The sequence below is a fragment of the Adiantum capillus-veneris genome, chromosome 17, assembly GCF_014529385.1.
Source record: "Adiantum capillus-veneris isolate H3 chromosome 17, ASM1452938v2, whole genome shotgun sequence".
In the NCBI taxonomy this organism is placed as follows: Eukaryota; Viridiplantae; Streptophyta; class Polypodiopsida; order Polypodiales; family Pteridaceae; genus Adiantum; species Adiantum capillus-veneris.
This window is the reverse complement of record NC_140947.1, coordinates 87,350,285-87,472,180: the sequence shown is the minus strand read 5'-3', so window position 1 is coordinate 87,472,180 and position 121,896 is coordinate 87,350,285. Positions and strand designations below refer to the sequence as shown.

At 43.2% G+C, this 121,896-nt stretch overlaps 3 protein-coding genes and 3 pseudogenes across 5 annotated transcripts; 3 read left to right on the top strand and 3 right to left on the bottom strand.

Moving 5' to 3' along the window:
• Positions 1–243: 243 nt before the first annotated feature.
• On the bottom strand, positions 244–58,918 carry LOS4 (P-loop containing nucleoside triphosphate hydrolases superfamily protein). The gene is made up of 8 exons (XM_086487151.1): positions 58,577–58,918; positions 57,897–58,190; positions 57,561–57,785; positions 57,417–57,482; positions 1,261–1,662; positions 1,067–1,178; positions 857–942; positions 244–688 (listed from the first exon to the last, which is right to left on the bottom strand). The coding sequence occupies exons 1-8, from the start codon at positions 58,823–58,825 to the stop codon at positions 629–631; spliced, it is 1,494 nt and encodes a 497-aa protein (XP_086343277.1). The 5' UTR covers positions 58,826–58,918; the 3' UTR covers positions 244–628.
• A 38,225-nt stretch (positions 58,919–97,143) lies between these two features.
• Positions 97,144–97,730, bottom strand: LOC147437653 (uncharacterized; annotated as a pseudogene).
• A 12,725-nt stretch (positions 97,731–110,455) lies between these two features.
• Positions 110,456–110,914, top strand: LOC147437652 (uncharacterized). The gene has a single exon (XM_086485978.1). The coding sequence runs from the start codon at positions 110,456–110,458 to the stop codon at positions 110,912–110,914; it is 459 nt and encodes a 152-aa protein (XP_086342104.1).
• A 2,558-nt stretch (positions 110,915–113,472) lies between these two features.
• Positions 113,473–114,501, bottom strand: LOC147437651 (uncharacterized; annotated as a pseudogene).
• LOC147437650 (uncharacterized) lies at positions 113,997–115,410 on the top strand. Of its 3 annotated transcripts, XM_086487150.1 has the most exons (3): positions 114,140–114,278; positions 114,531–114,728; positions 114,834–115,410. In XM_086487150.1, exons 2-3 carry the CDS (start codon positions 114,636–114,638, stop codon positions 115,089–115,091), a joined length of 351 nt encoding a protein of 116 aa, XP_086343276.1. In that variant the 5' UTR covers positions 114,140–114,278; positions 114,531–114,635; the 3' UTR covers positions 115,092–115,410. The 3 variants fall into 3 exon arrangements, with proteins under 3 accessions (XP_086343275.1, XP_086343276.1, XP_086343274.1); XM_086487149.1 differs by lacking the exon at positions 114,140–114,278 and adding an exon at positions 113,997–114,133 and having other exon boundaries at positions 114,531–115,410; XM_086487148.1 differs by having other exon boundaries at positions 114,531–115,410.
• On the top strand, positions 115,410–115,955 carry LOC147437649 (uncharacterized; annotated as a pseudogene).
• Positions 115,956–121,896: the final 5,941 nt, after the last annotated feature.

Here is a 121,896-nt window from a genome sequence, read left to right as displayed (position 1 = left end):
GTGGGCATGTAGGATCTTAAACCAAGGAAATGGGTACATAGAAAACCTGCCAAGACCGCAAGAATACTTTTGGATGGGTGTCCGCTTAATACTACAGGCCGCGATACCTAGTGCAAAAGTGGTGGCTACACCAAGACCATGTGTGATTTTAGATGCGCATGCACATATGACTGATCAAGTGCACGCCCTAATTCACCCATAGCAAGACGTGCAAGTTATTCAATTCAAAGTGAACACCCAAAAGACAAGAACATCAGCTTTGGAAACAAAATCCACCCACGAATTTGACCAGCACTGTACAGGGAATAGAAGACCACCATGCTCTGCTTGCTAGACATAATGACAAGTTCTTGATGTGGAATCTTCACTGACGTGTCAAAACACCAAATCAAAGAGGTTCCTAATTTGACTTCTCAGCATTATTTTACAAGCCTAGAAGACGGGTTTTCCTGTATCTTACTCTGCAAATTGGTTGACTCACCCCATCCTAATAGTATACCAAAACTTCGATGAGACAGATGAATTCTTGCCGAATGGTAACTTTTCCAAATCCCTCTGCCTTTAATGCTTAACCACAAATCATTGTCCAACTTTCAAAACTTATAAAGAGAGTGAACACGCCAGTCATTTAGGCGAGCCCTGCCTCCTTCAGGACCTTCTCAAAGGCCTCATCATCATCCCATGGAACCTAAAATACCAATAGAAAAAAAAGAGGCTTACTTTCCTGGCAAACATCACTCCAAAGAAGCACCAAAACAATCACTAAGAATGATCTTAACTCCAGGAACATGGGACAAGCAGACGGAACACTGACTAATGATACCGTCCTTAATCTTCACCATAAAATAAGTCTTACCTCGGGGATATCTCGACTAAAATATTGGCTGATTTGATTCAAGTTCTCTTCATCTGCTGCTGATACCAGAAGGTTGAATGCCGCGCCTGATCAAAAAAAGATGCTCAGAACATGAAAACCATTAATTTCCAAAGAAAGTCCAAAAACATATTTTCAGCTCGGACAGGCTTCTGATAAACAAATCAAACAAAAACAAATAGCATCTTTCACCTTTTCTTCCAAAACGACCACTTCGACCAATACGGTGAAGGTAAAGCTCATAATCTGGCCCGTATGGAGGTGCATTTTTTAATGGTAGGTCATAGTTTACGACCAATGTAACCTACAACATCAAGAAATGTGAGAGCACGTTAGACCTGATTACCTGCAATTCAATTTGAACTAGCGCGAGTAGTAAGGATAACCTGTGCTTGGTCAAACCCTCGGGCAAGCACATCTGTTGATATCAAAATTTTTGTTTGTCCAGACCGAAATTCACGAATGACACGATCTCTGTCTTCATTTGATAAACCACCTTGAATCGAGGTACATTTGTACCCATCTGCATCCAGCCTCCTGTGTAGATTACTTGCACTTGCTCGGGTACGAACAAAAATAATCGACTGTCCAAGCTTCTCAGCCGCAGGAAAAATTCTATCTTTTAAAATGTTTACTTTCTCTGCATCACTTGGACACCTCACACGGTACTGCTTGATAACATCAAGTGAAAGCTCCTCTTTCTTCACAAATACTTGATTTGCTTTTGGGGCAATCCTTACTGTAAAGTTCTTGACATTCTCATTAAATGTTGCAGAGAAAAACAGAACCTGCCAACAGCATTCACGTTCAGTGAACAAGACTCCCAACTCCACAGCCATTAAAACTCCAATCAAATCCATGCCCATAAAATTCCAATAAGTTGCAATCCACCAATCGAGCAATCTCACGAATGCGAGTAATTATCAGGCAATCATGGATGGACACCTATTGGTCATGACAAATGGGCCAATGTTGAAGGCCAAGCTTCATTCCACAGCAGAGAGCGTGAAACTAAGAGCTGGCAATTACGGAGGTTTTTGCAAGTACTACTCTACTCTAGATCACATTAATGGCGCATGCAGAGGCACAGAGGAGAAGAAGTTATCCTACCGCTTTGTGGGCTTCCATTTATGACAGTTCACTAATATTCTGATTCAAACAAACCAAATTCAAGAAAAGAAAATTATGTACAATTGATGGGTCCCAAGGTAGTTAGGTACCTGAGGTACCATACTTTAGGTACAGATATGATACTTATATTGTTCGTCACCCTCAAATAAGGTACGCAAGGTATGATATATATTGTATCATATTGTTCGTCACCCTCAAATAAGGTACGCAATGTGAGGGAGCAGGAGAGAGAGCCCACTTGCTGTCCTATGCAATGAGAGTGAAGGAGAAGAGGAGAGTGGCGCAGAAGAAGCTCACGCAGAGAGAAAACGTGAGAGAGAGAGAGAGAACGCTCGTAGAAAATTGGGAGAAGTCACGCAATTTCTTTTGGGCTTCACCTTTGAGTATATGAGTAAGTGACTAGGGGGCCATTCACACTTGGGCCCCCTCACTTATAAGTCTTTTAACTTATAAGTTAATAAGTACAAGGCACTTAGGCCTTTATTCCCTAACAACCTCCCACCTAAAGGCAATGTACCTTGGGAGATCAAAGAATCAACTAACTATGATACATCAGCTGATCATGCACTTACTCATCCAACACCCATCATCTATCGGCAATATGCAAACCGCTCTGCTGGAAGACTCTTGGTCAAAAGATCTGCAGGATTGTCATCTGTGTGCACCTTGACAAGTGTAATGCTCTTGTCATCAAGCACACTCCTGATATCTCACTCTTCCCAAAACAAATGCACAAGTCTTTAGTGCCTTTCAAGTATCTCAAGATACACTTCACTGCTTCCCAATGCTTTTTGCCAGGATTGCTCATGTACCTGCTTACCACTCCCACCGCAAATGCAATGTCCGGACGTGTAGCAACCATAGCATACATCAAACTGCCAACGGCTGATGCATAAGGAATCTTGGTCATTTCAGCCCGCATATCATCTGTGTTTGGGCAGTCATGTGCAGTCAGTTTTACATATGGAGGCAGCGGAGTACCAAGTGCCTTTCCCCCATCCATATGAAAACGATGTAGCACCTTATTAACATAATCTCGTTGAGATAGATACAGACGCCTGTTGGGTCTATCTCGAGAGATACGCATGCCCAAAATATGATTAGCATCACCAAGATCCTTCATGTCAAAGCGATTCTTTAAGCTTTGCTGTAATGCATCCAACTCCGTGACATTTTTACCCGCAATAAGCATGTCATCAACATACAAAATCAGCAATAGAAGAGATCCATCACTTGCCGTTTTGATATACAAACAGTGATCAGAATTACTTCTTTTGTATCCTTGAGACCTCATGAATGTATCAAACTTGTGATACCATGCACGGGGAGACTGTTTCAAACCATACAAGCTCTTCAAGAGTCTACATACTTTCTTCTCTTGCCCCTTTGACACAAAACCTTCTGGCTGCATCATATAGAGCATCTCAAGCAAATCGCCATGCAAAAACGCTGTTTTGACATCCATTTGCTTTAACTCCATATCTTCAGAAGCAACCAGGCCTAAAACAAGACGTAATGTGGCAAGCTTTACAACAGGAGAAAAAATCTCATCAAAATCCACACCATGCTTTTGCTTGTACCCTTTAGCAACCAAACGTGCCTTGTACTTAGAAGAAGCATCAGATGTGACCTTGGTCTTGTAAACCCATTTACATGGCAGAGCCTTATGCCCTTTAGGCAAATCAACCAAGTCCCATGTATGGTTTTTCTCCAAAGACTGCATTTCCGAAACCATTGCTTTGAGCCATTTCTTATTGTCTTCCCGTTGCATAGCCTCTTTATAGCAAGACGGCTCACCACAATCAGTAAGCATGACATAGTCCAAAGACGGTTCATATCTATCGGGGGGCCTTGTCACCCGAGTAGATCTACGCACCCAATGATCCATAACAGGTGGATTTTCAGCCTGTAAACCATCAAAAACAGCAGGCTGTTCAGCCGGTTGCATCGCAACAACGGGCGGTCTAGGAGCATCAACCTGTTCCCCTACCTGTGGTGCATCAATGGCAACTTGTTGGGGCTGATTTTCAGCAGCTAATGGCTGATTTTCAGCACCATTTTCAGCATGTAAAGGCTGCTGAACATTGGGCCTTCTTGGCTGTCCATATGTAACATCTTCACGAAAAACAACCCGACGCACTTCCTCGACCTTTGTGGGCTGTTTGTGCATGCAATTCTCATTGAAGATGACATCATTGCTGCGTATGATTTTCCGTAATGCGGGATCCCATAATCTATACCTCATTTCACCATCCTCACCATATCCTAGGAAAATGCATTTATGAGACTTTGGTTCTAGTTTTGGTTCTAGTTTGGTGCGCAGTTCACTCCGGATGTGAACATAGGCCTCACAACCAAACACTCTTAAATGTGCATATGAGGGTGGCTTGCCAGACCACACCTCCTCAGGCACCTTTCCACCCAAAGCCTTGCTAGGTGAGCGATTAATCAAGTGAATAACTGTTTGCACAGCTTCTGCCCAAAAACAACCCGACGCACTTCCTCGACCTTTGTGGGCTGTTTGTGCATGCAATTCTCATTGAAGATGACATCATTGCTGCGTATGATTTTCCGTAATGCGGGATCCCATAATCTATACCCCATTTCACCATCCTCACCATATCCTAGGAAAATGCATTTATGAGACTTTGGTTCTAGTTTGGTGCGCAGTTCACTCCGGATGTGAACATAGGCCTCACAACCAAACACTCTTAAATGTGCATATGAGGGTGGCTTGCCAGACGACACCTCCTCAGGCACCTTTCCACCCAAAGCCTTCCTAGGTGAGCGATTAATCAAGTGAATAGCTGTTTGCACAGCTTCTGCCCAAAAACCATGAGGTAATGCAGCATGTGACAGCATACTCCGAACTTTCTCTTGGATAGTCCGGTTCAATCTCTCTGTAACTCCATTCTGAGAGGGATTAAAAGGAGCCGTGAGCTCTCTTTTAATACCTTTAGTAGCACAAAAGTCAATAAATGCTTTTGATACATACTCCCCCCCATTGTCTGAGCGCAAAGACCTAAGCTTCTTGTCAGTTTGATTCTCAACAAACGCAAGAAACTTCTTGAAAGTATCCAAAACATCGCTTTTAGCACGTATTGGATACACCCACACCTTACGTTGTCGAGAAATTTGCGATCTTGCCAGAAAAGCACCGGGCTTATGGCTGTGAGAGTTTGTGAGAGAACTCAACAAAAACTATATGAAGGAATTAAACCATAGATGCCATGAAGACTAGGGTTTGGAAAGAAGTGCAATCGAAGAAGACTCACCCTTTCTCTCTTGCACTCACACACACACAAAGAAAGAACGCAAAAGAGAATGTCAAAACAATACGAAGATGAAAACATCAAGGCTATGGTCATATCGTATCATGGGTAATATGAAAGGGTTAATGGATGAGTTAATGGCATTCAATCTTGGCTGACCAAATAGGCTACGAATTGTTCTTTGGAATTGTAGTTTTGTGCTTACCATAATATATATATTTTGTCTAGTGATTGTAATTAATTGTGTGTACAAATCCTCTTGGTTCATAGCAAGATAACTACGCTTACATCAAAAGAAAAATTATAGTCTATGAGAGGTAGTATGATGGGATCCGGTGATAGAAGTATTTCATTGAGCCTTTCAGAGCCGAAGAGAAACACTATACGTTGTTGAAAGTGTATTTTACGGCTAATCCATACGTTAATTCTAATAGATCGTACAGAGTGAAAGCGATAGAAATGATCATCATGTGGGTTATTCATCTAGGATAGTATGTGAGAAATGTAGATATGAGAGAAGTGAAGAGATGAGAAGTTTCCCTCCCAAGCCCTATTCTTGCCCGTAGGCAATAAGGATACTGCGGAGAGAGATGTACCTGTAGCAAAGAGAACCTAGAGAGGATGAATTACTAAGAATGAGAGAGATAGGTTTGGTTAAGGAGATGAGATTAGATACATATATATATGTTGGATTAGAGATGAAAATGAAAACAACAAAAAATCAAGAAAACGTCAATGTAGAACACATCTTACTTGAAACCCTTCGACACCATTATTGATGGGAGAGAGAAGAAGAGGGGAGAATTCAACGTTGATTGATACGCAAAGTACAGCACCTTCTTTGATTAGATTTGATCTTCCAAGGATAGCGTACAAGAATGGCTAGTCTTCCTCTAGGAGAAAGTGTAGGCTTGGGCTTATGTTAATGGGGCTAAGTACAATTAGGAATTACTACTCACTCCCTCAAGAATTCCTCTCATCAATGGCTTGAATGCTTGAGTTATTTTCAAGGAAGAAGAGGTTCCCTTTTATCTGTGAAGGGAACCCCCAAGGGTTTACACAAGAAGAGAGGAGCCAGTGTGAACAGGAATTGGAAAAGTTGGAAATGAGCTGTCCCTGCATGATGTGGGCAGACTGGGGTCTAGTATTTTGATCATATCTCCTCAACCGTAGCTCCAAATAAAAAAGTAAAAATATGGGCAAAAACTTCAGCTCATTAGCTACGATTTTCATTTTAAAATCATTTTCCAATTCGGATTGGAACCTTGTGTAAAAAATTCATCAAAATAGGGTCCATTTCCGGCAGCAAAAGTCTTCATGTGGTCCCCTTAGCCTAAACTTTCATTTGATTCCAAGGGACACCTCATGCCATATGAAAGCATGACATTGCTCCTTGACAAAGTTTTGTAATCATGATTCTAATAATGCATTAAAATAAGTGTATCTTTGAAATCATGCCACCTAGTGTCCCACTAGGATTTGATTCTCTCCTAGTAGTTATTTAAAAAGAAATATAAGAAAAATATGAAAAATACATAGAATATATATAGATTGGAAATTACTCTAAATATAGGATCTAGATAGGGTGTGAGATAATAATGAGATGGTAGAAAGAAAGAATCAATGCTTTTTGCCCCAAGTTAAAGAGGTGGAGCTATTGACACTTTTCCCATAGTATTTTTTGATGGTAAAGTAAGAATACATTACCCTTGAGATAAATAATAAGATGAGATAGAAAGCTTATTTTTATACTTACATATGTATATGTACACTATAGGAAATATAATTATGTATCTAAAAAATTATAAGATAACTCTTGTAGGATGCGTTCCCACTATGTACGTGTCACAGCACGACATCCACCCCCTCTAAACCTGCACATCCTCCGGCATGTGCCAACCTCATGGTAACTTGTGAAAGCAATTGTATCCCCTGTCATCCCATGACCTCCTCCAGGATCATATGGGTAACTCAAAAACTTGTATTGTACTAAGCATTGAGATTCTCCGCATCTTTTAATTCCTCTCGGATGAGAAGGAATTGTTATATACATCTGTCTCCAAAACATTTGTAACAAATCTCCATTATGGGCAAAATCTTCATGAAGTAGAGACATAAGTTCCTCATCCTCCTCTTCAAAAAACACTTCCAGGCCTCCGATAATATACTTGAAATTTTTTTGAAACTGCACTTCAATCTTCTCACCAACCTCTAAATCCATATGTACCTCTTTCGCATAGAAGTCTGAATCTGCATCTTCATTCTCAAAAGAGTCCTCTAGATAGCCTTTTTCAACATCGAGAGAAACCTCAGAAATATGCATGGTAAACATCTCATCAATTCTTTCACCTTTTACCAAATACCTCTCCAGCTTTACATCATAAAACTTTGCATACCTCTCAAATATGGTGTCTAATTCCCTTTCCAAATCATCCTGGTAGGTATGCTCCCGGTCACTTGTAATCGACTGCTCAAAAATCTCCTTGGAGTTAGTCTCTGACACAATATCTTCACCCCTTCTTCCTTTTTGACCCATCGCTAAATTATCTTCAACTGAATCATGTCTCCACTTATATAGGGAGAACACTTCTTCATTACATGACTCTGGTGTCAGCATAGAGCTAGCATCCTCTTCTTACTTCAAGGCATCACCATGTATACCCTTCCTATCCATAGCAGATAGATGCTCACAAACCTGCTTGCAATTTATACCCTGTGACACAAGACCTAAATCCCTTTTATGCCTCAGATATTGTTTGCATACCTGCAAGCAACCCTGTATAGTAGGCACTTTATGGCAAGCATCTTTATTTGCATCTTCACACAGATAAGAAATATCACCCCAATCACAGACCATATCCCAAGAGGTTTCTTGCTCTTCTACTCTATCCTCTGATGTCACTTCAACCTGTATAGCATAACCAAACACTTCTCTATCTTTGATTTGTGATTCTTGAAGATTCAAAGCTTCATCTGCAGAACCCCAATCCTCATGCAGAGAATGTGCATCTGTCATTCCTTTTGTTGGCTCTTTCTTCTTTCCTATTGTAGACTCCTCCATGAGTACTTCAGGTGGAGATGCTCCTTTTGTTGAGGGTGTTTGAGAAGGCATTGAGTCCCTTCTTCCCCCACTTCTAGAAGCTCTTTTTGATGGTCCTTCATCAGCATTCTCACGTCTGCGCTTTTCTTCTACAATTGCCTCATTTTGTTGGCATTTTGTAATGTAGGCATGCACTGACAATGAGTCCACTGGCTCATTCCATCCTGTTTCTAAACGTATGCAATCATCTGCTTCATGTAGAATCTCTTTTGTAAGCTTTCCCTTTTTAGCTAATTGCATGACATTTGGCCAAATTTGACCATGATGGTCACTCACTTCTTCATCACAAAAATGTTCAATTTTGACTTCATAAGTAGCTGCCTCAACTGAAGAGGTGGCATGCTTGGCTGCCATATCTTCAACTAAGGTTAGCATTCCCTCCTTCCCAAAGTTAGTTATCAAGGGTAGACCTGTCTCTCTTAAGTGGATTTTACCATCCTTAAAAAAGACAACATCTTTTGACAAAGCATCACTAAAATCATCACAATCCCTTCTTACATGGTTTGTACTATCACACCAAATACATCTATTAACAAACCCTTCTTTGGGCTGTTGTCTTTGCCTAGGAAGTGGCCCTGATGGTTGGCCTTTTTCTTCAAGCTTTGCAAACTTCACCTTCAAGTCACGCATTCCCTTCACAAGCTCATCTAGCATGGACTCATCAAACTTAGGAGCGATAAAAGTAGGCTTTACCATTTTGTCAGAAGTTGAGGTGGAAGGGCTTGTAGTGTTTACTACCATCTTGTCCTTTCTTCTTTGTCGTTTGGCAAGCAGTGAGACAGCACCTTCAACTTCATTCCAGTCGGTCTTTAGTCCTTGCTCAGCATCTTTATCTTCAAGAAGAAGCTCCAAATTTTCTTGAAACTCTTTACCTGCAGCTTGTAAGAAAAGATCTGTCTTCTCTGCATCTAGTGTGGCCCTTTCTGTCCTTGTGAGTTGTGCATAGCGCCGCTCAAATTCCCTAAGTAGTTCTGTTATTGATAGTCCTTGCTTTGGCTTGACTACCCATTCTAAGAATGTCCTTTTGGTCACTCTCTCAGAGTCCTCCATGAAATATTCCTCCTTTAAAGCTACTTTAAGTTCTTCCCAATTTCTCCCATGCCCATCTTTAATTGCCCTAACCTGCTCCCTAATTTCTGGAGCAACAACTAGCTTAAAGCTTTGAATCATCTCATCTTCTAACACGCGATGCAGCTCCATCTCCTTCACATACTCGCGTAAGTACTTGGTTACATCTTTGCCATTGAACTGATCCATTCTGTTGACGACCGCTTGTATGGCCTTCGTTGCTGAAATCTCCCTTCTTTCAGTAGCATGTTGTTGTTGCATGAACATTGCAAATGCTTGAAACATTTGCATTGTTGCTGGGTCAAAATGCACACCCTGTTGCTCAACATGATCACCCATGGTTACCCACAAACTCTCACCCTAGCAGATTCGCGTCGGGTTCACCAAAAATATGTCGAGAAATTTACGGTCTTGCCAGGAAAGCACCGGGCTTATGGCTGTGAGAGTTTGTGAGAGAACTCAACAAAAACTATATGAAGGAATTAAACCATAGATGCCATGAAGACTAGGGTTTGGAAAGAAGTGCAATCGAAGAAGACTCACCCTTTCTCTCTTGCACTCACACACACACAAAGAAAGAACGCAAAAGAGAATGTCAAAACAATACGAAGATGAAAACATCAAGGCTATGGTCATATCGTATCATGGGTAATATGAAAGGGTTAATGGATGAGTTAATGGCATTCAATCTTGGCTGACCAAATAGGCTACGAATTGTTCTTTGGAATTGTAGTTTTGTGCTTACCATAATATATATATTTTGTCTAGTGATTGGAATTAATTGTGTGTACAAATCCTCTTGGTTCATAACAAGATAACTACGCTTACATCAAAAGAAAAATTATAGTCTATGAGAGGTAGTATGATGGGATCCGGTGATAGAAGTATTTCATTGAGCCTTTCAGAGCCGAAGAGAAACACTATACGTTGTTGAAAGTGTATTTTACGGCTAATCCATACGTTAATTCTAATAGATCGTACAGAGTGAAAGCGATAGAAATGATCATCATGTGGGTTATTCATCTAGGATAGTATGTGAGAAATGTAGATATGAGAGAAGTGAAGAGATGAGAAGTTTCCCTCCCAAGCCCTATTCTTGCCCGTAGGCAATAAGGATACTGCGGGGAGAGATGTACCTGTAGCAAAGAGAACCTAGAGAGGATGAATTACTAAGAATGAGAGAGATAGGTTTGGTTAAGGAGATGAGATTAGATACATATATATATGTTGGATTAGAGATGAAAATGAAAACAACAAAAAATCAAGAAAACGTCAATGTAGAACACATCTTACTTGAAACCCTTCGACACCATTATTGATGGGAGAGAGAAGAAGAGGGGAGAATTCAACGTTGATTGATACGCAAAGTACAGCACCTTCTTTGATTAGATTTGATCTTCCAAGGATAGCGTACAAGAATGGCTAGTCTTCCTCTAGGAGAAAGTGTAGGCTTGGGCTTATGTTAATGGGGCTAAGTACAATTAGGAATTACTACTCACTCCCTCAAGAATTCCTCTCATCAATGGCTTGAATGCTTGAGTTATTTTCAAGGAAGAAGAGGTTCCCTTTTATCTGTGAAGGGAACCCCCAAGGGTTTACACAAGAAGAGAGGAGCCAGTGTGAACAGGAATTGGAAAAGTTGGAAATGAGCTGTCCCTGCATGATGTGGGCAGACTGGGGTCTAGTATTTTGATCATATCTCCTCAACCGTAGCTCCAAATAAAAAAGTAAAAATATGGGCAAAAACTTCAGCTCATTAGCTACGATTTTCATTTTAAAATCATTTTCCAATTCGGATTGGAACCTTGTGTAAAAAATTCATCAAAATAGGGTCCATTTCCGGCAGCAAAAGTCTTCATGTGGTCCCCTTAGCCTAAACTTTCATTTGATTCCAAGGGACACCTCATGCCATATGAAAGCATGACATTGCTCCTTGACAAAGTTTTGTAATCATGATTCTAATAATGCATTAAAATAAGTGTATCTTTGAAATCATGCCACCTAGTGTCCCACTAGGATTTGATTCTCTCCTAGTAGTTATTTAAAAAGAAATATAAGAAAAATATGAAAAATACATAGAATATATATAGATTGGAAATTACTCTAGATATAGGATCTAGATAGGGTGTGAGATAATAATGAGATGGTAGAAAGAAAGAATCAATGCTTTTTGCCCCAAGTTAAAGAGATGGAGCTATTGACACTTTTCCCATAGTATTTTTTGATGGTAAAGTAAGAATACATTACCCTTTAGATAAATAATAAAATGAGATAGAAAGCTTATTTTTATACTTACATATGCATATGTACACTATAGGAAATATAATTATGTATCTAAAAAATTATAAGATAACTCTTGTAGGATGCGTTCCCACTATGTACGTGTCACAGCACGACAACGTGTAGCATCATCGATAAACGAAACAAAATATTTCTTTCCCCCTAAGGACAACTGTGGCATTTCACATACATCGGAATGCACTAAGTCTAACCTGTCAGACTTCAAAGAAAGAGACCTTTTGTGCGGTGTTTGACTGTGCTTACCATAAATACAGTGCTCACAGTGAGAAAAATCAGCATACCTCAAACACGGCAAATAACCACAACGAGACAGAGTTTCCATTCCTCTTTTACTCATGTGTCCCAACCGGCCATGCCACAAAGAAACACTTGGCTGCTCGGTTACGGCGACAACATGGTCACGCACACTAGATACATGCAAAGGATACAAAGTGTCCGATTTACAACCCTTGGCTACAATCCGGGCCCCTTTACAAATTTTCCACTTGCTATCACCAAAAGTGGTGTGATAGCCTGCATCATCTAGCTGCCCTGTACTAATCAAACTCTTCTTGAGTTGTGGCACATGGCGCACTTTGTGCAAAACAAAAGTCATACTATCAGCAAAGGAAAACTGGACACTGCCAATACCTGCAATGTGACATGCATAGTTATCTCCCAAATAAACAGTGCCCTGCACCTCACCTGAGTACTGTGTAAACCAATCCCTATGAGGTGTTACATGAAAGCAGGCACCTGAATCAAGAATCCAAGTATGCATGTCCACATCAGAACCCATAGCAAGGATATGTGCATCCACAGAAGAGGCATTGAGTACATCACTGCTGCTGTCACTGTCACAACTACTAGCAACATTGATTTCCTCAATCAACACAGTGCTCTTCTTGGCATTTCCCTTGTCCTTTGCATCAGTTTCAGCACCCTTGTTCTTCTCTTTCTTCCACTCATAGCATTCCTGTTTATAATGCCCTTTCTTTCCACAATGATGACACACAACATCTTTCCTACGAGATTTGTTGCGTGCCCTGTCCTTACTGTCAGATTTCTCCCTCTGTTGAGACCTGCCTCTCAAGTGCAATGCATTAGAAGACCCACCTGTGGTGTTCTTCCTGTTCATCTCTTCCATCAAGAGAGAACTCTCTACATCTGCATACTTAAGTGACGCACTTGAGTTACTAAGAGCTGTCCGGAATACATCCCAACTCTCGGGCAATGTGCATAGCAGAAAAGTAGCTTTGAACTCCTCATCAATCGTGAATTTCAGCTCTGTCAGTTGGCTGAAAATAGAATTGAATTCATTGAGGTGCACTGACATGTGCGTGCCCTCCTTCATGCGGAGATCCATAAGCTTCTTAAGCCAATACACTTTACTGGCAGCACTCTGCTGCGCATACAACTCGTCTAAACGCTTCCACATGCCCCATGCTATCTGCTCATTCTCTACATTGAAGAGTAAATTGTCAGACACCGAAAGCATGATCGTGGAGCGAGCCAACTCGTCCACTTCTTCCCATTCTTCAACCTCCATATCAACCGGTTTCACACCCTGTAACTTAATAGGTTTCGCCTGTTTCTTCTGCAACATCACATTATAACATTGCTTCTTCCATATAGCAAAGTTATGGGCACCTTCAAGCTTGCGAATGTGCAACAAATTGCCACTTTCACTGCTAGAAGACATTCTGAGTGATTGCAAACACTGAAACCCTGTTTTGCTGACCTAAACACGCCCAAATGTGCGCAATCGGGCAAAAAACAGCTTGCTGTTACAGAAAAACAGCGAGCAAATTTCACGCAAAATCACCCCAAAACGGCGTACATTCACTGCCAAACCCTTACCAAAGGTTTCCACAAGGTGTATACATCATTTGCTTGCTGAAATTCCCTGTTTTGGGGCAAAAATCAGACCTGTAAACACCTGTTTTGCAGAATTTTCAAAACCTCGTTGGTGGAAACACCTGTAAGATTGACCTGTGAGACTTGCCCTAATGAAATTGCATCAAATTGACCCTGAAATTGGTCAATTTCAGCAGAAATAGGCTGCTGTTCGCCAGTTTTTGAAACCCTAATTTTGGGGAAACTGTCACCGGAGGTCGATTCTACACGGTGAGAGGATCCCTTCGCGACAGAGTTGATCGAAAACGGTTGAATATCCTTCCCGCAGCGAGCAAGAACAGAATTCTGATCTGTGTTGCGAAAAATGGCTCTCTTGGAAACCCTAAAGCTCTGATACCATGTGTGAGGGAGCAGGAGAGAGAGCCCACTTGCTGTCCTATGCAATGAGAGTGAAGGAGAATAGGAGAGTGGCGCAGAAGAAGCTCACGCAGAGAGAAAACGTGAGAGAGAGAGAGAACGCTCGTAGAAAATTGGGAGAAGTCACGCAATTTCTTTTGGGCTTCACCTTTGAGTATATGAGTAAGTGACTAGGGGGCCATTCACACTTGGGCCCCCTCACTTATAAGTCTTTTAACTTATAAGTTAATAAGTACAAGGCACTTAGGCCTTTATTCCCTAACACGCAAGGTATGCGACTTTTTTATAAAAGAAAATCTGCATTGTTCATCATAGATAAAGGTTTTGGCAAACCACATACATAGCAGATATTTCAAGCGAGGCTACAGTGATGCTTTCAAACTAGCGTGAGACGAACCTATCGATAGAGTACGTAAGGTACGTATAGTATGGGAACAAGGGGTTACATACGAATGGATGCAACCTTGATGGGTCCTAAGGAATCCAACATTAAAATACGGAAGATACTGAAACGAACGCACGAAGTGGATCTCCCGGCTACACGGACCACCTACAGACACGCGTCAAGCGAACCACCAGACCATAGCCACCATCCGGCAGCTCCCCCGTGCTGGGCCAACGTCCGAGGACGTAGGCGTGCACCTGTAAGACAGAGCGTCCCATACCACCCAGCCTCACCTCCTCGAGGAGACCTCGTGCACACCTAGCCTCGCGGGCTAACCACTGGCACTCTGACAATGGGGGTCGATAACTGCAAATGAGGCCTTGGCCTCCCTTTTATAATAATGACCGGCCACATTAGCCGAGTTCACACTACGTCCGCCCAGACACTAGATGCCCATCCACACAGCGTCTACGCTAGATCCCCTCTCTTATAAGCGGGACATAACATACTTCCCCCCTTAAGAAGCATTGATGTCCTCATCAATGAAGAAGAGATATTGGGCTTTCAAAGCTCTAACTGATTCCCACATAGCAAACCTTCCAGATTGACCCTTCCATTTAATTAAGTACTCGTCATAAGCCTTTTGGCGCGAATGACAGGTACGATGATCTAAAACCGCATGTGGTTCTTGAGGAATATACTCAGTTTGCATATCTTGCCATACATTTTCCTCGATAGGCAAAACAACGTCGACCTCACCTAGTTTTTTCTTTACGGCGGCTGACATGAAACACTAGATATACACAACATCCGAAGGAAGAGCCAGTTTATCGGCACCTTGGCCAATTTTCTTTGTGATAAAGAAAAGACCATAATATCTAGTTGAAAGCTTATAATGCTTTCCCGTTCGCATAGTCTTGGAATCCTTGGGTATCCTCAGACAGACCCATTGTCCCACATCTAGAGTCCTTGGAAATTTCTTTCGATTAGCATAACTGGTGACTCGATCACGAGCCGTTCTTATACTATCCTTACCCAATTCGAGCATTTCTTGCATGTCATACAAAAATCACGCGCTTGCCGTTCCTTGACTTTCTCTAAGCCAATAGCAATCGGGGATTTAGGCTCAAATCCATACATCAACATGAATGAGCTAAATGCAATAGCAGAATGCTTGCTACTATTGTAGGCAAACTCTAATTGTGGAAGATACCTTTCCCAATCAGACTGCCGGTGAGAGACATAGGCCCTCAACATGTCCTCTAACGTCTGATTCATCCTCTCAGTTTGTCCATCGGACTCAGGACGGTCAGAAGACGACATACTCAACTTCGTCTAAAGATGAGTAAACACATCTCGCCAAAATTGGTCAGTGAACTTAGTATCTCGATCACTGACGATATCCTCTGACAGACCATACAGCTTGAAAACCACCAAGCCATGTCCTGCACCCGGGCACGCCTGGAATGTGTTCGTGTAGCATTGTTTTCACTAACTGAGTGAGTTTTTAAGGTTTGAACAGGTTCACACTTTATTTTATAAAGTGGCCAGTCACTTTTAAGTGACCAGCCCTTTTATTAATAAAATAAAGCAAGGCTCTCTTCTTAAAAATAAGCCAACGCTAGAAAGCTACGCAGGGGGGCTGAATTTGCGATCTCTCTCTCTCCTCTCTCTAGGGGGCGCCAAGTTCTGCTTTTTCAGCTCTATTCCCGCCGGGTGCCAGACCCTATAAAGTAGCAGCCAGCGTTCAGTTTCTAAAACATGCCGGAAGCAGCAGAAAGTGCTAGCGCTGGGATTCTGGAGTAGAGGTTGGCGACGGGAATTGCAAGTGTTCGTGTGACGACTGTGTACGGAGGTCGTTTCTCCGAGCAAGGAGCGACAAGTATAAGGTGTTGATACGCATTGAGAATTGTTGCTTTGTGTGGTTTGTTTTGCAGGAATCTCCCGTCTTACGGAAAAGCCCCTTACGAGAAAGTACGGCTTCACGCCTAAGTCCCTTACGCGAAAGTACGGCTTCGCGCCTAAGTCCCTTACGGGAAGGAACGGCCCTATGCCCAAGCCCTCTACAAGAAAGCACGACCTTCGGGTCTAAGATTACAGAACGGAGGGGTTTCCTCAGGTTCTCGTGCTTGTATAAAAATTCTCCCTGAATAAAGAATACTCTTAACGGGGGGGGGACCAGCCCATCTTCTAGTCCCCAATACTGTGTCGATCTTCTCCCTTCTCTCATGTTTGCAAAGTATTATATTTTTCAGATTTCTAAGTGCTCGTGTACGCTCCCGTTTTGTGACAGTGGTATCAAAGCTCGGACTCCTCTCTTTCTCTGCAAAGAAGGACGATTCCGAAAAGAACCAGAAGAACCATGTCGGGCCAAGGGAGAAGCGTTGAAGAGGATCTTCAACAAGTGCAAGCTCAGCTTGCGGATCTGCAACAAATCTTACTATTGCCAGATGTCCAAAAGCTCTTGGGCGGAATGAAGAAAACGAATGGAACCGATGCAAACAGGTATCAAGACAACACTGTTGGCGTGAGACCACAGGAGGAAAGAGAAGAAGAACGTGCCGCGGTGCACAAAGGATCTTCGGATCGGAATGAACGGCCTACTCCAAGGAAAGGCTAGGAAAAAGTGCTCTCTTTGCTAGACGAGATCAAGGACATCTCTATCTCATCTCCATCCTACTCTCCTGATTATACTTCTACTTCTCGATCATCTCGTCAGAAGAAGGAAGCCGCTACTGCTACTACCCTACATCAACCTAAAGATAAGCCTCGATTCAAGAAGCATGGTCGCAAGTCTCAACATCGCATGAGAGTCTTCAAATCGGGCGACAAGGACATCAAGTTCGAAACCTACAACGGACAGAGAGACATCTCCGAAGCACTGTCCTTCATCAGACAGTTTGAAGTCGCCTTTAGCAATGGGCACTTCACAGAAAGATCCAAATTACGCCATGTGGGGATGCACCTCAAGGAAATGGCAAGTAATTGGTGGTTAGCCAAGATTCTGGAAGGGTCTCAGGCCAGAACTTGGGAGAGCTTCAAATCTGAATTTTATGAACAATTTCTTCCACCTGACTTCGAGCAGGACATACAGAAGGAATGGAACTGGCTTGCCCAGAAGGAACATGAAAGAGTAACGACTTATGTGGACAAGTATTGGTCGGTTCTTCTGAAGGTCACTCCCTTCGTGAAGATTGCCGACGAGGAAAAGAAACAAAAGTTCGAAGCGGGTCTCCAACCGCAGCTTCGAAAGAGTATGAAGGTGTATCCACATGATACTCTTCAAAGGATGATGGAGTCAGCAATCATTGCTGAGGATTTGCACTCAACTGGGACGCCCAGAAAAATGGAGCCTAGCACTTACCGTGCAAGACAAAGAGGGGTCTACGATGACCAAGGAGGCCAAGGAAGAAAACGTCCTCCATTTAGGGACGATGATCACTCTAAGAAGCCAGAGGACAATGGCAAGCGAACTAAGTATCTTTCTCTTGATCAACTCCAAACTTTCAGAGAGGAAGGAAGATGCTTCTACTGTGGCGAGAAAGGACATATGAAACCGGATTGCCCGTTAAAGCAGCAACGGCAAGAACAAGCCTCTACGAGGCAAGAGAAAGCAAGGAAGGAACCCCGCACCACCAAGCTCGAACTCAATTCCAGATGTTCAAGGAAACACAGAAACGGAGAAAGGGAAGCGTCAACTTTTGAAGGGCTGGGGGTCTTTGAACAACCAGCGAGTACTGATTCTTTATGATCCAGGATCCACGGATGACTTCATCTCCTTGGATACTGCCGAACGATTGTGCCTCACACTAGCTCAGCTTGGCACACCGGTTACATCCGGATTGGCATTCGAGGGGTTGACAACCAATGCAACTCCCATGCAAGGACAGCTCAATCTTCGGATTGGCGAGTACAAAGACCGCGAATCATTTTTGATGGCACCCATCGAGGGATGTGATATCATCTTGGGTATGCCATGGCACTTCCACATGACACCTATTCCCGATTATGTGGAAAAGACCGTCACTTTTGATCATGGGGGTAAGAAAATAAAGATTCATGCTGATGCAGAAGATTGGCAGTTCCCAATTGTAAGCCATATCTCCATTAAGAAAGAAATGAAGAAGTGTGTTTCTGCTTACTTGATTTTTGCACGTGAGAAGGATAAAACTAGTAGGGACTCTCTCTCTAGTCTGGAAATTAAGCGTCTTCAATTTATTGAAAAGTACAAAGATTGTTTCACAGAAACACTCCCTGATGAACTCCCACCGGTACGCTCGGAAGATCACCGCATAGATCTCATACTGGGTAGCGCGCCTCCCAATCAACCCCCTTATCGGGTGAGTCTTGCTCAACAAGAGGAAATTCTGAAGCAAGTCAACGAGCTTCTAGAGAAAGGGTTAGTACGGCCAAGTGCTTCACCCTACTGCTCTCCAGTTCTACTGGTGCAGAAGAAAGATGGCACGTTTCGAATGTGCATAGACTATAGGTCTTTAAACAAGATCACGATCAAGAATCGCTTTCCGATCCCTCGGATTGATGATATACTTGATAAGTTGCAGGGTGCAAGTGTCTTTAGTCGCATAGACTTAAAGAGTGGGTATCATCAGATACGGATCGCCCCTAAGGATGTCCATAAGATTGCTTTCCGCACAACCTTTGGACTATATGAATTTTTGGTAATGCCTTTCGGCTTGACCAATGCTCCTGCGACCTTCAATCGCATGATGGACCGCATTTTCAGCCCGTATCGAGCTTTTACGGGAGTATTCTTTGACGACATACTCATCTTCTCTAAGTCAGAAGAGGAACATCGGAAGCACTTGGACTTAGTGTTTCAAGAATTGCGAAAGCATGAGTTGCATGTGAATGCAAAGAAGAGCGAGTTCTTTCTCTCAGAGATACATTATCTCGGCCATATAGTCTCTCACAATCAAGTGAGTATGGATCCTGCCAAGATCCAAGTGGTAGAAGATTGGCCTATTCCCACTACGGTACATGATGTACGTAGCTTCCTGGGATTATGTTCGTATTATCGAAGGTTTGTCCGAGGATTTGCTCATGTAGCAGGACCCCTTCATGACTTGACAAAGAAGAAGATTCCTTTCAGATGGGGATCGAGACAACAAGGAGCTTTTGATCGGCTCAAGTACTTGCTAAGCCATGGACCTATTTTGATAGTGCCTGACTTAAGGAAACCATTTGAGGTTCACTGCGATGCTTCAGGCGATTGCATCGGAGCAGTGTTAAACCAAGAAGGCCATGCAGTGGCCTACGAAAGCCGACGGCTTAAGGATGCAGAGTTGCATGCATCAATCTACGAAAAGGAACTCACGGCTGTGATTCACGCCTTATCCAACTGGAAGCACTATCTTCTAGGAGCGGATTTTGTGATCAAGACTGATCACCAGAGTTTGCGGTATTTTCTTATGCAAAGGAAACTATCTGAAAAGCAGATGAGATGGGCAAACTTTTTGTCTATGTTTCACTTCCAGATCCGTCACACGGTTGGGAGTAAGAATGTGGTCGCGGACGCATTGTCTAGGCGGCCAAGGGTGAACGCTATCACTTCGGTGTATCACCAAGAATTAGAAGCACTACCGGATTTGTATCCAAATGATCCAGATTTCTCCACCATTTGGGGAAAGCTACATTGTGGAGAGAATGAGTTTCCCTATTCCATTCGGGACGGTTATCTCTACCACCATCAGGCCATATGTGTGGCGGAACCATTAAGAAAGAAGATCATGGATGAAGCACACACTTTGCCTTATGCGGGTCATCGGGGGATTCTCCCTACGACCTTAGCAATGGAAAGATATTTCTTTTGGCCTAGCCTTAAAGCAGACATTGATAAATATGTCGGGGAATGCTTGGTTTGCCAAAAAGTGAAGTATGATCGGCATAAGACGCCTGGGTTGCTACAACCTTTGCCTGTGCCTAATGAACCTTGGGAAAGTATTGCCATGGACTTCATCATGGACCTCCCTAGAACTCAAACTTGAAATGATGCGATCTGGACCATTGTGGACAGGTTTAGCAAGCAAGCACACTTTATACCAGTCAAGAAAACGATCAAAGCATCATATGGCTAGGGTCTTTCTAGCACAGATCTTTAAGCATCATGGAATGCCTAAGTCTATTGTGAGTGATCGAGATCCTCGCATGACAGGAAATTTTTGGCGTGCCTTGATGGATAATCTTGGTACGAAGCTGAATTTTTCATCTGCCTACCATCCTCAAATGGACGGGCAAAGTGAGATAGCCAATTCCACAGTATTGGATATGTTAAAATCTTATGCGTCAGACCGGCAATCTGACTGGGAGAAATATTTGCCTCTTGTCGAGTATGCGTATAACAATACCATACACTCATCAATGGGGAAAGCACCTTTTAAGATTCTCTATGGTAAGCCTTTGCTTCCACCCATCCTTTTAACTAAGGATAAGATCTTTGCAGCAGATGAATTTGTCCGGGATTTGGACACAGCCTACGGGCAAGTTAGGAGAGCTATTCTACGCTCTCAGGAAAAGCATAAGAAAGCTGCAGACAAGCACAGAAGGAATCTAGACTTAACAGTCGGACACTTAGTCTTACTCAAGTTTGAGAAGGCAAGACTTAAGAAACAAGCGTCTCATAAGGGGAAAGTGGTAAAACTTTCTACCCGTTATTATGGGCCGTTTAAGATCACTGAGCGAGTGAATGATGTCACTTTCCGATTAGAGCTACCGCCTGATTGGAAGATCCATAATGCTTTCCATGTTAGTTTACTCCGGCCGTATGTGGGACCGCCTCCAAGCCAGCCTAGTGCTGAGGAACCTCCTGAGGTTGAGGAAACAGAAGAAATACTCCAACCGGAGCAGATACTAAGTCATCAGGAGCGGCTTCTCAAATCCGGAAAGATAACACGGAAGTATTTGGTTAAGTTTAAGAACTATTCGAATCTAGATGCTCAGTGGATGACGCAGGAGGAACTAGCAGCTTATCCCGAGATACTGGAGGTATATGTCCAAGCACTACAATTGAGGTCAACTGTTTAGAAGCCAGAGGGATGTTGCTAATTGGACTATTTTCTTATTTTTAATGATTAATCTCTTTTTTAGGATATTTTATTGTGTGCACTAAGAACTGTTAAAAGATTGTAGCTACAGAAACGGCCATCAAGAACGGACAACTCTGATGTGTCATTTGATGGGTGACGGTATACATCGTGAAGGAGTTTCCGTAAGTTCGGTGGAAAGGGCCGGGTTACGAGTGCCCCTGATGCGTCACATGATGGGTGACGGGTGCATCAGTAAGGGGGCATTCTGTAGGCTAAGGAGGAAATCCGAACTGAGTAAGAAAATACGTGTAAGAACGCAAGCATAAGAATAAAGATGGGTTCAATGAAGCTTTTTACGAAAAGCAGGAACAATCGCGGGAGGGCAGATGTTTTCCCGCGAGGAGTCTGTGTCTGCATTGCATCTGTGCCGTGTCCTGCACCCAGGGACGCCTGGAATGTGTTCGTATAGCATTGTTTTCACTAACTGAGTGAGTTTTTAAAGTTTGAACAGGTTCACACTTTATTTTATAAACTGGCCGGTCACTTTTAAGTGACCAGCCCTTTTATTAATAAAATAAAGCAAGGCTCTCTTCTTAAAAGTAAGCCAGCGCTAGAAAGCTACGCAGGGGGGCTGAATTTGCGATCTCTCTCTCTCCTCTCTCTAGGGGACGCCAAGTTCTGCTTTTTCGGCTCTATTCCCACCGGGTGCCAGACCCTATAAAGTAGCAGCCAGCGTTCAGTTTCTAAAACATGCCGGAAGCAGCAGAAAGTGCTAGCGCTGGGATTCTCGAGTAGAGGCTGGCGACGGGAATTGCAAGTGTTCGTGTGACGACTGAGTACGGAGGTCGTTTCTCCGAGCAAGGAGCGACAGGTATAAGGTGTTGATACGCATTGAGAATTGTTGCTTTGTGTGGTTTGTTTTGCAGGAATCTCCCGTCTTACGAAAAAGCCCCTTACGGGAAAGTACGGCTTCACGCCTAAGTCCCTTACGCGAAAGTACGGCTTCGCGCCTAAGTCCCTTACGGGAAGGAACGGCCCTATGCCCAAGCCCTCTACAGGAAAGCACGACCTTCGGGTCTAAGATTACAGAACGGAGGGGTTTCCTCGGGTTCTCGTGCTTGTATAAGAATTCTCCCTGAATAAAGAATACTCTTAACGGGGGGGGACCAGCCCATCTTCTGGTCCCCAATACTGTGTCGATCTTCTCCCTTCTCTCATGTTTGCAAAGTATTATATTTTTCAGATTTCTAAGTGCTCGTGTACGCTCCCGTTTTGTGACACCCTTCCGTAAGTAAAAGAAACCCTTGAGCAAAATTCAGAGCACTCATGTTCATTCACTTCCGTTGCACCTTACATTGGTATCAGAGCTTTGGCAATGTTCTGTATCACTCAAGGAAAGAACCACAAGAATCACAAGAATTTTTTTTGTTTGTTGAGGTCGCACGTAACCCAAGCCCTCTTGGGCGTGTCTATTCCTTATCGTGTTTTTGAAGAGTGACAGGAAACCCAAGAAAGAAGGGCTTGTCCAGCCTCGCCTTGTCTCTTTTCCCTCATTGAGAGCGGACCATGCACTTAGCGGCCGGCCAATCGACGTGAGGTGGGAAAAAGCAACCTTGGTGTGAGCGCAAGGCCGCCAAGGGGTGCGCCCGCAAAGAAGAGCAGAAGTCGGGTGAAGAGAAAATCCTTCTCTAACACAGATTGCAAGCGAAAGAAGAACCTCAAGACCCCCAAGAACCTCAAGACACCCAAGAACCCAAGTTCCTCGTGAACTTAAGAACCCAAGACCACAAGAACCCACGACTCCAGTGGACGGTCATCACTCAAAGTGGAATGGATACTTCGCTTAGAGGTGATGAGCATGAGAGAGGCGAAGAAGAATTTTCCTTAGCAGGAGGTTTTTCCTCTACCCCTTCCCCATCTACGCCAAGGATTGCACCAGATCCTATGGAGGCTCGGTGCAAGACGATGATGGACATGATGACAACGAGGCACGAAGCAAGAATGGCAACCATGAAGCGTGAGCGCGAGCAATTACGCTTGGAGGCCAAAGAGTTTGATCGCAAGTACGCAAAAAGAAAAACAGAATTGGATCGCAAGAATCTTGTTCATTCCTCCTCTCTCATTTCTAATGTGCAAGCGAAGATTGAAGAGATTCGAGAAAGGACACAAGATTTCCATGATAATTTGAATGATAATGACAAGCAAGATGATTTGGATGACAATGACAAGCATGATGATTTGCATGATCAAGATGTGATTTCTCACGAGCATGATGATTTATATGACCCCGATATGATTGTTCACAAGAATGATGGGTTAGTTCATACTCTTTCTAGTGAAGCTAACCTCATTGCAGATTCGATCAATCACGAAGAACCGATCTTGGCTCTCGAGCCTAGGTCCAAAGAACCCCCTCAGAAAGAACCGATCTTGGCTCTCGAGTCGAGGTCCAAAGAACCCTCACAGGAAGTACTATGTGTTCGAATGATTAATCAACACACATTGTACGAGTGTTTCATTCGTGATCGTTTCCTGTATTTTAGTCAGCGTCTTTATGTGATTCCTTTTCCTAGGCATGACATATTGTACGTTGAGCACGTTTCACTCATGAATGACCACGGATGTATGTGGATTTTTCATGAAAAGCTGCAAAGTATGCATACAAAGAGAGACAAACCTCCGAGCATGGTCGTCTGCATCTTCTGCCAAGAGACCTTTAAAGGTAGGGAACTTGATGTTCATCACATTCCATGTCTCTTCCTTGGCACGACACAGTTGTAGAAAGAGCGTATGAAAGTATGAGCACCAAGCATGGGTATTTCCATTGTGTTTTGCCACAATTGATTGATTTAGATCGGCACGACAAGATTCGATCTCATTGTTTGCGTGTGTGTGGAACGGCTTGACACTCCGTCTCTTTGTTCATCTACATTCAAACATTGCATGCACACTCTTTGAGGAAGACAAGATTTTTCCAGTCACTTTACATGGAATAGGTATGTTCATGTTTTTGTGTTGGAAGTGGTTTCAGGAATCTTCAGCCATGGAGATTCTTGAAGAAGAAAGAAGCATGACTCTAGACGAAGTTGAATCATCGAAGGAGCCACACAAGACTTTGTGTCGCTTTCGGCGCGACCCAAAGAAGCAAGCGTTGCAGACCTTTATGAAGTTCAAGAATCGTCCGACCCACACATCAAAGTGGGCCGGCGAAGAGTCCTTTCCAGGATTCTAGATGTTATTGGCAATCTCCCTCGACGCCATACAGTTCGGTACCAGTATCTCACTTTGAAAAGGAGGGGATGTCACGTGACACATCCAACCCTATGTGTCCGTGGACAAGGTACAGCATGACGAGGGTTCAATTCAGTCAAGTCAGTCTAGAATAGGAAGTAATCTGACACTTTTGTGAGTCTTTTATCAGGAGCATTTTTACAGTGCATAGATCTATTTTCCCTATTTTTGACATTTTTCACTTATTATTTTTAAGTGACTTTTGTTGGAAAGTAGGTAGGGCAAATTTACTAAGTTTGTATAAATAGAAACCTAGCGCTAGCACTTTCTAGCAGAAGAGGCAGCAGGAGCACCTTGCTCAACAGGCAACTTCTCAGCAAGACCAACCCCCGCGAAAACTCTGGCGTTTTCTCTCAACGGAAGGCCTAGCATTTTTGCACCAGATCAGCGAGCGTTTTTGCACTTGCAGATTCCCAACGACAGTAGATAGCAAACCAGCCCTAGCGTTAGCAGATTCCCACAGCAACACAACAGATTTCCTAGCGTTAGCAGATTTCCCCGCAAGGTCAGTTTTCAGCCCTAGCGTTTTTGGTTTGCACATCATCCTCAACGTTTTTGCAGATCTTTGCGACAGATTCAGCCCTAGAACCAGCGTTTTCAGTTTTCAGCAGTCAGACATCGCAGAAGAAGTCCCGAACCTCGCAGATCTCACCTTCCCGCAGCAAATCCTCGCCGCACGGCCAGATCTAGCGCAGTCTACAGTTTCAGCCCGGAAAACGCAGATTTCAGCATCTGCGTTTTCAGCACTCTCCCTCAAGCTCTCCTGGGTCTCTCCTTCTCCCAGCCCCACCCCATCCTTCCAAGTGCCCTCTCTCTCTCTCTCTCTCTCTCTCTCTCTCTCTCTCTCTCTCTCTCTCTCTCTCTCTCTCTCTAATCTATTGATACATCATACATCATACTAGTAGCTACTAGCTACATACTACATAATGCCGCCTCCTCTTCATGAAGCCTTTGAGAAGCATTGCCGATATTTTGAGCGGGTGGGGGGCAAGCAAAACGCTTGCAAGTGGTGGTGCAAATATTGCCCAAAAGGTATGCTCTCTTCCGTCACCCATCTCATCATCCACTTGACAAAGATGGGAGGACAAGCGGGCCCATGTCCTAATATCCCCGAAGATATCCTTGCGGAATGCAAGAGAGTATCTTCCATTGAAGACACGCAAGGGTAGAGTCACCTCGGATGAGTTCGTGTCGCCGGATGTTAATAGCTCCGATTCGGAGGAGGAGGCCTCTCCAACTATGTCCATGGCTACCAGTGCCACCGCGGCCTCATGTGATGGTGGTGCCTCCTCCAAGAAGTCCAAGAAGTCCAAGAAGTCCAAGGGGTCTTCAAGTGATGGTGGCCGGCCTCCAAAGATGGCAAAGCAAGCTTCTCTTGCGAAATCGGTGGGTGGATGCTCCGGCCCCTTGTCTTTCCTCAAGGAGAGACAAAGAATCGCGGAAATAGAGATTGCCCACACGGTGATTGAATGCAATCTCTCCTTCAATATTCTTCGGTTGGAGCAATGGAAGAGGATGATCATAGCAATTGCGGCGGTTGGTCCATGAGAAGGGTGGACAGGTGTGTCATACCACGACATGAGAACAAAGAAGCTTGATAAAGAGAGAGCAAGGATTGACAAGTCACTTGAGCCCGTACGTGCGGGTTGGGCAAAGTATGGATGCTCTATTCTCTTCGATGGATGGAGCGACCGCAAGAAGAGGGGCATCATCAACATTCTTGTTTCTTGTCCTCTTGGCACATACTTCTTGCGGGCGGTGGATGTGGGTTCGAGAGGGAAGAAAATGACCGGGGCATTCATTTGGAAGCACATCCACCAAGCCATTCTTGAGGTACCTTTATGTCTTGAGCAATTGCCAATGAGTCCTATGTTTTAACTTTTAAGTTTTAACTCTTTTTGTCACAAATGCCTCTTGTGTAGGTTGGTGCGGAGCATGTCGTGCAAGTGATTACCGACAATGCTTCAAATTGCAAGGCAATGAGTAAGAGGCTAGAGAAGGAATTTCCATCCATAGTATGGACTCCATGTGCCTCTCATTGCCTCGACCTTCTCTTTGAAGACATAGGGGAGCTAGGTTGGGTGAAAGATATCCTCAACCAAGCACTCTCCATCATCAATTTCATCACTGGCAAAGTGAGGGTGCTTGCCATTTACCGCACCTACTACGACCTTGAGTTGAAGAAGCCATCGGCCACTCGCTTTGCCGCCATGTGGCTACTTCTAGAGCCGCTCTATGATGTGCAAAACAAAATACAAAAGACCATGGTCTCCGATGAGTTTAAGGAGTGGATGAATGGAGAGTCCGCCGCTTCACAACAAGATGCAAAAGCCATCCAACGGCTTTGCTTGCGGGAGGAGTTTTGGCAAGAAATTAAGGGTCTTGTCATTACGATCTTGCTCTCCGCATGACCGACATGGAAGGGGCAACTATTGGGCTTCTATGGCACTTCATGGAGGAAGCTTACAAGGAGATTGAAAAGTCTACAATCCTAGATGGGGCTCCCGATGGAACACGATATAACTACATATTTATTATTACATAATACATTCTCTATATATCTAGATTCTACATGCTTGTTTCTCTACTTAGTACATTTCCTCTCTCTTCTTGTAGTGATTACCTCGAGGACTCTCCAAAGAGAGACGACATTCTCCTCCTAATCACAAAGCGGTGGGATTGGATGAAGAGACCTATCCATTACTTTGCGGCTCTCTTGCATCCGGCTTACAAGAAGCCCGAACTCTTTGCAAATCAAGAGCTTATTGAGGAGCGCAACAATTACCTCTTTAAGGTGCTAAAAGAAGAGGACATTGGAGCATTTCTCCAAGAGGTAATCAACTATAGCGACCAACGAGGCACCGCATTCACTTCCAACTTGTGTTGAAAGCGGCAATCCTTGGTGAAGCCTCTTCTTAGGTGGGAGAGCTTTGGCTATCAATTGCCCACTCTCAAACGACTTGCTTTGAGGGTTCTTGGCCAAGTAAGCGACAAGCCTTAAACTTTTACATTTTGTGCTTAATCTCTTCAACTATAGTCTCTTATAGCTTATGTCTCTCTTGATGTGTTTTAGGATTGCTCATTGGGAGCATGTGAGTGTAATTGGTCCGCATACTCCCTCATCCACACCAAAATCCGAAACAAGCTCTCAACGAAGCAATTAGAGCGACTTATCTATTGTCACTCCAATTTACACATGTTGTGCTCTATGCATGAGATGCCTATGGCTCGACAGGTATAAATTATAAATTATAATCACGACTCACTCCATTTTCTATACTCTAGTCTTTAATTAGTTTGAATATACTAATTATGTTTTCATTGTCCAATGTTGTAAATGTCAAATAGGTCAACGTGGATGAGCTCACACTTACGATTGACACTCTAAAAGAGTGTCAACAAAGAGCAAGACCCTGAGGAGCAAATGATATTTCGTGAGCTCTACTTGGAGCTTGAGGAGATTGATCGCCGAGTTTCTCGCACACGATCACGCAAGAAGGTCGTCATCCATGGAGTTACATCGGCTACAAGAGGCAAAGGTGCCAAGGCTACAAGAGGTAAGAGGTAGAGCATCAACAACACCCACGGAGGCTCCTACGACCTATGTGCGGCGAGGCTCCGGAAGTGGCTCTTGTGCGGCGGCCATCACTATGGAGGATAGAGAGCCTCGAGAGCCAGAGTATGATGATGAAGGCAACCTCATTAGTGATGGAGATTATGAGCCGTCATCCTTCAACTCTTGTGAGGAAGAGGATGATGTTGATGAGCAAGGCTCAGAAGAGGAAGATGAAGAAGATGATGAGAGCACTAGTGACTAGTGACTAGATTCTAGAAGCTCTTAGACTAGTTACTTTAGACTTTACTATTTAATCTCTCTATTATGGTGTGCCACTTTTTGAGTACTTTGTAGCCCTTGCCACTTGGTCCCTCCACTTTTCTGTATCATCTTGAGTCTTGACTCTCTACTTATCAAATTTCAATGATCATTTTGGTTTATGTAATGCTCATTCTCTTTAGTCTTTGAGTCTTGACTCTTTACATTGTAGTATTGTAACTTGTAATCTATACAAATGTCAAGTTTCTGTAAGGCCTAAGCCTTAAACTTGAGAATTATTTGTTTTTTTTAATTTGAACGTACATAACGTCATCGTACATCATAAATTTTATTAGTTCGTTTAGTACCGCACATCATCGTACGCGTACAAAACGTACAGGACTGTACAAGACACTATGATCATAAGCATTCCCATCAGAATCCTTCACGGGAATTTTCCAGTACATTTAGCCTATTTTCCCTATTTTTGACATTTTTCACTTATTATTTTTAAGTGACTTTTGTTGGAAAGTAGGTAGGGCAATTTTGCTAAGTTTGTATATAAGCAAACCAAAGCTAGTACTTTCTGGCAGAAGAGGCAGCAGGAGCACCTTCCTCAACAGGCAACTTCTCAGCAAGACCAACCCCCACGACTACTCTGGCGTTTTCTCCACAGAAGACCTAGCGTTTTTGCATCAGATCAGCCTTGACGATTTGTGCACAGCAGATCAGCCCCGGCGTCGTCAAGACACAGCAGATCAGCCTAGCGTTTTGCATTTGCAAAACAACCGGCAACAGCAGCAAGATTTCAGCCCTAGCGTTTTTGCATCTGCATCACACCCTAGCGTTTTGCAGATTCTCCGCGACGGAACCTCAAGAACCATCAGCGTTTTCAGTTTTCAGCCCTTAGACATCGCAGATCAAGTCCCGAACCTCGCAGATCTCACCTTCCCGCAGCAATTCCTCGCCGCACGGTGAGTTTCCGCAAGGTTTACAGTTTCAGCCCGGAAAACGCAGATTTCAGCATCTGCGTTTTCAGAGCGTCGTCGTCGTAACGTCGTCACCGACATAGAGTCAGAATTCAGCAGATACAAGATTTGCAGATTTCAGCCCTAAGAGTTTTCAGATTTCAACCCGTCTCGTCGTCGTCCTCATCGTCGTCGACATCGTCGGCAAGTCCAAGCATTGTAGGGATTTGTGCACTCATAAGTAGACTGCTCTCGCCATAGAGAGTGGGGCCTTCGGAGGAGGGTTTTACGTCTCTGGTGTCGTATTCTCTTCGCTCTCTATCTCTCAGCCTCATGCACTTTCACGCAGTGTCCATTCACTTTGTTTATGTTCATTGCACTCTCTCATTAAGAACAAAAGGCTCTCCCTTCCATAAGAACAAAAGGAACCTAGAGCACAGTTCGGAGCACTCATCTTGAGCAAAGTTCAAACATTCATTCCGCTGCACCTGATGATTTGGATGACAACAAGGTAGGATCAACATGTACGTCCGGATCCTTTCCGTACCGTACGATTGATCTGTACGGATCCGTATCGTACGGATCGATCCATACGGTGCTGGTTTTTTTTTTTTTTTTAATATGCCCGCTTTCTTGCGTGAGGGTTTCACTAGCCCCAGGCGACCAATTTTTTGGGCTAATTTTTAAGGCGCTTGTATTGAGTTGCAGAGAACCAATAACCAATCACTTTTCTCTGCAGAGAAACAGTGTGCACTGTGCAGGTAAAGTCAGTCTCTCTCTCTATCCCAACTAGCTTAGTTTTCGGCTTAGCTCACATATATATACCTAGATGAATCCACGATAAGCCCAGATTCACCCTTAAAGGAAAGTGCAAGGTATAGCCCCATGGTAGTCACCCACAAGACAATATAACCATCACAGCTCCATCATGCATAGTATTGACTAAATACCACGACATCCACACTAACGTCGTCAGTGCCTAATAGTGGGTGTAGAACTAGGTACTAACATATGCTCCCCAACACAACACACACCACACGCACACACACATGAGCATACATCAACACAAAGTTCAGCATGCTGAGTTTCTATCATGACTCCGGAGATCAAGGGCAGACTCAGCCATAATGAAGCCTAGCACTAAAAGAAGCATTAAATCGGAAAAATTAGCACAAAAATGAGGTAGTTGATAGGGCATACGCACCACAAAAGATAGAAAGAATTAGCACAATATCAACTGGTCATAACTCGGACGAAAACTTCACAATGTGAAGTCTGCATGTCCGCAATACGACTAAAGAATATACCTAGATGAATCCAGGATAAGCCCAGATTCACCCTTGAAGGAAAGTGCAAGGTATAGCCCCATGGTAGTCACCCACAAGACAATATAACCATCGGCTCCATCATGCATAGTATTGACTAAATACCACGACATCCCCACTAACGTTTTGTAGACCCATTAGCTCACATAGACCAATCTAGAATCCCATTATATATATCTCTGTTTTGTACTGTTGTTAGGTTATTTGGTTACTCTGACTTTGTATCAGATCCACCACCTTGTAACTTTCTGGTCTCATAGGTCACTATGGGCTTTTGAAGACGTTCATATAACATTTCATTTCATTTCTCTCTCTCTCTCTCTCTCTCTCTCTCTCTCTCTCTCTCTCTCTCTCTCTCTCTCTCTCTCTCTCTCTCTCTCTCTCTCTCTCTCTCTCTCTCTCTCTCTCTCTCGTGTCACGTGTTTGTCTTACTGTTTGCGACAGATTCATCATGCCTAAGCCTAAGCCATGCAACCCGTACTGGAAGGAGCATACCAATGTCATCCGCATTATCAACACTCCAGGCCAAGTGGGTTCCGGCACTCGACGATGGCAATGCAAGTACAGTAATTTTGAGCTCACGAGTACAATTTCTCGTGTCGTCAAGCATCTGACAAGCATTGGCACGACCAACAATTGTGGAGGGTGCAAAAAGGTTCCACAGGATATTAGGGACAAGCTGATTGCGGAGAATTTTCCGGAAGTACCAACACCAAAAAAAAAATACAGGTAGCCAGCACACACAGGATGCTCTTCAAGATGCTCTTATTGGGGATTTTGGTGGTTCATCTTCCGAGGTTCAAGAGGATCATCCCACTGCTGGTTCTAGTAGAAAGAGGGCTCGAGTTGTGTAGGAGGAGGAAGATCGAGGTGATATGGATGCACGTAGGCAAAGCACCTTGCCTTCGTGTGTGAACTCTCTCTCTTGGGTGAAGGAGCGTCAAAAGGTGGCTGAGATGGAGATTGCGCGTAATCTCATTGAGTGCAACATCTCCTTCAATGTTTTGAGGATTGAGCAATGGAAGAGGATGGTCCGGGTTATAGCTGATGTTGGTCACACAGATTCATGGTCAGGGGTGGAGTATAAGAAGATGCGCACTACAATGCTTGATGAGCAGAAGGCTTTGATAGATAAGGCTTTGGTCCCGGTCAAGGCCGGTTGGCAACAGTTTGGCTGGAGTGATGTTCGTAGGCGGCACATCATTAATATTCTTGTGTCGTCTTGTCTTGGCACATACTTCTTGCGTGCTGTGGATGCAGGCAAGGTCGAAGAGCGCATCAATGGTGAGTTTATCTTTGGGCACATCAAGAAAGCTATTGATGAGGTTGGGAAGGATAATGTGGTTCAGGTTGTGACTGACAATGCCTCAAATTGTAAACTTATGGGTGGACTAGTCGAGGCAGCTTACCCTCGGATTTCTTGGACTCCATGTGCTGCGCATTGTCTTGACTTACTTATGGAGGATATAGGCAAGTTGCCTTGGGTATTGCCTATTGTTACAGATGCCACTAAGATGACCACCTTTTTCCGCAAGAAACATCAAGCTTTAGCTATCTTCAGGAGCCACAGTACACTTGATATGGTGCGACCCTCAAAGACCAGATTTGCTTATATGTATTTAGTGCTACAGAGACTCTTCAAATTGAGGGATCCACTTCTCCAGACAGTCGTGGACCCGAAGTGAAGATTGATGCATCGCTCGCAAACAGAGCCCACTAAATACATACAGCGACGGGTGCTCAATGAGTCCTTTTGGACACATGTTCAGAGTTTGACAGTGGCATTGCAGCCAGTGTATGTGCTTCTTCGAGTCACAGACATGGAGGGCTCTACATTGGGCCTAGTCTATCATCTCTTCATGGAGATGAAGAGACACCTTACAGAGTGCGTGTCTCTGACACAGAGCTGGTAAGTACTTGTCTTTTGAAATCTTCTAGTAGACTTGTTGTCATTTGAATTTGCCAATTCACCTTTGTTTTATTGCTGAAAATTTCAGTCGAGATGACATCATGGCCATTGTAGAAAGGAGATGGACTTTCATGAGTCGTCCCATTCACGGGATGGCTGCATTGCTTCATCCTTTCTACAAGACGCAAGAGCTTTTCCATGAGAGGACTCTCTTAAAGCTCAAGGATGATTACATCAATATGATGTACGACATTGACGATCAGCTGGAGATTGATGCAGAGATGATCAGCTTCATGAACAATCTAGGACCATCCTTTGCTAGAGTTGTGGTGTTGAGGCCAGAGGGTACCAAGTTCCTCTTACATGGTGGCAGAATTATGGGAGACAAGGTCTTCCAACGCTTACACATCTGGCTTTACGAGTACTTTCACAGGTAATTGGGAATCTTGAAACTTACAGTTTTTGTACAATGTACTTAGTACTTACTATTGCCATATGGTTGTAGGATTGCTCGGCCGGTGCATGCGAGCGCAACTGGAGCGCTTATTCCTTGATACATACGAAGATCCGCTATCGTCTCAGCACTTCTCAACTAGAGAAGTTAGTCTATTGCCGAGCAAATATGAGGCTTGTGCGAGCCTACCACACTTTGGGAACACCCAAGCAGGTCTACTATTAATTTTCACATGAATGATTGAGTCATGAATCATGATACACTCGGCCATTGAGTACTTAGTACATACTAAATAACATTTCCTCTGTTTTCATTTTTCAACAGGCGGACCCAACCAAGGTGAAGATGGTGGCAGATCCTTGTGCTATAGAGGAGGTGGAGGCGCAGATCAGAAATGAGCAAGAGGAGATTATTCGACTGCTTCACAGGAGTTGGAGAGTCTTGATCGGCGTGTGACGAGGTCACACGCACGAGCTTTGGCTATTCCTCTACGTGAGCATGATCCAGACCTAGATAGTGCTTGAAGAGAGAGCATTCATAAAGGGAAGCTACCTATTCGTTCTTCTCGGAAACGGGCAAACGAGGCTGTTCGTCTCATTGAGGCTTCGACAGAGGCAGTAGAGGATGATCTACATGTGGCACAGGTGTCCGTGATGGCAGAGCCAAAGTACGACGAAGAGGGCAATGTCCAGACGGATGGGGACTTGGCTCTTCAATAGAGTCTTCATCTGCATCTCATGATGACTTTTGAGGATGGGGCCATCACATCATACATGGATGATGGGCTAGCTGTGAGCTAGCTATTTAGTGCTTTCTACTACTATATAGAGAGACTTTTTGAGTAGGATGCTTTCATTTATGATGGCTGATGAGCCTTTTGTTATGGCGTGGGAATTGTAGGCTATCACCTATGGTACTTTGTCATTTGATGTTTTCAGCATTGGTGTGTTCATTGTTATTTCAGATCTCATTTGACTCTTGAGCCTTGATGTTCTTGTTCAATTATCAATGTCGTCTTAACTTTTAAGTCTCTTGCAGTAGTTACACAGTATGTGGTTGTCTTGTAAAACATGTCTTTGAATGTCTCTATAAGTTGTTGGCTTCTCTCTTTATTTATATTGAAAAAGTCCTAGAAAATGTAGTGTTTTGCGGTTTTTTTACAAGAGTACGTATTTTTACGTACATAAAAAATTTTCCTGTACCAAACAACATACAGTACGTACATATACGCTACGTACAGTACGTTTGGTACCACCTTGGATGACAATGACAAGCATGATGATTTGCATAATCAAGATGTGATTTCTCACGAGCATGATGATTTGTATGACCACGTTGTGATTGTTCACAAGAATGATGGGTTAGTTCATACTCTTTCTAGTGAAGCTAACCTCATTGCAAATTCGATCAATCACGAAGAACCGATCTTGGCTGTCGAGCCTAGGTCCAAAGAACCCCCTCTGAAAGAACCGATCTTGGCTCTAGAGTCGAGGTCCAAAGAACCCTCACAGGAAGTACTATGTGTTCGAATGATTAGTCAGCACACATTGTACGAGTGTTTCATTCGTGATCGTTTCCTGTATTTTAGTCAACGTCTTTATGTGATCCCTTTTCCTAGGCATGGCATATTGTACGTTGAGCACGTTTCACTCATGAATGAGAACGGATGTATGCGGATTTTTCATGAAAAGCTGAAAAGTATGCATTCAAGGAAGTCACATTCCATGTCTCTTCCTTGGCACGACACAGTATTCGAGAGAGCACATGAGAGTATGAGCACCAAGCATGGGCATTTCCATTGTGTTTTGCCACAGTTGATTGATTTAGATCAGCACGACAAGATTCGATCTCATTGTTTGCGTATGTGTGTTGGACGGCTTGACACTCCGTTTCTTTGTTCATCTACATTCAAACATTGCATGCACAGTCTTTGAGGAAGACAAGATTTTTTCCAGTCACTTTACATGGAATAGATATGTTCATCTTTTTGTGTTGGAAATGGTTTCAAGAATTTTCAGCCATCGAGATTCTTGAAGAACGAAGAAGCATGACTCTAAACGAAGTTGAATCATCGAAGGAGCCACAGAAGACTTTGTGTCGCTTTCGGCGCGGTCCAAAGAAGCAAGCACTGCAGACCTTTATTAAGTTCAAGTATCGCCCAACCCATACATCAAAGTCAGCCGGCGAAGAGTCCTTTCCAAGATTCCGGATGTTATTGGCGATCTCGCTCGACGCCATACAGTTCGGTACTAGTACCTCACTTTGAAAAGGAGGGGATGTCACGTGACACATCCAACCCTATGTGTCCGTGGACAAGCTACAGCATGACCAGGGTTCAATTCAGTCAAGTCAGTCTAGAATAGGAAGTGATCTGGCACTTTTGTGAGTCTGTTCGCAGACCGTGTATGACCAGACACTTAAAATAGATGCATATCCTCTGGTTGCACACAGCATGACCATTAGATTTCCATCAGAACCTATCAGGAGCATTTTTACAATGCACAGACCTATTTTCCCTATTTTTTACATTTTTCGCTTATTATTTTTAAGTGACTTTTGTTGGAAAGTAAGTAGGACAAATTTACTAAGTTTGTATAAATAGAAACCTAGCGCTAGCACTTTCTGGCAAAAGAGGCAGCAAGAGCACCTTGCTCAACAGGCAACTTCTCAGCAAGACCAACCCCCGCAACAACTCTAGCGTTTTCTCTCAACAAAAGGCCTAGCGGTTTTGCACGAGATCAGCCAGCGTTTTTGCACTTGCAGATTCCCGGCGACAATAGCCAGCAAATCAGCCCTAGCGTTAGCAGATTCCCACAACAACACGCAGATTTCCTAGCGTTAGCGTCAATTTTCAGCCCTAGCGTTTTGCAAATCAACCTCAGCGTTTTTGCAGATCTTCGCGAGACAGATTCAGCCCTAGAACCAGCGTTTTCAGTTTTCAGCAGTTAGACATCGCAGAAGAAGTCCCGAACCTCGCAGATCTCACCTTCCCGCAGCAAATCCTCGCCGCACGATCAGATCCAGCGCAGTCTGCAGTTTCAGCCCGGTAAACGCAGATTTCAGCATCTGCGTTTTCAGCGCGTCGTCGTCGTCATCGACATCGTCACCGACATAGAGTCAGAATTCAGCAGATAAAGATTTGCAGATTTCAGCCCTTAGCATTTGCAGATTTCAGCCCGTCTCGTCGTCGTCCTCATCGTCGTCAACATCGTCGGCAAGTCCATGCATTGTAGAGATTTGAGCAATCACAAGTAGACCGCTCTCGCCATAGAGAGTGGGGCCTTCGGAGGAGGGTTTGACAACATTTTGGTGTCGTATTCTTCTCTCTCTATCTCTCACACTTATGCACTTTCATTCACAGTGTCCATTCACTTTGTTTGTGTCCATTGCACTGTCTCACTAAAGGAACGGAAGGCTCTCCCTTCCGTAAGTAAAAGGAACCCTTGAGCACAGTTTGGAGCACTCATCTTGAGCAAAGTTCAACATTCACTTCTGCTGCACTCTCCCTTCCATAAGTAAAAGGAACCCTTGAGCACAATTCGGAGCACTCATCTTGAACAAAGTTCAACATTCACTTCAGTTGCACCTTACATTGGTATCAGAGCTTTGGCAGTGTTCTGTATCACTCAAGGAAAGAATCACAAGATTTTTTTTTGCTTGTTGAGGTCGCACGTAACCCAAGTCTTCTTGGGCGTGTCGATTCCTAATCGTGTTTTTGAAGAGTGACAGGAAACCCAAGAAAGAAGGGCTTGTCCAGCCTCCCCTTGTGTCTCTTTTCACTCATTGAGAGCGGACCGTGCACTTAGCGGCCGGCCAATCGACGTGAGGTGGGAAAAAGCAACCTTGGTGTGAGCGCAAGGCCGCCAAGGGGTGCGCCCGCAGAGAAGAGCAGAAGTCGAGTGAAGAGAAGATCCTTCTCTAACACAGATTGCAAGCGAAAGAAGCACCTCAAGACCCCCAAGAACCTCAAGACACCCAAGAACCAAGACCCCCAAGAACCCAAGTTCCTCATGAACTTAAGAACCCAAGACCACAAGAACCCACGACTCCAGTGGATGGTCATCACTCGAAGTGGAATAATACTTCGCTTAGAGGTGATGAGCATGAGAGAGGAGAAGAAGAATTTTCCCCACGAGGAGGTTTTTCCGACCCTACCTCTTCCCCATCTACGCCAAGGATTGCACCAGATCCTATGGAGGCTTGCTGCAAGACGATGATGGACATGATGACAACGTGGCACGAAGCAAGAATGGCAACCATGGAGCATGAGCGCAAGCAATGACGCTTTGAGGCCAAAGAATTTGATCGCAAGTACGCAGAAAGAAAAACAGAATTGGATCGCAAGAACGTTGTTCATTCTTCCTCTCTCATTTCTAATGTGCAGGCGAAGATTGAACAAACTCGGGAAAAGGAGACTCTCTTAGTCTTTTCTTCTCCCAAGCATGATACACAGGATTTGCATGATAATTTGAATGATAATGACAAGCATGATGATTTGGATGACAATGACAAGCATGATGATTTTCATGATCAAGATGTGATTTCTCACGAGCATGATGATTTGTATGACCGCGATGTGATTGTTCACAAGAATGATGGGTTACTTGATACTGTTTCTAGTGAAGCTAACCTCATTGCAGATTCGATCAATCACGAAGAACCGATCTTGGCTCTCGAGCTTAGGTCCAAAGAACCCCTCAGAAAGAACCGATCTTGGCTCTCGAGTCGAGGTCCAAAGAACCCTTACAGGAAGTACTATGTGTTCGAATGTTTAGTCAGCACGCATTGTACGAGTGTTTCATTCGTGATCGTTTCCTGTATTTTAGTCAGCGTCTTTATGTGATTCTTTTTCCTAGGCATGACATATTGTACGTTGAGCACGTTTCACTCATGAATGACGACGGATGTATGCGGATTTTTCATGAAAAGCTGAAAAGTATGCATTCAAGGAAGTCACATTCCATGTCTCTTCCTTTGCACGACACACTTGTAGAAAGAGCGCATGAAAGTATGAGCATCAAGCATGGGCATTTCCATTGTGTTTTGCCACAATTGATTGATTTAGATCAGCACGACAAGATTCGATCTCATTATTTGCGTGTGTGTGGTGAACGGCTTGACACTCCGTCTCTTTGTTCATCTACATTGCATGCACAGTCTTTGAGGAAGACAAGATTTTTTCCAATCACTTTACATGGAATAGGTATGTTCATGTTTTTGTGTTCGAAGTGGTTTCAGGAATTTTCAGCCATGGAGATTCTTGAAGAAGAAAGAAGCATGACTCTAGACGAAGTTGAATCATCGAAGGAGCCACAGAAGACTTTGTGTCACTTTCGGCGCGGCCCAAAGAAGCAAGCGTTGCAGACCTTTATGAAGTTCAAGTATCGCCCCACCCACGCATCAGAGTGGGCCGGTGAAGAGTCCTTTCTAGGATTCCGGATGTTATTGGCGATCTCCCCCGACGCCATACAATTCGGTGCCAGTATAGCTGACTTTGAAAAGGAGGCGATGTCACGTGACACATCCAACCCTATGTGTCCGTGGACAAGCTACAGCATGACCAAGGTTCAATTCAGTCAAGTCAATCTAGAATAGGAAGTGATCTGGCACTTTTGTGAGTCTGTTCGTAGACCGTGCATGACCAGACACTTAAAATAGATGCATATCCTCTGGTTGCACACAGATGACCATCAGATTTCCATCAAAACCCATCAAGAGCATTTTTACAGTGCATAGACCTATTTTCCCTATTTTTGACATTTTTCAATTATTATTTTTAAGTGACTTTTGTTGGAAAGTAGGTAGGGCAAATTTACTAAGTTTGTATAAATAGAAACCTAGCGCTAGCACTTTCTAGCAGAAGAGGCAGCAGGAGCACCTTGTGCAACAGGCAACTTCTCAGCAAGACCAACCCCCGCGACAACTCTGGCGTTTTCTCTCAACAGAAGGCCTAGCGTTTTTGCACTTGCAGATTCCCGGCGACAGTAGACAGCAAATCAGCCCTAGCGTTAGCACATTCCCACAACACAGCAGATTTCCTAGCGTTAGCAGATTTCCCCGCAAGGTCAGTTTTCAGCCCTAGCGTTTTTGGTTTGTAGATCAACCTCGACGTTTTTGCAGATCTTCGCGAGACAGATTCAGCCCTAGAACCAGCGTTTTCAGTTTTCAGCAGTCAGACATTGAAGAAGAAGTCCCGAACCTCGCAGATCTTGCCTTCTTACAGCAAATCCTCACCGCACAGTCAAACCCAGCGAAGTTTGCAGTTCAGCCGAAAGCACAGATTTCAGCATCTGCGTTTTCAGCGCGTCGTCGTCATACCGTCGTCATCAACATCGTCACCGACATAGAGTCAGAATTCAGCAGATAAAGATTTGCAGATTTCAGCCCGTCTCGTCGTCGTCCTCATCGTCGTCGACATCGTCAGCAAGTCCAAGCATTGTAGAGATTTGTGCAATCATAAGTAGACCGCTCTCGCCATAGAGAGTGGGGCCTTCGGAGGAGGGTTTGACAACATTCTGGTGTCGTATTCTTCTCTCTCTATCTCTCTCACTTATGCACTGTCATTCACAGTGTCCATTCACTTTGTTTGTGTCCATTGCACTCTCTCACTAAAGGAACGGAAGGCTCTCCCTTCCATAAGTAAAAGGAACCCTTGAGCACAGGTCGGAGCACTCATCTTGAGCAAAGTTCAACATTCCCTTCCGCTGCACCTTACACCATATCTTGCCAAAATGGCTATGGGAACAACATAGCCCTCAGAGAGAGAGAGAGAGAGAGAGAGAGAGAGAGAGAGAGAGAGAGAGAGAGCAATCCGTCGAGATTTCAGCGATAGACAAGGCATTAACCTCAGAAATCTTGTTGAGTGCATCGGCAACTCGATTGCTGGATCGCTTTCTATAAGGGATCTCAAAGTCAAACTCTTGCCTAAGCTCAACCCATGTAGACTTTCGGCGTCTCAGATCACCCTGATCACAGACATAGCGCAAGGAGTGATTATTTGTCCATGCAACAAACCTAGAGCCATACAAGTAGTGCCGCCATTTCCTCAAGGCGTGGACTACAGCGTAAAGCTCCTTCTCATACGCTGGATAACGCATCTCAGCGTCAGAAAGTTTCTTACTTTCAAACGCAACAGGATGTCTATCCTAGTATAACGCCGCACAAATGGCATAATCACTAGCATCCGTTTCAACCACAAACGGTTTGCTAGGATCCACAATGTGCAATATTGGCGCAGTAGTCACCAAGTGCTTTAATGTCCGAAAGCTCTCGCCGAGACGCTCATTCCAGACAAAAGGGGGGTTACCTTTACGATGAGGACCCGAAGTCTTCGGTCCTTTCACCTATCACAAGGTGATGACGTGGCTGCCCGATTGCTAGGGTTTTGATGACATGGATGTCCTACTGCTGAAACCCTAAATTCTGAAATTCCTAATTTTTGCCAAAAACCCTAATCTGCAGAAACCCTAACCTTAAAAACCTGCAAACCCTAATTTCAGAGATGCCGACGTGGCAAGCCAGCGATATTTGCAACGCATATTGCGGAACTGTCGTACAATTGCTTTTGTGTGGAGATTCTTTTACGTCAGCTTTTGGCTACGCTGGGATTGCTTTATTTTATTAAAGTTGAGAATTGCTTCATTATTAAAAAGCCCAGGAAAGAGAGAGATAGAGAGAGAGAGAGAGAGCTTTTGATTTTTAGCTTTTGGGGCTCTGCTTTTGGGCATCCCTTGTAAACAAATAAATAAGTGGTTTGGGCTCCCACTATGCAGAGCATCAGGACGCAGAGTCTGAGAGTGAGACCCAACCACTCTTGTACTTTGAACTCAGATTAATACAAAAAGAAATACTGAAAGGGGCGCCAGTCTTTGGGGCCAATATCTCTAGGCACAAAACTCTGTCGGGCCAGTGTAAATCTATTGTGAACTGTGAACTGTTTTGAAGTGGTTATTTGGTGTTGTCACGGTCGATTCTTGACTTGGAGTGTCCAAGTCTGTTACGGTGGTATCAGAGCACGGCCGATTTCTCTTCTACGGGAAATCCGATCCCCAAATTTTTTTTCTGCGGCACCTATGGCTTCACGCAAGGATCAATCGACTCCCTCTGCATCCGGAGATGCTGGAAGGGATCACAACAAAGATTCCGGCAAGGAGTATGGCCCGCCTCGGCCTACTCAAGTAGAGCGACGAGAGATGGAGCGTCGTCAATTCATTGGCGATGCAACAAAGATGATGCTCAATTTTGAGAAGGACCCAAAATTTGCAAAATATATGAGCAAGACTTCTTTTCAAGAAGTGCACGAGCAGTGGCAGAACATCACACCACCACCCCCGAAACCCGCTCTCAAGAAACCCTTCTGCTCACAAGAAATATTCAAAGAAGAAATTAGAAGAGGTGGTTGATGCACGGATTGCTCAGCTTTTTAACGCGCAGAACAAAGCTAAAAAGCACGGCAAAAAGCAGAAGAAAGGCACTAATTTCCGGCGTTATTTGGGTCGTCAGTCGACATTTAATAAGGCAAAGAAACAGAAGAAGCCTGTTCGATTTGAAGAAGTACCCAGTTCTTCTTCTTCTGACAGTTCTTCTTCTTCTGACAGTTCTTCTAGCTCTTCTGACTCGAGCGAAGAAGACAGAAAAGGCAAAAAGCGACGCAAGAAAGGGCAAGAAAAAGGCAAAGAAGTCTAAATCTCGCCCAATGAGTGGCACTTCTACAGAGGACTCGTCTACAGACAGTTCGGACTCTGATGACAGCAACTTTTATGCAAACAAGAAGAATTTTTATAAAGCCAACCAGTATGACTTTCTGGAAGATAAAAGCAAGAAAGTCCGAGAGTTTAAGGAAGGTGGAAAGTCAATTAAGTTTGACACTTTTTCAGGATATAAAGATGCTTCGAAGGCTTTGTCTTTTATACAGCAGTTTAACATCGCTTTCGCGAGAGGGCGCTACTCAGAGCACTCTAAGATTCGGAGAGCTACCTCTTATTTTAAGGGGAATGCTCGAACTTGGTGGTCCACGCTTCTTTTAAACAAGACTGCGCCAGTTAAATGGCTAAAATTTTAGGAAGCTTTTTATTTCTTCTTGGTTGACTCAAGAGTATGAACGCGATATACGAGCTGCTTGGAACCATCTTCGGATGACCAAGAGAGATACAGTGGATGGTTATTGCGAGAGATTCTGGAGCTCTTTTCTACCCGCCTCTTCATTCAAGAAGATCTCGCTCAAAGAACAGATTGAGCGGTTTACCTTGGGTCTACCTACAGAGATCCGAGATCACTGCTTGGAACAGATGTCAGCTTCTATTCAGGAGTTGATCAGTCATGCGAAACGGGGTGTTGCCATTCACTCTGGCAGTTTGACCTACCCCACCGATGAGATCATGACACAACGAGCCGAACAAACTTCAGCGAATAAAAGTAGAAAGAGAAAGAGCAACCCAAAAAAGAAGGATGCACGACCCAAGCTTACTCCTCAGAAGAGAGCTCGCTTCATCAGGGAGGGGAAGTGCTTTGGATGCGGGGAACCTGGACATATATCCGCGAAGTGCCCTAAAAAGGCACAGAAAGAACAGAATGACAAGGACGACGAAAGGCCTGAGAGTTCGAGAGCAGCTGAGGAACGTGGAAGAAAAGGCAAGATGAAAACAGGACCGGTTCCAAATTCTGTGGGTACCGATCCCAACATCATGGACGAGAGTACAGAACTTTGCCGAGCTTGGGGCAAAGTGAAAGACCAAGAGGCCGTGATCTTCTTTGATGGAGGAGCCAAGGCCAACTTCATTTCATTGGAATTGGCGGCGCAACTTGAGATCACTCCCGATTGGATGGGACCACTTGCGGAGGCTGTTCTAGCGGCACCCGGCAGGGACGTAGCCATTGCACCTGTCATTGGCAAACTTCGGTTGCATTGTCAGGGGTATTTGGGGCATGAGGACTTTTACATAACGCCTTTGGAAGGTTGTGATGTTCTCTTGAGAATTCCCTGGTACCACAAGAACAACGCCGTGGTCGATTATCGGGCGAGGAAAGCGACATTGACTACAGAGAAGGGCAGAACCATTGTACTTGACATTAAACTGAAGGGCGAGTCTGTCCCTATTGTATCGGCTTCGGCCATTTCTAAATTAATGAAATCCAATCTATTTGTTTACTCGATCTTTATGAAAGAATTGAGTGATAAGGATAGGACAAATATGTCTAAACTTGATAAAGAACGCCAAGATTTTCTCCACTCTCACGCCGATTGCTTCTCAGAGGGCCTACCAGGCGAGTTACCACCTGCTCGTCCTGAAGATCATACCACAAGACATCACATGACATTCAACATTCATTCGGATCTTAGATCATGATTTATCGGAAATGTAGCTAGCAATAGCATCTAGATCCAGTCGGGACCTCATCGATCTCCGATTGACTAACCCCTATTGCAACCATGTCTATTCCAGATCAAGGAGACCAAAATGCTGCAGTCATTTCGTCTATCAGTTCCTACACTTAAAAAGAAGTCAAGACCAAATCAGTTTCATATTCAAGAATTACATTTCATAAAGTCATACGGCGGAATACTGTCAGCTCTCAGTATCCCTGAAACTCAAAGAGACATTAGTGACTCTAGTATCAAAATCGAGGCATTTGTTGACAAAGGAGTAAAGTAACTCCCCTCTTGTGCATCCCACTGCACCAGATCTCCGGCCAAGCTGAATTCTGGGTTCCATTTGGAGTAGACTATGCTAAACCAAAAGCCTCGAGGTAAAGTTTCACAATCTGAGGAGTATCTGCTAGGTCCTCCTCCTCCATCCACTTCGCATCCAATGCAGGATAGTTCTTGAACTTAACCAAGAACCGCCTTCGGACTTTACCTTTATTCTTCGTATCCCTTATGTGCCAAAATCTGTTCAGGAACAAGGATCTCCTCGTTTTCTTCCACTTCGGGTTGCTCATCAAGCTCCCCATCATCAGGCACATCACCTTTCAAAGGTTTCAAGAGACTCACATGAAATGCATTATGAATCCTCAAGTGTCAAGCAATTTCAGTCGGAAGGAGACATCATTTATCTTTTCAGAGATCTGGAAAGGTCCGTAGTATCGCATACTAAGCTTTGGAAAAAGCCTCTCCTTTCCCTTTCTCTTTCTCAGGCGTGCCTTCTCAAAATGTAAGAGCACCCAATCATCCTCCTTCAATTTCAAATCGCGACAATGATGATCCGCTGCCTTTTTCTTTCGTTCTTGAGATTTCTCCAAAGCCTCTCCTTTCCCTTTTTCTTTCTCAGGCGTGCCTTCTCAAAATGTAAGAGCACCCAATCATCCTCCTTCAATTTCAAATCGCAACAATGATGATCCGCTGCCTTTTTCTTTCGTTCTTGAGATTTCTCCAAAGCCTCGCGGACCTTGGCAAAAGTCGTGTCTAAGTCGCGCGTATACTCATCCGCTTCAAAAATCTTATCTTTCGTGCTTAGGAAGGGTGGAACCTTCGCAGCACCTTCAACAATCTCAAATGGCGCCTTCCCCGTCGAAGAGTGTATCGTGTTATTGTAGGCAAATTCCACCAAAGGTGAAGTACTTTTCCCATTGAGTCTTCTAATCCGAGATATAAGACTTCAATAAGTCTAAAACCACTCAATTGGCAATCTCAGATTGCCCGTCAATCTGTGGGTGGAACGATGACAAGAACTGCAACTGCGTGCCAATGTTCTCCCAAGTTGCCTTCCAAAACAAACTCGTAAATCAAGGGTCTCTGTCGGAGACAATCGTCTCAGGCATGCCATGTAATCTGAAGATCTGGGCCACAAACACTCTCGCTAAGTGATCCGGCTTGACTGTTTTCTTCACTGGAATGAAATGAGCCTACTTGCTAAATCTGTCAATAACAGTCCATATACCATCGTGACCACTCTGTGTTCTCGGGAGATCAAAAATGAAATCCATTGCAATACTTTCCCAAGGGCGGGTGGGTATGGGCAAAGGCTGTAGCAATCCCTGTGCTTTATGCCTGTGAAACTTGACCTTCTAGCATACCAAGCAACTGCGCACAAACTCTTCCACATCCTTCTTGAGTCTCGGCCAAAAGAAGTATCTCTCTACCCCTTTCACGGTGGTAGCAATGCCGCAGTGACCCGTAAGAGGTGGACAGTGGCATTCAGTCATAACCTTTTCCCTCAACGGCTGTGTAACGCACAACATGGTTTTTCTCATCAAGTAGCCATTCCGAATGAAATATCCCACTACTGTCTCCCCATCCTGTATCCGTCTGAAAACATCTGCAAAATCTGTATCTGTGGCATACTGGTCGATCATATTCTCGAAGCTCCTATGATGTATCGTGGAAATAGCCAGAACCAACGGCTCCTGAGACAAAGCATCTGCCACCACATTCTTCTGTCTCTGAACATGGACAATCTGGTAGTGAAACTGTGACAAGATGTTTGTCACGAGGACGTGGCAATTGCTAACCTTAGTTGTTGGTTTCTTTCCAATGATTTTTGTTTAATTTTTGAGACCCTCTTTTTGAAGTAGCAAATGGTCGGACATTGTATGGCCAATGTGAACGATAGTTTCACCCGCAGACGGGAAGTGGTTGGCACTGGAATTCGTATAGTAAGAGGATGTCTAGGCTCAGAGCAAGATCATACAGGTCCCCTCGTCGCACTTAGCAAGTTGGTGGATACTAGGAAGTGAACTCAATAAAGGCATAAAGTCAAGGTGGGATCACCAACAGAAAGTATCCAACAGTTGGGCCACATTGCACTTTTGGATGCGGTCCCAATAAGGATAGATGGTTAGAAGACCAGTGGGAGCCCAACGGAAGCATCTCCTAAAAATTAGGGAACTGCTATTTTGGGTCGTGAAATGTGTTCGCGTCATTACCTTTGGTATGACCAGGGAAACATTTTATTACTCTGCTGCAAAGTCAACTGATGCACCGGTTGAGAGATTTTTAAGCAGGAAGCCAAATGCAGGGAAATTTCATGTATGAGTGCCAAGTGGCACTTTTTGGCCAATTTACCAAGTTTGGGAGAAGAGAACTCGTTACTGACTCTTTGGAGCAGTTTTGGAGGCTGTTAACTGTGATTTTCAGCCATTTCTCTCCATTTTTTGAGCTTCCTATGACTTTACCTTGGACCAAGGAGCTCATTTTCAGCATTGGAAGGCATCAGATGCATGTTTACAGGGCTGTTTTGCTGCATTTTCAGCGATACGCAAGTTTTGGCAGCCATGGAAATCTTCCCTTTTTGCATCTATTTGTTCACAGATGCATTACAGGTCAAGGGCAGCAGAGGGGGCACTCGATTTATGCTGGGGGGATGCTTCATTGAGAACCTGTCGCAGGTTAAGAGCTATGGAGTGCTTGCTTTCCTCTCTATGTACAATGTGGTGCTAAGAGTGATGACCTACACACTACACACTGCTCTCTCTCTCCCCTACGTGTAGTTATGTGATGCCCCACAAGAGGGCTCTTCATTTGACTGATGTACAGCTGTGTGGTTTCATGCTTTTGTGCTGAGGCAAGAGCCTCCTTGAGCAGGAACAGGGGTAGTTAACTGCTACTCCAAAGCAAGCACCGGTGAGGGTCATAACCTCACCGTACAGGTGCATTTTCAGCGTTGTGTATGCGCTGTAAATTGACTGTTTTTCAGCCATACGAACGCCAAAACCATTGGGAATAGTGCCCCACTGGTAGAGGACAGTTAGGGGACTGTTTGGGGCTGAAAACAGGGCAAAAACCAGTAAATACAGCGTGCTGAATTTACTGTTTTTGGGCAGGAATCAGAGGGTTTATGCCAGTGGAAGTGAGTTCCAGCAAGGGAATTGGTTTTGCGCAAGTTTTGGGGTTGTTATGCTGCCGAAATTTGGCCAAATCAAGTGGTATCTAACTGGATACAGGTAACGGATTCCCAGGACTCTACTTTGTAAATTTACCCTCTTAAAGTATAAAGAAATACCGAAAGGGGCGTCAATTTCGGGGCCTACATGTTGTCAGCATCTGCTCGGAGCATTCTAGCTTCCGTGCCGTGTGTGTACTTAGGTGTTAATCCCCGTTATACAGGTTACCTTTGCAAAGTGCTTTGTGTGTGTCTAAAGTAAAGAATTTCGGGTGAAAGCCAACGCCTACCGCCCCATGGGCCGGTTTCAATGTTCGCCCACCGCATCTGCTTTTCCGATAGCTGCTTCTGTGACAAGAAGTAGCGCAAACTCTGATGGTCTATAAAGACAGTAAAATCCGCTCCGAGTAGGTAGTGCCGCCACTGAGTAAGAGCATAGCTGACAAAAGCTCTTTCTCGTAAATGTGTGCTGTCATTTCTGGCCTTGAGAACAATCGGCTCTCGTAAGCAATGACATGGCCTTCTTGCATTAAGACCGCACCCAGACTACAACCACAAGCATCACAATATACTTCAAAAGAAATACAGAAAGGAGCGCCAGTCTTTGGGGCCAATATCTCTAGGCACGGAACTCCGTCAGGCCAATGTAAATCTATTGTGAACTGTGAACTGTTTTGAAGTGGTTATTTGGTGCTGTCGCGGTCGATTCTTGACTTGGAGTGTCCAAGTCTGTTACATCACCCCTCCTTTTAGAAGAAGTGTGAGCGGAGCAGCAACTTTAGAGTAATCCTTGATAAACTTGCGAAGGAATCCAGTAAAGCCTAAAAAGAACTTTACTTGGCACACATTCTTCATAATGGGCCAATTTCGCACTTTATCTAACTTTTCACGGTTAACATGAATTCCATTGTGAGTAATGATGTGACCGAAGTATCGAAGCTCTTTCTTGAAGAATTCACATTTAGAAGCCTTAGCATAAAGCTTTTCAGTTCTCAATACTTTGAGAACAGCGCGTATATGCGCTAAATGCTCATACAAACTTCGGTTGTAGATCAAGATGTCATCGAGAAATACAACAACGAAGTTGCCTAGAAACGGTCTCAACAGATCATTTATCATCTACTGAAATGTAGCTGGAGCATTGGTCAAACCAAAAGGCAAGACCAAAAACTCATAGTGACCATAATGCGTATGGAAACCCGTCTTGGGAACGTCTTCCAGTTTGATCCATATATGATGATAGCCTGATCGCAGGTCTATCTTCGTAAAATATGACGCTCCACAAAGCCGATCTATCAAATCATCCATACACGGGAGCGGATACTTGTTCTTGACAGTGAGCTTATTCAAGCCCTTGTAATCCACGCAGAAGCACATAGTGTTATCCTTTTTCGAGAAAGTAACATTGGCGCCCCCCACGGGGATTTACTTGGCCGAACAAAACCTCTCTCGAAATAATCTTTCAGCTGCCCTTGAGTCTCGTCCTCCTCGGTTTTACTAAACCGATAGGGTTACTTTGAGAAGGGCTGACTACTAGTCACCAACTCAATGCCATGATCTACTCCTCTCGAAGGCGGCAAGCTAAGAGGTAGATCATCAAGAAAAACATCCTTGAAATCAGTCATGATTTCTCTGATAAGGTTGAATCCGTCGGAATCCCCAAGTTCGACAGAGAACATGAAACATTTTTACGAAATTCAGTGACAGAAGTACCAAGCACGAATGAGTCAAACCAAGCGGATGGTACACATTGATAAAAGTCAACGTCAAAAGACTTTGTATCTTTATACATTTCCAAAGCAGTAACAATTGGTATTGCAAAACCATTATTTAATTACAAAGCGACAGAGATACATGAGGCATGTCTTGTTTAACAAAAACAAGAGAGCGATGTACACAATCTACATACAATCAGTCTTGTTTATCATAAAACCATGAAATTCCTAAAATAGCATATACTCTATCAAGCGCATGATGTGAAAATCCAGGTTCTCTTTGTAATCAGCTAGCTCAAGCGACAAATCTGGAACCGTCTGATTCCATACATCCGTATCCTCGCCACAAGCCATCTTCGCGCGATACTCATGGTCACTGTCTCGCGTCTGCAGGCTCAATTTTTGCACCAATTTTGCATCAACAAAATTGTGTGAGCTTCCATTATCAAGGAGCACGGTCACGTCGTGACCATTGATCTTCTCGGGGAAACGATCATGCTTATCAAACACTTTGGTGCTAAAAGTACAGTTGGTGCATGAATTGTGCGCTAAGTGATGGATTTCAACTTGAATAACATCAGAGTTACCTAAGATCTTGTGAATCTGAACCGAAGGACTACCTTGCGGTTTCTTTGTCATCTTCTTGGGGCAATCCTTGATTTGGTGACCTGTCTGGCCGCATCCAAAGCAAGTCCCCCTTCTTCACTGCATCAGCAACTAAAGCATATTTGACTTTCTTCTTCTCCTGAGAAGGTCTCGACAGTGATTGGACTTTTGCTGGAACCGAGGTCACTTCCTCGAAGCGCCCACACCGGATTGGTGGTCTAAAGTTCTTTTCTTCTCATACTTCGCTCCATTTATCAAATGGAACGTCCTGGCCTTTACCACAGCATCCTCGACGTCAGTTGGGGCTTTGTCCTTGATTAAGGCCCAATAATAATCTTCATGTAATCCCAACAAGTACATGTGCACAGCGTGCGTGGAATTCACCTTGCAAAAGGTGAGCGCTTCTTTGAAAGCCATTGTGTACTTATCAAAAGACAGAGCTTTCATTAAAAGACTCTGCAATTCAAAGGATCCATTTTGGTGGAATCCTTTTCGAATTTCACACAAAAGTCAACCCACATCGTAGGCTTCTCTGTCATATCACGCCACCAAGTAAGCGCCTTGCTGCGCAAATAAAGAGGAATCGTTTGAATCCTTCGTTCGTCGTGCTCCCTATGGAGATCAAAATATGTGGTCCACTAATGAAGTCAGCTATTTACGGCCAGTTCCGTACATTCCTTCTCTTCTCCTGAGAAACTTGTAGTTTTGTACAGAATCGTGGCAATTGGACTACCCTGTGAACGCCCAAAAGCAACAACCTGCGTCCGTAGTTGTTGAAGATGGGTTTCGCCCTCGAAAAGACACGCAGTCGTCGATTGAGCCGTATTTTCCAGAGCGGTAAGCCGAGTGTTAAATCCCTGCACGGCCCCTTCGAGAGAGGTCAAGCGAATGTTCGTCTAAATGTTCATGTTTTCCAGAGCGATAACAAGCTGCTCGAAGCTTTGGAAGGTGCCTGTAATCCATGTGCATAGAGCATGCGTGAACGGAATTTGAATGTTACCTGGCGCATCGTCACGCTGCGCATACGAGCTAGAGGAATCCATAGCGAAGCCCGTGAAAAATTGAAAGTTTCACGCAAAACTTGGGCCTTTTTTGCACTTTTTAATCGCGAAAAGTTGTACTGTGAAGAGCTCTACGCGTCGACGTGACCACCTGACGGAAAGCAAGCAATGATGGGAGCACGGGAGCGCGAGCAGGTGAGAGGGAGGAGCGGTAGAGAGAAGCAGAGGGCTGAAAAATGAGTTTCTCTGCAAGAAAACTCACTCTCTGTAAGTAGTTTTAATGAAACACAGGTTTAATACTTAGCTTAAAAAATTAAAAGTGTCCAAGCCACACTTGAAAAACTCACTTGGCCGAGTTTTAAAATAAGGCCACTTAATAAAATGTAACGAAGAGAGAGGGGTAGCGTAAAAAAATCAACACTGGTTACTCGTAGATGCCACGTGGGGCAGGGAGAAGCATCGCACGCATGAGCTTGCGGAAAAAATACATTGCTTGCGCATACCTGTGCCGCACATGCGATGAGCCCCCAACTCGGCACCCATGCTGGAAAAGAAAATCCACGCTGACAAGAGATTGCTCTGTGCAAGGATCCTCTCTCTCTCTCTCTTCAATCCACCTTGGAGGCAACAGAGAAGGAGAGCCAACATCTTCTTCTTCTTCTTCTTCTCTCTCTCTCTCTCTCTCTCTCTCTCTCTCTCTCTCTCTCTCTCTCTCTCTCTCTCTCTCTCTCTATGCTTCGCACAGAAAAATTACCGGGAGAGAGATTTGAGAAGTACTGTATGCTGAATTTAGTCTAAATTCAGTAAATCAGCAAGAAATTCTCTGATTTTCACTACAAATTAGTAAAATTTATCAAAAATCTGTCAATTTCCAACACTCCCATCTATTAATTGTTGTTTTCTATCAAAAATCAGCAAAAAAAAAAGCGCTAATCCTCACCTGCAAACATGCCTGCGAGAAGGAAAGACAAAAGTATTTTCAGCAATTAATCACTAAAAACAACATGAAAATGAGGTTATCCAACTCGAACCCATCCGTAGGTGTGCACATAGTCCCTCCCGCAACCAACCCTGCTCTGATACCATGAAACAGGCGCATGAAGTGGATCTCCCGGCTACATGGACCACCTACAGACACGCGTCGAGCAAACCACCTGACCATAGCTACCACCTGGCAACTCCCCCATGCTGGGGCCAACGTCCGAGGACGTAGGCATGCACCTTTAAGACCAAGCGTCCCATACCACCCGGCCTCACCTCCTCGAGGTGACCTCGCGCACTCCTAGCCTCGCGGGCTAACCACTGGCACTCTGCTAGTGGGGGTCGATAACTGCAAATGAGGCCTTGGCCTCCCTTTTATAATAATGACCGGCCACACTAGCCGAGTTCACACTACGTCTGCCCGGACAGACGCCCATCCCGACGGCGTCTAGGCTAGATCCCCTCTCTTGTAAGCAGGACATCACAGATACACGTGATGGATCTTGGATTGATGTTAGCAAGAGCCAAATGTCCCACAATGTCAAATACCCATATGATTCTCCCTCGCCATATTCAACGCCAACCAACAAACAACACATGCTAGCAAACCTTGGAGAGCTAGACATGCTGAAGAAGCATGATAGATATGATGGAGTTCCATACAATCAAAATGACCAATGAGTGTTCAAGATGGCAAATGTTGCACAAGATGAACCTTTTGATTATAGAAAGCATATTTATTTGTTGTATGCAACTAAATAGGATGCTGCATAGCAGATACTTGCCCATCAAAGAAGCATGAAGGGAAATCAAGATGACTCGTAAAAAGCAATAAATATGTAAGAGAAGATAGAACAATTGAAAAACCCAAAAAAAAATCTTTTAGAACTCGGCCAAAGGCCGACCGTTGAATGTGAACACTTAGAAAACAACATTGAAAGAGGTGGGTCTCATAAACATTCATAAGGTTCTTTACACAGAAGACAGAGACGCGACGGAAGGGTTGGGGGGCTATCAGTGCTCCTCTTTTGAAGATTGGCTAGAGAGGTTCTTGATGTCACCCTGTAGCTTCTTCACCTCATCCTCACCTTCCATGCCACTTCTCCTTGGTTTGCATATGGTTCTACGGTGCAAACCAATGCCAGTTGGAGGCTCTTGATTCATTATTGTGGACAGCAGTTTCTTTCCTATTACCACTCTCACTGGCTGCTAGCTTCATTTGTCATCCTAGCCTAGCACGATCATTGGACATTGAGCAACGATTTCGGGTGCCTATCCTTGAGAAGCTATTGGGAGTCCCCCTCTCTTTCGTAAGTGGCGTAAGTGGCCAAGGAGAGGTTATGCCCAGGGCCATTTTCATGTTGAGTAGTATCAGTTTCTTTTGTTTCAATATCCTCCTTGTGACCAGTTGTTGACCATTTTTGCCTCCCAAGCCTGCTATGTACTACAGCTCAAGGGATTTCAAGTGTTAGAATCTACATCTCTTTTGTGCGGACGAGAGAGAGAGAGAGAGAGAGAGAGAGAGGGGAGAAGTTGCTAACGTCGTAGGGACAAACCCAAGAGACATTGCTTCCCCCTCTCTACAAGAAGCCTAGCTTGTTTCATGATACCACCTTGTCCACCTTGCAAATGCACTGCATCAATAAAATGTTCTCGCACGATGAGCAACTCATCATTAATTCTGAGTTTGAGAGCTACAAGCATTGAGACATGTCAACAACTAGATTTTGGAGTTTAAAAACATTGTTTTGGCCATAGATTTCACATCCAATGTTAGAATGTTGCAACCAAGGACTCTTTTTTGGAGTTTTGGCATGCTTCAGATGTGCTCGTGCATTTGGTTTAGTCAAATTATGATTGTACTATTTTTCAACACCATGTTGAGAGATTGCTTATTACGCTACATGATTACATCTCTTAATTTATCCCTACTCTCTTAATTTGTTGCTTACATACTTAGTACCTCACCTACATTAGTGATTTGTGTGTGAGAGAGGGTGACTGGGTTCTCTGTTTGCATGCATGTGTTGATTTAAGTCATGTGAAGGCAAGTACATAAAAGGATAGGGCTTCCAAAGCTTTGTCCCCTTGCTCTTCATATTCTCTCTCAAGTTAGACTCACTTTCAAACTTGTAACTTGTTGTGTTTGGAAGTGTCCACTCTTGTATTTCTATTGTTGCCACTATGCTTTCAAGACAGCAAAATTGGAGCATGTAAGCAAAATTGGAGCTCATACTCTTTAATTCACACAAAGATCCACAAAAACAGATTGAGCACTTCTCAATTAGAAAAGCTAGTCTCCTGTAGTGCCAACATGAGGCTCATATTTAGCTTCCACGCTTTGGCCCTTGGGGACCCCAAAGCAAGTAATCAACACATCATAGTTTTTGTCTCTTGATTCTTGCAAATACTTACGAGTCTAATACAGCATTGTCTATGAGTGTAATGCGGCATTGTATTGGATAAGCAAGTAGATCCGACACGATTGAATATGGTAAATGATCCGAGCACAGAGGTAGATACGCACCTCCACAGTGAGATCCTTCGTCTGTTGCACAGAGAGCTTGAGAATGTGGACCAACGGGTCACCCAATCTCGAGCACAAGCTCATACCATTGACCTTCACCTGCAACTATGCATCGAGAGGGCTACGCGACGAGAGAGCGTTCGTAGGGGGAAGCTCCCTATTCACACTCGCCATAAACGTGCGAATGAGGTTGTTCATTTCATTCACACACAGTTCACAAACACTTGACCGAGTTGCAAGTGATGCAGACTTTGCAGAGGAGCCAAGTCCATCGATTGTAGTGTCAAACTATGATGATGAGGGCAATGTCCTAGTACATACCCTCCTCGTATCAGTCTTCAACTTCTTCCCATGATGAGATTTGACAATTTGACTTCAGATTTTTCAGACTTGAGTCTTTTGTGCCATTTTCAAAAGTGTCCTCAATGATTGCCTTGTTTGATAGGCTGTAATGTATTACGAAGTGATTTTATTACATTTTATTTTGTATCGTGTATGGCATGTGCCATGGATTTATCTATGCAGTATTCTATGTTTTCAGAGATTCATAATATCACTGTTATGTTTCCTGAAGTTGAGTCCTTGAAATTTTTTCAAGGATGCTATCATGATTGTAGTGCTAAGTGTTCATCTAAATTCTGATGCGATATGGATACCAAGGTTTAGGAATGATGGTCTATAGGACAGTTGCAGGCATCAAGTAGTAGGTACATGACTGATTTGTTTGTAAAAATGTAGAATTTGTGTATAATTTATGTTTAAAAACAAAGGGTGCCTACAAATACGTACCCTATAATTTTATTAGTACAAAGGTGCATACCTTTCCACCTTGCATTGAGGTGTGTGCATGTATGTGAGGGGTGAAGGGGATAGAGCTCTAAATGGATGTGGAATTGTATGCATAGGAGAGTACAAACATAATGCTAGCTAGCTCCATTCGGTACTCAACTAAGGGTGTTGTATGGCATGCATAGGTGGTGTCAAGTGCAACAGAATTGAAATGGTGACAAGATCTAGACTTTACACTTCCCCGAATCTTTACTTCTTTCCTTGCTTTGATGTGTGCTACCTAGCATGAATGATGGTTCCTTTTAGAGAGAAAATGAGAGAGAGAGAGATATGGAGAGAGAGAGAGAGAGAGAGAGAGAAAATTGACACCCGATGGGGTCCCAACCAAACCTCTCAAGGGCTCCCCACACCGCTACCGATGTGGTATTTGCTTTTAATTACATAAATGGAATGTACACACATGCCGACATGAATAGGGGATGTCGTTGCAGTAACTCTTCAAAATGAAGCACCTACGGGTCTAACCTGATGCACTTTTGGATCCGTCTCAATGAGGGGTTGCTGATGGCCACCAAGGGGTAGATCTAGGGCTGAATTGCGCTCCAAATGTGAGAGGAATAAAGGACTGAAAGCTGGCTGCAAAAACACAAATCTCGCCGCAAAGATGCAACCCATCTATCATGTAAAGCAGGGCTGAAAAAGCAGATGATGATGATGCCGCGTAAATGGAATGTACACTCGTGCAAAACCTCAATGCAGACTCTGCCGACTTGAATGGGAAATGTTGCCGCGGTTACTCTTCAAAATGAAGCACCTCTGATCCGTCTCAATGAGGGGTTGCTAATGGCCACCAAGGGGTAGATCTAAAGCTGAATTGCGCTCCGAATGTGAGAGGAATCAGGGGCTGAAAGTTGGGTGCAAGAACGCAGATCTAGTTGCAAAAACGCAGCCAATCTATCATGTAAAGCAAGGCTGAAAATGTAGATGATGGACAGCAACGGGAGCACTCGATGCGGCGAGGGAATGGCCGAGAAGAGGCTCAATGGGTTGCCGAAGTACCAGGCTGCAGCCGGAAAGGTACCGTTAGCAGATCCACCACGATTCCGGTGAGGAAATGGGTTGAGAACTCAAAATGCGGGGCTAATTGGCTACTCGGGGCTGATGGCTCACGATTAAACCACCAAGCTGCTATTTTGCAAAACGCTAAGTTGATCTTCTAGCGCTGGCTTATCTATTCCAAAACGCTGGCTCTAATGCTCCCTTTATAGGGCAAAATATTGGTTATAAACTTTTTAAGACTTAGGTAGGGCAAGTTTGGAAGACAAAGTTATAAAAATAAATCATTAAAATGATTTATTAATTAACTTTACTTCGGCAAAGTTTCTCGGTGAAACTATCACACATTTGCCAACTTGGGAATCCGATTGACGTGAAGAATGGCTCATTGGATTCCTCTAACCTAAAACTACATGCCCGTACTAATCCTCCTAGGATTGACGTGGAGATTCGACAATGGCTCATTGGATTCCTCTAACCTAAACCTACATGCCGGTACTAATCCTCCTAGGATTCTAGACACTCCTATCTAGGGATAGGTGCAAAATTGGGTCTAAAAGTCAATGAAGCATGTCCACGTGGCACACAAAGCCATGTGCATGTGACAAATGAATAAGGAGTGAAAAATCTTCGCAACATGGCAGTACGGTCTGAGAAAACCCGCTTTATCTCCCTCTGCCTGACCTGCTCATGTCGTCGTCAAATCTCCCGGATGTTCTATGATGCACTCTCCGGGGCTAGTATCCTGGTGCTCTAGGACGTCTTCAAGCCCAAACACACTCTACCTTTTGTAGAGTGACCACTCTTTGAGGGTTGGTGGGTGCAAGTGGGCAGCTCTTTGAAACAATTCGTGAGTAGTGACTATCACCCTCCACACGTGTGTGGGGGTGACTAGAGGAGAGTCTCCCTATGTCCCTGAGACTAACAAGAAGCGACCCAGTTTTCTTTGATCTCTTGTCCTATGAAAAGAGCTGCATATCAACCCGTATGCTCTCATATGCTGGACATTTGCTTACATATTGTTCCTCGTTCTCCCTCCCACCTCCACATACCTTGCATGTCCCCCTATCTCTATTACTACGTTGTCCATCCACCTTAAATCTCTAGCCTATGAGCAGTTGTCAAATCGCCTCTCTAGCACTATGTGGCATATACATGTCCATGTATTGTGGCCGTTGGGATGAAGCCATCGTACATCCTCTATGTAGTATGAAGTGCTCTCTATGCTACTGTGGCAGGCTGCAGCAGCAACGAGCAGCGTGGAAAGAGCACAAGAGCAAACCAATGATTCCCCCGGGAATATAGCTTACACCCTGCTATCCATAAGGTGCACATTGGAGATGGCTATGCAAGCTAGAGCTGATAGACACATGAGATTAACTGGACAAAGGCACCAAACAAGGACAAGGAGACAAATCAATAAAATCCTGACACGATATTGAGAGGCGATTTGAGGTAGCCTAGGGACATAGCTTGCTAGTAACACATTGAGAGAGGTGATATCACCACTACCTTGTACTCACCCTACACCCACCGATCTCCCTAGGTTAGACATAGATGTTAATACAATCTTTTCACTCCGTTAACATTGTGTTTCATTTTAGTAAAATCAGCGAGACCTTTAGTTTTAGTACAAACAATGGGCATTTTGCTTCATGTTTCAAGCTAATAAAAAAACAATAAGCTAAGACAAGAGCAAAATTACATAGATTAACCGAGTACATCAGAAATTTCACCTGACAGCCACCATTGCTCTTGGTAATATTTTGGATAATGCGCAATGAATCATCCTGAAAACCATCCTGTGTTTCCACCAGCGCAAAACGTTGTCAGTTACAATGGATAAGTCCAAAGACATAAGAGACGACACAAGATCTCACCTGAGCAAGCATATGGTCTGCTTCATCAAAAACAAGTATCTTGATTTGCTTGGTATTCAGTATCTTGGTAGATATCCATCTCTTGATTGTACCTGGTGTCCCAATAATTACTTGATCAACCACTTGTCCTCTTCTTGTACTTGACTGTTTATTGAAGTCTGTTGATATTGCACAGGCAGAAGTTATGTTGGCAAATTTTCCCATTTTCAGTAGCACCTCCTCATTCTGCAGGAAATTGCAATCCAAAAATCATGATGCTGACACTTGGCAGGGCACAAACTTATCCCGAGAAGAAACTGTGAAAGCACACACTACTTAAAAGATGGATCTGCATACTTGAATAGCCAGCTCTCTTGTGGGACAAACACATATAGCTTGAGGGGCCTGGACCTCTGGATCAACTCTGCTCAGCATTCCTAAGACAAAGCATGTGGTCTTGCCAGAACCATTGTGTGCCTGCGCAATCAGATGGTGATAGGGTGGCGAGAGGATCATAGGAAGTGTGAGCCCTTGGATTTTGCTTGGCCTCTCAAACTTCATCTCCGAATACAGCCCCCGCAATAGATTCTCTGAAATATTAAGCTCTTCAAAAGTCTGTGCCCATGAATAGGGAGTGTCTGCAGCAAGTACCTGTCCAGGGGTTCAATAATTAAGTATATAGATTCCATTATCGAGCTCCAAAGTTCAATCCACTATCTCATGGTAGTCAAAACAGTCAATAAACCATCAACTCCATGCATATACGGAGGAAATACTATGACATCCCGACAGACTTAATCAACACCTAGAACAATGAAAAATAGAGGTACCCCCAGTTTGGCCCAACCTGGTGATAATTTGATACTTGTGAATGGATATTTTAGGGTACTGAAATGGCAAATGATGCCCCTTATTGCATGGCACATGGCTGGATGATAGAAAACGCTAAGTTAAAAAAGGGGCCAACTTACAGGTCAAACGAGCACAGAACCATCCATGTAGTGAGAAACACACAATGCATAGAGAAAGAGAGGTACCGTCTTGATCTGAGAGACCTCTGCAGCTTCCACTTCCTCGTTAAGTTTCTCTGACTTCAAGGTCATCTCCGGTTTGTCAACAACATCATCAGCACTAGAAATAGACAGAGAGCTAATCTCGCCAGTGACGCTTGCTCCACCATCCTCTTTGCTGATGCCCTCTTCAGTTCCTGCTGCGCGAGGGGCCTCCTCTGACGGCTCATCTTCGGTCTCAGCTGGCCGATCCTGCTCTTCCGCTATGGAATCCATGGCCTGTTTCTCTTTCTGCTTCCGAGCTGCTGTCGCGGAACTCCCAACTCAGTGCCTGTTAGCCTATCATTGAGCTTTAGCTAGCAATAAAGGCAAGGGACAACGTTTGGGTGCTCCTCTCATCTTATACTAATTAAATTAAAACAAGTGAAAGGGTCACGACGGCTTTCAAAAACAATAAGAAACTGATAAAATTGTTTAAATTGGTATCAGTGTTGGGAAAAGGATTGCATCAGCTTAGTCTTGAGCCGATTGAAAACCGAAACTAGCTAGCTGCAAACCATGGTAAACGAAAAACGGATGAAATATGTGAGAAAGTCGTCCAAACATTTTGCAAATCTCAAAATTTGTGCTAGTATTTTCGGTTTTTTTCTTTGTGAGGAGGAAACTTGATCAGCAACCGCTTAATAAAAGAGACTTTCTTGAATGTTAACACTAATTGGAATTAAGGTATAAAATACAAAAAATGTAAAGCCGTGTGAAGTTGTGAAATGTAAGGTGAGATAAAAAGAACTAATTAATATATGTGTATGTGTAGAATTTATTAGAATTATGCGAAGTGACGGTTTCAGTGGTGTCTTGTTCATTGCTAACAGAGATTTGGAGCCAAAGATGGTTCTAAACCACCCCTCCGGAAGAGTCCTTGGTGTTAGAATCAGATGGGACAATCAACCTATCACCATAGTAAATGTTTACGGCCCTTGCAACGCAAAGGATAGAGCTAAACTGTGGATGCAGCTCATGGATACTCCGATCGAAGGGGAGTGGCTGATGGTTGGAGATTTCAATATGGTCGAGAAAAGCAAGGATAGAACAGGCTCCGCCAGTATGCTGGTTGGCTCAGAAAAGTCTAAATGGCTGAGCTTATGTGAGAAGTGGGCTATGCTTGACTTATGGGAAGTGGGCCCATGGAACAGCATGCCTGGATTCACCTACACAAGCCTTAAGTATACCTGCACTGCCTCCAGGCTGGACAGATGCTACTGCTCTCATCAAGCTGACTGGATCTCATCGATGTTAGAGATGAAGGTAATATCCACAAAAAGCCTCTCCAATCACATGCCGTTACACTTACAACTCAAGAAAGATAAAGGGGGGCGACAATCCTCGAGAGGGGAGAAAAAGCTTCTGGTTACAGGGACACACCTGTTCAAAGACCCTCTCTTCAGAAGCATCACCAAGAAAGCGTTGGGAAAGCTCAAGAAAGATGTGGGGATGAATAAACCTAGTGTTTGGAATATATTTGTTCGGAGTGTACAAAAAGCTATCAAAACTTCAGGTCCTCCGGTTAAAAAAGCCAATGAGGTACATATCAAACATCTCACAGAGGAGGTAGTGCAATAAGCCTCTAGAAAGGCTGTCAGACTGGCTACCGAGGATGAGCACAAGCGATGGCTTGAAGCTAAATCTCACCTGGCCAACGAGCAGCTGGAGGAAATCAAGAAGGCGAGATTGCTCTCTAGGGAAACTTTCCTTCAACCAGAGCCTTCTAACCAAGCACATTTTTTTAGGGCTCTGAAAGTGAGGAAGAGTCGAGGCCACGTGCAAGTGCTTGATAATGAGAAAGGGAATACAATTCAAAACCAAGATGAGATGGTTGGACTTATGCTCAACTTTCTCAGCCAGATTATCGGCCAGCCAGAGACCCAATCTTAGGAAGTGGAAGAAGCCCGAGCGTCTTTACTTCGGAGTATTGAAAAGAAGGTTCCCCAGGAGGAAGCCAACCGCATGGAAAAGGCCTTCTCCGAGGAGGAATGCTCAGCGGCACTAAAAGCTCTTGGCAATGAAAAGTCCCCCGGTTGGGATGGACTGACAACTGAATTCTTCAGGGAATTTTGGGATGATCTCAAGGTTCTAGTCACACGGATGGCCAATCAAGCTGTTTCTGAAGAGTCATTGGATGCAAGTGTTAAGAGAGGGCTTATCAAGCCCATCCCCAAACAGCTCTGTTGCTCTCAACTTAAACATTGGCGTCCCATTACGATGATGTCAATAGCATACAAAATTATTGCCAAGGTGATAGCTCTCAGACTTGCCCCCCTCCTGAGTCGGATCATCTCTCCCCATCAACACGGGTTTATTAAAGGGAGATCTATATATGACAATATCTTGGCAGCAGTGGTAGGAATAGAGTATGCATCCTTCTCCAAGCAAGAGTGCATCTTGTTGCAGCTGGACCTCGACAAAGCCTATGATAGAATAGAATGGTCCTATATAGAAGAAGTCATGGGAGCTCTAGGATTTGGGCCTCGCCTTTGTCGCCTCATACGCACACTAGGCGTGGGCAGCCAATCAGAGCTCCTGTTCAATGACAGAATTGTGGGCTCTTTTGAGGTTAAAAGTTCTATTAAGCAAGGATGTACCCTGGCCCCCTTGCTTTTTGCCATTGGGTCGCATCCTCTCATTACGATGCTCGAAGCTAGTGCTACGCAGGGAGAGATTCAAGGTCTGTCATTAGTGGGCAACGACCAGCTACTGGCCAAAATGTTCGCAGATGATTCGCTCCTATTCTTGAAGGCGTGCCCTCGAGTTGTCAAGAGAGCTCTGGAGATTGTGCAAACATTTGCCGTGGCCTTGGGATCCAAGTGCAATATAGAGAAGTCACGACTTATCTCCCTGTCGGAGAACGACTCTTTTGACCCTGCAGTCTAGACAAAAGAGATTATCTCAAAAGGGAGTGTATTCAGACACCTGGGAGCCCCCATAGGGGTGGATGTAACCCACAAGAAAAGATTTCAATGGGTCCTTGAAAAAATAAGCTAAAACATGAGAAGATGGGAGTTTGTTCTCCTCCCCTTCCAAAGCCGGATTAGAGTGATTAATGCTATTATGATCCCGTATATTGCTTTCCTCAGCCCCATGCTCAAGATGGCTAAGTGTAACTGGAAAGAATTCTTAAAACCAATGAAAAGGTTTCTTTGGAAGAACAATACAAAAACCTCCCGACCATGGCAGTGGGCTAGATGGGAGGCAGTTGCTCTCCCGGTAGACCAAGGAGGGCTCGGCATTCTGAACCCTGTATCCCATGCTGAGGCCCTTTGTGCCAAATTTATGGTCTCATTGGCTAAACAAGACCAAGCTTGGGCTATCATGACCAAGGAAATGCTTGATGTAGTAAAACTGGGATCGAAAGGGGGAAAGTGGAAGGGGGTTGTGATGCCCAACAAACTTCTCGCCCTGAAAGTGGTCTTATCTTAGATTTGGTGGACTCTCAGGGGAGCTGATGAGGAAGTGCAAAAGAGAAGCTGAGGTTTTGGAATGGGGGGAAGCAACCAGATACTTTAAGAACTCCATTTTACATTGGTCCCCTTGGCCCTCTAAAATATTAGGGTCGCCGCAAAGCCCCTATTGGATAGAAATGGCTAGGAAAGTGAATAATAAGGGGCTCGTTCGGCTAGAGCAATTCTAGGATGGCAACAGGAAGTGTTGGAAAACTGCTGACTCTTTAGCCATCCAATTTCAAATGAATGGCTTTGAGATCTTACTAGTCTACAGGGTGATGAAAGAGCTTGATAAGGTGGTGATGCCAATTTGTGAATCCAACTTTGAATGGGGCGCTTGGAGATGGCCCAGGAGTAGCCTCTTTGGGAAACCACATTCTAAAGGCATTTACCATGCATTAATGCATGAGGCTAATTGGTGTAGACCCCTCAACAAATTATGGAAGAGACACTTGACGGAAAAATGGTGGGAGGGAGTCATGGAGAACGTCTGGAAGCCAAGGTGGCCGCAGTATATGAAGATATTTCTGTGAAAAGTGGTGTGGGTGCTCTGTTGGACGGGCGTGAAGATACAAGAAAGAGGAATCGGGTCCAATCATTGCTCGGGGTGCAGAATAGCTAGTGAAGACCTAGCCCACCTTTTCATGGGATGCCAGGCAATCAGTGGCATGGCTGGGAAAATATGCAAGTGGATTCAAAGGACATGGCAAATTAAGTTCTTCAAGTCAGATATGTTCCTTGGTAGTAACAGCTTGGGAAGTCCTACTCTTCTTGTCTGCACTCAAATAATCAGGTACTACTTCTTTCACCATAAGCAAGGAACCGCCGCGTGTTTGAGGGTGATCTGGCTGTGGCAAGCTTTTGTGAAATCATACAAGAGAGTAGAGTGACGATCCACATGATCGGAGACAAACAAGCCTCAGAGGACTGGTCTAGAACAATACATGTCATGATGACATCTTGTAATAAGTAAAGCCTAGGAGTAGTTGTGGTTTTTCTGTCAAGCAGAAAACTTGTAATCCTTTGACCCTCAAGGCTCGGTCTGAGCTTGAGGTTGGTGTATATTTCTGATGTTCTTAATACTATCCACTCACAATTGTGAGTTTTGTAAAATAAAAATAAAAATAATGCAAAGTGAAGCTTCACTTTAGCATTCTAAAACAATAGAATGCAAAAAAAACATATATGTTGTGTGTGTGTGTAAATTTTACTAAAATTATGTAAGGTGAAACTTCACTTTAGCCTTCTAAAACAATAGAATGCAAAAAAAGTAAAGACGGGATGTGAAATGAAAGGTAAGTCTCCATCATGCACTGAAAACTATGAAGTCCCCCTAACCCAACCCAACACTAAGGGTTTCTTTTAGAAAGCCAAAAATTGCTCTAATGTGTAACACCTACTGGCAGGGTTTCACTTTTATTAGCCAGAATCATCGCAGATTCTGTTGAGCCAATGTCTTGCGTTGAGATTCAGGCCTCAGAATTGAATGGTAGGACTGGGATTTGAACTGCGATCGCCACAAGTTTTACCTTGCCTAGTGATAGGCTAAACCAGTCAGGCAAGCGCATGCGCTGCATAAATTTTGTTTATCTTTTCCCTTATAAAAAAAAGCTCGACCATGCCCTGTCCTTGCCTCGTCGACTTGCATGCTGTCGCTGCTGTGTCGTTGAGTTGCTCGCTGATTGTGCGAGTCCCTGCCCTGTCCTCTCTTCACCAACAAGCGTTGCTACCTAGCCCTGGCTGCCTGCACCTTGACAATCGACACCCTTCTATTTTTGTTTTTCACGCCAAAGGCACCTTCTGAATATTCTCGCCAGAAGAGATTTTCCAAAATGGGTACGATCTACTAGATCATGGGAAGCATCATATTGCTTTTTTAAAGTACTAGTCTTGCTTGGTTGGCCTTGCTATTGGTCAAGTAGACAACTAAAGAGTATAACTAGAGAATTGCGATACAAAATTTTAAGTCAACCAAATATTAGGGTAACAAAATTAGCCTGATATAAGTGTGCAAGTAGTTTTAGAAGCTACAAAAAAACCATACAACTAGTTAAACTTTTCATAATGCAATGAGAAAATGAAGCAAAGTTTAGACGGAACAATGCATGTCATACAAAAGTATGGTGGAGAGTTGGCACTATGTCTCTGCATAAATTATAAGAAATGAAAGTCGTGCCTTGCCCTGTAGATTAGTTGTGCGCGGTCCAGGCAAACACATAGACAGGGAGATCTAAATACAAATGAAGAACCTTTTGGAAGTACTCCAAATGATGGTGTCTGTCACCTTGTAGACGTTCATGTCCTTGAGTTGCAAAGCTCGTCGTGAATGTAGAGAAAGTTTGTTGTCGCACAAAAGTCCAAAGATGAAGATTAGTAATGGCCGTTACATGACAAGTATAAACTTGAAACAATTTTTTGAAGAAAAAAATAATCGATTGCTCATAAATAAGTGAAAGTTATCAATACATGACAAAGATAAATTCTTTCCATTTACTATAGAGTGACTATCTAGATGATGGACTTATTACTTTACTATTTTGTAGATATATTTAAGTGAGGCAAAAGGTAAAATCCTTCTCTTTTTAAGAGGATAGGAAGAAGTTTATACAGTGTGTCAAATTTCAATGGTCTAGAATCCACACACACACACACACACACACACACACACACACACACACACACACACACACATAGAGAGAGAGAGAGAGCAAAGGATGGTCTCATATGTCCGACCACAACGAGTGCCACATGACCACATCCAATGGACAAAAAAAAACAGCCATCCATAGATGACTTGCCGCTACATATACGACAAACATAAGCGTAGCAACCTGGAGATTGTTGACCTGATGTACCCTGTCATCATCTTATTTGTAACGGTTTTACTTAAATAAGTACGCACTTCAAAAATCTTGCCTTTGATGGACTTCAAACAAAATGTAAGGACATGGGTCCTGTGGGCAAGGCCATCGGCACGGCCGGATAGTGTGTACGTTAGGGGGAGGCTATTAGATAGCACGGTTCGGTGGAGACTAGCACACGCATTACCATCGCCCTTTCACTGGTAGCCGAGCTATTTTTGGGAGGAGTCAAAAAGGGGTTGCATGTGCGTGCAACGTGGTGCTTCTCTCCCATGTTCCACAGACAACGACAGCCGACCACATACGCCCTCCACATCGGGCGACCAAGGCAAACTCAACCAGCAACTTGACGGCACCGAGGTTCCGAAGGCTTCCGTTGGCACCGTGCGTAGGAATATAAGAACTAGGGGACTAGACGACACGGATTCTCCTCCCAACCCCCCATTATATAGGCGGGCTTCCCTTAGATCCGTGACCCCCTGGCCTTTCCCTTGGCATGACATTACTCCCCCCTTGGAGAAGCGTTTTCGTCCTCAAAAACAAGAGTGATGATACATTAATGTTTTCCACAGTGGGCATCCTGTAGGGATCCGGCTGTTTGCTTGACCGAAACACGGTTCACTAGGAGGTTCAATGAAACCAAGAGTAGCATCTTGATTTTACACATTGTTGTCCCGTTGCAACCATCTTGGTGTAACTGTCTCAGCGTATAAATGCCATTTAGAACTCTCTTGAGTATGCTAAACGAGTTATCACAACTAAGTTGTACCCGAAAGAGTACCTCTTTCACTTTCTACGAAAGTAACTTGCTGACGTAACTCATCAGTAGCCAAGTTTAAGTCCTTGACTTGTTATCTTCTCGTATTAGTAAACAACCTCACTATAACTAGTGTTCAAGGGGTTGAGCACCTGACGTATACATGAAGAGACTAAACCTAGTCGCAAGCATGCTTTAACTGATGGTAAGCAAACTCCAAGTAGAACAATAAATGCTTATTAATTGGATTGCTTGGTGCTAATGTACTCACTTTGCATATCCTTTAGCACAAGATTACACTTTATAATCTTCCTATCCCCTTGGATAACTGACAGTACTGAGGTGTGTTTCCCCCACGGTTTACAAACAATCATCTCAGATGACTGGTAAACTGGAAGCATAATATCATACAACATTGCTGAGGAATCAACAATGTTCTAAATAACCATCATGGCTAACTTGAAAGATCCACAAGCACCAAACCGAGCCATGACCTCTATTGGTGATTGGTAGACCCAAAGGTAATCTGATAGAGATATTGCACATAGAGTGCAAAATGCTTCATAAGCAACAACTTGATGAATACGCATGCCATTCCAAATCAGCTTTTGCTAAACACTAGGGCCCATAACACCTAGTGTGAATGCATTTAGCAAAAAACGGATCCGAACTTGTATATCCATAATCGTCGCCGCCAAGACTTATGGTGAATGTGATGCTCCTAGCACACATTGAAGAGGAGTGTACATAGTTGCAAAAAGAAACTAAATACTTTCTATTGCAATCATTTTCAAGCCTTGCTGAAATGTTTGAACCATAATAGAACGTGAAACAGAAGTCACTTCTAGGTACAAACAATGAAACTTTTTCATTAACAACTCATAGCCTTGTTATATGTGGAAACAACCATCTGTAATGTTGTTTAGCAACATTTGTACCTTAACAAGTCATTCTAAGTATCGGACAATTTCTGGCCACTGAAATTGCTCCTGATACATCATGCTAAAAATTGTCTAGAAAAGAGGCACCTAGGGACATCGTTGTGACACATAATTTGAAGTAGCAGCGCCAATGTCTGTCCCAAAGACTCATATTCTCCACTTGTGGAATATGTCTCAGGTAAGGATGTCCTGAAAAACGTCCTTCAAGTATGAGATGTACTTAGGTGTGGAGGTAACTGTAAACACGCATAGGACATACGTGAGAGAGACCCTCATTATCCATGCTCCACACTGGCTAAACCGAACTCCTTGAGTTCCTAGACCATGTTGCATCCCATGTGACAAAATGTGCCAAATAAACCCTACAAGTGGGTCTATAACTGCATATTGCAGAAACTTAAATTGGACACAACAGCCCAAATTTCTTGGCTCTTACATGACCTTGTCATTTCTCGTAAGAGCAAAAATGGAGGATAACACAGGTTGTGCATCCTACGTGGAAAAAGCAAAAAGAAACCAAACCAGATGAGTACCTGAAGGTTGAACATAGTGTTCACTTATCCGTATTGAAAGGCTTCTGCCCAAATTCCCCGAATGCAAAGACCTAGGAGCACTAATTTGAAATGCAAGTAGTATTGCACATGTAACCCCAATTCAAATACCTTGATTAAAATCTTCATTGTCAAACCCCATGGGTAGACATTGCATGAAAACTGTTCAAACTAGTAGCGGACTATGAACAACAACTTCTATTGTCTCTATGAAGAGAGATTACTTGCGTGAAGTCTCTCTTAATCTATTCATGTCGTTCCATGAATGACTAGCTTGAAAGTGAGGCCATGCCTACTTATTATCCTCATGAAGTATAAAATGTATTGGTTGCACCTTGTGCATAGTGCCAAAGAGGTGAAGTGTTCATCGGTGTATACATATACAACGATCATAAGCCCATCCAGCAATCTCAATTCATCGTATACAGAGTAGTTGATGTTATTGCGGAAGCGTAAAACAATATTTGAGTGAACAAAACCCCACCATATCGATATGCCATTCATGCATATCAAAAGAATTTTATGAAAATCCATTGGTTTTAGTAGTGACGGCCTGGAGCCAATGTCAGACGTGCCTTGCACGATTTCACTGGCATGGATACATCACAGTTCGTTGTTTTGCCAAACTTAAACTGTGAGCTTATATCCAATTACTGCCAAAGATAGGTACCATTATCCTTGATTGGAGGTCAATGGATAATACCATGATACATAATAGAAGCCTTGCTTTAGATGAAGTATGTCAAAGCACTTGCTTCGCACAATGTGCTTCTCATGGATGTTGCCAAAGCATTATGCTTTGCACAACTGAGAAATCCTCTACAAAATGAAAAGCTAAAAGCAAGGAAAACTAGTTTAACTTGAAATTTACTAACCTTGTCGTCGCTTTGAGATGCGCGGTCGTTACGTGAATGTGGCTCATAGCCATGTATGTTGTTACATGTATGTTGTTAAATGTAAAGTTGTCGGATGTCCCTTGCATGCCCTCTTGGATGGGTATATTCGATCTTTAGTGAAAAAATAGGTAGACCTGTTGCCTAGTTTTCCCAAAGTCCGTATGCTGCTAGCATATTCCAAACTTGGGAAGCTTCTAGGAAATAGGCCCTAAAGTGCCTGAATCCTCATAGCAAATAAGTACTTACGAGAAACAAAAGAGAATCAACCTTGCCATACTTTCATAAGGAGCGGCCTTGCTGACTTGTACTTCATCTGGAGAATCTGTAGATTGCTCAATACTGTGACTAAATAGCTTAGAAAAAGTAGCTATGCCAGTGCCAAACTCTGCTTGACCGAAGCAACCTTTGCTTATCAAGTGGGCATGATCAAAACGTGTGTAAGATTAGTTCAAAGTAGTAAGCAGTAACTTACGTACCGATTTGTGTAAATTATCATCGTCGTTGGTAGCAGACTTGTAGCCCCTAATGGCTTCAAAAAATTTAAAAGGTACTCCTTCGAGTCCTCCCCTAAGGTACTCACCATCGCCCCTGGCGCTGGTGCCCCACCGTCTGCCCCCTCCTACCTCCTCCTCTCCTCACCCTTTCCTCCCTCCTTCGACGTGCACCTCCGCACCCCCTGCAACTATACATATTGCACCTCCTCTCATCGCCCTTTTCGCACGTCAGCTTTGCAGACGTAAACCAGCTTTTGTGAATGCAGGCAGCCCTTGATGTGTGCGAGTCTGAGAGAGAGAGAGAGAGAGAGAGAGAGAGAGAGAGAGAGAGAGAGAGTCGATGATTGCCAAAAATTTCTTTTTTAATATTAAAAAGCCTTTTCACCTTTCCCATTCTTCACGCGTGACCTTTCGAAAACTATTAAATTTTTTTTAGTTCATTGATTTCTCATGGAATATTCCATGTTTCTCAAAGATTTTTCTTTTTCTGAAATTGGGGGACCCTACTCGTGGCCCCTTTGGTATATTGTGCTGATGCAAAATGCCTCGTATATGTAGAATCCATGCAACACCAAGAACTATTGTCTCCGTTACTTAAGTGAAAAAAAAAACATGTTGCCGAGAAGCCGTGCCCTGGCCAAAATTTAAATTCCAACAGAGATGTCTGTCAACTTCTGGAATTTCCATCACTAGTCGGCCTTGCCGAATACCTTTACTTACAAGTGACAAATCTTGTCTGTACTTGCCAATTGAGGAGGATGGAGGCTCCAAGTATCCCTGTATGGAGCCTTGCTCCTTAATCTAGATATAATGACATGCCATGCATGTATCCAAACCAAGTTAAAGGTACATGCCCAAACTTGGAAATGTCAACAACGGCTTGTAGATATAGTCGTGCTATCTTTTGCAAAAACTCTAGATCAGATTAGCCTATAAATAAATAAAAGCATTTCTGACCTTGTTCTAGCCTCTTTGGCGACACAAGCCTTGCTTGTGAACAATTTCGTCATATTCTGTCGTCATCATGAGTAGCCACATACGGAGCCATGCTCCGATCTTATGGTCCTTGCATGGATGATACACCCATATACTACCTTGTGTCCAATTGAGCTTGTTGTTCCCTGACTGTGTCAAGTAGCGCGCCATATGGAAAGCATATATTTCAACAGGCACTAACTATTTGAATTTGATGAACAAAACTTACCTTCAACTTGAATTTTCTACCGGCGGAAATCGTGCCATGCCGTATAATATGGCCATGCTGGTAGCCATGCTTGAGGCCCTGGCTATCGATCTGATGTTCGTGCTTAGTCAAAGCTATGGAACTTATTCGCAGTTGTTAACCCTCGTGGATCACGGACACCCTATCGTCTACGACGGACGTCGTATTATTTATTTAGTAGAGTCAGGCACCGGGCTTGTCGGTCCAATAGGAAAAGGGTAGAGTGATTGCCGATGAGAGGCGCACTCTAACTGGAATACGCAAGGGTTAGTTGGCTAAGCATGGGCGCCCAAATGTGAATGCGGCGAGCTCATATAAAAGTCACCTAAACCTAAAATTGACCTATTCTCTCAGTGTGCAATAGAAGAAGTGCTCTTGCCCTATCTCCATCTCCATCTCCATTGTGTGCTCACAGGTGTGTGTGTGTGTGTGTGTGTGTGTGTGTGTGTGTGTGTGCTTGAGGGAGAGGGGGAGAGAGTGTGTGTGTGATCGAGCATTGTGACGGCACCTGCGGCGGCGAGACAGTTGAGCGTAGTACGGCGGCGGCTCCCTCTTCTTCGTGGCAAGGAATCCTTCACGGCGACAAGCGCAGGGAGGTGAGTGACACACCCCTGCTCTCTGTGAGCTTGCTAGGCCTGCTAGTTGTGTGCTTGCAGCCTTCGTGGCTCGTACACGGAGCTCGGCAAGTCCCTAGCTCCGACACGTGCAGCAGACGCGCACATTTTTGGCACCGCTGTCAGGGAGTTGCCCTGCACCAAGCTCTGGGAAGCACTCTGTGCTGCCCTATGGAGACACCAAGCTTAAGTAGGAAGGTTGTGCTGTGTCGTGGGTTAGCTCATTTCGTTTTCTGCAAAGTTAGGTCATTTTGGTTTCTGCACAAAAACAAAGAATATTTGTTCATTTCGTTTTCTGCACACCTAGTTCATTTCGTTTTCTGCACAAAAACAGAGAATATTTCCTCATTTCGTTTTCTGCACAGAAAAACAGAAAATAAAAAACAAAAATGACAGAAAATGTAAAAAATGCAATGGCTAAAAAATAAATTTGATTTATTGGCGGGGGGAATATTTTAAGTTTGTCCAAAAAGGTAGATCGGGATCGTTTGATGAGCTTGGGCTTGGGCTTGGTCTCATGATATAAGGTAAATGCTATTCACTATATATAGGCTAGTGCTCAAGTGAAAGTAGAAAGCATGTGGGGCAAAGCCTTCACCTTTCCCTCCACAAGTCACCCTTCAACTTTCTATTTTAAGCCATGTGCCCAAGTAGAAACTAGGAGAAATTGAATGTTTTAGGGACTTTGGGAGCTTCCAATAGTCAAACAGTGTTTTGTAAAGTGCGCCTAGATCTCCTAAGCAATACGCTCGTTTTGAGCCATCACACGTCCCAATCCGTTTTTCGAACCTCAAAAAACATCAAAAACAAGAAAAAATCAAGTAGAAAACGGGGTGCAAAACACCCACAAAACAAAGCAAGTAACCTTTGAGGGTACTTGCCGACACTTGTAGGGCGCCCAAATCACATGTATCTACACTCTGGTCATGTGCTAGAGTCCAAAAAACTAGCTAGTGCTTCGATTTACGGGGGTACTCACTATCCTTCCACGCTAGGGTCTACGCCCTCAACAGGGACCCAAGGTAGTGCAACCAAAGACCCAAATATAGCGGCTAGCGACTCTTCCTCTGACTACGATATTATGGAAGAGCATCTTACACAAAGCCCCGGGGGAACAAATGAAACCGTACCTAGCTGGGCCCAACAACCTGGAACTAGTGTTTTTAGCCGTTTGATGGAAACTTTTAGTAGAGCTATGCGCTGTGAACCTGCGGCTAGTGAAGTAAACGAAGGGGGTGGGGAAGTAGAATCACCATTCACATCTCCTGTAGACCCCACACTCCCTCAGAGTGTCCACGTGGATATTATACCTACCTCATTTAATGAGGGCCCTACCGAGCTACCACCTTCCAAAGTCGCCTCTAAGGTAGCGGTGACTAAAAGTCAAAACACGGGAAGCAACATTGCATCCACCTCACGGCAAACCTCTAGTACACCAAGTTTGGACGGGGTATTTCTCAATGAAAATTGGGAATATAACCTACACACAGAGACTTTGACCGACCTATACATGGGCTACACATACCATGTGGGTTGGTTAGAAGTTGTACAATCCACATCTAGTGCCACTAGTCTAGAGGAACAACAACACATGATCTGCAATGTCATCCATAGGATTATCCAGTCTGAGAGGCAAAATAGAGGAATGAACATACCTTCGACGGGTCCTATGCAATTTTTAGACACGGGCAAAGGGAAACAACCCACTCTATCACAAATGGAGACTCCCCCAGTGAGTCCCATCGATCCCCCATATGTTGTTTCGCCAGGGGTCTCAATGCAATCTGAGCCCACAAGTGATAGCTTTACTTTTCCAAGTCTAGCTCATCTTTCCCTGGATGACACCACGGATACCATGCCTACCCCAATGATGGGCATGCCAAGAAACACACCATGGACCTCGTTTGTTAGTAAAGCACCGCTACATGGTAGCTCAATGCCTGCAATAGTATCTACAAGTGCGTACCAATCGTATGCACCTATGGGTCCACGTACTCATGTAGTCCCTACCCCTCCCATTGTTTCAACTACCTATGCTCCACAACCACAATACACAAGTTCTTATTTCCATGGGACTATACCTACTAGCATTAGCATGTCACATCCGACGTCTGCTATGCCTAGGGCCACTCATATGAACTATGGACCACCACATGGCACAACATCGTACCCAACGTGGAACCCAAGGGCTTCCTATGCGCCAAGCCCAATGCCAATACCTACTCCACATGTAGTCTCTGGAGCGCCTTCACCCACGGTGCCTGTTCACTTAGGTGACTTGGCAACATTTGCTCAAGCTATTGGTCGATCTATTGCTGAGAATATGCGTAACACGCCTGATAGAGAGCCTAGAAGTAAGGCAGTACAAATAGCCAAGCTCACACAAAAATTTAGTGGAGACGGGGATGTGAGAAAGCATATCGAAGTGTTTGAACAAATATGCAATTCTCTAGGAGAACACAATGACCCACATAAGAGCAATGCTTTAAGCCTAACCTTAAGTGGAAAGGCTGGGGATTGGTATAGAACCCTAAGGGTGGAAGAAAAAACGATTTACCCTACTCTTAGGAGACTGTTCTTAAAAGAATACATACGAGAGGGAGTGCTTTGGGGTGTAGCCTCTCAGCTCCAGAAAGCCCAACGAGAGGAAGGAGAGTCGGTGAGAGACTTTATAGGTCACTTGAAGCATTTGAATTCTCGTTGTAATCCAAATGAGCGCTTCAACAATAACCAATTGCTTGATATATTCATTAGGGGATTAGGACATGAGGATATCTACAATGGTCTAGTCATTAGAGGTATCACCACTTGGGAAGCAGTCACCACCAATGCGATCCAATTGGAGGATAATTTAATGATTCAAGGAGAAAGAGTGTCTGTTGAGACTAAATCTATTAGCTCGCAAGCATCAGGGCATCAGTCAATGACCCTAAAGCCTATTGCTAAGGAGCCAAAGATATCTGAGATGACTTTAGTAGATCTCACCAAGGCTATTCAAGAGAGTCTTAGAGACAATCGTGCTCCGCAAAACACTCATATGTATCCAAGAAGGGAGCAACAATGGTGCTCAGTATGCTATGGACCGCATAGTACCAGTGAATGCCCTACTTTTAGAGTAAAATTCAATGGGAACTGCAATGCATGTGGGAGGTATGGTCATCAAGCTAAGGATTGCATAGTATTTAAGCGTGCGATGGCCAATAGACCAACCTTAGCATGGACAGACACACCTCAAGTGCCTGCATTGATGTCGGCCCCACCTCTTGAACAAACATCACAACATATGGTCCCTAGGGCCCAAAATGTTGTTCAAACAACACCCTTACCACCTCCAGTGCTAGGACCACAACCACCACATCCGAGAATCACTTATGTGAATCAAGTGGGTTGTGAGTCATCTATTTCTTGTTTGGAAGGCTATGAGGAAGATATAGATCCTAATATTGCCTATGGGATGGATGTGCTTGAAGAAAGTCCACAATACTACATGGAGGACTATTGGGGACAAGTCAAACCTGTATATGAAGTAGTTGCTGTTGCGGCAAGAGGCCAAAATATCAACTACACTGCTAAGAGACCACCTCTTCAATGCTATGAGTGTGGAGGTCCACATCGTGTAGCCAAGTGTCCTATTAGGCTACAAAAGAACACCACACTAATGCAAACCAATCAAGCGAGCACGTCTACAATGCCGATACTCATGTGTAATCAATGTGGCATAGATCATTTGATTGTCCAATGTCCAAATAATCCAAATGCACCGAAGATCACGCCATTAAACTTGATTGAAGTTACCGAGGAGCCATCACCTAGTACACTCGTGGTACCAGTAAACGTACTCACACGATCGATGCTCCAAAAACAAAATTATATTCTTGAGGAAAGAGACACGACATCAATTGCCCAATCTCAGAAAAAGAAGAAAACACGAAGAAAGAGATCGCAAAAAGCAGCGAAGTCAGACCCCAGTTCAAAGACCAACATAGGGACTGGTGATGACCCCGTATATATGAACGACGCTGAAGAAGATTTTGATTCAGGTGAAACCATGGAGACCAAAATGACCACTAACATAGAAACCAACAAGGAAGATCTTCATGAGCCACAATGGCCAGGATCCAAAAAGAAGATAGGAACTTACCCAAACCCTACAGAGGAGATTGAGCGAGTCAAGCAATTAAGGAGTTTGGTAGAAGATACCCAAAGGGATCTAGAACCAGCACCTAGGAAGATCCAGATTACAAACACCGTGTTCCCTACGCAACAACAACCTCACCAAGTCCATAGACCCTTGGACATACCTAGTGTCATCCAAGAAGAAAGTGACTTAAAGTCATGGGAAAGTGGGCGTACTCACTTCTTGATGGAAAGAATGTTTACAGAGGGACTACCTGATCCTATCGAAGAAATGGATATCCCATCTTCCTCACGTCAAGGGACTCAAGGCCAAAAGGTGCCGTTAAACATTGCCAAATTGATGGATTTCATGTCTTCAGAAGTTAGAACCACCATCATGTCCAAACTATATAAAGACCCCGAGCTAGTCTTAGCTCTTCGAGCCTTCCTCAATGGAGAACTGAAGTTTGGGCTACCACAATTTGCACAGATGGATGGAGGTGGGGAGATGCCAATAGAGGAGGAACACTTAGATCCACAACCCAACCTAGATGAGAACCTTGTTATAGAAATACCTGTTAACAAGTTGGGACAATACTTTGAGGGTGATGAATCCAATGCGACCATACCAATCACTACTAAGGGATTAACTATGAAGGGAATCCTTGATGGTGGTGTTGGGGTTAGCATTGTGACTAAAAATTGCTGGGAAACTATGGGAAGACCTCACCTTGCGACCACAACCATAGTAGTGAAGATGGCCAATGGGTCTATTCTTAAACCTATTGGGATGCTAGAAGATCTCAAGATCAAGGTCTTTGGACATAAAATAAAGATTACCTTTATTGTTATGGATTTCTCCAAACACACTATGGCATCGAAGATGATCTTAGGACGTCCTTTCATGAGGGAAGCAAAAATGGTGCATGACTGGTCTAAAAACCATGTCTACTTGCAGTTCCAAGATTTTGTCATTCGAGTGGATCTTGTGACGGGTCGAGCACATCCTCTAGGAAACAGGTTTATAATCGATCATAGATCTGACACCACAGTTCACTCGGCCCCATTGCAGTATTGTTACACGTGTAAAGCGGACACTGATGTTGGGGAAGATTCTCCTTATATGGATGTACTACCTGGGATGACTGAGTCGGACAATGTGGATTGGGTCCACCTAGCAGCAACCGTAGACACTTGGGGAAATAGGGGGACGACCTGGGTAACACCTGAGGGGGATGAAATACCACCACTTGTATCCTTAAACATGCTAGAAGCAATGCATATAGCTTCTGATGATCTACAAGATGAAAGTTTGACTGGCATTGAAACCAGTAGCGCCTCACAAGACTATAGCCCACACGATTTGGGGTCAGAATCATCAGTTGAAATTGACTCTGAGGATGAAGAATCTGAGTTAAATCTTAGTGCAAGTATGGGGACAAACCATTCAGAGCCCAGTGGTAACCTAGATGATAATCTATCCAAGGGAGCAGAAGACACAAGTAGTGATTCATCTAGTGAGTCTTCACTAGAAATCGACCGTAATCGAGAATTAAACGAGAAGAGTAAGAGATATAAGAGGCGATGATATCGAGCAAATGTGCGTGCTATAATAAATGAAAAGAAATCTACCGTAGAATGGCTTAATTATATAGGGGCATGTGATGATCATCGAAAGTTGGTAGATAACTGGGGTGAATACCTTCAAAGCATTATGTGGTGTAGTCCACAACCCATTGACATCGCACAATTAGAGGCTACAGAGAAGCCAAGGTTGAGCCGTACCGTAAGGAGACGACAAAATCGAGAGTTAGCTCAACAACAAAAGGAATCAGAAGTTAAATCACAATCGACAGAACAACAGGACCCCATAGACTTACACCCTGCACCTGAACATTTCAAATCCTATACCGCAGAGGAACGTAAGGTTGTGTATACAAAGGCCCAAAGAAAACCTATCGATGGGAGCAATGGAGTCTATGATGGTCCAGCGATAGTTAAGGAAATAGAGTTAGCAGACCCAGGAGAGGAGTCTAAACCTGTCTTCATTGCCCAAGAGATGACAACGATGACTGAGGAGTGTGTACTTAAAGAACTTCTCAAGGAATTCAGGGATATATTTGCTTGGACATATCATGATATGAAAGGTGTTCCACCTTCCATGGTGCAGCACACAATCCCCATGAATGGCATGGCTAAACCAGTTCAGCAATGACCCTACCCAATGAATCCTAAATATGTAAAGATCGTTCAAGAAGAGATTGAAAATCTTGTGGAATGCGGATTCATATACCCTATTGAGCACTCAGAATGGGTGTCTCCAATAGTGATTGTGCCAAAAAAGAATGGAAAACTCAGAGTGTGCGTAGATCTCAAAAAGGTCAATGTCGCCACTAGGAGGGACCATTACCCCTTGCCATATTCGGAACATGTGCTTGAAAGAGTTGTAGGGAAGGAAGCTTATAGCTTTTTAGATGGGTACTCTGGCTACAATCAAATCACAATTGCGCTAGAGGACCAAGCTAAAACAGCCTTTATAACCGAATTTGGAGTGTTTGCATTCCGTGTTATGGCCTTTGGCTTAACCAATGCCCCTGCTACCTTTCAAAGATTAATAAACACTGCTTTTAGAGAATATTTGAGGGAGTTTTGCGAAGCTTTCTTAGACGACCTTTGTGTTTATTCCTCTTGGAAAGAACATCTATCATGCTTACGAAAAGTGTTTGAGAAGTGCAAATTGTATCATATCTCCTTAAATCCTTTCAAATGCCAATTTTGGGTTAAACATGGAGTCATTTTAGTGCATATAGTGTCCAAAAATGGGATTTCCATAGATGAGAGCAAAATTAAAGCCATCGCTGAATTGCCACCACCTACAAACTATAAGGGAGCTCAAAGATTCATGGGCCATGTTGGTTATTACCGACGGTTTATTTTAAACTTTGCCGAGATAGCTCGTCCTTTGTACAAGCTTCTTATTGAGTTCCACTGGACTGCGGAGTGTGACTATGCTTATGAGTCATTGAAAAAGACATTGACTAGCGCTCTTATTCTACGAGTGCCCGATTGGAATGTAATTTTCCATGTGCATATTGATGTATCAAACTTTGCTATTGGGTGTGTTCTAGCTCAACCAGGAGAACATAAATTGGACTACCCCATCAGCTTTGCAAGTCGTCAATTGAATGATGGTGAGAGAAACTACACCACTACAGAGCGAGAAGGTTTAGGTATGATTTATGCAGTGAAGAAATTTCGCTACTACCTTCTGGCCACAACAAGTTTGTTTTCTATGTTGATCATCAAGCCTTGTTGTATCTCGTAAATAAACCTTGTTCCATGGGAAGAATTACACGATGGTTGCTAATTCTCCTTGAGTTTGATTTTACCATTGTGGTGAGACCTGGTAAAAGACATGTCATGGCGGATCATTTGTCTCACATACCCAATGGTGAAGCCCCTACTGGAGTTGATGATGAATTACTCGATACTTCTCTATTCCTTGTCGAAACCATACCTGAATGGAGTGAGAAGATTGTGAACTTTCTAATTAATGGTTTTCCACCCAGAGAGCTTCGTAAGGACATAGCTCGAAAACTGTTAAAAGAATGTGAACCTTACTCTCTCATTGCAGGAACTCTCTACAGGCTAGGGAAGGACGATATTCTGAGATGTTGTGCCTGTGAGGATGAGTATTTGTACATACTGCAAGAAGCCCACATGGGTATAGCCGGAGGACATTTCTCGGGGGGACTAACAGCTAGGAAGGTGTTGCAATCAGGCTATTGGTGGCCAACCTTATTTAAGGATGCATCACTTTTTGCAAAAGGATGTGATGAATGCCAACGTTACAAGATCACTCAACGAAAGGATAGGATGCCCTTACATCCTGTTAAAGTGACTCAACCATTTGAAAAATGGGGTTTGGACTTTGTAGGCCCAATTAGTCCTGCAGCTCGTAGCACTCAATCTCGATATATTATCGTTGCCACTGACTATGTAACAAAGTGGACGGAAGCCAGGGCGACACGAAAGGCTGATGCGAGGTCAACTGCCAAGTTTCTCTTTGAGAACATTATTACAAGATTTGGTTGTCCCTTTGAGATTGTGAGTGACAATGGTACTCATTTTATAAATGGAGTAATCAAAGAACTCACTACTAACTTCATGATAGCTCACCATAAGTCCACACCTTATTATCCGCAAGCAAATGGCCAAGCTGAGAGCACCAATAAAACCTTAATCTCTATCTTGACCAAAACGATGGAAGCTCATCGCACAGATTGGGATTTAAAGTTAACTTCAACTTTATGGGCTTATCGTACTGCATACAAAGTTGCCATTAATTGCACACCGTTTAAGATGGTGTATGGCCAAGAAGCGGTTATGCCATGGGAGTTTGTCGTTCCTAGTCTTCGAGTAGCTTCTCAAGAAGGTTGGGATGGTAACCCCTTAGTTGAGTGATTATATATCCTTGAAAGGCTAGATGAAGAGAGGAAATTAGCTGTGCAGAATGCACTTGTGGAGAAAGATAGGAGGAAGAAATGGTTTGACCATCATCTAAAGAACAAAGATATCAATGTTGGTGATAAAGTCCTTATGTATGGAGTGCGTAACGAAAAGAAAAAGTTGAAATATGCGGGAAAAGGACCATATAGAGTATGTGACATCACCCCACAAGGAACCATTCGTGTGGAGACTCTTGATGGAGTTGAAACCATTGGATTTAAGCCAAGAGGAGCTACGTGCCATCCATACGAAAAAGACAACCAAGGCTCAAACAGAATTGAAAAAGATACAAGCTCATTCAAGCTGAGGCGAAAGAATGCCAACAACGCATAAGACGCCAGCGAGAGGCTAACCTTGGAGTTACACATGTATTCCACGTTGAAACAGAGGATGATTGGTTGGATTCTGACACGCCTCTACGATACCCTATTGAGTTAAATAGTGCCTATGGAAAAGTGCTATATAACGCCTTATTGGACACATGTGCTAAATATAATCTGCTATCATATGGGGTGTGGTGTCAGTTAGGGAAGCCACCTCTATCTGAGAGTATTATCCAAGTCAAGGGTGTCAACAAGAAAAAAACTACGGTTTTTGGAATCTGGCACACTTCTGTCAGTTATGACAATGGGGTTGTAGCTCAAGACTTTTTGGTCATGCCTACTGGAACTATGGAGGGTAATATAAACCTAGGACGCACGTGGATGATAGCCACCAAATGGACTATTGATTGGGGGACTGGGGGTGTCACAACGCAAAAACCAACTCTTATCCCTACCACTCAAGCCATAGTCCTTGAGATATTGCCTAAGGAAATAAAACCCAAGACATTTCATGTCCAGGAGGTTGAACCATACATCCCCATCGCCCAACTCTCTAGAGCTTCAACTGATGTAGTTGAAAGAAAGCTTGAGACACACAAGAACCATCCTAATATAACAAAGAAAACATATAAGTGGGTCCCTAAAGCTTCTTTAGTGACCATGGCTGATGCTAAAAAACGGAAGCCTCGTAAGAAACGTCCCACTCACTCCAAGAAATATAAAGAAACATTGCGTTGGATTCCTAAACGACTATTGGAAGCCCAAGGATACTATGAAGGAAATGATCAAATCTGGGTGCCCAAACGTAAATTGTACTCTTACCTGTCACCTGGCCCATGTAAACCCAATCCCGTGGCTCCAAAACAAATTGAAAATCGTGGAAAGGAAAAAATCACGGAATGTTACACACCCGCTCTAGAGCTAGTTTGGGTACCAAAGAAAGAACGATTTGTTCCACCTAGCTCAGAAACAGGGAAATCAAATGAAGCTTCTTGCTCTTCATGTAGTTCCTATACACAAATAGAAGCTTCGACACAACCTCCACCTACCATTGTACATATCCATACAAACAAGAAAGAGTTTGTACCTCCCGTTGTAGGTTCACCATCTACAACAATGTTGCAAATAAAATCATGGAAGAGTACCTTACCACCCTTGCAACTAGATGAAACACATAGGGCGATCGAAAACTGTTGGTTAAAGCCTTTATCCATAACAACTTGGAACAATTGGTTTCAAAAGGTGACGACATCATTCCAAAAGGTATGATCTACCCAAGGAAGGGGGGAGTGTTTGCTGACATCCATCATTCACTTGCTTCCCTCTCAACCTTCCTCCCTAACCTCTCAATCTCCAATCCTAGGGAATGTATATATAAAGCCTTATACTAGTTCTAGCAAAGAAACAAAAAAAGATTAAAAAAAAAAGAGTAAAAGAGCAAGAGCGACTAGCAACGAGAGAGCACCCTATCAGATCCTACACATAAGTCTAAATTCACCATGTCACATCAAGCAGCACACAAAAACAACTCATGTTTTAAAGACCTAACCAAATCTATCTGTATTCTCAGAGATGGCTAGTTCACCAGAGGCATGCGCTTCTATTTTTGATGAAAGGTACGCTTTTTCTTTTTCTCAAGTGTTTCACATCTGCTACCCTGTACTTTCTTGCGAATGGGATTTGGTAGAGAGACTTGCGCGTGAGCGAAATTTTGAGGAGTTAGAATGGTTGATACGTCTATGGATAACTAGTGATCCCTACCTAGTAGCGAATGTTTCTCCGGTGGCACATGCTTATTGTTTTGCACAAGATGAGTATCCACGCATCGCGAGGTTCTTGATTAACACGCTTGAGCAAGAGGATGATGAAGAAGAAATAATAGAGACCGAGGAAGACTATAGCCTCACGGAAAATGATTTCGTTTATCTAGATGATGAGGATAGAGGCCTAGCCTTAGGGTGGCCACCCGGTTTATATAATATCCTCTTTCCTTGATTCTAAAAGGGATGACAGATAGGTAGGTTAGGGGTCTGGATTGTGTTTTGAGTTTGTTTTCTAGGAGTTTTAATTTTTTCATACTGACATGCATCCTAGAGGTATAATGCTTGTTTTTTGGATGTGTTAGGTAGGACTTATATGGATTTCCATCCACATGGCTGAGGACATCTGCTTCGACGAAATGAGCAACTCCATACCTCCAGGTGTACTACTTTCCATGATTCATGTTGGTGGATATGTATAATTGCTAATAATGATTTTTCATGGTTTGTTTGAGTGCAATAGTTATGTTTGTTATCTGCCATTATAGACGTATAAATTTGTCTTTGCTTAAGTTGATGGAACTAGAGTTTAATCTTGTGGATGAGTCTTGAGATTAGGAGACTGTGACTTTAGGTTAACTCAATTACTTGACCACTAGGCCTAGCTGATAAAATTATCTGAGTGTTTGAGACCTTAGGAATGTTTAAGGCATAGAGAAGCTTGCTCACTTAAACAACAAAAACACTAGTGAGAATACAAAGGAAATGGAAGCAAAAAACATAAGTGCCACAAATGAAAAATCTAATGCTGGAAGAGAAATCCTAGCTTGATTTGGTACTTCACTCACATGTATTGTCTATGGTACTAGAGCACTAGAGGTTCCCAGTGTGGGCGCTTTTCTTTGAGAAGCAAAAAGCCCCGGACATACAAAATAAGCACACACATCAAATGATTGTGAACCAAAGTAAAAAAGAAAAAAAGAAAAAAATGAATGACATTTAAAAGACTTCCATCGAGCTTACAGTTAACATTTCAAGCTTTTGTTTGCAGTTGTGAGAGCTAGTTGGCTAATCAAAGCTGAAAAGCACAATTAGGGAATCTTGCATTTAGATAATCTTCTTAGCTTAGCTAGTACTAGAGTAGTTGTTTTAACCTTAGTCATAGCTAACTAATTGATAGACTCACCCATCAGCCCAAAACTCTTGATTAATTAATTTACTCAAAGTGCGATTTATTTGTCCTTAATGGCAGTCTAACATTTCATAAATCTTGCATTTACTCATTTCCACATGTACTTTACATTCCCCTCATGATTTATGGCCATATAATTCCGCTTGCTAAAACAGTGACTTTGCCTTGCAGATTCAAATCCAGATGCTCTACAACATGGACATAACAAGCTTCAACTCAATAGCTTCCGAGGACGGAATCTACATCAGGAAGGGGGGCATGTTAACCGTCGTGGCTCACGGACACCCTATCGCCTACGACGAACGCCGTATTATTTATTTAGTAGAGTCAGGGCACCGGGCTTGTCGGTCCAATAGGAAAAGGGTAGAGTGATCGCCGATGAGAGGCGCACTCTAACTGGAACACGCAAGGGTTAGTTGGCTAAGCATGGGCGCCCAAATGTGAATGGGGCGAGCTCATATAAAAGTTACCTAAACCTTAAATTGACCTATTCTCTCAGTGTGCAATAGAAGAAGTGCTCTTGCCCTATCTCCATCCCCATCTCCATTGTGTGCTCACAGGTGTGTGTGTGTGTGTGTGCTTGAGGGAGAGGGGGAGAGAGTGTGTGTGTGATCGAGCATTGCGACGGCACCTGCGGCGGCGAGACGGTTGAGCGCAGTACGGTGGCGGCTCCCTCTTCTTCACGGCGAGGAATCCTTCACGGCGAAAAGCGCAAGGAGGTGAGTGACACACCCCTGCTCTCTGTGAGCTTGCTAGGCCTGCTAGTTGTGTGCTTGCAGCCTTCGTGGCTCGTACACGGTGCTCGGCAAGTCCCTAGCTCCGACACGTGCGGCAAACGTGCACAGCAGCCTTACATGCTGTGCCGATTGTTGCTTGCCATCCGCATGATGCTAATTTCTTCCCGTCCAAATGAGTGTGGTAGATGTCGTGTTGCTCGCATGCCTTGACAAGTTGATGCCTTGTCAAAAGTCGTGGTGCTAAGATGGCATGAAGTAGTTGTAACCAAGCATTGCCCTGTGTAGGTTCGTGGAATTAAAAAAAAAAAAAAAAAACTGCAGCAAATCAAATACACAAGAAAATTTGCTGAAGGGATGCTCGTGCAATCTGAAGACCCTGCTCCCAACCAGCTTGAAAGCATTGAGACTCGGCTGTGTTGTGGGTGAATGAGTTCTTCATCATTTGAACCCAAAGTCCTTGGCCCTTGGCCAAGTGTGAAGGCCAACGAAAAAAAAACTCCCTGCAGTAGCGATGGCAGCGGGCCGCTTTGCGCAGGAGAAGACAGAGGGAGAGAGCACGCCATTCGGGCTTCGGCTGCTAACGAAGTTGTAGCGTGATTTTTTGCCCATGAGGAGCACTCCCATCGAACTCATCCATGCCAAATTTTGTGCAGGTCGACACCCCACCATGGGTGTGCAAGCAAATGTTCTCACGATCGGTTGGAGCCCGCCTCCATCGAAGATCCTACCATGGGAAGAGAGAGAGAGAGAGACCTGCAAGGCATGCCTCTTCCCTTTCCCCCTTCTCCATGGCTGCCTTCAACCCTGAGCTCTGATATCAAGATAAGAACTAGGGGACTAGACGACTCGGATCCTCCTCCCAACCCCCCATTATATAGGCGAGCTCCTAGCCCCTTGCCCTAGACGGATCCCCTTTTCACATTGTCTAGCCCGACCGCCTGGCTGTAGTCCGTGATCGCCCTAGCCCTTAGGTTTGGGCCGTGCCCCTTAGATCCGTGACCCCCTGGCCTTGCCCTTGGCATGACAAGGAAGGCCCGCTTAACCCTTGCATGAAGGAGGGTTGAACCCACCTCATGAGGGTAAGAGGCCAACACTTTACCATTAAGCTATTGACCCTTGTTGTGTGTAACAAGGAAAGCTAGCATACTTGTGTTGAAAGGAAAGCTAGAAGGAAAGGGAAAGCTTCAAACTTTAAGGAAGTAGTTTCACCCTTCCTTCTCACTTCTTGGAGGAAGGCAAGTTTTCCTCCAAAAATTCTTTTTTCCTCAAGGAGGTAGCTTCAAAGTGAGCAAAAGCCTTCACAAAAACGACGAGTTTTTGTGAAGAGGCAACAAAGGTGTTCTTACGACGAACGACACGTGAAGCGCTACAATTTCCGCAAGGCGAGGTTCGCATGCAACGCAAATCACGGAGCATACAAAACACAAAGACATTTTTTCACAAGGTACAAGTTGACGTTTTTTCTCTCTTTACATTAGTGTGTGTTTACCATGGCCAGTGAGGATATCCCACCTACACACACTTTTGATTTTGAGCACGTAGATCAAAATCAGGGCACCACGGGTGTTGCTGACACTAATATGCATGATGATGATGATCTAGGAGATCATGGGCTTGTAGATATGGCTTCTTTCAAGACTTTGGAACATCTCTAAAGCGTACTTGAAAGCAACTTCTCTGCACTCAATGCAAATGTTACCAATCTTACGGAGTTACTTGTGAAATTTATGAATTCACGGACGACTCAAGGAGCCACAAGTGGTACGGTTCAAGGGAATCAAGCTCGCACGACTCAAGGAATCCAAGAGACAAGTGCTGCAGAAGATGCAGAAGGTAGCAATGCATATTAAAACTAGAAGGTCTAGATGAATTCCAAAAGATACGGGGTTTTAATAGGGGTCTTGACAAAGACTATCGTCTTCATGTCAAGACCCAACATCCAAAAACTTTGGAAGAAGCCATCAGTCATGCCCAAAGATATGATGATGACCAAGAGAGGAAAGGAAATGTTTCCTACTCTAAGAATACTTTTGCTAAGAGCAATGTGGCTAAGAGCCAATGGCGAGGTAGATCTCCCACACGTTCCAAGAGGAATAAGAGACAATCTAGCTCTCAACTCCCGCAAGAGGCTAAAAAGCCTAAGCAATCATGAGATACTCCATGTGGGTCTCTTAGCACTGCTGATTTTGAGCGTGCAAAGAAACACAATTTGTGTTTTAAATGTCTTTCGGACCAACATAACAAGAAAGATTGTCCTCTTTTGCAAGGCAAATAAAAGGCCATGCACACGGTGCAATGCCTCACATTAGATTCATCTCCTAAATATTGTGTTGTAGAGGTTCTTCATATGGAAGACACAAGTGTTGTGTGCCTACTTCAATGTGGTAGCCCACCTTTGGCCCCCATGATTTGATTTGCATGCATGACACTATTAACAGACAACGTGTTCGTATTTTAGTGGATGATGGTGCAACTCATAACTTCTTGAACTATAAGCTAGTGAAGAAATTGAAGCTTACACAGTTCCCTGCTCTCACAAGTATGTGGTGGAGTAGATGTCTGGGAATGATAAAGAAGTATGCGACACGGTAGTTCAAGGGGTTGAGCTTATTGTTCAAGATCATACGATGACCCTTGACTTCCAAGTTATGAACATGGACCGTGTTGATGTAGTTTTAGGACAGGAGTGGCTGCATGGTTTAGGAAACACATTGCACACTAGTTATGAACACAACTCCTTATCCTTTATGGCCAATGGTAAACATGTGCTTTTGCTTAGTGAGAAAAATATACCATCTGCACCTCTTATATGTACAACCGAGCTTTCTATTTGCAAAAAGCAGATTTAATAGGTGAAGTCTTTTTGTGTTACTGCTTGTCTCCAAGTCTTGTGAATTCGCAAGAGCAAAGTGCGGTGAATTCTAGTAATGGTATGCAAAGTGCAATGAATTCTATTGATAAACAAAGTGTTAACAAATCTAACGAGCAAAGTGCTCTCAATTTTACTCACTTACTCACGGAGTATAGTGATGTGTTCTCAAGTGATTTACCACCAGGTTTGCCCCCTACACGTGATGTGCAGCATGGCATAGATGTCTTGCCAGGCACTAAACCGAACCACCTTATCGAATGAGTGCTAAAGAAGCCAAGGAGGTTGAGAGTCAGTTGGTTGACTACCTCGCTCGTGGTTTCATTAGATCTAGGACTTCGCCTTGGGAATCACCAATTCTATTGGTAAAAAAGAAAGATGGTACTATGCGCATGTGCGTAGATTATTCGGATTAAATGCGATAACCATCAAGAACAAGTATCCTCTGCCTCGAGTGGATGAGTTGTTTGATCAACTCCACAGGGCAAGATACTATACAAAGATAGATCTTTGTTCAGGATACCACCAGGTGCGTATCCTACTACAAGATATTTCCAAAACTGCCTTTAGAACACGGTTCGGGCATTTTGAATTTTTGGTTATGCCTTTTGGTCTAACCAATGCTCTAGCTACATTTATAACATCATGGATAGTGTCTTACGTCCCTATCTTGGAAAATTTGTTGTGGTTTTCCTTGATGACATTCTCATTTATAGTAAGACTGAAGATGAACACATAGAACACTTACAATTAGTGTTCAAACAGCTACGAGCTCACGCACTGTATGCTAAGCAAAGAAAGTGCGATTTCTTTAAAACAGAGATACATTACCTCGGTCATGTGATCTCTTATTCTGGCATCAAAATGGACACTGACAAGGTCGCTGCCATTCTTCGATGGCCACATCCCAAGCATGGTTGGATTTTATCGACAATATATCCCTGATTATGCCAAAATTGCTGTTCTTATGATGGATCAACTTAAAGCAAAAGGTAAGACCTTTTCTTAGGAAGAAGCCCAAAAATGCAGTTTCGAATAGCTCAAGGTAGCTATAGCCACTACTCCCATCCTAGCAATCGTCGACCCACTTAAGCCGTTTGTGGTAGAGACTGATGCTAGTGATAAAGCAATTGGTGTGGTACTTCTCCAGGAGGGGAGACCTATAGCCTTTGAAAGAAAAAAGTTAGATAGAGCTCAACAGAATTATTTTGTCTATGAGAGAGAGCTCTATGCCATAATTCACGCTTTACAAAAGTGGCGACACTATTTATATGGTGCCGAGTTTGAAGTAGTTTTTGACCATGAGAGTATCACATGGTTTACTACTCAAACGGCTTGAAGGGCCGTAAAGCTAGATGGGCCAAAATCCTTCAAGATTATGATTGTAAGCTACGATATTGCAAGGGGCGATATAATGTAGTAGCGGATGCACTAAGTTGGACGTCTCAGATTAATTCACTTGCTTTCACGAAAATAAAGAGTGGATTTTTAGAGTCGTTACGTGGCAAGTGTGCACAAGATCAATCATATGCTAAAGTGTGGAGTGCAGTTTTAAAAAGGGATCCCTCACACTCACATGTCTTTGAACAACCAAATCAACATGTCTTTCCACGCACAGATAGAAACTCCAACACACAGAGCTCCGCCCCTACTCAGGAAGAGCTTAAGCGATGGAAGAATTTTTCCATTGATGATGGCTACTTACTCCACAAAGGTAGAGTATGTGTGCCAAAGGACTCAGACACTAGGTGCCAAATCTTATTTGAGTGTTATGATAGTCCAAGTGCTGGTCATCCAGGTATTTGTAAGACGCATGCCTTAGTTCGACGGCAATTATATTGGCTGGGCTTACATCATGATGTTCAAGAGTACCTACTAAACTGCCAATAGTGCCAAGTTAATAAGGCAGAGCGCCAAGGTAGGTGGCCTTTTACATCCCTTAGAGATTCCACAAGGTAAGTGGGAGAGTATCTCTATGGATTCTCTAGTAGGGCTACCTACTACAAATCGTGGCCATGATGCCATTTGGGTAATTGCAGACCGTCTCACAAAGATGGGTCAATTCATTCCCACTAAGACTAGAGTTAAGACACCAAAATTAGGACGGATATTTATAGAGCATATATATAAAACCTACGGTCTTCCAGCTAGTATCATTAGTGACAGAGATCGAAAGTTCGATAATCACTTCTAGAGAGCTGTGTTCCAAAAGTTGGAAACTAAACTTAATCTAAGTATAGCGGATCATCCAGAAACAGATGGTCAAACCAAAAGAGTTAATCAAGTGCTAGAGGATATGCTACAAGCGTACGTTAGCAAGAAGCAAACTAATGGGGAAGACTACTTACCTATATTGGAATTTGCTTATAATAAATCAAAGCATGTGACTATAGGGTTTAGTCTATTTATGCTTTTATATGGATTTCACCCTAGATCATCCGTTACGGTGGGGTTGGCTAAGGAGAAGATACAACAAGCGAAGGATTTTCTCCAAGACCATTTTGACACGCTTCGAGTTGCTCGACAGAATGTTAAGCAAGCTCAAGATCGATATAAGAAGTACGCAGATGAGTTCGTCGTCTTGCTACTTTTGAAGAAGGAGACAAGGTTTTCCTCAAAGAATCGGAGCATTCAGAAAGTCTGAAGACGAGAAAAGTTGCTAAACTTTCACCATGCTATTGTGGACCATTTACAATTCTCAAACGTATAGGTCAAGTGGCCTATAAGTTAGCTCTCCCAGAGCACTCAAGAGTTCATCCTGTTTTTCATGTTAGCCGTTTACAAAAACAACTAAGACAGAATGATAATGTCATTGACACAGGTGTGTTAGTTGACCTTATCGAACTGCCACATTCCTCATGAGCCCGAAAAGATTTTGGATTCTCATGAGCTTCGCACCAGACATCATGCCAGACGACAGGTGTTGGTAAAATGGCTAGATATACTGAAGAAGGTTCTACATGGGAGAATGTCTTCGCACTTAAGAAACGTTTTCCTATGTTCGTTTTCGAGGACGAAAATGATTCTCCAAGGGGGGGGTAATGTAAGGACATGGGTCCTATGGGCAAGGCCACCGGCACGACCGGATAGTGTGTACGCTAGGGAGAGGCTATAAGATAGCACGGTTGGGTGGAGACTAGCACACACATTACTACCGCCCTTTCACAAAAGCAAAACAAGAGGTAGACTTTCCATACCATGAAAATTTGAAATTATATAAAAAAGTAAATAGTGCACGGTCTATGGAAGTGCCATACAAAAGAATAGTGGAAATTCAACATTGTGTCTCTCCAAAATTTATAAGAAATGAAATGCAAGCCTTGTCTCATAGTCCATTTTCTACTACATACTCATGGTATTCAAGAACAAGATAATGAACCTAAATTTCTCTCTGATAAGTTGATATTCAAAGTCCACACCACGGTTATGTCAACTTGTTTGTTTACTTTTGTATTTGGGTCCTTGTCACAAAAATAGTAGGTAGCTCATCTAATCAACATGTTCAAAGAGACTACATTTCGAATAGAAAGCTCGTTAAGAACTTTAGTAAGCATTAAACTAACTTTTGTTTCTACGGTTGATGTTGTCTTAAGAGCTAGGATTTCTATCATCTCAACCCCCCTCGGTTCTGTCTTTGCATCCATCATCATTGTCTCTACCATCCTTGTAATTATCGTGCTCTCTACAAGTCGTTTGTCCACTGCATCCCTGTGGCCACAATCCCTCCTTTATCAAATTTCATCCGATTTGTCATACTTACTTTGTCCTTCATATCTATGCATAAGAGTGCGAGGTGAAGAGACTCTAAAAGTCTAGAAAAACACAAGTGGCATATGTGTTGTGCAATATACTTCTCTCTCCATTTCTGTTTTCTCCACAAGCTATCCAAAGAGATGCCCTCGCTTTAAATCTGCTGAAAACAGTCCAGAGCTTCCAGGACCTGCCCGTGTTCCGGATATCTTGAAATCAGTGTCACATGACTTCAAGGCAAAAGCATAGTCGATTGCATCTGGAGAGATGCCTTGCTTTGCATCAGTTAAAAATAGCCCAGAGCTTCCTAGCTTTGCCACATTTAGCATACATGTCAACCAAGGCAGTGCCAAGCATAACGTTTTTCTTTTATAAGCCCCAACTAACAATATCATCGTGAGTTCTTATGCCCATCTCAGCGTCTTCCAAATTCCCACATGCCTCTAAGATGCAAGCATAGGTGATTGCATCTAGAGAGATGTGCCCATTTTGCATCAACTAAAAACAATTTAGAGCTTCCTAGCCCCACCCCTATTCGGCATATCCCGCAATCAGTGAATTTAAGACTTAACATTTCGGGCAGGCGGCTCCTCAAGAACTCTTTGTGCTTTTTGAAGTACACCACATCTTCCTAGCCCTACCTTTGTTTTGTGTATCTTGTAATCAGTGTGTTCCAAGAGTTGACATTCCATACAAGAAGATCCTGAAGCACTTTTTGTGCTTTTTTTCAAGTACACCATATTTGTCATACATGTTGACCAAGGCAATGCCAAGCACAACTTCTTTTTTCAGCATCCCTTGACTAAAAATATTATCATGAATTTTTTTGCCCATATCAACATCTTGTGTAGTGCTACATGACTTGAAGATGAAAGCAAAGGTAATTGCATCTGGAGCAATGTCTTTGCTTCGCATCTATTGAAAACAGCTCAGGGCTTCTGGAACCTGCCACATTTGGCATACATGTCAACCAAGGTAGTGCCAAGCATACCGTTTTTTTTAATGATCCTTGACTAAAAATATGATCGTGAGCTCTTTTGCCCATCTTAGCATCTTCCAAATTGACACATGCCTTCAAGATGCAAACATATGTGATTGCATCTAGAGAGATGCGCTCACTTTGCATCAGTTGAAAATAGTCCAAAGCTTCTTTGCTCTGCCATTGTGCGGCATGTTCCACAATCAATGCATTCTAAGACTTAGCGAATAGACAGCTCTTGAAGAACTCTTTGTGCTTTCTGGAGTACACCACATCTTTTTGGCCCTACTTTTGCTCCACATATCCGACAATCAATGTGTTCCAAGAGTCAACATTCTATATAAGAATCTCTCCAAGCACTTTTTGTGCTTTTTCTAAAGGACACTATATTTGGCATACATGTCAACCAAGGCGATGCCAAGCACATCTTCTTTTTTTAGCAAATCCTAACTAACAATTTCATCATGAATTTTGTTGCCCATATTAGCGTCTTGCGTAGTGCCACATTCCTTCAAGACAAAGCATAGGTGATTGCATCTAGAGTGTCATAAAATCTAATATCTAACCAACCCAAATGATTTTCTCATATTAAACTGGTCATTTAATGTGGGAGAATAAACAGGAACAAGGGTTAGAATATAGACATGTGCTTACAGATCTATCTCAATACGGGGCCACTGGTAAAGGGGTCCAAATGAGAGATGGTCTGAAAGAGCAAGGCTAACCAATGGAGCTTAAAAGACCTTAGGGTTAGCTTCATTAAAGACCTCCAATAGTTAGTGTTAAAAGTCCTTTAGCCTTAGGTAAGCTAGCTTGAGGTGGGAGCGGCCCAAGCTTGAGGTGCTTTTCATGCCTAATGATTGAGATGCTTGAAGTGCTTGATGATCGAGATGCTTGCGATGATTGTCATGCTTGAGATGCTAGGGTTGTACTTGAGGTGGGAACCCAGTTCAAGCTTGAGGGGCTTAAGGGTTGTGCTTGTGGTGAGAATTGGGCCCAAGGTTGAGGGGCTTGAGGTGTCACAAAAGTCAAATAATATCCCTACAAGGAGGGGGCGAGCCATGCAAGAAGGGGGGGTGGTTGCTTGACCACTCTCTCTCCCAAAGGGTACCCCTTGCCCAAGAGGCAAGTAGGACACATGTCAAGCCCCTTGCTAGGTTACCCTCAAGGAGTGTCCTAAGCCTATTGGTTGGCCTCCCAAGGGGTCCAATGATAATGTTGCTTTTGCATTTATCGTCCTCTCTCTCAAAGGGGAAAGGGGGACACTTGTCCCAAGGCTAGCATGCTTGCTTGGTATGCATCCTGCATGTGATTGGCCAGGTTGACAGAGGTCCAATGAGATTTAAGCTTGTGCTAGAAGAGGGGACCAAAGAAAGTAGGGGGCATGCTTGAGAGGTATACTCTCCCACACACACTCATTGTGTATTGTGCAAAGTGCAAGAGTTCCCTCTCCTTCTCCAAGCAAGTAGAGAGGTTGAGAGCCTACACCAACACTCTTGGCTATGGAATGCAAATCCAACCAAGAGCCATGCTTCAATGCTTAAGCTTGCCATCTTCTCCATATTCATTACTATGTTATTATGTATGCTAGCAAGAAGAGTGATGATAAGTGAGGAACTAATTCTTTCTCCTATGAAATGTTTCTTCTTCCTCTTCCCTACCCTCATTCCCTGCTAGCTCTCTCCACCTTCGAAGGTGTTTGAGGTCTTGGGACTGAGGCTTGGGATAGTTAATGCTTTCCACAAAGTTTATGTTAAGCTCATGATGCATTAAGCTTTCCATCTTCATTGCATCACCTAGGTCACAAGGAACACAAAGATTGTATTGTAACAAGTCATGTGTTGGGACGTCATCCTAGCATAGGGAGGACATCAACATAATGTAAATCCGAGGAGTAGGATCCGGCTAGGGCATGGAAACACACAAGTGGCTTGTGCGTGCCAAATGGAGGATTAGAAGGTGAAACCTACACACAAAGAAAGCTACAGAGTGGGTATGATGTTGCTACGAGGAGTGAGCACACTACTTACTCTACCATTCGGCCTAATCTCTCACACACAAGCTTAATCACGCACTACTTTCTAATCAATCACTAATCCAACTCTAATCAAGCACACAATGAGCATAGAATAGCATAGAATGACCACACTGGGCACCAACACTCTACACAAGCCTACACACACTTAGTAGCATGCTTAAACAAGAGGGAAATATGAAAAAAGATAGAGATTAATCAACAAATCAGACACTAATCTTTGATTAATCAAGCATTGATTACACCATGAGCAAATGAGAGAGAAGAGGTTAGAGTTTAGCTATTGGCATGAGGCCGAATCGTCCATGCACGCACGTAGAAAGCTCAAGAACTCCATAGCCATCTCCTTCTTCACAAAGCTTATCTCAAGTGAGTAAGAATCCCCTTTCACATTGTGTGTTTTGAGTTGTATACTCTCTAGGCTTTTTAGAAGTGGTCGGGCACCCAAATGGCCAAACTCACTTAATCTGCTATCTGCACTGCCTAGTATCTAAATATAGCTCAATGTTTACAACTTGGAACTCTTGATGAGCCCAAAACATAATTACAACCCGCATTTGCGGTCATTTGACGAAAAATCCTAAAACTTAAGTGACCGTCAATTGTGACCGTAACTCCATAGATAGTCATCGATTCCAACTCTTCTCTGTATTTGTTGCTTGTATTTGCTTCATATTCATCTTTACTTCGCATCCGCATCATCTGGCCTCGTTAGCATTTACTAAAAATAGTAAATAGCATCTTTGACTGGTCCGTTTGGCCATTGTTGACTTAGCCGCCAAACACTCCCTCTGTCCGATTTCAGTGCACGTCCTCGTGCGCTGCCTGGTTGGTTGGCAGTGGAGAGATTTGAAGTTGGTGGTGAATGTTGTTTTGAAGAGTTGTAAGCTGCTGGGTTGACTTGTTGGTGTAATATGAGATTAGGCATTTGGGTTCAAGTAAAAGCAATTGGCTTGAGTTATTATGGGAATAAAGCAAAATAAAAAGCTAGGTATAGTACGTTAGGGTCTGGAAACCCTGGATTACCAATGGGGAAAAACCTCATGGGAAAAAGTGCCCAAAGGTATGTGATCTTATTATGGGAATATACAATGATGGGTGTTTAGGGATTGAATTGAGTGGGCTTATATAAATAACGTGAAAGTGAATTGTTTAAGCCTTCTGTCCCTTGAAAAGGGTCGATGATCTGCCTTGATTCTGGAGTTGCTTTGTTGTTGCGTGTACCTGCAAGGTGAGTGCATGGGTGGAACAATAAAGAGTGCGTAATGCAAATGTCCAATTATGGGACATTCGATATGCTTGCACTGATTTATGCATGGGTAAGATTATGCTGTGCGAGAGAAGAGTATTGATGGGTGCACCTTAGAGTTAATGCAGCTAAGAAAGTAAATTAAATTCACTTCACTAGCTTTCACTACTCTTGAGAAGGACGTTTGATGCAATGGTTTCCACTCTCCTAATGTGCACAAGTGTGTGTGTTTCGTTTTGAACACTTTGCCTCTCCACCATGATTAAAATAAAATATTGACTATGCTCACCTATCCAGAATGAGCGGCTTGATATTATTACTCTCAACTCTTCCAGCTTGAGCTGTAGCCTAATTAGCTAGACTCATAGACCACATAAAAGTATTAGGACTTCAAACTTAGGTCTAACACTTTGCTCATTTATTGGCTCAGCTGCCCGACTCTTGACTTTTTTTTTTGACTTGACTTGACTACTATCTTGAGCTCTCAACAAAGTATATATCTAGACATTTGGAGCTCAGATCCTCAAAAAGAGGGTTATTAAAGGACCATATTGGCAAAGTATGTTTTTTCTGCCATACCTGGGTGACCTTGGTTGTCAAAATTGCTTGTTTTAACTTTTGGTCCATCATCTGAGAAGATTGTCTAGTTTCATTTTGTTGGAAGTGGGAGATGACTTCAATCTTCTTCTGCTCGTTTGTCTGTTTTGGCACCCATATGTATCTGCTATTTGTTGTTGGCTTATTTTTACAGACGACATATTGAATTTTTGGATGTGTATCCTTGATCTGTCGGTGTTTGTAGCTGTAAGTATCTTCAAGTTGTGTAAAATCTGGTCTTGGTGCCTTGGGTAGCCAGATTTGTTTTTGTCCTTTGTAATATCCCTGTGCTTGAAGTATATTTGATGGCATAAATATTTTTGTCTGTACTTTTGGATTCAATTGTATCTGTTCCGTGTTATTTTTGGGAATCATGATTGGTCAATTCCCTTGAAGATATGTAGGGCTTCTAGATTGCGAATGGTTTTTGAACCTGTTTCTAGCCCTATTGTTCAATCTCCTCTTTTGAGTTGAATTTGATCTTGATTTACCTATTTGTTGTTTTGGTTTGAAGACACTTGCTACTGTATAGCTTGATATCTTTGGTTTAGGTAACCAAACATTTGGTTGACCACTGTAGTAGCCTTGCTCTTCTAAGCTGTACTGGGAGGCAATCCATCCCATTTGTTTACCTGAATTGTTTGGACTAGGATCATTTACCCAAACTGGATCTTTTGACATTGATGTCATTGGCCGCAACATAGGTTTTGATGTGCTGCTTGTGTCTTTGTTTACTGTGGGTTGGGTATTTTGGCTGAAAGACCTTTTTATACTTTAGTCTAGATTGTTGGTCTATCTTTCCCTGGGGTGTTGAATCCACAGCTGTTCGCATTGATTGTTTAGCTGCATTTGTGACTTCCTTGTTGGGCTTCTTTGCTTGTGGATGACATGCTTTGGTGAGTTCTGCATCTAAACTGACTTGAATAGTCCTTTGTGCCTCTATTTTTGAAAATCTGTTTGAGTCTTTAATTTCCTCTGCCAGTTGGACAGAAGTATGTTGACTCTTTTCTCCATATGCAATGCTTACCGTGGCCTTTGGTTCACATTGCTCTTTATTGATCTGTTTGTAGGTCTTTTGATAGGCTTCATGTGCTTGATGCACCATTGATTGTGATTGCAAGTTAATTGTGATTTGTGTCACCTTTGGTTCTGTGGCATCTTCCATTGGCGAGACAATGTTAGGATTTGACTTTATGACCGCCTCTGCCTTTTCATTCAAGTCTGCCTTTGAACACATTGAGACGTCTGTTTCTTGGCTTTGAGATTTGATCTCTGGCTTTGTTGAATTCTAAGTTACATTCACTAGTGCTGAACTATCTGTGCTATTAGCATTAAAATGTAGAATCTTTGATTCCACATTTCTGCTTTTTGCTGAAATCTTCAGTGGCAAGTCCTTGACTGCCCGTACCTGCTCTGGTTCTGGGTCACAGATAATTTCTTCATCCACTTCCTCTGTCATTGGTTCGTTCGCTGCATCTTTGTTGGATCTTTCGACTTCAGGCCGAAAAAATTCCAAGCTATTTGAGACCATCTTTTGTAGCTGATCTTTTTTGGCAGCTTGATTTTCAATCGAAATATCATTGACGCCTTTGACCTCCAATATTTTAGTCATCAGTTTGTCTCTGGTATCCTTTGACAAGATATGCTTTCTTTCTGGCGACTTCCTATTTGGAGACGTCTGCTTTAATGAATCTGCTGCTTGCAGTCTGATACTGTCTTGGTTTTGCTGCTTCATCATATCTAAGTGCATCTTTACTGGGCAATTGGGTATTAAATGATCAATGCCACATTCGTAGCAATGCACATCTATTCCTATTTGTTCTATACCTGGTCGAGGTATCTGTCCATAATATTGTTGGTATTTGTTGCCTATAGTATCTTTGATCAAATATGTCATCAACATGACATGTAGATACTTGAAAACCAACACTGACGCTGGCTTTGACTGATTGCCCTTATCTTTTTTGACTATGGCATTCTCAAGAAGCTTGAATAGCTTCCATTATAACCCTGGTAGATGGTCGTTTGAGCCCCTTCTTCAATGACCAACTTTAATTCTATGTCTGTTATGAACATGTGATCCTTTATCTGTGGATTCTGTATAGTCTTAGGACTATGTTGTTGATTCGATCCTGTATTTGGCTTCTGTTGTCTGCTGAATTGTAAGAGAGTATTGTGACTCTCTTTTCCTGTTTGCAGTTGATAGGGTTGTCCTGATTGCAGTAAGTGAGGTGGAGATTGGACTCCCCCCATCCGAGAGTGTTCCCTATCTGTAAGAGGCATCTTTCTTATGCCAGATGTGGATATTCTAGATTTGTCATCTAGCTCAGCTGATTGAGCTAGGTATTTGTGAAGTCGTGCTAACTCAATAGCCGATTCTTCCATTGATTGTATGTGTGTTTGTGTTGGTACATTTTGTGGTGCATGTGTAGTGTTCTGTACCTGTGACTGTTGTGTTGTGGTACTCATCTGTGTAATGAAAGGAGTTGAATTGTGCTCATACAAATTCAAAGTCTGATCATGTGTCAGTGGAAGCCTAGAGCTTTTAGTGCACTTCCCTATCTTCTAGTGATTGATTTTGTGCAATAGTGGCAGTGTGACCAATATTTACCTGGTTAGATATCATTTCGTCATGTGTCCGTTGCTCAATTTGGTCTTGTGGAGTTGAAGGTGACAAGATGAAAACTGCAGCTCTTTCCGAGAATTTATCTGCAATAAGATCTAATTCATAGCATCTTCCATCTATATCATAGCTCTTGTCTCCAATGCGTGTTTCCCATAGTGTCCTAGGAACTGACTCGCTAAGTGTCCTTACCCGCGTGACTTGAACCCATCTTTGTCCATCAGAATCTACATAAATTGGATCTTTCCATCTCGTTTCGTGGATCCAATGAAGGGCTATTGGTTCAGGTTGCTTGTTGACTTCTGAAGTGGTTGAAGGCCACTGTCGTTTACACATGGCTTCAAGGAATTCCTTCCTGTTGACAGTGTCTTCATTTTTTGGCAGATTGATTATAGTAGGCCCTGTATCTTGAGTGATTTCTCTGTTCTAAGCTACCACTGTATCTGCATTAGAAGCTAAAGGTAAGCTCATTATCAAGCGGTAAATATTACCCCTTGTCGACATGTATTTGTAACCCAACTTTGAACCATCTTCCTGAGCTATGAAGCATTGATTTGGCTCTTCCGTCGCTTGTTGAGGTGTTTCTGCTTTGTACCATCTACCTTCCATATCTCTATAGAGACTGCTATAGTTTTTGTCCTTGTAATTTGACTTTATCAAGTGCACAGTGACTCGACAAATGCTAACCTCTGGAAGATCTTGCCTGTGCAATTTTATTATGTCCAACTCACTACCTGGTTTGAGCGTCATGTACACGGATCCTAAACAATCTTCCATTAGGTTCTCTTGTGAAGTAGCCATGTTGGTAGCTTTGTCTACTTCCAAAACCTGTATTGTCGGGCTTTTCAGAGCATTTTGCTTGGACTTTAGATAGTGATTGTCTGCATCATCCATGTAGCATGGAAAGTCTTTGAAATGACCTATTAACTCCAACCTGACGCCAACTGATTTGACTGTTATTAATGAGCTTGAAGCTGTATCATAACTGCTTTGATTTGCTGATGTTGCGATTGACTGTGGTTGCTACATCTGCTGCTCCATTTTTCTTTTAACCTTGTTACTGACCTGCTGAGCACTTGTATTCCTTTTTTCTAGCCTCTCCTACGGGTGACCAATGGTTTTCCTCATTCAAAGCTCTCTGCTAGGCTTAGCTGTGATCTCGACGATCTGATTTACCTGTATAGCTGCAGCACTAGTTGGCAAGATACTTACCACTGTACTGCAACTCCCTTTGTGATACCTCGATTCCAGTTGATTGAGTGATGAAATTTTCTCTTTATCTACAAAATTGTAGATTAGCAACACACTTTTGACCTGAACTAAAACAACCTCAATTTGCCTGTTGACAACACACTTTATATGGCATTTAATTTAAATTAAACCACCACGCAGGTGACCATAGGTCATCCGACTTCTGAAGCGTATTTGTCCGCTTTTTTTTTTTTTGTTGCTTTTTCGGCCTCACTGTTACTCTTATCCTTGGCACACTCAATTTTTCAGCTTCAATTTTCTCCTTTGATGACTTGCACGGAAAGTTCTGCCTGGCAATGTTCAATTTCCGGCCTCCTTAAGGTCACTACCATTCACTGCAGCTGCTTTTGCCAAGATGTATTACCACGTCATCATTAGGCGTAGGTCTAGCTACCGTATGTAGCACTAAAATGTATCAAGCGATGCGAAATCCAAATTTTAATTCATAGCACCATATTATGGTCAATAGCAACCCTCAATTTAATGCTAATTAATGACCATTTTCCCAAAATCATGCTCACTTTAGCATTTTTGGCATACATGTTAAAAGGAAGAGAGAGTTTATGATGAAGCAAATTTTGAACTCTCTTAATTGGTTAAGCACAACCCCATGTTGAATCATGATTGGCCAATTTCTCTTCAAAAAAATGCACAATTGTTAGTGCCCAAGCATTTATACATGCAATATAAGCACTAAAATGTCTTGCACAATCTTTTACTTCGGCCACATTTTTGCAATTATAGGAAGGTCGCAAGCAATGTCAACAATTTGAAACTTCTTGAAGCACGAGTTCCTTTAAGCCCCATCTTAGCATTTTATTTTTAACAATCAGTCCAAGGCTAGCATGAAATGATGAGGCACATTGCTTGATTGGAATTGTATTTTTTTGTTGTCTCTGGCAAGAGCTTGTCAGGCGTTAGAAAATGAGAAAGGGAGCAAGTAATGAAGGTTGGAACACTCTCTTGTGTTTTTTTTTTTCGTTTTTATTATTATTATATATTGTTTTTTTGAATTTTCTGCTGATGACAAGCTGTGGAGGAGAAATACGGCTGAGCGTTGTCTGCCGGTTTTGCCAAAGGTGTGTGTGTGTTGAGCCTCAGCCAAGCCTGGCGACTCGTGAGTACTATATGGGGACCTGCGTGTGTGGCGAAAATGCCCAGCCAAGTGGGCCAGCTGCAGAATCTGAAGGGTGCGAGTATTGAAAGCAGGCAAGTCCCTCGAGTTGGTTTTATGTGTGTGTGCGCCCCGTTTGCGCGCTTACCTGTACTACAAGCCAAGCAGCTCAGGCGGTTGAAGGCTAGGGCGGGACCACCGAGAGCAGCGGACCTGAAGACAAGCGGGCCCAGCGGAATGTGTGTGGGTGTGTGAATGTGCTCTTATTATTTTTTTATTTTTATATATTTTAAAGCTACTATGTGTGTGTTCTGGTGGTGAGCCAGCGCGCGCGCGCGTGTGTGTGTGTGGCGAATACGCCAAGCCAGGGTGCACCGACTGCAGGCAAGGCGGGACCAGGGAAGTACGCTGCAGGCGGGCAAGGTAAAGCGAGAGAGTTAGAGAGACGATGTGTGCGTGTGTGTGGGGTCGGCGTCGGCAGCCAAGGCGGGACCATGGCAGGTGGGGTCGCGAGCACCGACTCAGCTACAAGTTGCAAGAGCTGCAATCATTGGCGTGCATCATAACTGCACCATCATGTGTGTGCGTAGCAAGACCCGCCGGCAAGGCTCAGCGCGTAGGAGGTCTTGGCAGGGCTACACACGTTGGGGATCTCGGCAGCGTAGCATGCTCGCGTAGGAGGATTCGGGAGCAGCGAATGCATAGGATAACTTGGGAGCGAAGGCGTAGGATGTCCCGCCGGCAACAGTGAATGCGTAGGACGTCAATGCAGGTGCAAAAGCGGGCGAGACAACAGGCGGTTCAACGTTAATAGCGGCGAGACAGCAGGCGGCGGGCCAGCCTTGGTCAACGCTTAGCGGGAGACATGTGAGTTTTAAATTAAAAAATAAAAATAAAAATAAAAAATCACACAAGTAAATTAAAAAACACACATAAATCTAACAATAAATACAAAAACACACAAAAAATTACAAAAAACACATTAAAAATTTCAAAATTCATACTATAATTCAAAAAATCACACAAAAAATTCAAAAAAACTCATAAAATAAATAATAAAATACTCAAAAAATAAAAAAACACTTACAAAAATACAAAAATGAACACAAATAATAAAATAAAAAACACAAATAACTCTAAAAGCACACAAAAAAATCAAAACATGCACAAAATTACTAAAAACCACATTTAAAATATAATAAATAAAGAAAATACCATAAAAAACACAAAATATAAAAAACACAAAAATATAAAAAAAACACAAAAATAATTCTAAAAAAAAACACAAAACACAAACAAAAATAGAAAAAAACACAGAAAAATAATAAAATACACAAATATAAATAAAAAATCAAATCTTATCAACAAAAATCTAAAAACGTAAAAAAATTTAAACTATCATGCAAAAACACTCAAAAAACAAAAAAATTTGCCACGGCATTCCACAATTCACCCGAATTAAGCGATTTATCAATTTTCTGAGTATAATTAGCACATTTGAGTAAAAATTAGCAAAAAATTGTCAAAAATACCCAAAAAATTCTCAAAAATTCTAGATCAGCCCACCAACCTAAACGTTCACAATCAAGCAATCAAAACTTCGAAATTGATCACTTACTTAATCAAAATCGCACAAAACATCATTCTTTAAGCAAACAAATCGTCTCGAAATCACTCTCTCTTGCACGATGACTAATCGCACTCAAAACAACATTTTGCATCAATTAAACATTTATTCGAGCATCCAAATCTCAAATTTAATCAATCATTAACACGTTTTTTGCATCAAATCATGCACATAAGCATACATAACCAAATTTGACCGAATTTCGGCAGCATTTCGGCGTCACAACGGAATTGGAAAAACATAACCATAACTCATTGACAACCATAAGCAATTACATGCTTCTCATAAGCAAATTGGACTCCAAAACAGCCCCAAATTGCCCCAAATTAAGCACTTCCGCCTGCACACAAGCGGGCATAAACCGCACCTAGTTTTGCATTTTACGAATGCACATGGTTCATGAACCAAACCTGCACATAAAATCAAAAAATTAGCATTAATTTCAGCACCTTAATTAGCCACAAACTCAACGATTAAGCACTTGATTAGTGCCCAACACACTAGTGTGTGTGTGTGTGTGTGTCGATCCCGTAAAATCACCTACACACAACCAACACAAAAATCAATGCTAAGTCGGATTTTGCTAGGTTGCTGAGTCGGATGTTTTATGCCAAGAACATTGTTTTGGGCAATTACAACTACTTTTGTCTTGGTACCTCAAGAGGGTGAATGTGCCTTGTGAGGCATAGTCTATGTGATTAGCCGTGTTTTTCTGTTGATGTATTTCTCAATGAAGCAAGTTCAATCATGTTCTTTTCTCTGTCAAATTTGTCTCTGTGGATCATTTCGCTCACTTTGAAGTTGTCTTTGTGAAAATGTTGTTGTGTCTGATGTATGTCTGTGTTGATTCATTGTGAGTAATGGTGATCGATGTGAGTCTCTCATGTGTTGATGAACCCCTACACATTTGGTGATCATGATGTGCCTGTTGTTCTTGTTGTGCCTTTCATTCTTGCTATGTCTGCTGAGTTTGCTATGTCAGCACAGTGGGCTATGTTGGTTGTGCCTAATGGATTTTTAGTGTGATTAGTGCTTGGGTTAGCATTGATTATGCTTAGAACATCACAAAACAACCCACACACATCATTAGTTCTTGATTTTGATCACTAATTTTGACCATCAAATTCACTCATTTTCACTAATTTTCCCTAACTTTGATGCTAATTTAATGTTGATTGATAAGTGTTTTTTTTGCTACACACAAGTAGAAAGTGAGTTGGGTGTATGGACAACCATCTAAAAACTAACAAAATTAACAAAAAATTAGGGAAATTAGTGTTTCCTAATCACACCAATGGCACCTCTGGCTTAGGCAATCGCTCCCCGGCAATGGCGCCAATGTTGGGACGTCATCCTAGCATAGGGAGGACATCAACATAATGTCAATCCGAGGAGTAGGATCCGGCTAGGGCATGGAAACACACAAGTGGCTTGTGCGTGCCAAATGGAGGATTAGAAGGTGAAACCTACACACAAAGAAAGCTACAGAGCGGGTATGATGTTGCTACGAGGAGTGAGCACACTACTTACTCTACCATTCGGCCTAATCTCTCAAACAAAAGCTTAATCACGCACTACTCTCTAATCAATCACTAATCCAACTCTAATCAAGCACACAATGAGCATAGAATAGCATAGAATGACCACACCGGGCACCAACACTCTACACAAGCCTACACACACTTAGTAGCATGCTTAAAAAAGAGGGAAATATGAAAAAAGAGAGAGATTAATCAACAAATCAGACACTAATCTTTGATTAATCAAGCATTGATTACACCATGAGCAAATGAGAGAGAAGAGGTTAGAGTTTAGCTATTGGCATGAGGCCGAATTGTCCATGCACGTGCGTAGAAAGCTCAAGAACTCCACAACCATCTCCTTCTTCACAAAGCTTATCTCAAGTGAGTAAGAATCCCCTTTCACATTGTGTGTTTTGAGTTATATACTCTCTAGGCTTTTTAGAAGTGGCCGGGCACCCAAATGGCCAAACTCACTTAATCTGCTATCTGCACTGCCTAGGATCTAAATATAGCTCAATGTTTACAACTTGGAACTCTTGATGAGCCCAAAACATAATTACAACCCGCAGTTGCGGTCATTTGATGGAAAATCCTAAAACTTAAGTGACCGTCAATTGTGACCGTAACTCCATAGATAGTCATCGATTCTAACTCTTCTCTGCATCTGTTGCTTGTATTTGCTTCATATTCATATTTACTTCGTATCTGCATCATCTGGCCTCGTTAGCATTTACTAAAAATAGTAAATAGCATCTTTGACTGGTCCGTTTGGCCATTGTTGACTTAGCTGCCAAACATGATGGGAGAAACTATAATACAAATGCCTGTTGGAGGGGGGACCGGCTCCACATAAATCCGGTCCTCAACTGTTGTTATGTTCTCTAAACTCTCTCTCTTGCAAAAGTATTGTTCATGCCAAGTTAACTAAATGCTATGTTTATGTTACTACCATCAATTAAGTTCACCCGCTATGCTCACAAAGTAATTTCCGAAAAGTACTTTTTCTAATTTTTGCTACTCTCAAAGTTAATAGGCCATTTTCATTACATTGGTATCTGAGCATTTGGGTTCTCTTTTCTTGCTTAAGAAGAGACGGTCCTTAAGTAGCCTATAAATGGTAGATCTTGTTAACTATATTAGGGCAAGTGGGATTGGGATCTATTATCGATTTTGTTTAGCCCACTATGTGGGATATGGTGCACACGTCGGGAGCTTTGGACTGAATAATGGGGTCTTTTTAGACTTGCCTACGGTTTTACCATAATGGAGCCATAAGAAGTCCGAAAGGAGCTAGCCCTCGGCAATTCTGCAATATTAGACCCACTCCACTACTCTCTATAATTAACCACTTTGAGCCATGGGTGCAGATACTTAAGTATCAATTTTCAAAGGCTAAGAGGAGTGGCAACTAAGGTTTTGAATTTCCAAAGCATACACTAAGTAAGTACACAAATTTTGTTAACATGGTTGAAAATAACCAAGAGAGTAGAATGAACATTGATAGCTTTGATTTTGCACATGAAGGTGCTAATGATGATGCCCCCATGTTTGTCAATTATCTTGTTACTAGGTTGCAACAAGCTATGGGCAACCGTGCTTTGCAAGCCAAAGTTACTCAATAACTTTGCGCTTATGGGATTTCCCTTCCTCTCCAAGAGGAGAGAGAGCTTAGGAGGCCTCTTGAAGAGACCCCAAAAGAAGACTCTCTTCCATACGAGAGGAGGAATCCAAAGAGCAAGAAAGCAATGAAACTTTACATTCCTCTGAAGATGTGGCTCCACAAAGATGGTGGTCTAGACGATCGCCAACTCCTCCCAAGAGGAAACATTCAACCCACAGTCCTTCTCCTCATCACTCCGAAAGGGAAGAGAGGAAAAAAAGGAAGAAAAGGGCAAGAAGGAGGTCACCCTCTTCTCCTTCTTCTTCACCTTCCTCTTCTTCTGACGAAAGCTATGGCTATTCTCTTAGGGAATACAAGAGGGGAGGACATCACAAAACATACCCTGCATGGCGAAGGTCACAAAAGTTCAAGAAGTTCAAAGAGGGAGGAAAGAGTACCTCTTTCTCACCTATGATGGCACCTTTGGTTCCACCGACAAAGTATTGACCTTCATCTAGCAATTTGATGCGGCCTTTGGAGATGAGGGCTTCACAGAGTCCTCCAAGCTACACCATGTAGCTATGCACTTCCAAAATCGGCTCGTCAATGGTGGGCTAGCGTTCGTGGCAACGACAAAGCCCCAAAGACATGGAAAACTCTACGAGTTTCCATCATGAAGCAATTCCTTACAAGTGATACAAAGGACAAAGTACGTACCGAATGGTGCAGTTTGAAGCTTCTCTCTCATGAGTCTATCCACAAATATGTAGACAAGTTTTGGGATTTACATCTCAAGGCTATTGTCTTCCAAAAGATAGACTTCGCCGAGCAAAAGCAACAATTTTGTGCGGGATTACAGGAAGAGATGGCCAAATATGTTAACTCTCAATGGCCTGTTTCTATTATCGAAGTTATCCATCACACCATGGTTGCTTCACGCATCAATTTCCAGCAAGGGGCTACACGGAATATCAAGCCCATGGAAAACAAAGACAAAAATGATGCAAAGGGGAAAAAAATTCTTTCCAAGGAACTTCCAACAACAACAACAACAACCGGTCCAAGGAGAAGGGAGTTTACAAAGGCAAAAACAAACTCTCTCCTGAAGAGCTTGAAGCTTTTCGCAAGGACCATAAGCGTTTTAAGTGTGGGGAGCAAAGACATGGCTATTGTTCTTGCCCCAAGAAAAATGCTCGCAATGAGACTCCTAGGGCTTCCACCATTGAAGCTCCAAAAGAGGATGCTCATAGCAAAGGATCATCTCTCTCCTATGCTTGGGGAAAGGTAAGGGAGCATGATGCCTTCATCCTGTTTGACCCTGGCTCTACTCACAACTTCAAATCAATGGAGTTGGCCACCAAGTTGGGCATTCAAGATTTTGAGATGGGAGATATTCTAACGGCTGACGCAACTTTCAAGGGACAGCAAGCCTCCGTTACTCTCTTGATTGGGAAGTTGAGGCTCATGTCCAAAGCTATTTCGACAAAGAAGACTTTTTCATCTCTCCTCTCCAACATGAGGATGCTATCCTAGGGGGGCCATGGTTTGATCACATGGCTGCCAACATGAAGTTCCCTGAAAGGAGAATCTACTTAACCTACAGGGGAAAGAACATGTATATAGATGCTAGTGAGTGTGGTCGTACTATACCAGTTGTAAATCCTCCTGTTTTTGATAAATTGATGAAGAGCTCAGTTTTTGCGTGTATGATTTTGGTCAAAGAGTCCCTAAAAGATCCTAATGTTTCATCAAATGTAATGGTAGGAATCAAGAAGAGTTAGATTTGTCTAATTTTCTAAAAGGATTCCAAGGTGTGTTGATCGATGATATCCCTATGGACTTACCTCCAAAACGAGGGGATAATGACCATCGCATTGATCTCCTTCCAAGAAGCTCACCGCCTAACAAGCCTCCTTATTGAATTTCTCAAGCTCAACAAGAGGAGATCATGAGGCAAGTACAAGAATTGGTTGACAAAGGGATGGTGAGTTCTAGCTCCTCTCCCTTTTGGTTCTCCAGTCCTTTTAGTGCAAAAGAAAGATGGTACATACCGTAACTATCAAGCACTAAATCATATACTATCAAAAACAGATTTCCCGTGCCTCGGGTAGAAGGTTTGTTTGATAAGCTACAAGGCTCTACCTACTTCACTAGGATTGACCTTAAAAGTGTCTATCATCAAATAAGGATAGTGGATGAAGATATCCTAAAGACCACGTTTTGCACAATGTTTGGTCTTTATGAATATCTAGTCATGCCCTTTGGCTTGACTAATGCACCGGCCACGTTCAATCCTCTAATGGAGAAAATCTTTAGACCCTACCGCAAACTTATTGGTTCATGATATCATCATCTACTCCAAGTCCTTGGAGGAACTTAAGAAACATCTACCAAGTAATTTTTCAAGCATTGAGGGAGAACAAGCTTTTTCTCGATCAACCAAAAGAAAAGTGAAATTTTCCTTCAATCGATTTAATACTTAGGTCATATTTTCTTTCAAGATGGTATCCGCATGGATCCATCAAAGTTAGAGGTAATAAAAGCATGGCCTAATCCAAGAATCTACATGAGCTAAGAAGATTTATTGGTATGTGTGTATACTATAGACTCTTCATGGCAAAAATTTCTCAAATAGTAGGACCACTACATGACTTAACTAAGAAGAACGTTAAGTATTATGGACTGCTAAGGAGCAAAACGCTTTTGACAAGCTCAAAGAGAATCTTACCTCCCAACCAGTGCTCATGCTTCAGGATCTCTCAAAGCCATTTGCGGTTCAATGTGATGCTTGTGGTGATTGCCTTGGAGCATTCTTGCTTCAAGAAGGGCATGCCATAGCATATGAGAGTCGAAGGCTCAATAAATATGAACGTGTCTTAGTATGAGAAAGAGATTTTAGCTGCTCTACATGCCCTAAACACATGGAAGAATTATTTATTGGGGACTCCATTTATTATATGAACCAACCACCAAAGTCTCAAGTACTTCATGATGCAAACCAAGCTTTCCGACAAACAAATGAGGTGGGCAAATTTTCTTTTGCAATTTAATTTCCATATTGCTCACATTGCTGGTAAGCACAATCAAGTGGCCGATGCACTTTCACGACAACCAAAAGTTAATGCGGTGTCTATAGCTACTCACAATGATCTATCTTCTATGATAGATGAGTATGCTACTGACCTTGACTATAGAGACATAATGTCAGATTTTGCTTTCAGGAAGAAAGAGGAACCATTCACCTTGCAAGATGGTTATCTTCTCCATGGAAATAGGCTATGTGTTACCCACTCCCTTCGCGAAAAAGTCATGTATGAATCCCATGCTCCTTCCTATGCAAGCATAGAGGCATTCAACCTACTCTCTGAGGAGTAGAAACATACTTCTATTAGCCTACCATGAAAGTGGACATACAAGAGTATGTTTCAAAATGTGTAGTATGCCAAAAGACCAAGTATGATAGAGGGAAGCAACCTGGATTACTCTAGCCATTGCGTATCCCAAATTCACCATGGGAGAGTATATACATGGATTTTTCTTTGGATTACCCAAGTCTATCCATGGGAATACAAGAATATGGACAATAGTCGACAGGTTTAGCAAGCAAGCACACTTTATTCTTGTTAAAAAGACTAATAAGGCACACCAAATGGAAACTCTCTTCATATCACAGATTTTCAAACACCATGGATTACCAACATCCATCGTGTCAGATAGAGATCCTAGAATGACAAGTAATTTTTGGAAAGGTCTCTTTGAAAATGTAGTGACAAGATTGAATTTCTCTTCAGCCTATCACCCACAAACGGATGGCCAAAGTGAGATAGCCAATCTTACGATACTTGATCTACTAAAGACTTATGTTACCAAAGTAGATCAACGCTCACAATTGAAAAGTACTTACCTCTTGTAGAGTATGCCTACAATAATACTATGCATACTTCTACAAGAAAAGCACCTCTTGAAATCATTGAGGGAAGACCTAAAAGTCCCTTGCTACTCAAAGTACATGGGAAGATCTTCACTGCTGATGAGTATAGCCGTGACCTACAAGAGTCTTTTCAAAAGATTAAGGAGGCTATATCCATCTCTCAACAAAGGCAAAAAGCTAATGTTGACAGGCCTTAACCTTCAAAGAAAATGATTGGGTCTTACTCAAGTTTCCCAAGGCTCGATTGAGGCAAACGACGGGCAAAAATCCTACGGGCCATCAAAAGTATTATGCTAAGCTAGCAAAAAGATACTATGATCCTTTCCAAATCTTGAAGCCCATCAATGAAATGGCTTATCAACTCAAATTGCCTAACCATTGGCTCATACACAATGCTTTTCATGTGAGCCTACCTAAGCCCTACAAGGAAGAGCCACCAAGTGAACCAATTATTGAAGACCCTCCCGAAGTTGAAGACCAAGAAGAGGTGCTACAACCCAAAGCTATCCTTCGGCATAAAGACAAGGTACTACGAAATGGTAAGATTAACTGGTGGTATCTTATTAAGTTCAAAAATTATCCTTTTGAAGATGCTAGATGGATGCAAGGAATACAGCTTAAGGATAGTATGAACCTTGTCAATGCTACATTAGAGTAAGAAAATGTACAAATTTCTTTTGAATGACCAATGTTTTTGTCTTATAAGACTAATTCTCTCTTTTTATTGTGCAATATAAAATTTTAATAGTATGCATGCTTAGAATCATGTTTAAGATGACATGATGTCTCTTAAACACCAAGTAGAATTGGTCACTCTACTTGACCAAATGAAATGGACTAAAGAGGAAACATCCTTGCGGCAGCTATGTCTCCCAAGCACCAAATGGATTAGTCATCCATCTTGGAAAGATGTCGTAGGGTAAAAAGGGATCCTCTACCCGAGCAAGATTGACTAATGTCTAAGACTTTATCTCTTCTACCTCATAGTTGAGGATGACTATGATTTCAAGAGAGAGGTAATGTCATAAAGTATAATATCTAACCAACCCAAATGATTTTCTCATATTAAACCGATCATTTAATGTGGGAGATTAAATGGGAACAAGGATACAGACATGTGCTTATAGATCTATCTCAATACGGGGCCAATGGTAAATGCGTCCAAATGAGAGATGATATGTCAAAGAGAAAGGCTAAACAATGGAGCTTAAAAGACCTTAGGGTTACCATTAAAGACCTCCAATAGTTAGTGTTAAAAGTCCTTTGACCTTAGGTGACCTTAGGTAAGCTAGGGATGTGCTTGAGGTGAAAACCCGGCCCAAGCTTGAGGTGCTTGTCGTGCCTAATGATTGAGATGCTTGAAGTGCTTGATGATTGAGATGCTTGAGGTGCTTTTCATGCTTGAGATGCTAGGGTTGTACTTGAGGTGGGAACCCAGTCCAAGCTTGAGGGGCTTAAGGGCTGTGCTTGTGGTGAGAACTGGGCCCAAGGTTGAGGGGCTTGAGGTGTCACAAAAGTCAAAGCATCTCCCTACAAGGAGGGGGCGAGTCATGCAAGAAGGGGGGTGGTTGCTTGACCACTCTCTCTCCCAAAGGGCACCCCTTGCCCAAGAGGCAAGTAGGACACATGCCAAGCCCCTAGCTAGGTTATCCTCAAGGAGTGTCCTAAGCCTATTGGTTGGCCTCCCAAGGGGTCCAATGATAATTAAGTAGATTTAATTAATTGCTTTTGCATTTATCAAGTCCTTTCTCTCAAAGGGGAAAGGGGGACACGTGTCCCAAGGCTAGCATGCTTGCATTGGTATGCATCCTGCATGTGATTGTCTAGGTTGGCATAAGTCCAATGAGATTTAAGCTTGTGCTAGAAGAGGGGGTCGACCAAAGCAAGTAGGGGGCATACTTGAGAGGTATACTCTCCCACACACACACACTCACACTCACACACACTCTCATTGTGTATTGTGCAAAGTGCAAGAGCTCCCTCTCCTTCTCCAAGCAAGGAGAGAGGTTGAGAGCCTACACCATCACTCTTGGCTATGGAATGCAAATCCAACCAAGAGCCATGCTTCAATGCTTAAGCTTTCCATCTTCTCCATCTTCATTACTATGCTATTATGTATGCTAGCAACAAGAAGAGTGATGATAAGTGAGGAACTAATTATTTCTCCAATGAAATGTTTCTTCTTCCTCTTCCCTACCCTCATTCCCTGCTAGCTCTCTCCACCTTCGAAGGTGTTTGAGTCCAATTTGCTGTCGCATGAAGTGGTTGAAGATGAAGTGTCAAAGGCTATGGCAAACAAAGAGTGGCATGGTGAGTCAAGTATGGAGTGTATGCCATTTCAAGAACCTCCAATAGAGGGTATGCTTGGAAAACATGTAGGCTTGGATATGCACCAGGTGGAGGCAAATTGGAGTGTATTACTACTTTATGCTATGCTATGGATACATATGGTGTTGAAGGTTGCTCTACAGGTATCTTTGTATCGGTTGCCAAGATTTTTTGAAGAGGATTATGCTATGGAGAGCTCTCTAGCAGGTGAGAAAATCATGCGATATGGTGGGGATGCTTCACAGGTTGGTTTACAAGCTTGTTCTATGTATGAAGCCAGCGTATGGATACAGAGAATTGAAGATCGATGCTATGACAACTGTACTCAATGCCATGTTTTTGATCGAGGTAGAGTTTACACTATACTGGGGAGAGCCTATGGCTTTCCATTTGACCCAGGCCGGCTCTCGAGCAGATGAATATCTCTCTCTATCTATCTTATGCGTCTTGTAACATTTAATGGCATAAAAACTTGTGTGTAGCGGAAATTAGCATGAACATAGTGGGCATTTCATTAGAATAGATTCCTAATGAGAATTACAAGAGTGCTTAGGTGGAGAGAGCAACAAAAATCATAACACCTAGTTAGATAGCATGAACAATACTTTCAAAAGAGAGAGAAATTAAGCTATTGACAACAGTCGAGGACCGGATTTGCATGGAGCCGGTCCCCCCTCCAAAAGGCTTTGTATTATGGTTTCTCCCATCAAGAGAGACATTGTACAATACAATTCTTTGTGTTCCTTCAAGAGTAGCTAGTGCAATGAAGATGAAAGCTTCATGCACTAAGCAAAACACTTAGCAAACACAACATTAATTATCCCTGGTCTCAGACCCAAGACCTCACACACCTTCGAAGATGGTGAGAGCTAGCAGGGTATGAGAGTAGATTGAGAGGAAGAAGGAGTATCTTACCAGAAAGATGTACATCTCCTCACATAATCACTCATATTAGCATAGCTTAGCTTAGTAATTATCATGGTAGAGGAGATGAGCATACATTGAAGCTTGGCTCTTGGTTGGATTTGCATCCACATGCCAAGAGTGTGTCGATGTAGGCTTCTATCTCACAAGCTTGGAGTAGGTGATGAGCTGTCCATTAAAGCTTGGGAAGAGATAGTCTTCTTTTCTTCACACATGATATTGTGAGTGTGTGTGTGATAATGCCTTGCAAATATCAGCCCCCTCTCTCTCTTGGGCGAGCCCCCTTGCTATTTGCTCTTGCTGTCCTCCCATTGGACCTCCCTAGAGCTAGCCAATGACTATTAAGTAGCATAAGTGATAGCCTTCTGACATGTGTCCCCCTTTCCCCTTTTGTGAGAGCTTTAGGTAATTTAATAATTCAACTAAACTCTCATTGGACCCCTTTGCCTCCTGGCCAATAGGAATCAGGCAAGCCATTGGGCTCTTGAATGCTCATTGGACCCCTTGGGAGACTGTCCAATAGTCTGCTAGAGGACTTACTTCTCATTGGTTCTTTTATTAAGTGTTTTTAAATTAATTAAACTAGATTTACTCTAGCCTAATTCTCATTGGTCCACCTCCAAGGCCATCCAATAGGAATTGGGTACACCTTGTGGGCATCTGGCCTAGGGAGCTGACATGTGTCCCTCATTCCCTTTGTGTAAAGGGAGCTTGTGTGTGTGTGTGTGTGGCTTTCTCTCTCATCCCCTACAAGAAAGGCTCGCCCCCTCCTAAGTAGGGATTGCAAAAGACTTTTTTGTACACACACAAAGCATCCAATTCCCCTAGGGTTGACCTTTGGACACAACCTTTGAATTTTGTAACCTTAGCATTTTGGAAGTCTTAATGGGCTGAACCTTAGGGTCTTTTTAGCCCATTGTTGCACATGGCTCTTTTGCAGATGCCCCCCCCCTTTCGATCCCTATTTTCCCTCCTTTGGATCCCTACTGTGGCCGGTCTGCCAGCTTAACCAATATTCTAGCTTTTTCTCCCCTGGTACTTCCCCATATTAAATGATCAGTTTAACATGAGAAAATCATTTAGGAGAATTAGATATTGATTATTATGACACGTCTTGTACATAATCTCTAGCTATCAACTTCTTATTACGCAATGATATTTTACCTAAATAGTGACTATGGTTGAGCATGCTCAACGAGGGGTTGGGCAATGATGGTATAGCCCAACTGTGTCGACCCATGGAGGTGCAAGAAGTCCATGCATGGTGGTTTGCAAGCAAGTGGCAGGTACATTGGGCAAGTGTTTGATGGTGTTAGGGGACAGGTACACTAGGATGGAGCACTTACTAGCAGAAGCTCCAAGGGTTTTGCTATTACAGGTGACAGGAGTAAGTGTTGATATCACAAGCTTGTAAGTGGGACAAGGGGTGCTAGATGCAGGTGCTATCAGGTTTGTGATATGGGATTTGGGGCAGGCTGTCTGCACGACACTCTATTGCCAGGACGTGTATGCCAAATGCGACATGGTACAGGTCATTTGTGGCTCTCTAGACTTGGAAGGCAAAAGGTGCTATGATGTGTATGTCGGACCGGACATCAAGATCAGCAGGTGCAGGGCTTTTCATGTGCTTAAGGATATGTGTTTTCTGTTTGTCAATCAAGTCCTTGGGCAAGGGGATTTTCCTTTGATGTTGTCGATGTTCGTGATGATAAGCGCTTCTATTGGCAGATATCTTGACACCTTGAAGCTTTTTTTATGCTTTTTTATGGCTATCAAGCTTTGGTATAGGATGCGCCCTTGTAGAATGATATGAAGGGTTGTTCTCACTATGGCCGAATGTCGATTGCCTTTGGATTGCTTCAGTGGGAACGCCCCTCATAAGGGGAATTGTTTTTTTGGAAGGCTTTAAGTTTTAAAAGCCATGCAACTATCAGAGCAGGTAGCGTTGTCCAAGGGAGGTTGCCCAGGAATAGCAGGAGAGGCACCCGACTGCATATGGAAAGAAAGCAGGTTGCACCACTTGAGGGCCATGCAGGAGGGGGGGTTGCCAGGTTTAGGGGGTCACCATGGTGCAGAGCACCGTGGGCTGCAGCCCATCAAAAAATCTAGGGCTGGAGTTGGATATCAGGAGGGGAGCAGCCCCTTATACAAAAAGCGGCACTCAGCTATGCAGGAGGGGGGTTGGCTTGACAAGAGATCGCCACCTGAGAGGTAGGGAGAGTTGCCACGTGCAGAGTACACCCGTGGACAGATCTTGAAGGAGAGGGAAGGCCGAGCTGAGCGGCGGGCATTGAGGAGAAGGTGGACCGGCTACAGACAGGAGAAGGCTGCAGGGTTGCGCCATCAAGGAGGTGATGGGCCTGGCCGAGAGCAGAGAAAGGAAGGCCGCCACGGGGTGGCAATAGGAGGAGGTACATCACTTGGGAGGCAAGGAAGGGCCGTCAAGGAGCTGGCCATGGTCGGGTCATGAGGGAGGTGCACCAAAGAGAGCTGCCAGAAGAGGATGAAGGGAGAGATAGGAGAGCGAGGGAGGCCGTCAATGGTGGCTGTGATTGGAGTCACAAGGGGCTGCAAGAAGCTTGAAGGGGGCCACCATCTGTGAGTTCAAACTAGCAAGGGGCTGCCTATGCATGGAGAGGTGAATCGATTGAGGAGATTTGGATAAGAAGAAGCCAACCAGGGCTTCGGTGGTTGTTCAGCACGTGGCAAAAAAGGTTCGAGAGTGTGTCCCTCGAAGATTGTGTATCGAGGTTGTTTTGAAGCAAGGATAGCAATCATTGGCGGGTTATGTTTGTGCTGTCTAAGTCCACTTATTTCTTCTCGTCTATCTCGTCTCGTGCCATTGGAAGTTTGCAAAAAGTAAGTGCATGTGTGTGATTCTGTGTGGCTTGGGGTGTTGGATATCTTTTGGGCTATAGAGAGGCATCTAGTTTGTATACATTGTGTGTTCCCATTTCCCCATCCCAGCAGTGGTGCCCCCACTGAGGATCTACTGATTGCTCCTAGGTGAAGTTTTAAAGCGTGAAGATGATGCATGATATTGACTTGGTGCTTGCTGGAGAAGAAGAGGCTCTGAATTGGTTTTTTTATCTAGAGCTATACCTGTTGCAGTTGATAATTTGTGGACATGAAGCCAAATTGAAGGCCCTACCATTGGTTCTACAAGGACGAGCCAAAGCTTGGTTTTAAGGATTGAAGATTGCAAATTGGCAGTCGATGAGCGAGATTCGCAAACACTTTGTTGAAGCTTTTCAGAATCCAGTTTCTCCATCGGACTTGGGTGAACAATTGAACAAGCTAAAGCAGGATGTAAGTGAAGATTTTGTTTTGTTTCTGGATAAATTTGAGTCTATTTGGGAGAGACTAGCTATTGTTACATGTGTGCGAAATGGGGATCATTTCCAACGAGAGCAGTTTCTAGCCTGCTTGCACCCGCGAATCAAAGAGAATGTCAAGTGCGGTGGTGCAGAGGACTATGAGCAGATGGTTTTCTTGGCAAAGGCAAAGAGAAAGAAAGCAAAGAAGAAGCTGGAAATGGGTTTGTTGAAGCCGGAAGACTATGGATATAGATCGACAATGGAGTTGCGTCATGCCAGGAAGCCAAAGGGGAGTTCAAGCGTCAAAGAGGTAGCTGCTTTGCCATTGGTAAACCATTCTGATAATTCGTTTTAGTTTGTCTCTCCAATTTGGTGTACTGTTATACAAGAGTATGTTAGCTCGGCTAGCAAGGATGGGATCTTGGTTGAAGTGTGTATGTATGAAGAATGAAAGGAAGCTATGGATCAGAGCTCACAGGACAAGTTTCAAGATGTTGACAAAGCGATGGTCGAAGCTGTATAGGAAGAAGCTAGCTAGGGGGTTAGGCAACCTTGCCCTACCGATTGTGTTGAAGAGTGGCAGTGCATTCCAAAAGGTGTTGGTGATCGATGTAGACCTACCAGAAGATTAGGTAATAGATCATGGATTTCTTTCTCGCTTAGCAAATGATGTCGTCTAGACGAAGTCCTTGAGGAGCAGGCAAAGGTGGTTGAGAAATCCAATTTGCTCTCGCATAAAGTGGTTGAAGATGAAGTGTCAAATGCTATGGCAGACAAAGAGTGGCATGGTGAGTCAGGTATGGAGTGTATGCCATTTGAAGAACCTACAATAGAGGGTATGCTTGGAAAACATGTAGGCTTGGATATGCACCAGGTGGAAGCAAATTGTAGTGTATTGCTACTTTATGCTATGCTATGGATACATGTGGTGTTGAAGGTTGCTCTACATGTATCTTTGTATCTGTTGCCAGGCTTTTTTGAAGAGGATTATGCTATGGAGAGCTCTCTAGCGGGTGAGAAAATTATGGGGTATGGTGGGGATGCTTCACAGGTTGGTTTACAAGTCTGTTTCATGTATAAAGCCAATGTATGGATATAGGGATTTGAAGATCAATGCTATGCCAAGCTGCACGAGAGTCTTGGTTTTGGGTTTACAAGTGCAAAAGAATGGTTGAATATATTACGGACGCATGGCTGTACTCAGTGCCATGTTTTTTAATCCAGGTGGAGTTTACACTATGCTGGGGAGAGCCTATCGTTTTCCATTTGACCCAGGCGGGCTCTACAGCAAATGAATCTCTCTCTATCTATCTTATGCGTCTTGTACATAATCTCTATCTATCAACTTCTTATTATGCAATGCTATTTTACCTAAATAATACTATGGTTGAGCATAAATGCTCAACGAGGGGTTGGGCAATGATGGTATAGCCCGACTGTGTCGACCCATGGATGTTATAGAATTGATATGCTATTATTTACTGCAGCTGACAGGTGGAAAAGGCTTGACAGAGCTAGGCTATTGCAAAGGATATCATGATTTATGTATATTTTATTATTCAACTGCTCTTTATGAGCTTTGGCCATTTATGACTGGCCGGCCAGTTTGTACTCACAATTGACCATTTAAGAAATCTATAAAACAAATACGTGCAAGAGGGAAATGGTCACTCTTGCACGGGGGGAGATTGCACCCAGTGTATGCGTTGCTCTTCTCATCCCTCCTCTCTTCTCTCTCACCGTGTTGGCGTAGCACTCCGCTCTAGGAGGTGCGCTTGCATGTGCTCTTTCAACCTCTCTCGCTCTCAGTTTCTCTTTGTTCGTGTATCTTGCGATCGTACGACCACGTGATTGTGCCAGGTATGCCGATTAGTCTGTTTTATGGTGTTTATTGTGTTATTTCGGGTATTTCGCAGGGCAGCCACGTTCTCCCGCTTGTAGCAGTGGTATCAGAGCTTTGGAAACGCTCCCCACCATATACGTGTGACAGAGAAATGATTTTACAAAGATAAGTGTAAATTATGATGTAAAATTTGCATAATTTTGCTTAATGATTTCACTTATTTATCAATCGTATTTAGCAATCGTATTTACCAATCAAGCTTTAATTGTATGTCTTGCCATAGAAACATATTGGGCATAGGATCAATAGGTCAAATATACATATGTAGTTAAAAACTCCCCGATTTCTTTAGAGATCATGCTTGCTAATCTTAGAGGCACATTCAGTACTGATATAACTATTGGAAAGCTAGCTATAGGAAAATTAGATCTTAACAGGCGATATAAGTTTCAGTTGAACAATATATAATTGCATAAAGATGAAGACAAATTAGAGGATTTTTCACATGAGAGGACCATATACTACATTTATAGAAGGAAAGAAAATAGCAGATCAGATGTTTTGCAAGGGAGATTATCAATTAGATTCCATAGAAGGAATGGGTCCTAACGGACCACAACTCTCGACTCTTTTTTTTAACAAGAGTGACCACCAACGAGATGCGCGTTGTGCCGGAACTCCATTGCCGACTTGGAGTCGATGGACAAGAGCAAAGGTCGTTGGTGGGTGGAATAGAAAATTCACGCACTCGTCCCTCTTTCTTGGTCTGCGAACGAAAATAGTTGTAGGAAAAATAATTTCCTCCTATTATTAAAAAAAAAAAAAGAGAGACGATAGACGACGATGTCGGGAATCTCAATTGAGTGCTTCATGCATGCAACAGCTGGAGAACCCCTACTGCCTGTGGCGGACTCATTCTCCTACTGCCTCGCTACCTAACCCTGTGGTGCATGCACCTTCCTCAACTCAGTACACAGTCCCGAACTTCGTGACCCACAGCCACGGAGCCCCACCTTGTTGCTCTGCACTCTAGTCGCGTGTTTGGCTGTACTTTGTTGCCTCTCAAGCTTTGAAACTCTCTAACTGTCTGTCAATGCGCCCAGAAGCAGTGATATATATATTTTTTCTCTATCTCGATTAATCTCCACTATCGACGCCATACACTCTCACTGGCTCACCAACTCTCTCTCTCTCACACACAGTTGCCGCCAGGGCCTGCATGGCAACAACCACCCCGCAACAATCTGTGGCGCCCACAATATCTCCCTCGTGCTCTCTCTCTCTCTCTCTCTCTCTCTCTCTCTCTCTCTCTCTCTCTCTCTCTCTCTCGTTCGGCTCAACCACCCAACCACCATGCAGATTTTCAAACAAAAAAAAAGGGGCGGCCGACCTGCAGTTTCATCTGCATGCGCCCACCCACTGAACTCTCTCTCTCTCTCTCTCTCTCTCTCTACCCTAGCTTTAGCCACCATGTAGCATCTGCAGCTGAACCAATATCTCTCTCTCAACTCTCTCTCTCAACTGCCTACATGCAGTGGCTCTTGCTCTCTATCTCTCTCGGTACAACCTTCAGCCCCTTCACTTTTACCGCCACTCTCAACTGCCAGAGAAAACGACACTCTCTCTTTCTCTGATTCTATTCAGCCGCCATCCCTCTCTCTCTCTCTCTCCCGCGGTAACGAACTTTCTCTCTCTGTCGCGTTCATAAGCTGCTCTCAGCAGCCGTGCCTACCCCAACAACCCTTCGAGTCGCAGGCACGCTCACTCGCAATCGCACCCATCATCTTTTTGATGGCCATGCAAGGGCGCTCGCATTGCTACCAGAGATTGGTGGTAAGAGCTGCAACCACCACCACAAACACACACACTCAGGCAGTCGAACTCTATCTCTCAAATATTTCTCCAGGTCAACCCGAGTCATTTCACTCTCTCTCCGAGCTACATGCATCCGCAAAGGGGCCATGGACCCTGCCTTCAAGATCCTCCTGAAGAGGATTATGGTCAATTCAATCACCAAAAAACTGTTGCAATGCATTAGGGCCTGTTGTCTGCATCTAAATCTGTGATGATGATGCGGCAAATTCCTTTTGCAAACAAGTTTTAGGTCTAAAGCATGAACTCAAAAGGAGTGGGACGAGGGTTACTTGCAGCTCTATTACAGAGATATGGGTCTCCCCCCGGTATCTGGCATGTCAAATACTCTTTGGAAGGGGAATTTTCCAAAGCAAAGCCATCCGCAGTATATCTTGCCAAGAAGCATCAATAGCAACGCATCTCCTTGCTGCAGATTGAGCTTTGAATGCCACAAGGTTCCATACTGGTTGCTGAGGTCTCCAAGATCCCTCTCCAATGCTCCCAAGTTGATGCTCAACAAAGGAGGAGTGATGCTCCTGAGGTTGACTCCCTTAATTTCGACTGTGGCTGTTTACGGCGTAATTTCTCAAAAATTGAGCCTTGTAAGCTTGTTGTAGATGACAAACCATTCTTATATTGCTCTAGAAGATTGTTGTGTGCATAACAAAGACCCGCTTTCCCTCTTGCAAACTTGTCGCATGATCACGATTTGAAGTCAATGTCAAGATCCCTCATCCTGCACGCTTCCATCATACACAGAACTTTCTTGGCCCCACAAACATTGCTTCACCCCCCCTCCCCTTTCTCTCCCTCTCTCCCCTTTCTCCCCCCCCCCTCCCCTTTCTCTCCCTCCCTCCCTCCCTCCCCTACGTGGACTGCTTATAGTTGCAGCCATGCGTGATGCTCTACAGAGACCAGAGACCGCTGCAATACTTTCTGGAGCAGCCCGCCATCCGTTACCTATGCCACTCCTTTTATGCTCCATTGTTTGATTCATTAATTCTATTGTTGTTTTGTTTTGGTGAGTTGACGTTCCACCAAAAATCATCCACTATCAGAGTGCAATAATTTGTGGTTTAATATTATTATATCTAATAGGAGTTTCTAGAAGAGGATTGGGCTCCAATTGGCTCCATGCCACATTTTTCTTATTTCTTATGTCTCGGCATGCTTTGTGTGTCTATCTTTAAGGAGGAGATAAGTGCTGCTATGTCACTTGGTATTTCAGTGTTTGTTCAAAATTAAAGATGATCATCGAAAGTAGTTCCTACGAAATTTTTCACGAGGAATTTTCCTTGAGAATGCAATGGTGGAAATCAAACTTTGGATCAGAGTAATCATAGCAGTACTTGTTGGCCAAGTTAAGGCTTGCCAAAAACAATTTTCCTAATTGAAGAAAATAAGGGCACACCTAAAGCTCTTTTGTTTTGTTTTTTTAGGTCAAAATGGTCAAAATTCAAAGTATTCACATTGAAACTTGAAAAACTTTGCCGTTTTACTTGAACGAAAGCTTAGAATCTAGCCGAGGTTTTGTTGTTTTAGCCAGTTTAAATAATACTGATGAAATTTTACCACTTTGAGCATAAATACAGATAGAGGCTTCAAATTTTAACCCCATCCCTTACTAACTCGAATCCTACTCCATGAGCTTATTTTTCATAGGAGAATTATCTACAAGAAAGTGGCATTGTATTATAACTTCTGAATGCTTCTTAGTAACTATGCCAAATGTATTAAATACTATCCTGAAAACTACTGTAGCACTCATTTAGTAGTACGTGATATCTCCCATGGACATGGGAGATGGGATCCAAGACCTCCATTAATCTAGGGACTTGACATTAAGTGAGCATTTTAAGCCTTGTTGCAAATGTATACTTGGGTTACTTACCTTAGTACCAAAAAAAAAAGAGCCAAGTCATGCCTGTCCTCAATAGACATGTTTGTCTTGTATGTATCTTTAATCCCTTTTTAAATTGCACCGTGGACAGCTTTACGAAAGGCAAGTCCTCCATGTTCAATCAAATTCAACGTTTATATCGACTTTCTGATGCAACGATATCTTTCTAGAGACTCAACAATAATCCAAGTTGTGATTTCTTTCAACAATAGCTGCGCATTGCAATGTTAGTTTGATTTGTGAAAATGCCATTACTTCTCGAGTGTTGGACTAGCAAACACTAAGGTGCTTTGGAATGACGGCAATAATTTGTAAGTACTTTGTTATACTGCACCGTGATGTCAACAACATAGTAAATTTTTTTTTTCTTTTATGTCTTGCCTAGTCCATTGGTCACGCCAACACAGATTCGCCAATCTAGGCAGAGTGTAGATACTCATCTTGGTGCAGATCCGCCGATTTAGGTAGCACATTAATAAACTTCAGATTTATGATTTTTAAATAATATCCAATGCAGATCCGCCGATTTAGGCAGCATTAGTGCAGATTCGCCGATTTAGGCAGCACACTTTATTGGTGTAGACTCGCCGGATGAGGCAACACCGATCACAAAATCATGCTACAGTGGCTGGCCACCACTGTAACTGGTATGATTTTGTTACCCGGGTGCATAATGAAAATGATTTTGGATTTGGATATTTGGATTGGAATTTGAAACGGATATATATTGGCAGATATTTGGACTTGAATTTTTGTGGGTTGTCGTGACAGTATGCGAAATGATTATGATGAGTGTGACCAATGATATTTTGATTTATCAGGGTATGACATATACCACTTATTCTAGTGGTATGGGACACTAGAATAGGTAGTATGTGGATGACGATAGGCATAAGCAATGTTGTTCAGTTTCATTAATTTTACTATATGCTATTTTTTTGACAATGATTTCTAATCACTGTTTCTTACAAGTATTGTTTGCAGATTTCTTATCCTCGCAACTGAGGACAGTTGCTTTCCAACGGAGAGGTATGTTATAGAATTGATATGCTATTATTTACTGCAGCTGACAGGTGGAAAAGGCTTGACAGAGCTAGGCTATTGCAAAGGATATCATGTTTTATGTATATTTTATTATTCAACTGCTCTTTATGAGCTTTGGCCATTTATGACCGGCCGACCAGTTTGTACTCACAATTGACCATTTAAGAAATCTATAAAACAAATACGTGCAAGAGGGAAATGGTCACTCTTGCACGGGGGGAGATTGCACCCAGTGTCTGCGTTGCTCTTCTCATCTCTCCTCTCTTCTCTCTCACCGTGCTGGCGTAGCACTCCGCTCTAGGAGGTGCGCCTGCATGTGCTCTTTCAACCTCTCTCGCTCTCAGTTTCTCTCTGTTCGTGTATCTTGCGATCGTACGACCACGTGATTGTGCCAGGTATGCCGATTAGTCTGTTTTATGGTGTTTATTGTGTTATTTCGGGTATTTCGCAGGGCAGCCATGTTCTCCCGCTTGTAGCAATGGAGGTGCAAGAAGTCCATGCACGGCGGTTTGCAGGCAG

What these genes read in the sequence shown, in the direction of transcription:
- LOC147437652 (XM_086485978.1), top strand. Translation starts at nt 110,456, where the DNA reads ATGGCAAACAAAGAGTGGCATGGTGAGTCAAGTATGGAGTGTATGCCA.
- LOS4 (XM_086487151.1), bottom strand. Translation starts at nt 58,825, where the DNA reads ATGGATTCCATAGCGGAAGAGCAGGATCGGCCAGCTGAGACCGAAGAT. An exon ending in AGGTCTCTCAGATCAAGACG is followed by an intron (nt 58,191 to 58,576) that starts GTACCTCTCTTT and finishes ACCCCTGGACAG; the next exon opens with GTACTTGCTGCAGACACTCC. An exon ending in CAAGAGAGCTGGCTATTCAA is followed by an intron (nt 57,786 to 57,896) that starts GTATGCAGATCC and finishes AATTTCCTGCAG; the next exon opens with AATGAGGAGGTGCTACTGAA.
- LOC147437650 (XM_086487149.1), top strand. Translation starts at nt 114,636, where the DNA reads ATGAGCGAGATTCGCAAACACTTTGTTGAAGCTTTTCAGAATCCAGTT.